The sequence below is a fragment of the Plodia interpunctella genome, chromosome 1, assembly GCF_027563975.2.
Source record: "Plodia interpunctella isolate USDA-ARS_2022_Savannah chromosome 1, ilPloInte3.2, whole genome shotgun sequence".
NCBI lineage: Eukaryota > Metazoa > Arthropoda > Insecta > Lepidoptera > Pyralidae > Plodia > Plodia interpunctella.
The window spans coordinates 1-128,003 of NC_071294.1; the positions used below are offsets into that span (position 1 = coordinate 1).

The window sequence follows — 128,003 nt, forward strand, 5'->3', positions numbered from 1 at the left end:
CCCCCCCCCCCCCCCCCCCCCCCCCCCCCCCCCCCCCCCCCCCCCCCACCCCCCCCCCCCCCCCCCCCCCCCCCCCCCCCCCCCCCCCCCCCCCCCCCCCCCCCCCCCCCCCCCCCCCCCCCCCCCCCCCCCCCCCCCCCCCCCCCCCCCCCCCCCCCCCCCCCCCCCCCCCCCCCCCCCCCCCCCCCCCCCCCCCCCAACCCCCCCCCACCCCCCACCCCACCCACCACCCCACCCCCCCCCCCACCCCCCCCCCCACCACCACCCCCCACCCCCCCCCCCCACCACCCCCACCCCACCCCCACCCACCCACCCCACCACCCCCCCCACCCCCCCCACCACCCCCCAACCAACCCAACCACCACCCCACCAACCACCACCACCCACCACCCAACCCACCAACCAACCACCAACCACCCAACCAACCACCAACCACCAACCACCCCAACCACCCACCAACCAACCAACCAACCAACCACCAACCAACCAACCAACCAACCAACCAACCAACCAACCAACCAACCAACCAACCAACCAACCAACCAACCAACCAACCAACCAACCAACCAACCAACCAACCAACCAACCAACCAACCAACCAACCAACCAACCAACCAACCAACCAACCAACCAACCAACCAACCAACCAACCAACCAACCAACCAACCAACCAACCAACCAACCAACCAACCAACCAACCAACCAACCAACCAACCAACCAACCAACCAACCAACCAACCAACCAACCAACCAACCAACCAACCAACCAACCAACCAACCAACCAACCAACCAACCAACCAACCAACCAACCAACCAACCAACCAACCAACCAACCAACCAACCAACCAACCAACCAACCAACCAACCAACCAACCAACCAACCAACCAACCAACCAACCAACCAACCAACCAACCAACCAACCAACCAACCAACCAACCAACCAACCAACCAACCAACCAACCAACCAACCAACCAACCAACCAACCAACCAACCAACCAACCAACCAACCAACCAACCAACCAACCAACCAACCAACCAACCAACCAACCAACCAACCAACCAACCAACCAACCAACCAACCAACCAACCAACCAACCAACCAACCAACCAACCAACCAACCAACCAACCAACCAACCAACCAACCAACCAACCAACCAACCAACCAACCAACCAACCAACCAACCAACCAACCAACCAACCAACCAACCAACCAACCAACCAACCAACCAACCAACATCGGTCGTTGAAAGTCATATATTGTTCGAAATTTTTTCCTGCGCGTTGTAATTTTGCACAGTGACATCTACTGTTCATAAAACATAACTATTTGCTTGCGTGGTATCGCTTTATAAAACAAATTAGTTTTTAATGGAGCCGTCATGGACATATCTAAAACCATTTTTCAAGGGGTAATATTTTCATTTGCTTTTTTTTTCCCGTGGTTTCACCTGCGTCATTTTGGTATTTATTTCATTATACTTTTAATTGTCACACACTACTGTATCACTAACGTTATTTGTTAAGGGGTAATATTCCAGTTCCTAACTAGCCTTTGCCACCCGCGTGAATTTCTCTCGTTGTATTGAATGTCATAAGTTTAACCGCTGTGTTTTGTCTGTCTGTGTACGTGGCACCACACTCATCAACCGATAGCTAATTTTTATGTGGTGGTTCTTAGATATGTTATAATATTGAAAGCCGGTGGTTTTTTTAATTTTTCTAGGAAATAAACTTGTGATTGTATTGAGGCGAATATTTTTGTAGATTAAATTTTTAGGACACGACCCTTTCGCCTTCCTCTCTTGATAGGCCCGTACGGACTGCGACAGTATAAAGCTGGTGTTATTGAACATGGAATACAGCTTTACATGTATTTGTAGAAATAGGTAAGTTGATGCAATAAAACAAATTCGTATGTTATGATTTCTGTTTATTAAAAAAAAAAATACTGCGACACACACCCTTTTTTTTCTCCTCGATACATTATGTGGTGGTTCTTAGATATGTTATAATATTGAAAGCCGGTGGTTTTTTTAATTTTTCTAGGAAATAAACTTGTGATTGTATTGAGGCGAATATTTTTGTAGATTAAAATTTTAGGACACGACCCTTTCGCCTTCCTTTCTTGATAGGCCCGTACGGACTGCGACAGTATAAAGCTGGTGTTATTGAACATGGAATACAGCTTTACATGTATTTGTAGAAATAGGTAAGTTGATGCAATAAAACAAATTCGTATGTTATGATTTCTGTTTATTAAAAAAAAAATACTGCGACACACACCCTTTTTTTTCTCCTCGATACATTTTGTGTTAATTTCATAGGTAGGTTTGGAAGTGAAATTCGAGGGATGATTTACTTGTATCCTTTGCGAAGCTACTTGTAGTCATGGCAGTCAACGTCTTGGAGTTCCGCATGGCTGACATGGAGGCGGCGAATTTGAAGGTGTAGATTGATTCGGTTTGTTTTGTCCACATGATGAGTTTTGATTTTTAGGTGAACTAGTATTTTGCGTATTTTTTGCAGACAGATTCGATTTAATTCTCGGTTTTTTTGAGCTAGGTGATTTTTTGGGCTTCTTTCGTGAATATGATGAATCTGGATCATCTTCGGCAATTGGCTTTCGCGGTTTTTTGTTTTTTGGCGGACGCGGTTTTAACGTTATATCGCATGGTGAGTTTGGATCTACAGTTGGTATCAACATTTTTTTTGCCTTTTGGGTGTTTGGCTTGTTTTGTCCACATGGGGAACTAGACTTTTGTTCTCCACATGGGGAGCTGGGCCTCTTTTCTCTACATGGAGGGTTTGGAGTTTCAAATGGCATTTGTGGTTTTTGTCCACATAAGTTTGGCTTTTTTTGTGGGCATGAATTTGTCGATGTCTTTTTAGACGAGCAAGTATTTCTGAGCGCTTCTTTATCTTTTTCTGATAGATTTGGTGCGCACGGATTTGGTGGCACGCGCTGTGCTTCTTGTTTCTTTGCACCAATAGGTGGGACGCAGGGAGGCGGCATCTTGCAAGTAGAAGACATGTTTAAAATTTTTTCATTTTTTTTGCTTTTTCCTAAATTTTGGCAAATCTTACGCAATTTTTCAAACGATGTCCACGATCCAGGCTTTGTGTTTCCCCCACAATTGTTGGCAGACATTTTTTTTACAAGTGGACTTGTAGCGCGATTAAATGTGATTATTTTAATATCGGGACTCGAAGATGAGATTAATTTATTTGTACTAAATTGATTTTTGCGAGTTTTCAGAATATTTTTGACATTTATTTGGGTATTTCGGGCCGAAGTGTGAAATGAGCGAGCTTGCGTCGGACACGACTGGTCGTTAGGTTTCGAGCCGCGCGCGCGCAGTGTCTCAGTCACGCTCGGCAGCCTGCACGGTGGAGGTTGAGGTGGTGTAGACCGTTTCATCTCACAGCTTTTCTCGTCACATTTCTTGTCACACGGTTGCTTCGAAACTGTTACACCGGGGCCATCGACGCTTTTTTGCATGGCAAAAGCTGTTAATTCGTCATTCGTCTGAGAGCGGTCAATTTGTAAGATGGTGCGGCGTCGGTGCGCGCACGGGTCCATGTGAGGGCCGCCCTGTATCTTGCAGTTGTCGTCGGCGAGGAGCTCGACGCACTGCGGCGGCGGGCGCTGGCGGCCGGGCCCGCACTTGGGGACGGCCTGCTTGCTGCACAGGACCGCGTACTGGCGGCCGTCGGTGGCGCGCGCGCACTCGCGCTCCAGCCCGAGGCAGTAGCTGGCGGCGGGCGCGTGCTCACAACCGCGCGCACTGCGCTCCGCCACCTCCTGCTCGTACTGCTCGCGCCGCACGCGCTCCTCCGCCGCTAGCCGCCGCTCCACGCGGTCGTTTTCGTTGCCACACGTCTGTCTGCATCTGTCCACTGGTTCGTTTGGAATACAAGACTTCGTTGAATCTCCTAAGGAATTGGGGGCCTGTGAACACAAAAATAATAATAGTAGGTACCTAGTTGAGAAAATTAACCAATTGAAAAGATCGTTATCAACCACAATCTTTAATTTAGTTTCACCTGTAGCTGTGAAGCTGTAGTCATATTTTCGAGAACCCTTGTGAGTTGAAGCGTGGTGGAGTATTCAGCTCGAAAGCCGAATTGCTCATTCCTAGGGATCAATAATTGATCCCTAGAAATGTGTTGATGCGTGAGATGTAGTAATAAAAAAAAATCTAACACCTTGGGGATGGTAGCAAGGGACAGGGCGACAGTCGGCGCGGTGTATGAACAAAACAAAAGCGTAACCGCTGCAGGTGCTAGCCACGAAGCAGGGCAGTGCGGGAGTCGCGGGGAATAGTCAGGAAAGAAAAGACTAGAATAATTTAGTTTACGGCGAAAAAATGGACACCGAAATTTAATTACAGAAAAATTAGCAAATATTTATATATATGCATAATTATTCATTTATAAATATTTTCAATCGCTGGTTCGAAATTCCAGAGTACTCTAATAAAAATCCATCCATTCTGTATCATCATCATCTATACTTTAATTATATTCAAATTATATAATATATACTTAAACCACAAAACTACTACTCCTCTCAACTGAGCAATATATAGATAATTTTGATAAAAATTTTGCCCTTGAACTTCCGTCTACTCTGTTCGCCGCGGCCGAAGTCTGTAAATCGCGCCGCCTGAGTATTAGTCGTTCCGCAATACGCGCTGTTGTTCGTGTAGCCCGTCCCTAAACATCATTAAGTCACTTTGCAAGAGAAGTACATACGCGAGAAGATAGTTTTCTACTGTTGCAGTTGAGCGGCTGATTGGAGAGGCACGGTGGACACGGGCCCTTCACCGGAGGGCAGCAGGTGACCTTGAGCGCCTCGACACGGCCCTTGGGGCGTGCGCGGCACGGGGGGCGCGGCTGCGGCTCGCAGGGGCAGAGGCGGGCGGGCGGGGGGCCCGTGCACGGCGGCTCGCCCACCGGCGCCGACCGCACGCCACGACAACCAACTCGCATACCTGGGCCGGGCTGTCGCCAAACAACGCAAATATTACACTTTTGCCATGATAAGATTACGATACTTTACCTAGGATTTTAGATTTTTTTTAATACTACCAAGCTGGCAATCAGACAACATATTGACAGGTATTTATTCTGATAATGTGCTATCAGGCAGTGATGGAATAGTAACAAAGAAAGATAAAAGAACTAAAGAGAGACGTAGAGATAACACGGTGAGAGAATGAGCTCAAGCTGACCGCAGATACAAATGGAGAAAGTAACAGTCGGGGGAACGTGGAGGTTGCTGGAGGAGTCCTATGTCAAGAAACACTCTTAAATAATAATTCATTATAAAACAAACCATTTTAATTTGTTTTTCAGGATAAAAGGGCTTATTACATATAACTAGTGACCGGTCGTTTTGTAATTTGACATTTTTGATTTTGAAACCTATTCGAGAAGAAGAAGAATATATATTTATCACCACATTTTTAACCATAACTGGGCAAGAAATACGACACATTTCACTAAGATGAACGAAGTAAAGAGAAGTAGCAAACCTGTACCAATCTGGCTATGCTTTCAAGCGTAGTGCGGAGTGCCATGCTACGCGGGCGGAGCGGGGAGCGGAGCGGAGAGCGGTGTGCGTCGCAGTAGACGCAAGACTGCGGACTAGCGGGTCACGGCCGAGGCCTACTAGACTTTCTAGCTATGCACATATTTAATGACAAAGTTTAAAAATCAACAAAAAAGTTAAACAACTGGTACTGCTTTATTTGTATATTTTATTTTTTTAAAATACCTAGGTACCTAATAATACCTAAATGCTAGTTACGTTGCGAGGTTGCTTGACTTTGCCAGATCTGTAAATAAATAGAAATTATGTAATTGCGACCCTTACTTCGTGAGTTCAAGCATAAGTAATAAAGCAGTCTTTTTTTTTTAAGGGGAGTGTTTTTTTCAAAAATATTTCCAATTTTCAAATGAAAATTATTCGTAATCACACAAAATGTCACAATTTTTGAAAGACATATAAATGTTCTTCAATTATAGCCAAATGATATGTATCTGTAATTAAAACAATTTTTAGCTCACATGCACATAGTGTCCAGCGAGCACTAGCAACTCTTGTTGCCGCGGAGACATGAGACAAACGAGGGCGGCGCCCGAAGCGCGCGAGAGCTGCGGCGGCCGCGGGCACAGCGCGCCGGTCGCGGCCGACCACAGCCGCACGCCGGCGCTGCGCCCGCGCGCCGGCGACGCCACGTAGCGCGGCGACACCGCCGGCTGGATGTAGTACTGGTCGCTGGGAAAAGCGCCGTCAGCGCCCGATAGCATGCACAGTCGTTGCAAGGTCGGGAGCGATAAGCACCACGCACTCCCATCCGCCGTGCTGGCCCACATACACCGCGCGCTGCGTTTTAAATAATGTCTTTAGAATTAATTTCTACTAAATTTTATAACAATAATTAGAACTTTTAAGATAGCCGTTAAACGGTATTATAGCGAAGTCTACAAATCTATTTGGGGCAAAAAACCATGTTTGTAACGCGATAACTTTCGAACCGTTGGTCTGATTTTAATGAAATTGAAAGGGTATGTAGGATCTGTCAATAAATTTTTAAGTTCGTGGCGCAACAAAATCGGCTAAGTCGTTTATTTGAAATATTTACAATTTATTGTGCTCGCGAGGTCAAAGTTCGCGGCGAACAACTAGTTATTTTACCTGGAATGAAGTACGAGTCCTAGAATAGCAGCATGTAGAAAACACTCTGCTTCAGGTGGGTTGCACATGGCGCGTACAGTAGCCTCGTCGGGGTCGTCCGGCTCGGGCGCGGCGACGGGCGCGGCGCGGCGCCGGCGCGCGCGCATCCGCAGGTCGCCGGCGTCGCGCGCGCGCAGCGGCGGCGGCCGGCGCGCGGACACGCTCCACGCTCGCAGCGCGCCGCCCGCTCCCTGACTGGCCGTCACTAACGTCTGCACGCTCTCTTCAGCTATAAGTCGATTCTAGCAATAAGACACACTATTCATTATTCACTAGCTAATGACCGCAACTTCGTTCACGAGGTTATGAGTCCTTATACGATAAGTATTATAAATTCGTACCAGTTCCATTTGTACTAAAGTGCAACTGGGTACATTTTTGGGTATTAGGAACTTTTTTAAACTACATGAATAGAATAGATATAAAAAGGTTCAAAGTACATCCAGTAGTTCCAGAGATTAGCGTGTACAAAGAGATACCTAACCGACTTTTTCTTCAATTCTTATTCTATTACTTCTACATAACTTACTTCTTCATCTTCTTTATGTGCCTATTCCTGAATGTTGGCCGACAGCTCCTTAAATTTCATCTTATCCAGACCTTACTTAACTTACATACATCTCTTTGTACATCGTCCTAAATAATATTTCTTCGAGATATTAAATGTGTTTTGGAAATATATGACACAACTTTGTATTATATCTAATGTATTGATATAAACCAGTGAAATCAACTCAACTGTATCTGTTGATGCAAGAAAATAACTGATTCCAGGAGAACAAGAACCTTCTTCACAAACATCAGTGCTGACGGTTTTCAATGCCTCCAAAGGTACGTCAGCTACCAGCACATGGCTATATAAAAGAGATATTAATAACAATCCCAACTAATATTATAAATGCGAAATAACGTTTGATTGTTTGTTTGTTACGTCTCCACGCTTCGACTCAATCATCTACTCGACCAATCTTTTTGAAATTATGCATAAATGTTGCTTGAAGTACGGAAAGGGACATACGTACTTATAGGAGGACGTATTATATTTATATATATATATATATATATATATATATATATATATATATATATATATATATATATATATATATATATATATATATATATATATATATATATATATATATATATATATTTCATCTCGGAGAAATAACTGCTTCTGTGGGAAATACACGCGGGCGAAGCCGTAGGCGAAAGCTAGTATAAAATAAGTAACTAGTATAATAAGGTAGTTGCCTATGTATACAATAAAATGTATAATGCAACATTATTATTTACGTCTTTTGTCTCCTACATTAATTATGTCCACGCCCCATATATTTTTTGTTTTTGACCCATGGAGAAAAGTATCTGATTTGACTTGATGGCAATCTTACCCTTTTAAAGCCTGTACAAAGATATTCTTTGGAATATCCGATTTCACCGTGAAAATGAAATCTTCGGAATAGTTCCTGTTGCTTACGTGAGGTGAGCGCTGTCTTCATTGAAAATACGCAGTAGCGGAGACGACACCCCCGCGTACTCTGACTGCGTCTCCTTAAATGAGGTTAATAAAAAATTTATTGAAGATTAGTTGCAGTAGCGTCATGATCAACATTACATCGTAAATATATTGGGTACGATACACTAGCTACTACTGGTATGGATTGGGCTTATCCCTGTCCCCCAAAAGCTATATACATACAAGCCTCTTCAGGCCTGAATGGGTAATAAAACTAGGTGTGCTCTGATTCACAGAGCTAGACTAAATCAATCCTTGCGTCTGAATGAGTAGCAGACGCCATGCTGTGTTGTTCAGTTTTCTGCTGCGAAAAGGTGTCAGAATAGGTATCAAACTTTCAAAAAGATGATATTTCTTTAACATTTGAACGAATTCTTATCATATTATTATTTCTATTTTATAAAATATAAACAGAAATTTAATATTTATTACAATTTAATCCAATACGGTGTCCGTCACATGTGATGTTGCTAAAGGGATGCGCCTTAAGAAGAATGCGCCTTAGCAAAAATGACAGAAAGATTTGATTAGATAAGAATTTCAAAGCCAAATGCCGCGAGTACTATTTTGTTGATCTATAGCTGCAGCCTTAATAACAAAGTACTCAAACGAAATTTGAACCGAAAATTCGTCATAAGTAAAAAAAGAATATAATAAATAATAAGTTGATTGGCTACCTGTGTAGCAGCGTTGAGCCAGACGACAGTGATGGCGAGCCTGGGGGCGAGGCGGCACAGCTCCAGCGAGAGAAATACCCCCGTCCCCGCCCAGCACCCCCCCGCACCTGCGCTGCAGCCCGCACGAGCTTGTGACCGGTAGGTCCCAAGTTCTATAAAATTAAAAAGTTTCATTCATGTGTTCTGTTATAAATGAATAGTTTACAAATGTCAATTTTATGAAACGAAACAGATCCAATAACTATTATGGTGTTATCATATCAACTGGCGGTCGCTGACTGAGCGAGCAGCTTCGTGAAGCAGCCACATGGCCACCATAGGCTTGTGTGGTTCGGGACCCGTAGAGTGTTTCGACACCTTCCAATTTTGCTAAAATCATTTAGTAATATCTGTAACTACATCTGATGTAATTTCAGATTAACTAAAAATAGGAGCCTAATAATCATGGGGCGTCCGTTTACCGTCTCGCTGCAAGACAAGAAGCTCCCATCGGTCAGCGAGTGCGAGAGCGCCCGTCACCAACAGCCATCGACCACCGACCCCCGTATGCCCCTCGCTCTCCTCCTGCCCCTCCGCCGCCCACTCCGAGCGCACGGCCCCCGTCCACCCGCGCATTCGGAGATCCGTGGACCATTCTTCTTGCCACACGTGGTTGACTTGTACCCAAATCTAGCACAACAACCGAACATACAAATCGAATAATGGAATTTGATGGTAGAATAAAGAAAACTATAGGTAACAGTCGAGGGCGACTCGAGATGTTAAATATAATCTAACAATGTTATATCCTGGTGGTGAGACCGTCATATTTAGCCCCAGACTATGACATCCATTCTCATATTATAGAAAGAAAATATTTGTATTTTTGTATCTTTTTTTGTTTGTAATGAATAAACTCATAAACTGATGGGCCGATTTCGATGAAATTTGGCACCATCAAAAGTAACACACTTTTTTGTTATGATTTTACCCGAACGAACTATCCGGGACTAGATGTCCTAATGTAAAATAAAGACACAAACCGCAAAAGTTCCATCGTCGGCAGCTACGGCCAGCCTGTCGCCCGCCGCGGCCAGCGACGCGTGCGTCAGCAGCGCGCCTCCGCCGCGGCGCTGCTCGAGACCTTCCCCGTGCTGTGCTCCTGGCACCTGCGCCGCTAGTTTCCAACCCGCGCATACATTCACATATTCTTGTCGCCAGGATATCATCGCTGCCAAAACCGTTTTCAAAGAGATGTAATTATATTAATACACGTAAGTATACATCGAAAGCCCACAACCCGGAACATTAGGGCATTGGACATGGCAAAGGAAGACAAATCTATTTATTTGTCGTATTTGCCGCAGCAAATATGCTAGGAAATAATAACTCACGATTGTGTTCACGAAGTGCCGTGAGCGTGTGGTTGGCGACGCCGGCGCGGCGCAGCAGTCGCCGCCACAGCCGACTGTCGCGCGCCGCGGCCCGCCACGCGCCGCACACGCGTGCGCTCACCGCCAGTTCCACGCCGCTCAGCCACGAGAACACCTCGCTCAGAGCCACGCACAGCGCGCCGCTCGCCTTCTGCCAGCACGAACGCTCCTCCACCACCTCCATATCTGACACACATAGTTATTGTCAAAATTTATTAGGCTTACTAGCTGTGTCCGTAACTTCGTTTGCGTGTGGTTCGAAATATTTAAATAGAATTTTCTTTTGTATGTCTACACAATATCTTAAATTATGATTATGTTTCTACAATTAAATATTCGCGTTTGTCCGATCCTCTGAAAGGCTTGCGTGGATCCAACAGTAGAGGCCCTTAGGAGAGTTTTTTTTTAAGTAATAGATCTCCCGCAAACACCCGCTACCGGATATACAATGAATTGATATCCTCGTGAGCGAGAAGGTCTCGGCGGGAGTGTGAGCTATTGCAGAATAATGGATGGAAGTACGGCATGAAATGAAAATGTAAGTATGGCATGATATTTGGATGGACTTAGTGTGGACTATTGCATAGAGTTCGGGCACCTGTCAAAGTCATGATTACTAAGTGGCAGGTGGCGACGCGCCGCTCACTGGGTGGGCTTGGCTCGTACGGAACTCGTACTATTCCGGAATAAAAAGTATATAAGATTCTTTGTCAGTACTTACAGTACATTCATAGAGAATTTCAGTAAATCGGTTGTATAGTTCACAATTTGAAGTTCCTACGGGACCTCCGCCCTTTTTTCGGTATAAAAAGTAGGTAGATGTAATGCCAGCTCCAGTCTCGAGACGTGAGCGATGAGTGGTAAGATAGCAAGTAAATATAGCTCACAGATTTTAGATTTTTAAATAAAATATTGATAGATAGTATATAAGATAGTACAAAGTAAAATAAAAATAAAGTCAAATCATCAAATGTATAAACCATCCAAATGAAGTTGCTCAGCTCACTGAGGTGACGGCAGGTAACATAATGTACAGCAATCTTCACATCGGACTGTTGCGTCACTGAATTCATTGTGAGTGACGTCCTCGCTCACGAATGGCTTCTTGATATTTCAAACCATTATAGATTTCAAACAAATGAACTCTTCAGTTTTTGATTCCAATAACATTGGGAATAATAATATTTCTCGAATAGGTCACTCACCGTATTAATTGATTTCTCCAACGTAATTTCAACTGAATATCAAGATACAATAGAGAGCGTAACGCAAAATGAGGTCAGCGCACGCGCACTATATAAATAGCGCAGAGACGCGAAAATCGACGGGAAACCATTACGACTTATACAAAAATATGTCTTTTATGTTTAAAACTCTTTATAGAAAAGTTTATGGGTAAAATTTAATATTAAGGTGATATTAAGGTGATTAAAAATGATAATGTTAAGGTGAAAAGATATTTTCAGCTCACAGACCCATAGATCACCAACAGTGCAGTGTGGTGGGGACAATAATGCTTATTAAAAAATACGCACGCCGAATTATTTTAAGTAGGTAGATAGTTTTGTTGTTGAGCACAGCACGCGGCGACGGCGGCTCGCGGTGTAACGCAGAGCGCGGCCATAGTCCGCAACGAAATCAGACAGTAAGATTTTTACTTGTTACTAATGTGCACAAGGTAATTTTATTTATTTTCGTTGTATTCATATAAAAAATTGTTATCAGTTGTCAGAACGACTTCTCTGTCTACTCTCTTTATTAAAACTAAATTTACAATACAAAATATTATTATTGCCATAAAAACAATATTAGTTCAAAATAATACAAATGTGCATACATATGGACAAATGGTGGGCTTATTGCTAAGCAATCTCTTCCAGCCAAGCTTTGGGAAGTGAGAGAGAATAACAGAAGAGGGTGGGCGCAGTATGTATCAATGACTGACAGACAACGTACACCCGAAACTAGACGGGAAGCTGAAATTTGGCATGTAGGTGAGCACTAAGAGAGGACTTTTGGAAATTCAACTCCGAAAGGGGTGTAAGGGGTGAAAAACTGTAAATATGAAAGTTCTACACCGTTGAAGTGAAGATTTGTCTTGAAAATTTGGATTTTGGTTGTTTACAACGAAGTAATGAATACGTGTTTCAGATTTTTCTGAAAATTAACCCTCAACCCCTTCAAAAGGGGGGTGAAAGATTGTATGGGACTTAATACAATTTTCAAGATAAAAAGCTGAAAATTGGTACACTTACTTTTTATAGTAAATAACAGTAAATACAAAAAATGTTTAATTTACGTTGTGGTTAATAAAAAACCAAGATGTAAAACGTCATAGAAAATGGCACGGCACGCGTTGCAGAAAGCGGGAGTGGGAGTCGGAGCGGGAAATGGGAAGGAGATACGTAGTGGGAAACGGGACGGAACATATTAAACGGTAACGGAAACGGTACGGGATATCTACTTTACCTTACATAGCAGGAAGCGGGATTGGACAAGTTTGCGGGACGAGACACGCAGCGGGAAACAGGAAATTGAACTAAAGATGAGAAAAAAACCAGTCTTACAGAGTAGGTACGCGATAAAAAATACTGAGATTTTGCTATGAAATTCACGCGGGCGAAGCCGCGGGCAAAAGCTAGTTTAGTATATATTTGAAGGCTCTCTTAAATGAATTAAATGTCTGTAGACACTAATTAGTACAAAAAATCAGTATATTTTTTAAATAACGCGGAAGTTAAAGGGCGGCCTCACTGCTACGTCGCGCTGCGCTCTGTCAGTAGACTAACTCCATCTTGATGTATGCTACAACTGCAGCGCAATGTCAAATGTGTAAACGAAATAGCGGTAACACTCTGCATCGACGCTTCGTACCTAGCAATAACCCATACAAATATAGCGTTCCTGCTATGTAGCGCTTCGGATACGGATGAGGGAATGGTCTACGGAGCAGTGAAGCCGCGCTCTTAAGGCCAGAGCCGACGCCCAGCAGAACATTTTGAACATTTTGATGTTGCAGGTAAATATTTTAAGCAAAAGCATTAGTTACTACATAAGGCTTCAACTACTGTATAACAATAAAGACTCTGTTCAAGTAAAATAATTTATTGAGCGGTAGATGAATCAATGAAGGCTACATAGCGGCGAGCTCCTTCTTGACGACACCGAGGTACTCGGCCGTGGCCTCGGCCAGGTCGCGGTCGCCGATGGCCGCGTCCATGTCCGTGGTGGACGGCACGGGCGAGCCCTCCTCCGCCTGCCGCTGCTTCAGCCGGATCTCGCGCAGTCGCGCCTCCAGAATGCGCTCGCGCTTGCTCTCGCGCTCAAATATCTATATACATACATTTATCATTGTACATCTTGTTTTGACCAACACTGTTTGAATGAGTTTCTTTCGGCATTTCTTCTCAGCAGTGGTCGTTCCGAAATGCTAGTAGTTTGTAGCTTTGGTAAACATAATTTAATTTAGATTATGACGTGAAAAAGTGCCTGTGAAGGTCTAATTTCTGAATAAATGATTTGATTTTGATTTTGATTTTGAAAGTAAAAAAAAAGGATATTCAAGATTTACTTAATTGATCGTGTAAATTCAAATCTAGTTTAAAAAAAGATCAAATCTAGTTTAAGAATCTGAAAAACATAAAAATTTTTCGATGAAGTTGTTATTGTTGTAACGCTTTCTCTCTCAGAGTATAATTTGTTCCCTAAAAAGACGAACATTGATTCGCAAGTTAAAAAATAAAAAAAAAAAGGATTTGTAGTCATGTTTCAAAACATTATTTAATTTAAAGAATACAAACCGAGGTAAGCAGTGGTTTGTCATTTTTGTCGGATTGCGTCAGCATCTGTGACAGTTCCACCATGTAGATGTTTCCTTTCTGACTGCCTATCGCCGCCAGGCTGCCCTGTCAACATTACACAAAGCAGTCAAACTCTACATCACATATTCACACCGGATTTCTTATTAACGAAATTCATGTAATATTGAGTGAGTATCGCTGTAAATCATTATTTCATTGTTGAGGACTACGTCTAAGAAACTAGGCGAGATAATCATGAGTTACCGCTTCCTGAAGGCGCACGCGCAGTAGCGGCTCCTCGCAGACCTGCATGGTGATCACCGGCTCGTGCTGACGCCGCAGCAGGTCCCACAGCGTCACCATGCCATTCCATTGTGTCATCACCTTACAACATACACGCATGAGTCTGGCAGATCATTTTTTTTGATTGAAGATTTTTGAAAAAGAACTACTGACGAATTGTCTCACCAATTCAACGGTTGTTCTACTTGTTCCAATAGTGGGAATGAGAGATTTCAACACTAGAAATTAGATCTACACTTGAGACATGTAATATAACCCATAAATATAATGTCATTGTTAAGTGGAGGCAAGTTTGTTCGAATGGGCAAATGGAACTACCACCGGTCCGATTTGAAATCAATATTTTTTGAGGCTAACTATTACGCTGATAAATTTCCATGGGGGCATTAAGTATAAGAGGTACCATAAGCGAGAGCCTCGTAGGGCTCCAGGTGCCGGCGGTGAGTCGGTGGCGCAGCGGTGGGGAGAAGATGATGGCGGACTCGCGGCAGTCCTCGCTCCACACGCGCGCCGTCCAGTCGCCGACCGTCAGGAAGTTTTTCAGGAACCCGGGATTGCGCTCCAGGGAGTGCACCGGCCCGTTGTGGGCCTCGATCTGATTGAAAAGGCTTCAATATTTACTTCATTTATTACGTTGTAAACGGCATTATAGCTCAAAATGAATAATCAATCAGATTTCCATAACCTAATTGTGCTATGCGCTGACTGTAACTGAGGAAACTAATTTTATCACCCTTTCCTGTTAAAATTTTATGTGAACCTATGTGAAATGGAGAAAGTTCCTCATTCACACAGAATTTTTATTTTTGTTTAGACACCAAGATACAATCAATATATATAAAACTTCCGTTACTGAGTGACTGACTCAGACTACGTACAGCCGAAACTACTGGGCGTAGAAAGCTGAAATTTGGTGTGCAGATTCCTAGGACAGTGTAGGGGAGCACTAATAAGGAATTTCCTGAAATTTCCACGGATAACGGATTTTTACTCGACGACGACAACGAATTGAAGTTGTGGGCAAAAATTAGTACTTACTAAAAATGAGAGTTGTATAAAGTGGCATATTACTACGTCTAGAATGCTTCTAATATTAGTTATATACTAAGTACTGGCTTAGATATCCGGCTAGCTAGATGAATCAATCACCTTGGCCGGTAGCTTCTCCATGGGCGTCTTCCCCTTCCTGTTGCCGCAGATGACGAGCCCGTTCTCGGTGCCGACCATGAAGCGCGTGGGGATGGTGGGCTCGTACTCCAGCGAGCTGACGCCGTTCGCGGTCGCCATGCTCTGCACGTCGAACGAAGACTTCACCACGTCCATTATCATCTCATCCGTGTAGTCCTCCAGGTTGCGCATGTCCCACCTACGTTGATACATTTATTCCAAGTTGATCCCAGTTTCGGTGGTTCCGCCCGTCTCTTGTCCTTATGGTATATGTAAGAATATTTTTAAGCATGTTATCATGACCTTTTATTGTTACAAGAACCTTTGCCTTTTACTAAATCTTGTGCAAAAACAATCCCTACTTATTGATGTCCCCATAGTCTTTGACGTTGGACAAAATAGTGTTACCATGGATGTATCAACCATTATTAAAGTTAACAAATTTCTACATTCAACTACAACTAAAAGAAAAAATTAAACCTAATTTAAAATAACAACTTGGATACCACTAATATTTAAAAAGGAGCCTACACTATGAAATAGTCACAAAAACATACATTTTACTTGTTGTGGCCCTAGAATAAGACCACTCATATCCGTTCAGTTATGGTTAGTTATGATTCATTTATTTTTGTCACATATACAAAACAATATATAAAATGAGTAAAATTGAAAACAAATATACAGGGTACACAATATAACAAAAAAAGAAAACATATTTTCACAAAGTTAATGTATGTGTGTGCTGCAGCAATAAAAGGGTACAGCTCAGCGGTAATATTGCTCGGAGACAAGCTCGGCGAGCAATCACAGATGTCCAGCCGAGCTCAGTGAGTAGTGGTGCTTAGTGCTCTATAGTGTAAGTAAATTGTGGTGTGGAAATATAATTAAACTTTGAATTATTTGATTATTGCTATTTTTAAATATATATGGATGTATTTCTAAAATAAATTATTATAATTATAATGTCAGTGGTAGCTAGCCGGTTGTAAAATCACAGCCAAACGGGGAACATGCGAAGATGACAAAAGGACGCGAAGAACTTTGAAATCAAGTAGCTTCGTAGATTATTCACTGTGAGAACACAGTATGTATGTGTGTATTCGTCTAGATGTAGTTAGTAGATTAGTACCACTTGCACGCTCCATCGGAGCCGCTAGAGAAGAACTCCATGCCGGATTTGGAGTTAATGAAGAGCACGTTCCGCACGAGGTCGCGGTGCGCGACGTGCGGCGGACACACGCCCACGTACTTGGGGCCGACGCGCCGGTCCCAGAACCCCACCTGCCCGTTCATCAGCCCCCCGGCCATCACGTTGATCTCGCGAGGACTGAACTGCAGGTCCAGCAGGGTGCACGGCGGGGTCAAATTCATCTGCAGTTTATTAGTCAAATCTAATATCTATTAAATACTGGTAACATTGTAAAGCAGGATGGCAGGTTGAAATAGATGCTTTGTTCCTTTCAATTCAAAAATATGTTTCATTCGTCGTGTATGTCAGTATAGTTTGGTGTTATATAACAGTGACGACGTATGCAGAAAACCTCAGGATGGTTGGCGTTCTCGATATCCCAGATGGCAGCCTTGATGCCCCTGCGCGGGTTGCGGTTGAAGTCGACGTCGACGTAGGTGACGGCGAACCGGTGGCCGCCCTCCGGCTGCCAGCACACGGAGCTGACCGGCTGCTTCGACGGCTCGCGGTACACGTTCACGGTGCGCACGCTGCAACCACATTCGTTTAGGCTACAACTTTAATTCTTGGAGACAGATGACCACTGCAACTAACGTTATCACATACTATTCTTTCACAATAATATTGCATAGTCTCCGTCAGCCCCCATGAGAAATAATGATAATATGTATTACGAGCTGCGCCCCGGGGCTCACTCCCGTGGGAATTTCGGGGTAAAAAGTACTCTATGTATTATTCCGGGTTATTCTACCCGTGTACCAAATTTCATAACAGTTGGTCCAGTAGATTTTGTGTGAAAGAGTAACAAACAAACAAATACATACACACAAACTTTCGCATTTATAACATTAGTAGGATCTTATCTACTGAATAATTAGCATAAAATATCCTAAACGTGTCTGTATGTCTGTCCGTGGCATGGTAGCAGCCAAACGGCGCAGCTAGTAAAAAAATGAGAATAGTACAGATTTTACCATAATCGGTCGGTAACAGCAAATTCAACAAAGTCGCATGAAACCACGTGCATTAGTAATACATATATGTAATGAAGATAATAATGAGATGAAAATTTTACTTCTAATGAGATGAAATTATACTACTACTACATACAGACTAGTATATCATCGCAGGCACACCTGTTGCGCTCGCGCGGCGCTACACTCGCCATCTCCGCGTAATATGTCCGGTACATGTCGATCGCATTATTTTGGTGCACATAGTGGTCCATGCCCTGCAACGACGCCGTAAGTACGTTTGACTATACAAACTCGAACTTGCGTTGAGCGTAGCATTGGCTATCTATGCTATAGTCTTATCATTACAAACTAATAATTGTTAAGATTGGATCTAAAGAGATTTTGTCGTGTTGTGTTTACCGGGGACAGAGCCATGATGCAGTGGATGTAGTTGTCATCTTTCTCTATCTTGCGACGGTACCTCTGCGTGGCCTCGGGGTCTAGAATGTTCACATCTTTTGGCCAACCTCCTTCTGCGTGGTTAGCGCCCGTCGTCGAGTACTCGGCTCTGGATGAATCTTTCTTTATTATTAAAAGATAAACATTTTTGGCACAAATATGAAAAGAATTACTTTTGACCGAAAAGTTTGTAACAAAGTAGACAAATACCAAGTTTGTAAATTCTAATTTTTAATTGTAGTCATTTACACACATTTACATTTCAAATATTGTTGTCGTGCACAGGGTTCCACAAGAAACAGCTTGTGCTGCGTTGCGCAGTGATCAAGCTCACCGGATAGTGTTGATGTCGTGCTGGGAGAAGCAGGGCGTGTTCTGCGTGGCCTGGTGCACGGGGTTCCGCAGGATGTACAGCTTGTGCTCCGTCGCCGTAAGCGGGATGCTGTCGCACATCTCCGGACCCTGAGTACCATATCCTTTATATCTTCTCAGACTTTAACGTTCAATTACTATAGTTTTTACGTAAGTACCTACTATACCTGTGTATTTATAAAATAAAGATTAGGAAAAAACATTCTGAAGTCGAAAGTTAATGTGTAAAATATAACCCTAGCTTGCCTAACAGACCTTTTTAAAAATATACGGCATTTTCAGTACCTACCTGCTCGCAGAACAGCGGTTGTCGCCCAAAGTCGCATCGTCTCTTTGTATATTGATATACAAGATCCATGATTGTTACTATTTAACGATAAAATAACGAAATACTACCTAAAATAATTGTTTAATATAATAATAATCAAGATCTTTAACATAAAAATATTGCGCACTGATTTCCGATTTCAAAATTGACAAAAACAGAGACAAATATCTTGACAGAAGAAAATTAACAAAAGATTTAGTAAGTACTTCGTTTTTCGAACGTAGTACCTACTAATTCCATGCTTCATCTTCATCAGGGTCCACAGACCAGAGATAAGGTAGCCGCGCGCGGGGCCCTTCGTTAGGCCCTTCTAAATCTATGCCACAGACAATAAATAAAAGTAAAAGAGAGATGTACTAATTCCATGGGGTGATGTCAACGTTGAAACGTTTAAAGCTCTGAACGCCATCTGTTATAGTAAATATTAACTAAGATGAATATAGACACACTTACTCCAACCGCGCAATTTAGTAGTTTTCAGAGCAATTCTAAGCGCGCGGGTCCCTCTCTAAATTTATGATTCTCACAATATCATGTAGAGGGCTGTGTCAAATAATATGATAGAAAAAATAATAATTTTATTCTATACCTACTAGATGTTGCCCGGGGCTTCGCTCCCATGGGAATTTTGAGATAAAATATAGCCTATAATCTTGTATAATGTACCTTTCTAATGGGGAAAGAATTTTTGAAATCGGTTCTGTAGTTTCGGAGATTACCCCCTCAAACGTACAAACTACTTTTTAATAATAATAATAATTTATAATGATAGTATAGATTACCACAGAATTATGATAATAAAAAATAAAGTAAACTTAAAAATAAATTATTTGCGTAAGGAGGTTAGTGTAAGTAAGTACCTATAAGTATTTTACTCAATTAAATAAGTACTAGTTTAATTACACAAGTAAACGCGACTAGCTTTTATGGTCATATAAATTGTGTATAATGAGGTTATAAGTTGATAGTTTTAAAGGAAAATTTTATTTTCTTCGTTTTGGAGCATTTAAATAAAAGCTTTATTTTTAGTTTTTTTCTTTATTTCGAGTTACTCTCAACAAGCCCTTTCATTTGATACCCATATTGTAGAAGTGCATAAAAAATAACTATTCCGCCATCTTGGATGGTCCGCCATATTGGATTTAGTATGACGTCACACAGCTTATCGTGCATTGTCATCCAAACTAAACGTGTATACAAAATTTCAGCTCAATCGGTTGAAGATATCTGCTTCAAAATTGAGTAGCAAGATTCCACCCGAACATACATACATACATTGCAAGTTAAAATGTATGTATGAAAGGACGAGAGTAGATCTTTAGGAGTAACATTAATTACCCTTTGATCAGGATAATTATAACGAGATGCTTCTAAAAATAAACATAAAGATCACGTAGCACTACATGATCTTTATGTTTACTTTATTTTCATGTTACTCCTAAAGATCTACTCTCGTCCTTTCATACATACGTTTTAAAATAAATAATATAATATAATATTAATATAAATATATTAGGACAAATCACACAGATGGAGCTAGCCCAAAGTAAGTTCGAGACTTGTATTATGGGATACTAACTCAACGATACTATATTTTATAATATATACATATATAGATAAACATCCAATCAAAAAATCATTTTCCATCATGACCCGACCGGGGATCGAACCCGGGACCTCTCGGTTCAGAGGCAAGCACTTTACCACTGCGCCACCGAGGTCGTCGAAAAAATAAATAACATTTAATCCAAATTTAAGTCTGTAGTTTTGAATTTAACAAAGTAGACAAATACCACAGATATAAAAACATTATATTGAAGTGTTCTTGTATCTGTGATCTCTCCGCTTTATAATATTAGTGTGATTACTACGATACATAATTGATATCCTAGTTTGGATTTTCACTAAAAACTTTTAAAAAAATATAAGGACATGACATGGACATGACATTGAAATTTTGTTGTGACAGATACATCATTTTACAAATTTACCAATTAACCTGCATTAATACCAAAATTATATATATGTTAACAATAGCTGAAAGCGCGTGAGGGCGCGGGCGAGCGTCAGCTCAAGAGCCCGCGCCCGCAGCAACTCCTGCGGCGGAGCGTTTAGCGGGGCGTGTGGCGGAGCGAGTGGCGAGCTGCCATGGCGCACCTGGACCAATTCCCGATGTTCCGGTTCGCCACGCTGCTGGCTCGTCAGATGAGCTCCCCCATCGCAAATAGACTCAAGGTCTTAAGATTCATGTCATGACATCACTTCGGTTGTCTAGTCTATAAATCTATATAAACCTTGATCCTAATCAATCAGTATGTAAATCGAAAAACTCAACTAAAATTGGAACTACACTTCTCAGCACTATAAAATTTGAATTTGAATTAGTGTAATGACAGCGATCTTAAAACTAGTGAAAAAGTTGTCCAATAATATAAAATCGAAAACGAATTAATAAAACTTTTTATAAGTTATTAAAAGATCATCTAATACATCATCCGCGCTACTCCGTCCTAGAATACCTCGCGTGAATATTTGTCTATCTCCCTTTCGATTGCAATTGCCCTTGCAATGTCTGACAAGGTGCATCTATGTAAGTTGGTATCAATGTAATTAAGTCACATATACCACAGTCACATCTAATTCAATGAAAATTAATAAATGAAATAATTCTCTTTTTGGAACTGATGGTAGAGACAACTTGTGTCGAACTCGTACAAGACACAACCTTATCAGATAGTGTGATGTGATATTGTGTGCTGTGTCCAGACGTACGCTCGCGATCACCCGCGGTTCGGGCAGGCGGTGTGCGCGCGCGTCGGGCGCTGGTACCGCGCGGGCGAGCTGCGCTTCAAGATGTGGACGCTGCAGCTGACGGGGCCGCGCGCGCCCGTCGTCGTCTCCGACCGGGAGGCCATCGACATCGGCACCGATCTACTTGGTCAACTAATTTTAATTTTTAAAACTTTAAACTTCTATAACGTTCTTGATAATTTCCAACCAGGATAATTGTTATTTAGACAGTTACCAGGAGGATTGGAGGCCCTGGGTACAATCCCCGATCAGGTCAAGGACAAGGTCAAACTGACCTGGGTCTTAGATATATATCTATGTATATTATAATATAGTTGAGTTAGTATACCATAACACAATAAATGTATTTGATTAGTTAGGTTAGGTTACATAAAATGTATGTAAAGATCGATTAAATTTCTTTGAAAAAATATTTTATTCAAATTAAATTCCATTGTGTTGATTATTTTTCAGGGGAGATCATCATATTTACTCTCGGCGCCTTGATCGTCATATTCGAAGTGAACCGCCAGGCGATGAAGCAAGAAGCCAAGGTATTTGTTCAGAAGAACTTGTTTGATATGATGTAGGTATTTCGCACAAATATATGTTTTAATGTACCACAGTAAATGAAAATTAGATTTTAGGGTCATAAGAATTTAATTGTTATATACTTATCCAATATGGACGTCAAAATGTTTATTGTTTTACCCACAGACATCAAAATATTACTTTGAAGGTTTTACCATAAATATTACCTTCATAACGCCGCGGTCTTACAGTGTCAGAGTGATTCATGCTCCCTACTGCCAATTGTAAGAAAAGCCGTAGCACTGAGTTAGTTATGATACGTTGCCGTATACGAACTGGTGCTAAAGCATGTAGACTGTTACTATATTTATCCATTATGTCAATGAGTAATAATTTACTGATTAGTGCGGTGGAAGAAAATGTATACATCTGTCTGTGACATACAGTTACGGAAGAGGAACACGCGACACGGCACCTTATCGCGAATGTAAAGCTTCTGTTATGTGTGGGCATTGTGAGAATCACTGCGAATCGTAAAAATTGTAAGGTTTATTTTTTACGCTGACCAGCTTTGCGGTGTCATAGCTCCGGATGCAAACGGGAATGCGCGAAGATGAGAGAGAAAGACTGTGGGATCATCGTGAACACAATGTATAATTCTACAGTATTGTACTAAGTACATGCATATTGTAGTTAATGTTGTATGTTTGCGATCAGTTGTGAACGTTAATTTATTTACTTATCATATGTCATGGGTTTGAAAAAAATACTTACTTGTTTAACAGAAATTGGATAAAAAATCCCGCTGGGTGGCAATAAATATGTCTCTGGAGGAGCTGAAAATAGAGCTGGAGATCCAGCAGAAAGAAATCGACCTCCTCCTGGCCGCCATCCGCAGCCTAGACCCGGACGTGCCGCTGCCGCAGCCGTCCTCGCTCGCCAAGCCGCTGCCGCATGAGCCCGCAGCGGAGCCGATGCCGCATGAGCCCGCAGCGGAGCCGATGCCACCCTCGTCTTCTCTAATGAAACCTTTGCCTCAACCTGTTCCTGGAACAGACCCTGCAATACCTTCGAAACATCTAAATGCGTTACCAGTGCCAGATTCATCTACACCAACGTCAGCACCCGAATTCCCTCGTCCCGCGCCCCAAGTGGTTCATCCACCAGGCTGTACATGCGTGCCACCCACGCCTCCCCCTCCTCCCAAAGTCCTCTGTCCTCCAGAGCCACCGCCTCCCTGTAAGCCCCACTGGCATCCGAAACCACCTCCACCCACTGCTTGTGGCTGACAATGAAACACTGTAAGCAGATAGATTCCCAAGCCATCGTTTTCGTCGATGGTCCTGACGCGGAAGTCTCAAATAGTTAAGTTCGAAACAAAGTTGAGGCTTTTATCTCATGGCCAACTGTATCACTTAAAATAATGCTTCATTCATTTATTACAAAACTAAAATTGTCAGGAGATAACAATAATGTTGATATGCAAGTTATTGAATTTTTTTTTCTCAGATTTTCGTCAACAGTTACCTAAATAAAATCCTTTTTCCCATGGTAAGCTTATTTCGAGCACTTTTATGTAACTTGAATGTAATTATTTCTATACATATATTGTTGCATGTTCCCGGGGCTTTACTTCCGTGGGAATTTTGGGACCGTAGGTATTTGGGATAACGTAGGTGCGACTCCAAGTTATTGTTATCCGACTGCCAAGTTTCTTCGAAATCCGTCCAGTAGAGTATTCGTAATTGAGTAATAAAATATCCTTACAAACACTTCGCAACCAAGATTTCGTATTATACATATATACTTATTACAAGTATGTAGAATTTCTAAGATTTCAACTCGACAAAAAATCTAAGATTCTTGTAAGAATGGAAAGTATGATATTAATAGATCAATTAGCCCACATTTTTTCCCATCGTAAATATTGATATGACAGCCGCGAGAGGAACCACGTTATCTGCCTAATGAGGGTCACGCTGTTTTGCCAGTCCATCCCCAAAACCCGATTCGGAGCTATGGCCTAATTTAATTCATGGCAGAGATAACGGGTGTCATGAATCCTAACATATGATAAATTGAAGGTTGCAACGTGGGCTTGCAGCTTGTAAACCTATATTGAGGGATCGGAGCAAACCTATCGCACCCTGAATTCCAGTCCCATTGAAGTATTTCACCGTTTACCATTTGACATTTGAATTTTTTGAGAACAAAAGATAATTAATATAAGACCTGTAGAAATAATAGTTTAAGGCAGAGAAGCACTTGTAATAAAGCAGCGTTATTTCAATTTAGTTCGTTCCTGTCTCTCATTAAAACCATGCAAGTCTTTAGACGAGGTTCATTATAAGAATGCAGTTTTGTGCGTCTGCCCCGAGCCTGCGTCGCGGTTTAATGAGCGCCGCAGGCCTCGCTAGCGATGCTTCAGTTCACACAGAACGAATATAGGCATAAAACTTAAATTGTTGCTCCCAAAACAATAAACAGCAACGCATCGCTTTTTCATTTGCTGAAATACTACGCTTACACCGCTATATTTTCTTTCCATTGCACTGTCAGGTAAAATAAATATATAAACGATTTGTAGCAAGGCAGCAATGAATGCAAAATATGAAGATTTTCAGAAGAACGTTGCGGGTAGAGTCGAGGCGGCTGATTGCGTCCGGCCGTCACAATGCGCCATTGTAGCGCGCATTTTGAAAAGAGAAATAAATAAGAGTACAAAAGAAGACGTTCTCTTGGTATAATGAGGACGGCGCGGATGCGAATAATTTTGTCGCGCGACGAGTTGACACATCGCTCGATTAGTCAACACACTAAGATAACAGGCAAATTATGGAAAATTCACGGAAAATTGCAAGAAAAGTTGCAATTTCTCTACATTGAGTTATATATTGTTTACATTCTCATGTACAGCTGACACCAGTGTTAGCAATAAAATGCCATATTTCTTATCGAGAGAAGATGCTTAGCAGGACAGTTTAAAATCAGAATCTCTGGCTTTTCTGCTACCTATCGCCACGCACCGACAATATTTATCCAGCAGGTGTGTGCGTGCCGCCAGCTCCGGCGCCGGACTGCCACACGAACAAGCTGTTATTTGAAGCAATTGCAAATTCAAATTCAAAATTCTTTATTCAATTTAGGATGATATACATCACTTATTGACGTCAAAAATTACTTAAACTAAGTCTACTGCCGGCTTCCAAAGCGCAGGTGAAGAAGAAGCGGCGCAAAATATATATACATATATATACATATATACGAATTTACATCATAATTAAAAATGTCAAAATTTGAATGAATAAATAAAATAAAAGTTGAATTTCCTATTATATATATAAAGCTAAATGTACAACACGTACGTAATAAAATCATAAACCAATTACATATGTTATGAGGATACTGCACCACGCTTGGGCCAAACATTGTCATCCACATAATCGTCAGACTTGTAATATGCCTTTTTACAAAGTACTTCTTTTATATAATTTCTACATTTTTTGTCCGGCAAATCAAGAATCCATTTAGGCAATTTGTTATAAAAACGGATACAGTTCCCAACAAAAGACGTTCTAACTTTGGCCAACCGATGCCTGGGGACAGACAATTTATCTTTATTACGTAAGGCTCTATCAGTGTAATCACCAACTTTTTTAAATAAGTTTAAATATTTCCGGACATGCATAATGTTGTCAAATATGTATTGAGAGGGTAAAGTTAAAATATTAATATCTTTTAAAAAATCTCTAAGGGAATCCCTTCTCCTCAAACCATATATAGCACGTATTGCTCTTTTTTGTAAAATGAAAATAGTGTTAATGGTGCTAGCACTCCCCCAAAGTAGTATCCCATAGGACATTAAGCTATGAAAATAACTAAAGTAAACTAATCTAGCAGTCGCAGTGCACTGACCTTTTTCCAAAATCTACAAATTTTCTACAATGATTGTTTGCGTATAGGAGTACAATAAGTAGTCATATTAGGCACCAAGCATATAAGATAAAAAGTTCACAAGATATTTTTAGCAGGGCAGTCATTTGGTAACAAGTTATGAAAATGAAATTCATAAGACAAAAAGTGTGTTTATCTGAGAACACGAGCTTACCCTAACGAGCAACGGGCGCTGACGCGATGACGGACGAGCGGCCGCGTGACTCCGCAAGATCGCGGACGTAATTTCCGCCCGTCATATAGCGGCCTTCTTTTATTTCCGCCGCGACAATGTGACGGATGCTCTTTATCATTATTATATTGTATTTACTGTGATTGTACTGTCGGGGAGTGAGAAGATTTTTCCTCTTAAATAACTATACATATAATTAGAAGGATTTTTTAAAATGATGAAATGAGAATAAGATGTATAAATCAGTTATTTTTATTGTGACAGGTAAATTAAATATATAAAAAAAAGTAAAATATGAAAAATAGGTACTTGAATACCGCAAAAGTACTAAAATAGATAATCATTTTAGGGTTTCGTAGCCAAATGGAAAAAACGTAACTTTGTCATGTCCGTCTGTCCATATGTCACAGTCATTTTATTATTGAATACTCATAAAGGTAGTCATTACATATGCAGGTGTACTCAATGAACCGCTACAAAATCGTGGAGTATGATTTTGAAAAATAAAATTGTTAATGGTACTCCATACATGTAACTATGGGATGAAAATTATTTTAGCTCTTTGAAAATTATATTATGGAGGTTTGTAAAAAAGTTTTTGTGATTATTCCAATATTTTGGAAAATATTTTCTGCTAAAGTAGTAAGAAGTCCCGCTACAATGTGTATATTTAATATTTTTTTTAATTTTTTAATAATTCAAATTTTAATATTTTTTCTGTTTTTGGTGATCGTCAAATATGCGTTAATAACACAGATATAAGAACATGTTCTTATATCTCTATGGTTGATAATTATGAGTTGGATATTTTCCTTGTGCCATATAAATGAAGCTACTAAATCATAGACTTGTTCTAATAGTCGATACGAAGTAAATTGTCCACTGGAGGAGCCCGGGGCGGGGCGCAGCGCGGCGCGGCGCTTGCTGCGACACGACTGCCCGCCTTAATCCACTCACCACTTTATTACAACTCCAAGCGGGGAAATACGGGTTAGTTTAAACTTCGTCGCGGACAAAAGGTACCCCGTGAATTAGTAAACTTAAGTTTTCTTAACTTGATAACAGTTTTGTTTTCACAGTGAAGTGCGCATTCGTTGAAACAGTGTAAATACTGTTCGATAGAAATAACAAGCAGAACTTGTATGACTATTCTTCCAGGGATAAGTATACCGAACTGTTAATTAGCAACCACTGCTCTTCACTAGAATAATAGTCATCGAATTCTTGCAGCTCTGTCAAGCCGAAAAATTGAGTCCCAATACCTTTGTCCACCTGAGTTACAGAACCTATACTATGCAGATATCATATTTACTTTGATTTATAAACAAATCTGTCAGTTTTCTAGGCGGTCACAAGACCAGTTTATGGCATCGAATGTAAATTTCAGCATTAATATTAAAAATTTACAAAAAATATCCAAGTCGACTGTCAGACGGTGGTTAATAAGAAGGGTTAGTTTAATCTCTAGATTATAATAAGGTTGGCTAGATTTGTTGTGGGCCATGCATCAGAGCTTTCAAGTTGATTTGCCAACATACTCTAAACTTTGGAGCTCATCAATTGTGGAACTTTCTTCTTGAAATCATTTGCTTTATAAAAGGCAATAAAAGTTTTGAAATCACAAGCCATCTCGGTCATTTGTTAGCCGCAAATTGACTGATCGTAATGGATGTCAACCCGCCTTTAATTAAAGCACCAACTTCTAACACGCGAATGAGGTTTGTGAACACGTCGCGCGCGCGTGTTATCTAAATTATTTTATGCGGCTCTCTCGATCGCTTTAGGCGTAAATTAACGACACAACAAACATAAACTTGTAATTTATCTGTAACTAAGTAGTAAGTTCTTACATACATAATTATAATTAAAAACTGTTCAATTATACCTAATTTGCTCGTTCTCTCTATACACCCTCTCATAAAAACAAAAGTTTGGATATGAGTGTGTGAAGATGTTTGTTTTAATCACGCTAAATCCACTGATAGGATTTTTATTACCTCCATTACTAAACTCATTCAATTCAACATTCTCTCACACGTCTACCATTTATCTACAATTTCTCAATGTACAATACCAACCCGCGCAGAGGCTTCGGAAAGGACAAGAGGTGATTTTCTCAGTCATTATAGAAATGCAGACGGAGATTCTTCGTCCAGTTAATGTTATTGTATTCATTAAAAATAAATATTAGAATCAAATAGAATATGTGACGCCAAAGCGATATAATATCTAAGCACCATCTACAAAACCATAAAAAACTTGTAAAGCAGTCCACACATCCCCTCCCACTTCACCGCCCCTCGGCAGCCCGGTGCCGGAGGTACTTCAACAACAACTGCTATCACAAGTTGTAATCCAGATTGTCCTGAGTCCCGGCACTACAACATCTGAACTTGTAGTCGTATGAAACTTATTACGAGAAAAATAAAATATATAACTGTTAAATTGTGTAGGCATCGTGCACTTTACGACACGGAAATCGCGCCCAATACTTTTATATTATTACAGTACACTATATTATTACAGTACACTATATTATTACAGTACACTATATTATTACAGTACACTGACCGGCCAATGTTGACTTTTCTCTACTTTCCTCTTTTGACATTCAATCCGAGATTTTTCTTATCATTGATGTATTCAGTAAATGATTTTATTTCTTTTCTTTTGAAATGTATTTCGAAAAACAAATAGCAGGTAATATAAATATTTAAGGGGGTTTTCAAGATTGCGCAAGTCCAACTCACCCTTGGTTTCATAATTAATGTCTATAAGCTATCCTAACCGGTATCACTCCCCCCGATCCGTTAAAAAGGCTGTTATTTTCTAAAAATGTCAGACGCAATTTGCCGCCAGAAGCCGATAAGAAAACCTCATATGTTGCAGGTTGTTTGCGCGTCGCAGCAATTTGTCTATTTGGTTAGGACGCCGCGGAGGACGGCCCTTTGTTGTAAACAAATAATTCATTACAATAATTACATGTCCTTTTATGTGATGGATATTCTGGAAAACTTCAAGATACCGTATCTACATTGCTCACTCGGGCTAAAATATCGAGCAGTATATTATGGATCCATTATATTTATACGAAACTGCTCAAAAAGGACATAATATTGTCATGTTACTTATATGTATTTACGAATGACTTCAATCTGCTTTAGTGAACCGGTAATGGCTCTGTTCTGAACACATCCGCGGAGGAAAACAATGCCCAACCTTAACCGAGACCGAATAATACACCCGAGTTATAGCGTCTAACTTCCAGGCTGAGTAATGAATTTACGCTAACTTTCTCATTTCTATTCTAACTTTTTACTGAAAATGGAAAGCGAATTATTTGTTAACGACTCTTAACATCATAACTTTACCCCCATGAATATACTACCTACATAGATTTTATATTTGCAAGTTATGAGCTCATCTGACGAGTTGGCAATTCGATCAATATATTTTTTTAAGAAGCCTAAACCAATATTGCTGTATGAGGACAAGGTTTATGAAAGTAAGGAAAATGGGAATTCGAGCAGTTTGAACAAGTTTAATTCAAACCACTGAAACGCTGCAGCTTCCCGTCACAACATGTCATAATAACATTAGTTTTGTCACAAGTTTTCTCATTTGGCTGTAGTTGTGCAGCGGCGCGGCGCTTGTGGAACAAACACTGCCCCGGGCGACGCGAGCGAGGGGCGAGCTAAATGAATGCGGGGATAACACGCCACGCGCCGCGGGCCGCGACTCTGACAACGTGCAAGTGCTGGACAGGGAGCGGCGGCAACTGTTGAATTGTTTATGTTTATTGCTTTTAGTTCTAAATCAGCAGGTAAATGGATGGATAAAGTACAACAAATACAACGAATGAAGTTACTAGTTAGCTGAACACAATCCTGAACGCTGTCTCCACTCTCAAGACTATGTGGATGACATTCTGATATTCTATAACAAAGAAACACTCATATTCCGAATATGAAATTTTACAATACTTTCAATTATATTATACTGAAAAAATATAAGATAATTTGCAGTTATTAACAGTTCCCGTCAAGTTGGTAACAACTATAAATGTGTTCCGAGTCGATCCCTGACGCCTGACGACGAATTCCGGAGACAGTAATTACCGAGCATGTCTGTGCACTTGACTAGGCACTACGTACTAACTCAGGTTTAGTTTCTGCGAGGAATATGAACAGCGAATCGAAGTTACATGACAGTAATAGGTGGAGATAAAATGAAATGACAATATTTTTACGTCAATCAACTCAAGATACTTAAAAGCTGGAACTCAATTATCAACTCTACTCGTATCAGTGCCATACGTTACATGGGCTATCAGATACATTATAGGCGGGCTTAAAAGGGCCTTAGTACTTACCTCATTAGGTAATAATATCTCTCTATTTTGACCGACTTTTTGTGCCCAAACCAAACTAGTCTGAAACAAAAGTGGCGGTGGTACTGAATGCAATTCACATTAAAAAGTAAATAAAGTTGAAAATGCACCATATGCTATAAATAGTTTGTAGCCACGATTTAAACTGTTATTAGTATTGATAAGTTTTATTATATTGAACTCTGAGAACTGACATCGCAAAAACACCTTTAAACAAATTAAACATTTATTGCCTACACTAAAATATCTCTCTCATCCCGTAAAATTTTATTAAAATGATATTATTCTGGAATCCCCACGAGCGCAGCTGGTGTGTTAAAAAGATAAGATATACGCACTCTCAATCCGTTCAGGAGATATCACCACAGAATCCGCGTAAATTTATGGCAATGAGCGGCGCAGATATATAGAACAGATTAGATCCGCGGACAAGACGGATGGCGTCACATCTGCACCTGGATTTACAAATTTATTTTTAAATCTTATGAAATTTAGGCCGAATCGTACTATGATTAGGGCTACGCCTTAGCTAACACATGAAGATCAAAACTTGACCAGGTAATGCAAATAAGCGAGTTTGTCTCTCTGTTTTCAAACTTTGTATGTGAAATTCTTGTTATGCCTGATTAAATTCATGCATATTACATAAATGTACTCTAATCAAAGGAATCAGTGAATTCTGCATATATCCTAATCAAATAAAGGGTGAATTGATTGTTCATAAATACCACAGAATATTTCTCGTAGCAAGACGACAATAAAATATTGCGCCAATAATAAAATTTTAATAAAAAAATATATATGTATATTCTATTTTTACTTGGTAGCTAGTGGACAGCAAACTTTAAGCTCATGTGACCATCCACGTGACGCCCTCTAAGGAAAATGAAATATTACCCTGTCATTCCTATTGTATGAAAATAAAGTGTTTATATGTAACTGCCGTTACATGAGACTGAATCGGTGTCGAGATGTGGAGACACGTGCGCTGAAAGACTATGTTGAGAAAAAAATAAACCTTGATTGTTGTTTGATCGTTTTAAGCATATGCTGAAGAATTGGAGTGGAGTAATATATTTATATCAAAGAGATCGCGTATTGAATAATGATGCAGCAGCCCCGGCCCGACCCAGTCTGACGGCGTGGGATTAGAGTTACATAAAAAGTTACTGTCTGTTGTTTTTAAACTCTCATTTTTCCGCGGATCTCAAACAAGCTTGCATTTATTATCATCTGCACCTCTACCAGGGGTTTATAGTGACAGGGCTCGCTACGCTACGACTTAAAAATATGTATGAAGGTGGCGCCTCTAGCGGTCGCTTGAAGAACTAACATTGCTACCATAAGTCATCACGTAAACCTAACGAAATCGCTAACAAGGGACGTTAATACATAACCATTAATATTAATATTTCTTTATCTATTATCTATGCAAAGAATATTTCCATAGAATTGATATCTACTAATTTTTAATTTAATAAGTAATTACTTCGCGGAGTACTTATTAAATCTGTGAATATTTCCAATCTCATTTGTATTCCGACATTTCAAAAAGTTTTTACTACGTATTTTTGGCTCTATGAAAATAACAAGATAAAACTCACGTTTCATGTCATGCATATAGCATGGAATATGTTAACTGAAGATGAAAGTAGTGAAAAAATAAATTTTAGAAAGTTAATTGGAAATCCCCTTAGGCATTATCTTCTTAATGACCTGTTGTATACTGATGGAAGTGAAAAATACTGGTATGTGATTCATAGCAAGCAAGAAGTGGGCTCTCAGACCACACGCACATAGCCAAGTCGGACGATCTCGTATTTTTATTTCGTATAGATTTTGTTAAAAAAAATTGAAAGATTTTATTGTACCTATCTTAAATCTCGTTCTGAACTGTGCACAAATTGTGTGCTTTGTAATTTAATGTAGAGCAACACCAGCCCCGCGCGCGGCAGCCTTTGTTTGATCTCGGGTCATTTACTAGTTTATTCCTCATCAAAATTTGTTGTAAAAGCGTGACAGACACCAATTCATAATATTAGTATCCATATCATGCTGTATTGCTATTCTAATTCGCAATAGCCTCCCAAAACGACAAAAAGCAAGTACTAATATAAATTCCACGAATCTGTTCAATCTTCTTTGTGTTCTTTTAATTAAACCTCTGGTCGTTACGATCGCTCGGCGGCGTGACCGGGGTCGCGATCGACCGATCGGGAGCTCGCGGGGGCTCGGTTAAATATAAGAGCCACCTTTAATTATTGCTGCCAGCTCGATGGGCCAATTCTGCGGTATTTAGATACTATCACAGTGTTAAATTTACACTCTCCCTACTTGTATTAAGTTTTTATCTCTTATCCATAGTATCGGTTGCAGACAGGTAGATGGTTAATTGTATATAGATCCATAGTGTACTTTTTAGGGTACTTAATCAAAAATTTAAAAAGAGAAAAATAATCGAATCTAAATAATCTAAAATAGTTTATGGTAGGCGAAAGGTCAAAAATGTGAAATGTATGATTAATGTTTTAAATCAAAGATGGTGTAGATACATCAAATTCTGTAATTACAAATAATCTATCAAATAAGGGTAATATGTACCTACGCGTCATGCGGGCTCGGGCAGCACACAACTTCTGTCAAGTTTCTGGCAGCCCTCGTAATCGCGTTACAGGGATGCTATAGCATAATTACTCTAAGAGATGGTAAACAAACAGACTAATTGAGATGGGCTGATATCGCTGGCTTGATTAGGGCCGCAAACATAACATCAAGAGGATTACGACTAACTGGATTAAGAAGGGTCTCCTGGTTAACCTTCTGAGATTGAGAAAATTTTACAAACACATGAAATCAATGTTGACGAAAGACAGTTTCGATGGTACCTCATAGAAACAAACACAGAAACGAACTCAATCCAAACAGATGCGTTGCGCTTCATCACAAAAGATATTGTACACACAAATGTATAAGAAATATTTTAATCACTTTATACATGAACAAGGCAGCAAAGTTGTTTTGACTACATTTTCTTTCTTGGAAACCGTTTCGCTTTGTTTATCAGATTCAATCGAGCAACATCAATAATTCAGACTTGACTTTTATTCGGCTTCGGGCTAATGGATGGAAACAATGATTCGGGAGAAACTTACAAAAACTTGTTAATTTCCGAGGCGTTTAATATTCATGGTCGGCATCGCTGGTAGCCGCCGAAATGTTGGGAAATAATTAAGAGTTTTATCAATATCTTTAGTCAGAGAAAACAGGTTTGCATTACGCACTGCGCTAGAGCGAAGTGCAAGGTTTTAAGGATATCTTTCATCCCGGAAAAGTAACTGTTCCCGTGGGAAAATTACGCGGGCGAAGCCGCGGGCAAAAGATCGTTATTTATAATTTGCCCGCTTTCTTATATTGCCTTATTTGCCCTCGTGTCACGCAGCTGTGGTTGTCACGAGCTCAGATTTGTCGAGAGCCTGTGATTGACGTAAGCAAAGATGCAAGATGTATGTGCACTCCTGGACCAAAAAAGTGTCTTGGGAAGTTATCAAATTGTACAAATAGCAAATTTTTTGTCTTGAAATTTCAATGATAATTACAACATTTACAATATTTTATGTTTATTAAGTTCATTTTAGTCAATCATGTTTGACTAGATACTTGACTAAAATGAACTTAATAAACATATATAAAATATGCCAAATGCGTAATAGCAAGTTATGTTGGTTAGTGCAGTGCGTGACTTTACAATAACAGAGAAATATAGGGAAATGAGGTCAAATAAATGACAATCGAAGTCGGTGCGAAGGGCTCGAATTATTAAAAGCTGTGTCTCCTGATGCTGTCGCAGCGAGAATCGCTGCTGCTAAAACATTGACACGTTAGGGCAAGCTCTTCGACCCCATCGAATATTAAACATGGCTAATGATTAGCCAATTTCACGATATTTTGTGTTCTGAACTTTGCGAGGTTGTATCCACATAAGCATTTAATACATAAAAACTGTGATAGATAATATATTTACTGTAATTTAAATTTTATTTTTTATTTACTGTAAATTTGTACAATTTTATTTAGAAACTGAAGGATTAAATTAATTGATCTGAGTAATTTAAAGTTCATACTAATATTATGAATGAAAGTCTGTCTGTCATGCTAACACCGCTAAGTCGATTTTTAACAAATTTGAAATATACATAGTTAATGACCAGAGGTCGCTACTAAGGGTGGAACTGCGGTAATAATATAACTCTTTATTTTATCAAAGCTCAAGAGACCAGGATCCAGGCCGGTGCGTCATTCAAGCCCCGCTCATAATGAATGAGCGCTAGAGACGAAATTAAAATCAGACTCGCCGCACTTAAATCCGCTTAGAGCTCTTAATGCGATATACCTCCCCCCCCCCATCCGCCCCCCGCCCCGGCACTAACCCCTCCACAACCTCGTATTTACTATTTTCATCTCGGCCGCGAATTACTTTCATTTCCCGTCGCGAGCCTACTTTGTGAAGACTTGCTCTGCTCTAACTGCTCCACTAGGATACTGAGCTTTTATTAAATGAGCTCCTTGTTAATGCCACTTTATGCTTTCATGTTAACTTCGTAACTGCATAATATAATAATGCAATTATTATAAAAAGCTTGGAAAATTCTAGAATAGTATCAGAGAAGTAAGTATCAATAGCCATCATATTATCACAGAAAATCCGAAAACGAACTTTGGCCACTAATTCACGCAAATAATTTAAATAAAAATAAAACTAATGTTAAAATCCACTAGTAAAATTGGTGGCTGTCATCGCGTCCACGCAGCGCAACGAGCGGGCGAGCCTTCAAGCGGGCGTCTGATGTCACTGGAACAGAACGTCAACAGCGCGCGCCCCCCGCCCCGGGTGAGTTCAAATATTTTCAATTTGAATACAATATGACATAAAGTTCATATTATGCAACTTTATTTGCTCTCGACTTAATAAAAACAAAACCGGCCTAGTACCAGCCAGGCTTGCGCACGAGGGGTTCCTAACACTATTTATAAAAACGGCAAAAGACAAAACGTTTATTATATAGGATCCCTAGGGTTTTTTTTGTTTGTGATATAGCGGTAACAGAAATACATCCTCTGTGAAAATTTTAATGGTCTCAGTATGACGGTTCATAAGGTTTAGTGGTGACATAAGGACAGACAGACAGACGATGGACAACGGAGATAGCAATAGGGACTCGTTTTACCCTATGGGTATAGAACCCTAAAAATTTTCAAATGGCAATGATTTTTCATTGCAGTAAGAAGCCTTTGTATGTAGATGTAGAGGCACCTTCCCAAAAGTATTCAAATGTATTTTTTGTTGGAATTTACATTTGTCATCTCAATGGATCGCTAATATACGTTTTTGTAAAACTATTCATTTACTAGCTTTTACTTGCGGCTTCGCTCGCGTCGACTTCCCGCGGGAGTGGTTTTTTTTTTAAATATAAAAGCTACGTGAAAATTATTACAATCTGAATCTAATCAATTAGTTTTATAAGTAAATGAAATGACTTGTTACAAATTCACTTTTCAACGCTTTCCTTACAGTTCAGTTCGTATAGTTTCCTTATTCTATACGGGAGTTCCATCAAGTGGCCCGCTAAATGGAACTCCCACATGAATAATTAGGTTTTTGTTGTTTCTCTATCCTTTCTTTGGTCAGGATATTGACACAGAATCCACCATCAAAAGGAAGCAAAATAGTGAAAAACAGATTGCTGTTCAAATAAAACAGTAATCGGCAACCTGTGGACCGATCGGGTGGATCGATCGGGCGACCGGTCGCGCGACGTGTTGCTCGTACGGACGTCGACCGGGGTAACTGAATTATGCACTCAGGTAACCAGTTGCACAATCCCATTTTATTAGCATTCGGTGCCGAACGTTTTAGAGGCGGTATTCCGGATGCAGCACCGAATGATAATAGGAATTGTGTCTATCCTCAGGTAACCAATTTGAATTTCGATACAATATTTATAGGAGTAAGTAGAACATATTTATATGGATCTACTTTTATTATTTTTTACAATAGAATAATATACCTCCACAGTCGCTGATGTTCGTGAGTCGCGGCTGCTCCGAGCCACGGACCGCATCAGCTATGGACCACACCTAAGAGTATATACTCTCTCTCAGAAGTTGTTAAATGTTAGGAGAAAGAACTGAACAGAAAGTTTTTGAATTTTAATTAAAGTTTGTGGAAATTAATGTAACTTCACAGCATGAATTGAAAAAAAAAACACGATGCTTTGGTTTAAGTTCTGTAGTTTTGTAAATTTACTCATGTTAAACTAATATAAGCATAACATATAATATAAGCTTAGTATAACAACGTAAACAATAAACTATTAAATTGCAGTTTTAAGATTAGGTTATTACCTACATTTAATTGTTAATTTATCAAAACATGGCTTTCTAAATCTACTCAAACCATTAGCATAAAGGTATATGCTCGCGGCACCAAACATAATTCGGAGTTAGAAGTTGTTGTTAATTAAAACCGAGCCGCATCCATTACGGCCCGTCAATTTGCGGCTGACAAATGACTGGGAGACGCGCGACTCGTAATGTGTGACACGCTTCATACGAGTACAATAGATCACAAGAACATTGTAAAAAATATGTATGCTCTAGATAAAATAGATAAACCTATATTTAAGATCCAGCCGGTTGGCCAGGGGCGGGGAGGGGACCGCTAAACGTAAATAATAATTGAAAAAATTTAAAAAGCACTATTCTCCACCACTCGGTATTGATTCACATTGAAACTCGAACGATTCAAGCAACATGGAAGATGAAGACATTACGTATCCCATACGATTGCCTTCGTATTTCTGGAATTTTCAAACAATCGAATTTGTAGTGCCTCGTAGCTCAAGACGCTACGAAATGCTACGGCGCAGCGTGCGTCTACGAGCCCTCGCGCGCTCCGTCTCAGCGAAATTTGTTCCCGTAATTGTATACCATTGTGTTGTATTGAACTTAATTCTCTAAACGTTTGTTTATTTTATGTTACATGACAGTTTGAAATTTTTATAATTACAATTTGAAGATACAGTCTTAAATCATAACTTAAAGAACTTATAAAACGTGTGGATGAAACACAACTGTAAGTGTCGTGACGGCGCCGATAAGAATATTCACCAGTTCATCTAGAATTCACTTAAAGAGGCCAGTACTTGCATTTTTTTTCTGTAAAAGATGAAGAGTTTGATTGATGGCACTAATTCTGGAACTTCAATCATATTAACTAAACTCATCAATATTTTTGTACTCACAGCCACATTCGTGAATACGAAGGACATAAATAAGGAATACCGGATTTTTTACGGCAACGTGCACTGAAACGCGGTTGGTTACTCGTGCAGATTGCATGATCGTAGACGTGACTAGTTCTCTGGTTATTTTCCTCCACGGAGACAAAGCAGTCAGTGCGTGCGGCGCCGTATGATAACAACAGTTCATGATTACACAAGCTGCAGCCATCGCTGAGGTAAAACGCTACGTGCTAGTTTTGAAATGAATCGTTGAAGTTTTTACCGTTTTATTATGAGGCTATCTATGAAAACTTCTTATAAAGTGCACAATATTATTAGAAGAAATCAAAGCCTAGCATATTCGTGGAGGCTCCATAACCTGTGATGACGAGCGACTGTGATGACGACCCGAGGACACCATCGGCGGTGCTCCGCTTCCATCAGTGATGATATAATCTGGGTGGAATCGAGAACGGTTTATTTTACTATCTCATATGATACTATAATTATAGCAAATAAACGAAAGCTAATTATATGTATGCTTACTCATCATTAAAACAATGATAATATTTCGTTTAACAGTCCCACAATGATAATCAATAAGCTAATGTATTTGTACGGCACGCCGCGTTAATCGCGGTCATCGGTGTCAAACGACGGGAAGCACTACCAGTAAATAGCCAAGCGAAGCCACAAGCTTGCTACAGACTCTAAACTTATTCTACGTTCATTTGTATATTCATGCAGGTCCCAAGTAGGTCCATCAATTGAAAAAAATCATAACTTTTCACATTATCACCAATCACATACAACTTTGTCCGCATAAAAAGTTCATTTTTTTGACGTCAATAAGTGATGTATATCATCCTAAATTGAATAAAGAATTTTGAATTTGAACATGTAAGTTCACTGTTCTGAACGGTTTCCGTAGTTATCGTATATGTATGTACACATATAATATCTTCAGGTAAGACCCAATAAACTCAATCACGCGTAGCGCGTTGGTACAGTTCGTATAGCAATGTGAGACCACCTTTACATCTGCCTGATTCAACCACTGATTTAACTAAATATAATTTTGGAAATGACCACACTATAGGGTAAAATTATAGGCTATAAATAAAGAGGTCGAATTGCGCTACGCGGTGAGTATAGCCAATTAGTGCCGCAGGAAGGGTTGTGTTTTTTGTTTTAAGTAATTTATGACATCAAGAAGTTTTTTTGTATAGTATATGATTTTGATAAAAAAAAATAAGCGTCGAACTTTTTCACAAAAAGCTACGTCGTCTTTTGTAAATTATTTCAGTGGTACGCCTATAGTGCTCGTCGGCTGTCGAGCGTTTTTTGTATTATCTCACTTAAAGCTTGAGATATGAATTATTAAAGTCCGCTCGCTGCGGCTGTAAACGCCAGTCCGTTTTCATTTGTTTTGCGAAAAACCGAGCGCACATTGAAAGCTTCGCTCGTAATTTATGTAAGTAGGATAGCAGTTTTAGTGCTGCCAGACTGAGGACGAGGATACAAGAAAAAGTTTGCATTTACCTACATACATAATTTTCGGTTACAAATATTGATAGTTTTGTTAAAAAATTATGGAAGTTGTTATATGATATTAGGTAATATCTAATGGAATTAAGATTACCGACTACGTTAAGAGTAGAATGAACAATATTTTACGCGAAGTTACCAAAAAGTATTTCGCAGGCAGCGATTTAACGTCAGGTTATCCAAGCTTCCACGAAGCTTTAAAAGCTCGAGTTCAGCCTAACGGAAAACAAGTGTTCGCAATTGATCACTCTGCTGCACGCGCGCTTTAACTTTTCGGATTTATAACATTTTGTAGGTACGATTCTGAAGAAAATACTAGTAGTATTTAATAATGTTGGTCTCGGAGCGATAGAAGCAGTAATAACGTAGAATGTCCGGAATGTACTGGCTGATTCTCTTTCCGCATCAGTTGTAAGAGTCAATCAATGGAAGTGACAATAGACTAAAGATTGCTCTCATATCAAGCTAGCAACTTATCTATATGTAGGAATGTGGACAGAAAAATTCTGATACAACTTGTTTTGCGTGATCTATTACGAACTGCTTCCCTGCACACTTCCATGAACCAACATTTTCTATCTTACGATAAAAAACGTTCTCGAAGAGTAATACATCACGCCGAGCAAGCTTCGCACACATATACCATCCATATCGGCAACACAATAAAGGCGATGTTTTACTTGAACAGTACAGGTTATGATAAATTAGCCGCAATAACAAGTTATCAGACGGCAGATAATGCTAGTGTACCCCAGTAATGGCCCCCATCCATCCGCCGCCGCCCACCCGCTCGCGCCGACTCGCCTTCGCCACACTGGAGTCTCGTCTGAAAACAAGAACGTGTCGTCGAGGTAGTGTGCCTACAATCGTACCATGCCTACTTGTACTGCGACGTAATCCGAGCTCATCTCGTGAACATAAACAAAATATTGAGTAATAAAAAGAAATAAATATCTTGCCGTATTCCGGAACCTGATAATCATATTAAAAGCCATTATCCATAAATTAATCCAACTCTTATTACTTATGTATCCAACTCTTATACTTATATTAACTTATGATTTAATTTCAGAAATACAGTATTTGTCACGTTATAAATAAATATATGTAGAAATGATATCAAACTAGCACTGTGTCCCGGACACACCTCTGCCTGTCATCATTACGAAGGCCAGAAATAAGAAACAAGAAGTTTTCCGGCTTAATCTTTCTGTACTGACAACCTGAAGTCAAATCACCGCTTGTTTGGAAGTTAAGTTTAGAAGTTAACATAAATAACATAAACTTACTCCTAAAGTTTGGAAGTTAACTTTAGGAGTAAGTTTATGTTATTTTGTTTTACTTTTAACAAGAGAACATGAAAATATTGTTATTTTTAAGAGCTTTAAAGTATTCAATTAGACTAATTTAAGTAGATTAATATCAATTTTCTTCAATACAAGATTATAGACTGAGCTGCGATGATGAGGGGCCGTTCAAGTATTACGTAAGCACTATAGGGTTGTAAGGGTATAAATTATTTTGCTCACTGGCATAGGGATGCGGTCTAGAGGGTGATTACTTTACCAGTAGTTATTTACACACACATACAGATTGTCTTATATATGTATGTAAGAGGAAGTATGAAAGTAGCACCAGTTAATGAGAAATTACATAGTTATAGGTTAGGCTGGTTCGGGCATATTTTAAGAAGAGATGAAAATCACTCAAAGGGCATTAAACATGGAAGTAAAGGGTTCCAGGAATAGATGAAGACCTAAGAAGAAATGGCTGGAGTGTGTCAAGGATAGTATGAACAGGAAAGGAGTATCAATGGATATAGCAAATGACAGAACGAAATGGAAGGATATTGTGATACTGTGCCGACCCCACATGAGTGGGATAAGGTCAAGAAGAAGAAGACATACAGATTGTCTAAGAATTGAAAACGAAACACATCTTCGGTAATTCCCCGAAATGATGAAAGTGGTTAGAATGTTGTTACTGTATTTCTGCTTTTATATTCTTATAATAACATAGGCCTGTGTGGAATGTTATCTGTTCACGGAGTACAGCCAGATATGCGAGTACGTACGAGAGTGAGACGAGGTGCCCGCGGGACTTCCTCACTTCCACCTCAGCGACGACAGCGGGAGAGATAACGAAACGACACTAACTCTAGTTGGCTGTAAGGGCGCATATTGCTGGTGTATGTGTGTATACGTATGTATGTATATGGCTTGGTTTTTGCTGGACAATTGATAATTTTCATGGTCCATCATTATTAACACACCGGTAATAAGTATACCTGTTAGTTTATTTACTTATTAATACAATAACAAGTTCAATATTCAGATCGAAAAGTATTAAAAATAAATGAGAACCACGAAAATGTTCATAATGGTACATGTGTTTCCCTTTGTAAGAAAATAGGTTATGAAGAATAATAAACATAAAGGCGAATAAAGTAAATGCGATGTCTAGGACGGCATTGCTCTGTGGCCGATATATTACGTTCTCTGATTTCTAATAAGTTTGTATCGCTATGTTTCGTATAATACGTATATAAAAGTGACTTTTGCAGATTTAGTTAAAACTTTACAGAATTTAATCAAAAGGCACTTAACATTATGAGGTAAGTAAGTAAATTTTGAACGGATATCCAAAGTTTCCAATTTCTAATCTTGTAGTACGAAATCAAATTAAACTTTTAACTTCTCAACCTACTTCTTAAATTAAAATTTTGCATTGTTTATAAGTTATGAAATTAATATTATTAATTATTTATTAATTAGGTAGTAGCGATCAAGTGTCTGACTGCCACTTTTACACGGCGCCAGCAGGAGGGGCAAACAAACAGTGCTTAGCTTGATTTCGTCAAGGACTCGACAACGAGCCGCAAGGTACCGAAGATGATAGTGTAGAAAAAAATAGGACAGCATTGCCCTGACGCTGTGAAGTCGAGCAAGACACCAATACGCTTAGATGAGAGAGACTATTGCGAGTAATTACTTGAAAGGCTGTAATATTGCATCGAGCCGCTCCGCTGAGATGAGCCGCTAATGGGACTGCAGTAATTGCATCTCGAGTGACATCTAGCTTAATTAACTGATACACCATCCTTAGAGGTCCTAGCTCTACACAGGGCCAGCGAAGGGTGCGAGTGATTTGTAATCTACAAAATTGTCAGTAAGCGAAGTACCTATATTATGATAGTATAAAACAAAGCTAATAAAATGTATGACTAGTCATTATTTCATTCATTCATATCGAGTGTGTTATTGCGGGCACTGGTGTTAGATTTGATTCAAGTCGCCTAGAGGCATCTAACATCTGCCATATATTGGCAAGTAGTCGAATACACACTAGTGAACAAAAGTGTCCACCAATGTGCAGGTTTCCTCATGATGTTTTCCTTCACGGGAATAAGTGGTGGTCACTAAAACTACTATACATGAGTCAGATTCATGTGAAAACTAATGTGGCACGAGGATACGAACCTGGAACCTTTCAGGCACCACTACTAGTAATTGTAGTTTTGGTGAATTAAGTGCAATTATTATACTAAGTTGGACTGGACCCGTGTGAAGCCTGTGAAGTGATACAGATGCGCTATTGACGGAGCACTTCAGGGGCTGTCTGTTTATCAGTCAATAAAGTAATCGTATCATTTAAACTAATATTGATTTATGAAACATCGGCTAATTAATTAATAGTAAGTACCTTTGATCTGAGCAGATAGAATATTGATATTGTACTTAAGTTTATAGGCAAGCGGATCAACAACAATATAATAATTTTATGATGCGAGATTTTTATTATGCTCTTTTTAAAAACTCTCGAATGATAGGAATATTCATTCCATAAAAATTGACGTAGGCACCTATTTTATTTGAATCAATCCGTATGTCTTCAATCTTCGTGTGTATTCATATATTATCGCCTAAAACATGTGACTGAGAGTATACGACGACCTCCGTGGCCTAATGGTGATCATGACTGCTACACTGGAGGTTCCGGGTTCGATCCCCAGTATTTGAGTCAGATTATTTTTTCTCCACATGAGATTCGATCCTTCGTATCAGTGAAATACTGTAACAATAAAATTACTTTTTAATCAATTCCAAACATATCTTGTAGCGACAACGGGCCAATTATCGCGGGCCGGAGTTGGGAACTAATTAACAAGCTGGCCGGAATCAATTTAAAGTTAACGGTTCCCAGTTTATAAAGTTGCATCGTGCCGATTTCATTTCCGTGTGGTCACACTGCCGCGGGAAAGTTAATGCTGTAGGGCCCGGGATCGGGCCAATTTCCTAAACGGTTTAGATATGAATAACCAAAAGTATACGATATAAACTTAGCGAATGTATACAGCGCAATAAAGCGGATACCTAAATCAATTTAGTTGTTTGGTAGGCCGTACTTAAATACAGACCTAGCAAACTTGAATAATAAACAGTTACTGAGTTGTATTGTATCAAGATATAGACTCATCTACCAATATGTTTAATAGATAAACACTGTTCAGGTTGGAAGAATAATGACTAGAGCACATATGGAGCACCAAATAAAAGGAAACCCGATCCGACCAATTTCGCAATAACAATAGTTTCCTAATCAATTTATCATTCACTGGCTTGTACACACGCGAACTGCAAGGGTTGTATTGTATCCCTTGGCAGTTACAGCCTAACAAGATAACTTGATCAGCAAACCCGATTATGGCTGAGTATCGCTGGAACCTCGCAACTTGGCAGGGTTAACGTGAAACATAAAGTAGTTGCTGAATGCCTGAAGAAACTGTCCACAGGGATTACTGCTTTTCGTAGTATATCTTTTACACACGCTATATACTAAAAGAAGAAAAAAAAAAGAAAAAGAAAGACACTGACCAATTAGGTATCCCATAAAAAATCAAAAATACTATAAACGCGCGAGGGTATCAAATAGAAATTTTGTATTTCATAATTTATTGTATTATAGGTGTATGATCTCCATCAGCTGTGAAAAAATCAAACTTGTAAGAAAAGTTTGTTTGATTGATCATACCGATTTTTAAAATATGTGACGAATTACGTCGCTTATACAATTCACTAAGGAAATTTGGAAGCTAAGCTTTATGCTCGGCCGTGCCCTAAAGAAGGATTCACACATTAGAAATCTCTTACTAATACAGTCCACCCTAATCCACATTAGTTTTGCACACAACCCGACCTCCAAAGTCCCTTATCCTTGATTGATTTGATTCGAAATTCTGTTTGTATAACCTACTTACTTTACATTTGCAAGTAATATGTTTACAATAATTGAAACATCAGACGTAACTTCCCGGAAAATGCTGCAGACGCGCCTTCGTGCGGTATGGGTGGCAGGCGAGGGGCGAGGTAATTCAATTGTTTATGTTAAGAAGTTAGTCCGGGAGGTAGGTGTACGTTGTATAATTTCACAGATACACATAGAACAAAGTATGAAGTGAAAGAGATAGACGTAGGTGCCGAAGTCAGCCCAGCGAAAGTGGGAGTGGGTCTGGTCGTGTCTGTCAAAGCCGCCGGAGAGATTTCCAAAAGACGTAGGAAAAGAGACAGACCGGCCTTGCAAAGGATGGCGGGGGTTTCGCTGAATGGTTTTCTACGGGGATGGCAGAATATTGACCTCAATAGAGATTTGTGATAAAATAATGGGTCTTTGAACTCTGCAGAACAGTGGGGCACAAGTATTGGAAAAATATGTAGAGAAGAGACAGGAGTTCTTTAGAAGTTTAACAAACTTAGTTGAAAATCAACGCATTAATATTTACAAAATTGTTGAAAATAACTGTCAACAAGCCTTCGTACTAAGAGGAAATAAAATAAAAATCACATTAGTCGTTAAAACAAGGAAAATGATTGTAAACGGCTTTCATGGCTGTTTCTCGTAAACATTAAGGTTGTGTAAACAAATTTCAAAAAGTATTGAGCAAACAATAAATAAAATAATTATTGTATTATTATTTGTTATGGTTAGTTGGGTTTTATATATTATTCGCAAGTAGTTTATGTTGTATTTATATATATTTATACAATTATATTAATATGTAAGTATACTGTAAGGTTATAATAGTTACATTTGTAACTTATAGCAACCCGTCCCGCTGCGCTCGGGGAAAAACATGATGAATCTTACACCTAAACCTTCCTCAGGAATCACTATCTATTTGTGAAAACCGCATGAAAATCCGTCTAGTAAGTTTTTTGAGTTTATCGCGAACAGACAGACAGACGCGGCAGAGGTCTTTGTTTTATAATATGTAAGGATATCGTTTTTGCATTTTATACTTCCCGCAACATTCTCTGCATAACTCTGGGTAGATAAAGGACAGCCGTTTACAATTTTTTGAAATAAAGTTAAATAAATAATTTAAAATTAAATGAAATTATAAACTGCACATTTCTTTGGTACGGTGGTGTAATACTGTGGCTAACTAGGTTTTGTGAGTGTAGTGTAGGTTAACTCATACATATCAGAGTGTTTAATCTGTATAAATATTCAGTATCATCTCAACATTGGTTTCACTTACAACTCATCGCCCAACAATACATGAGAGTTTTGTTCTAATTTTCAGTTCCGATATTTATTTCTACTCGATAAAAACAAAATTAGTAACTGTTTGAAATTTTAGTTTTATTTTTATTCTAGTCCTATTATATTCTAATATATTTAAAAAAAATTAAATATAAGAAGTAAGCTTCTTAATAAAAATATATCGAGCCATTAAATTCAGTTATATACACACTTTGTGTTCTTCGCTGCGATAACAATCAAGACCATGATTAACAAATGTCTAAAATTTTACAAAAGTTTAAATTTACATACGCGCTTATCTTCACTGTGTTAAACTAGTGCCGTCCTGGCAGACGTAAAGTACAACTTGAAGATAAGAGTTAAGTAAACTGTCGTTAAGCGCGGGTTTAGGCATTGAGATGTGGGACATATTATTGTAAACAAAGGCTGAACATAAACAACTTCTGCGAAGTCGGTCAGACAGTCCCCGATCCCGACTCACTCCAAGTCCGACAACAGTTTGATGCTGTAATGCTGCGGACTGATAACATTAGTGTAGTCTGAAATTTATTACAATTTGTATGTATCGAGGTCAATCTCAATGCAATTTCTAAATCGGATCTTATATAATGTTTTCCGAATTAAATTAGTAACTGTGACAAAAATATATGATTGTCTCTCACGTCAGAGAGAGTTCTGAAAACTCTTAAATATTATAATTTACTTTCAGAGGCCAGCTTTTTACTAAAAATTTAGAGGCCGTCCTTATAAGTCATCTCTAATCAGAAGCTTCCATATTGGTTAAAGATTTTGTAAAGTGGTATTGCAATGTCACGTCGTGAGCTTTTTCTATGAGTCATAACATTTGATTTCGCAATGTGGGTATTTTATGTTTAATGTTTATATGCATTAAATATATTATTATGTTTATTTATATGATTATGTTTTTTTATTATGTAAAGTGCCGCACTACATTATACTTGGCGGACGAGCTACGCGCTCTGTATGAATATTGTCGCGGCCGTGTGTCGTAGCCGTGTGGTAGCCGCTACGAAACATTTTGCTTCGCTTTGTGTTTTCCGTCCAAGCAATATTCTGATATATGTTTTAAAAGGATCTCACGAACTACAGAAATTCAAAGTACTGTTTGAAAGCAGTGCTTGTTATTTCTTTGAAAGGAGCGAGAAACGTCGAAACTACTGGATGTATTGTACTATAATTTGAGTTTTATTATATTTGGATATTTGTATTGTGCATGTTACTCATCTTTCATGCTTTATGTTTTGCTTTAGTGCGAGTATTTGATACTGTTGTGATTGTGTATGTAAATGAAACATTTGCTACAAAGACAACTATTATACGAGAACTATTTACAAAATTAACGAGAAATTGTAATATATCATATTATCATCATCACTCACACACAGACACCTCACACACTAACACAAATAAATAATAATGATGTATCGCAGCCTGCTATAGCTCTCAAAATTCACAAGTGACTCCGGGGATTCCCGCACCAGATCAAACTTTTCCTTGACAGCCCGGGTCCTCCGCCCCGACGTTACAACTTCGCTCACTTACTGAATTATAAACACTTGAAGTTTGATGTACGTTCTGCCTTATGTGAGACTCGGGTTAAAGATTTATGCCTAAGTAATCTGACGTCCTTGTTGCATAAGAGATAGGCAAAGCACGATAAAAACAAATGTTAAAAAAAGAAGTAGAATTTTCCGTAACCATAGCCTAACTATTAGCCACAAAAATAATGAAAATGAACACTTTGACTTATTTACAACTTCATAAGCTAAACTCTACGCTTTTGAGATTGAGAACCAAGGACTTTAGTAGCGTAGTGATATCAAATGAGTACAAATCAACCGCATTCCTTCAATAGCTGTAACGACCGGTAAATACCTCCTAAATAAAAAGCATTTTAAGCGGCGCACGCACTCAGACGCTTTATAAGTCCATCATCATTAAGCGTTTTTATAAAAAGCTACAAGACGGCGGGTGTTTTGCGTAATAGCTCATTCCGAACTGAACCGCGACGTAATAAATGCGTGTAATCAGAGCTAGATTGCAAGTATATGACGAAGCTTTTGACATTACGCAGGGCGATTTCTACAAAAAAAGGTTTAGTGATCAAACGATGAAAAAGTAACGCACCGTATACGAATTTCCTGAAATTATCAGATTGCCCACCAAAAACCATCGATCAGAAAATACATTTTGAAATAAATATTTCTGCAAGCGACATTTAAATAAATTTATTATCAGCAACTGGTAGGTATATAAGAAAACAGTTTTTCTCAGGCATTATTTCCGACGGAGAGCGCTGACTGCGCGGCGCGGCGGGGCGGCGTCGGCGAGTCCCCGGGGCGCACTTAGCCAAATTCACAAAAATACGCCACAGCTGCGCTGGTGATAAATGCGCGGCCCAGCTCTCGAGGGGTCACTGCGAACTGCTAACGTTGGGAGCGTTTAAAATAATCGATAGTCGTATTTGTCATTCATAAAATGAACGAGATGAAAAATAAATAATACTACAATAAGTATAACCAACGCCATTTGGTTAGTTTGCTATTTTTTTTTGGGAATACATTGCCATGGTGAAGCGATTTTGTAGCGATAACTCTTTTCTGTCCTGAATAAGTTAAACGAGCACACTGTGTGCTAATATTTCAATAAAAATATCCTTCGTTCCCATATCGACGGCAGCGGCATCTGGAAAGCTCTTCCGCTCGACTGCCGAAGCGAGCTGTATTTAGCAGCAATTTCGCTGAGAGCTGGTGATCGTAGATTGCTGACAATTTGCGATGTGCACACAGGCGATGTAAGAGCAAATTGTTATTGGAAACTAGGAGATAGACATTGTCACACTAGCTACGCTGCGGGACTTCCTTACTACTTATTGAGAATTACCCAATAATATGAAATCGGAACTAAATAATAAGTTTATTAGGATGTCCGCACTACTCCGTCACATCTCAAATAAATATTTGTTTACCTCCTGACAAGGTGCTATAAAGAGAATTAAGTCACATACTTAGTAATGCAATGAAAGTAAATCAAATGAATGAACCCTCAAATCGTTACGGAATGTGTGACTGACAGACAACCCAGAGACGAGTCTGTCGGGCGTAGGGAGCTCAAATATCATCTTTTGAGGACAGTGAGAGAGCACCAAAGGATTTCCATGAATTACCACGGAAACGGTAAAAGTACAAATACGATCGTAGTTTTTAGGTCACCTTTTGATTTATACTCCAGACAAATTACGTGCCTGCGCGGGCTATAGATAGATAATGACCAAACCAAATACATTTCGTTGTAATATGTCATACATATATGATGAGCACCGAGTGATTGCCCCATGTTTTGGCCCTATTAGGTTGTAGACAATCGCTTACTGTCTGGGCTAGCTCTAGATGCTTGATTTGATATAACATGTCAAATTATCTAGATAGTGCCCGTTGATAGCGTTCGTTGAAAAATAAAGTTTATCTTTTGTGAAATACTTCTTATTTTAGGAAGATTTCCTACGTATTCGTTATTTTTATTATTATAACAGCAAAACCGATTTTTTAAATAACTTAACTGGGTTACGCAGGTATCTAATGTAGTCATAGCAGATTGACGTTTTTTGTTACGGGGATCACAGCGGTCTGTAAATAATTTGTGGAAAACAGCTTTATTAATAACTAAATAATAATAACAACTAAAATATGTACAGAATTGTAGGATTATAATCTGAGCGAAGTGTAACTTTATCCGAGCAATTTACAACTTGAACCTGACGGGTCTGAACTGTATGCCACTCATCAAACCTCATTAAAAATACATAAATCATTAGACAGTCAACAATCGGCCGTACCTAAATTGCGTTGTTCTGACGTCCGAGATTCAGCGCGCGGATGACCGACTCCACCCGGCCGGGCGGCCTGGACCAGACAATCGCACTATTTACAATGAGTTGACCAGACAAAGCTATTTTGGAGCCATCAGTATTGGGATACGGCTACACTGCAAGTGGATTGAATCGCTTTTGTTTACAGGCTTTTGGATTAACTTCCAATCGCTTTAAACAGTTGAAACCAGTTCCATTATGTAGTTTTTATACATTTTATTAAATTTTGCAAGCATCTTGCATTCGTCAACACTTCGTCCTCAACTCTTGCCAACGCTCCTTAATAGAAAATGTGAGCGACAGAGATGCAGAACTTTCATTATTTAAAGCTTAGTAGGTGAGGTAGCGTCACATCCCGTAGTGGAGCCCCGGTCTAACGGACCGAAGCGATGTTTTACGTTCATTGGGTCCTACCGGGCCGTGAGAGGGTATAAAGGCGGCTCCAGAGGGTTCGGTTATATATTCAATAGTTTGTCGATAGCACATGTTATGGAATGTGGGAGCGATCCATGAATTGCTGTTTTGTAAACAGTCAATGTTTAGGTATTTACATTTAAGGTATTTGGGGAAATCGGTTCGATTTATGTAAAATGTCACCGAGAAAGTTTAATGTGAATTTGTATTATGATTTGAATTTGGACCTTAGTAGTTCGTACACAGACAGAGGAGCTTTATTAATGGTTCCGTTTTACTCTTTGGGTGTGATATCAACCTCAAAAGTTTGGAAGGATAATAAACACAAGTCTATCCGGCGGCGGAGCGTGTCTGAACCAAACCAAGTGCACTGTTCAAGCCAAAAAGTTCGATTTATAAGCACTGGTAGAACTTTACCCCACCACCTCCAGAATGGAGAAGTTGAAGTATGAGGTTACATCACACTGAAACTTTGCGAAATGTGAGATGAGAAAGTAATTGCGAAAATGTTGATGAAAAGCTGTTACCATGTTCGAGGTTGTAGTATGTATATATATGTAGGTACAACATACCTGTCCCAAATTATTATTACCAGACAAAACTAATTAGATACGTGAAAATTATTAGAAATGTTATTGTATCTAGGCATTTTCAAAATTCAAAGTGATTTCCGATTATTCTAGAGAAAACTAGTCAGATGTTTACGTAGGTCTGGTAAAATAACATATAATAAATAAAATGGTAGCTACGGGAAACGGAGGTGATTAAAAATAACTGAATATCTTTTCCTGAAATTAAACAACGCAATGGACCTCAATGTCGGCTTGGTGCGGCGCTGTTTTTGTAGCTATCAGTCCCACTGCATTTTAGATAATCTACTAAAAATAATTGTATTATAGTTTCACCACCGCTCGGAGCCCGCCCCGTGGAGCGCTGCTCGAGCGTGATTTTCTGCCGGACGCAGCGGCTGCAGATTTTAACGACTTAGATTTACGACTGCTTTCCGCTTAAATCTTCTAACAAGCATAAGGATATTGTCTGAGACTGGATACAGACATGATTCGCACATTTCATAGCTCATAAAACCGGTCGGCAAAGTGTTTTCGACTGAAAGTTTGAGTTTTACGGCGCTGTTAGATGCAGCGGCAAAGATTTGCGGTGTTTTATTAAGATTAGGTAAGTATAGGATTTCGCTGTTAAACAGGGAAATTCAAATATGTAGACATTTCTATCCTTCTTTCAAACAAGTGTAAGTTTCTTTACTTTATTCTTTTAGTGCTATTTTCTGTAGTGCAGGTAAATATTAAACTCGATTATTTTCCCAGAAACAAGAAGGCACCTCATGAGGAAATAAAAGGATGAGAAAGATACATAGGTAAGTAAGTGCTACTTAAATACTTAGGTAAGTAATGAAGTAGTGCTTACATGCCATACCGGGATTGCTTGCAGGCTGTGGGGATTTTAATAGGAAATGTTAAAGAGAAAATACCATAAATTATGCCAGTTTAGGAAGGAGCGCGGAGCACCAGAATTTATTTCACCGGATAGGTACCTATATTATCTTAGACGATAAATCTTCTACTACTAGATCGCTAATTGAATGCTAAGTTAATGGAGTACTTACTACCCATAACAAATTATAGTTGGTAAATTATATTTTTATACAAAACTACTATATTATAATAAATCTTACTATAGATTTCTCAATCTACAAAACTCGTCGAAATTCTAAATTCAAATCCAAACATCGATTCATTAGGTAGCTAATAGTACCTACTAAGTATATTAACAATTTCTGAAGAAATTGTTAGTATAGTACAAAAGACATATAGGTACCTCTAAGAGTTACATGTGTAACTCTTAGAGGTACCTATATATGTAACGTCTGTATCTTACATGTGTATATAAATTATAACACATATAACTAGGTACCTCTATGTAACTCTTAGAGGTACCTAGTTATATGTAGCAAGCTAAAAAGCGAAGCAAGGGCAGTATGTCATGGATGGCCTCCGGTATCAACGGTAACAAACTACCCTAAGCCGGAGTAAGCCGACAAATAACTCTGCCTTCGCAAATTTATGACGCGGCCCCTGCGATAGACGAATATACTCGTCGTTGTGGGAAGCCTACTTCTGTGGTGTGAATAATATCGTTCTGGTACAGGTAATGCCGCATTTAGCATTACAAACAACAACAGTTACAGACACAGTCACAGTCACAGACAGTTTTCAGAGATGATGTTAACATCGGAACCGGGACTCCGTATTTTTATCTGAGAAGTCGCAGCCGGAATCGAGCATTTCCTAAACTGGGGCCGAACAAGTTTCAAATAAAGCTAAGTGGGCACGGTTTTTATTGAGCTCATTTGCGCACATAAATCCAAACGGTAGTAACAAATTGTTGTAGTAACGAGGCCATTACTTACCGCAGACCCCTGTCGCTGCCTCATAAGGCTGGAGCTACACTCACAGGTGATTCGAGACGTCAGCCCGATGATACCCGCCCGTCGATTTGGAGGCTAATCGCTCCCAGGGGCAGCCGGGTCTGGCCGAATCACCTTTTCCACTTTGAACGATCTATGCAAACGAGATAGAAATATTTTATAGAGAAAGATGATAGGTACGTAGTGAATTATATACTCTTTGGAGATAGATGTCATTCATAAAAAAATGGTTGCCTGTAAAGTCGGTTTTACGGGCGAAGATTTTACGTGACAACGTCTTTTTACGCGCGCGGCAGACCGATCATAGTTGAGTGGGAGAGAGACGCAAGGCATTCGGCGGGCCTCTCTCTCGTTCGGTGACTCATCGTAACGTTACCGGGCGTTACACTTTTTCATAAGTGACTCCCAGCCGCAACCTAATTTAAGACGTTGTCACGTCAAAAGAAAGCAATGGAAAACGTTTCATTTTTCACAGAGATTCGAGCTATGACATGGACGGGAGCGGGGCAGTACATCAAAGTTTTGTATATAAAAAAAACTACTTACTTTTACTAGTGGGACTAACTGTTGACCGTGGCTTCGCCCACATGGATTACTTCGCCCCATTATATTACAAGGCAACGACAGCTCACTATAGACCGGCATCTGACCCGTAACTGGTACATATAAAAGATTGACGCATTAAAGGTTAATGGTATGAGAATGAACGTGTGAGAGGCAAGAAAGCGAGAACTTGTGTGCAAAAGGCTCAAAGTTAGCACAGGCGCCAATCATGTTGGAGGTTTAAGACAAAAAGCCTTTATATTAATAGTATATAGATATATTAATTATATGAAAATGAGAATGACGAACATGATATCTTGATTTCAAAAAATACTTACCTACCAATAAACTTTCAAATTAAAACTTATGTCTCTCATAACCAACTCGTAAGTTGAGAAAGTACCTACTGACGACGACACAAAGCAGGCGAGATGAGCACAAACAAAATACATTTAAATTCGAATTTCGAATAGGATAGGAACGTCGAGTACGTATAATAATCACGTTCCTTATTCGAATTGATGCAGGCGCTCTTCGTTCACTCACCGCTCGATAGAATCCTTTTATACACTCGTTCATTCGCTCAATCACTCAACTTGCGAGTGGCTTTATCAGAATTATTGAATTTCGAACTCAAATAGCGCCTGCTTTTCGAATGGCTCTGATAAAAATCCATTTGTGCAAATATTTATACAAGCCTCGCGCGTTGTCAGTAATATACGTATCCAGGTTTTATATTGAAGAGCCGGTGTCGAAAAAGAAATACCTATTCAATAATTCAGTTCATTTTTTCACTGAGAACAGTAAGGAAAACAGTATTAAAATCCATTAATATTATAAAGTCCTAAAATCTAACTATATATCAGTCTGTTAAACATTAAAGCATAAAAAACTTAGAACTTAGAACATCTTTTAAGCTGAAATATATTTTGTCCCTTTCTGTCAATTTCAAATTTATAAAGTGCGATAATTCAATGTTTAAGTAGGTTGTAGGTAAGTATGTAGGTACTCTTTCACGCAAAATTTAAATTTAAACTAAAACGTGACATTTTTTTTTAGTAAGTTTTAGTAATATTTAACTTTTTTATGAATAACAGGGATAAAGTTTTTGAAAGTGGATCTACGAACCCAAAGTTAGTGGGACTATGAGACTGGTGGGACTTTATTGGTGGGCCCACAAGTCAAAAATCTTTAAATCATGTCGTATCATGTAAAAATAAATCATAATCTGGGTTATATTAAGGTCTAACTTCCCTAATATTTTTATGCGATACGACATGTATGATAACCTTACCTATACCTTGTAATCTGACAAGGTCAGAAAAATGTAAAAAATATGTATGCTCTCAATAATGGATAGATAGATCACTGTGTTAATTCATAGACTGTAACAATGCCGCTGGATAAATATACAATTTAAAGTTGGAAAGTCGATTTAAAAACAGGTAATAAAATTATAAAAAATAAACTCTACCATCATAAAAAACTAAAATTTTGAAACACCTTTTATTAAGAAGTCATCACCATAAACGTTATAATTAAGGTAGCTGTCGAACAAACAGCTTTTTTCGCTAAGATATTACTACTCAATCGTGAATTCACATTGGAGTAAATATCATTTAGTATGGAGCGTTAGGACGAGTCCAAAAATGTCTGATTTTATTTTTGTCATATCTCTGAAAGCATTGTCATTGTCACAATATTTTTTAAATCTATGGTGTTTCTATTATTAAGGGGCCTTCGAATAGTCAGTTCGACAATCAATTAAAACAAAAACTCAAAACTAGCCTATTTATCCTAATTATATGTAGGTACAATAACGGTTTAGGCATTTTATGCCATTGAGGTTATGCCTAAGTAAAAAAAAATAAATATATATTTTTTATATTATTTAAATACCTATTATAATAATACATTATTTATATGGTGGTAAACGTGCGTAAATGTGCTACCTTACAAGATTAAGAATTAATTTCTAAATTTTATCAAGCTAGAACTGGCAACACTAGCCATACTTCACAATCTTGACTTTATGTCAGTAAATAAAATGTCAATGTCAAAATTGAACGCTATGCTTGCTTACACCGCGATGCTAGCTAGCGTCTCATGTTTACTTTATAAAATTTATTAATTGTCTGATAATACGCTGTAATTGTAACTAAAATCTTTTTCAGTGACTTAATACTAGTGATTGAAAATGTTGGTGTTGTTTGAAACCCCGGCGGGGTACGCAATTTTCAAGGTAAGCTCTACACGTGTTGAATATAACCTCAAACATTCAATTCTAGTCTACATTTTTCACAATATTCTGGTCAAAAATCCTCATTTCACTATAGTATTTAACATACTACTACAACTATTTTATGTTTCGTGGTACGTTAAATTTATCAAAGAATCTAGATTTTTCTAAAATATCATTCAAACTTTGTATTCAATTTCAATAGCCTTTATTTAAGAAGAAATAACTAATTTAGTATTTATAAAATAAACTTATTCCATGTACATCAGTTCACGTGGGGTTTCTCTTCTAAGCGTGACCTTATGACACTGGCCTCCTCCAAATGTTTCTATATTTTCCTATGTTTTGCCAGTCTGACCCACAATGTGCCAGCAGACTTTTTGAGATCATCTCCATCTGAGACCATCTTTTTCTAGGTCGCACTCTTTTCCTCTTCACCTTGAAATTTTGAATATTAAAACTATTAATTGTCAATTTTTTGTTTAGTCAATATCATTGAATTTAACCTGTTTTATTATTAACATTATTTTGTTATTAATTTGTACTCTCAGTGTAGTTTCCTTCCATATAATAAAAATAAGTCCCCCTGTCGCATCTGTCTGTATTAATGCTATAAACTCATAATCTATGGGACGGAGTTTCATCAACAGTGTGTGATTCCCGAGGAAGGTTTCGATGTACAATGTATTATGGTTCTACCCGGGCCCTATTCAATAAATATTACAAGCCCACAATTTTGTAAAATAGTGACATATTTGTGCAAAATGCTGTTCAATATACCCTACAAATATGTAGGAATTTTACAAATAAAAACTTTACAAATTCATGCATTATGCTGTATGTTTACATATGAAAATAATCGTCTGTTGATTTTTTACAAAATTGTATATTTGCTAATTTGTAAGATTGTAAGTTACAACTTTACATAAAATGTAAGTTATATCAAAGACCTTCCCTAGATTGGAAGAATCTAATATATAATTATGATAATGATATTTAAAATATTTTGAATTTAGCATTTGTTCTAATTTAGGTAACTATTCATATTATATTGTTGCAGTTGTTGGACGAGTCAAAGCTGTCTCAGATTGATGATTTGTACCAAGAATTCAACTCTCCAGAAGGTGCATCATCTGTGTAAGAATGTTAATTGATTTTAATTGGTGCTGGATTTATGGTTGAAAGACATGAGATGACCGTCAGGACCTTTGAGGCCTTGTCCATGTTCTCTTTATGTCATACTCTACAGTAACAACACAGTTCTAGGAGAAGATTGTTTATATTACTAAATTTTGCATGTGCTTACTAAAAAAAGAAACAAATAGTTATATTGAAAAACATTAACATTAATTTGTGAGCACTGAATCCATTTTGATGTGGATGAAGGACGATCAAGGAAGGACTCACTTTCGTATTTACAATATTAGTGTGGACATGGATACTAGTATGGATTTCTTCCCATTTCAGTTTGTGTTAGTTTATTTTTTTATCAGAATTTTTTGTCCACAGTGTCAAACTAAAGAACTTTGTCAAGTTTGAAGACACCACTGAAGCATTGGCAGCGACTACTGCTGCCATTGAAGGCAAAATCTCCAAGCCCTTGAAGAAAGCACTTAAGAAATATGTTAGTAAAGAAATCCAGGACCAGTTGTTAGTTGGAGATGCTAAACTGGGAAGCGCTATTAGAGAGAAGTTTGACCTACAGTGTGTGTCCAATAGTAATGTGCAGGAGTTGCTCAGATGCATTCGTTCTCAAATGGACAGCCTCCTATCAGGCCTTCCAAAGAAAGAGATGACTGCCATGGCTCTCGGTCTCGCTCATTCCCTTTCTCGATACAAGCTGAAGTTTTCACCTGATAAAATTGACACAATGATTGTCCAAGCGCAGTGTCTATTGGATGATTTAGACAAAGAATTGAATAACTACATCATGAGGTGTAGAGAGTGGTACGGCTGGCATTTCCCAGAATTGGGAAAAATTATAACAGATAACACTCTATTTGTTAAAATTGTAAAACTAATTGGAACTAGGGACAATGCATCAAAGACAGATTTATCTGATATATTGCCTGAGGACTTGGAAGAGAAAGTAAAAGAGGCTGCAGAAATATCAATGGGCACGGAGATATCTGATGATGATATTATGAACATACAGAATTTATGTGATGAAATAATTTCAATCACAGATTATAGGGCTCACTTGACAGATTACTTGAAAGCGAGGATGATGGCCATGGCACCGAATCTTACTGTTTTGATTGGAGAACACATTGGCGCGAGATTGATAGCGCATGCGGGTTCACTAATGAATTTAGCCAAACATCCTGCATCAACTGTCCAAATATTCGGTGCTGAGAAGGCTTTGTTCCGTGCTCTGAAGACGAAGAAAGATACGCCGAAGTATGGTTTGATCTATCATGCTCAGTTAGTAGGTCAATGTAGTACGAAGAATAAGGGAAAAATGTCCCGAATGTTGGCGGCTAAGGCAGCTTTAGCTACGAGAGTGGATGCGTTTGGAGAGGATGTGTCGTTCGAGTTGGGGGCAGAGCACAAAGTGAAGCTTGAGCAGCGGCTGCGGCTGCTGGAGGAGGGCAACCTGCGGAGGATCAGCGGCACCGGGAAGGCCAAGGCCAAATTTGAGAAATATCACAGTAAAAGGTGAGAAATTTTTTCATTCTTTAATTATTATTATTTTCATCTTTTACTTCTTTTTTCAATTTTTAATTATTATTTTTTCTTTAATTATTATTATTTTTTCTTTAATTATTATTATTTTCTCTTTAATTATTATTATTTTTTCTTTAATTATTATTATTTTTTCTTTAATTATTATTATTTTTTCTTTAATTATTATTATTTTCATGTTTTCTTTAATTATGAGTCTTCATGTGACCTTATTTTGACTCCTAATCCTAATTGAAAAACAAATTTTGACAGATTTGTAAAACTGATACATTTGTGAAAAAGTAATTGGGCATATTTTTGGTCCTTGCCTTATAAAGATCCTAACTAATATTATAAATTCGAAATAGTTGGTTTGTTTTTTACCTCTTCACACTCTATCTACTCAACCAATCTTCTTGAAATTTTGTATAGTTTGAAGTGCATATTTATTTCTCAAGCACTTTTTATTTTTCGCTAAGAAATGAAATAACAATGTGATGGTGACGCTAGTTTGCGCGAGTATATAGCGCCTTAATTACAAGTGTTGTCTGTTTGTCTCAGCGAGGTGTTCCAGTACCCGGCGGCGGGCGACAGCACGCTGGGGCTCAAGCGCGCGCACTCGCCGGCCGAGGACGCGCCCGCCAAGAAGATCAAGCTGGAGGATGCTGACGATCATGTGAGTCATACTTTCTCTCTGCCTGTTCCGGGCTCCGTTCAAAGCTGCTTCGCCGCGAGGCTTGGGGTCAAGTAAACCTAATCTTAAAATTCTGAAGATTTGGCTGTGTTGATCTTAAAATCATAATCAAATATTAAGAAATTAAGCTTTCACAGGCACTTTTCACAGACTTATTTTTTCCCGTCATATTCTAAATTTCTTTATATTACCAAAGCTTCAAATTTTGTGCAGCATTTCGGTTCTCACAACTGGTTGTTTGCCTGACGTCAGCCCTCCTTAGGAATGTGATGTGAATGGCAGCTGATGGCAATAATACCATCAGCTACCCAGGCTGGGCAAACGCCCATATCCTTGCGACATCTACGAGAGGATATGGAGTGGTCCTATTACAGGGCGAAACCACACGCAACAATTTTTAACATTTTAAGCATATATTTACGTACCTCTATTGCCTCAGGTCTCACCCAAAAAGAAGATAAAGTTGGAGAATAACGTGAAACAAGAATCGGAAGAGGACAACAATATAGAAGAGCCCGTTTCTGAGAAGAAGAAGAAAAAGAAGAAGAAACATTCAGAAGCTGACCAGTCCGCCAACGACACGGTACCACTTGCAGAAACGCCCAATAGTGAGAAGAAGAAAAAGAAACAGCAAGAAGAAGCTGTGGAGCAACCAGAAGCAGAGGAACCTAAAAGTGAAAAGAAGAAGAAGAAGAAAAGACAGTCCCAAGTTGAGGAAGAGTAATTTTTATTCTAGGATTTCACTTGTAAAAATGTCATCATAATGTTGATTGTTGTGATCATTTTTATCAAATACCGTAATACGGGCTAATAGCTATGAGTGTACCCATCGTTTTCTTTGCATAATTCATTAGTTATCAGGAAAATCAAAATCTAAATTGTCAGATTCTCCAGTCGAGTGTGTGAGAGCTCAAACAATCCTGAATAGTTGTCCTATTATCCTTGGAGATAGTTTTTACCTATAGATACAAATATTATTTTCAATATTAAATAACGTTTTCCCAGAATTGGTTAAAATGTGTTTTCTTCACACAAATAGTTACAATCAATCGGCTGGTTTTGCCATTGCCGTTTCATAAAAAATTTGAATCTTTGACCGAGAAAATAGAACTTATTGTGTTATTATAAAGTGACGTTTAGTCTTGTGACAGGCAGGGGTCTGTGCGAGTAAGGTACGGTTGAATGAGTGCTATGTACATACGTACACTAGTTTAAGAAGTTCAAATGTATTGATATTATAAGAATTATTTTTTCTCAAATATCAGTTTTATTTAATTCCCTCTTCTGTATTATGTACAGGCATGGTAGGTATCATGGAATGGGTTTAAAAACAGAAAAGTAAGTAAGTAGGTATAGATACCTACTAATGTATAAGATTTTGGTGTGGTTTGTGTAATCTTAAACTGCATTACAATAAAACTAATGTCAATGAATCTTACTATATCCCTTTCTAATATTATCTAATCCCTATCTGCCTTCGACACTGCGATAATTCACATCTATGTTCATATCCAACTCGCTAACTCCGTAACTGGTTGGATGCGGGAATTATGCATCGCTTCGGTATCGATTGACCTTCCACAGGATTCCAGCAAATTAGACTGACCCATCCATATTCTATATATATCCTACCTAGGTATTTTCGGGACCCGCTTAAAGTAAATGAATGTTAATCATAACGAATTAATTTTTATAATAAAATGCCGACTCTTTTCTATGCCACATGAGTTTACACTTAATAATAAAATAAATGTAATTGTCATGACTGTACCTATCCGAACGCTTCAGGTTCACAGAAATTGATCGAGGTCACAATCTCAAATCAGATACTATTTTTCAACCAAAGAGCTGAAAGAGCACTCCTAATTTACTATCAAGAGGGAAAAAACTAGTATATAAGTCACGCAATTAATTAATAATTATAACCACATTTAATTATGGTATTTTTTTATTTGAAAAAATAAAACTCATTTTTAAATGATGATCAAGATCTTCGCTTTTTGAATGGCGTCATTTCCGCATCCAGGCGCCAGCCAGCCCTAGCAGCCAAGCCAATCTGTCTGTCTGCGTCCAATGCCGACCGAGGAGTTGATGTCGCGCGCGCATCGATTGCTTTCTTTCGTAACGACAATTTCTTGGATTGAGCACGCGCATCAGTCCGTCGATTAATTTGTGTTCTTCGTTTCGTATATCCCTTATGGCGTGTCCCCGTATGACCATGCCGCAAGTGTGTAGTGGTTTTACCATTGATTGAACCTAAGTACTGGTTTCTTCTGGTTTTTGCTGCTAAGGGAACTGATCAGCGCAGGCCGAGACTGCGCGCAACGCGACTGAACAGGTTAGTGACAGATTTGAATAGCCTTCTAGATCGTTTGTGTGCTGCTTTTAATAGAGCTCTAAATAGGCCTGTTGCCTCCGTGTCTATCAAGTAGGTAGTAAGGTATTGGCACATGTATACCTGCTACCTGTACCTACCTAGATCCTATCTAGTAACAAAACTGACTGATATTACTTATGTGAGTATAATTAGTATCTAATAAAGAAATATTGGAACTATAATAATTTTAAAATCGTTTAGGCGTCCGCTGGTACAAGTTTATAAAGTTTGGTAGGTACCTATGTAAGTAGTACAAGTTGTTTAACTAGCGCGCAACGAGGGTTGTCAAAAGGCTTCTAGAAGGCCACTTTTCTTTTCGAGTGTTATTGCTAACCATTGCCAACAATGGTATTATGAAGTCGCCTAAAGGCACCTGACATGACTTTTTCGACACCGACCTCTAATGGCAAGAAGTCGCATACATGGCTAGTGAACTTACTGTTAACCAGTGTGCAGGTTTCCTAATGATGTTTTTCTCCACCAGAAGCAATTGGTGTGGTCAATTAAAACTACTATAGGTAGGTACAATGAAAACACATGCATGAGTCAGCTGATGTTATACAAAACTCATGTGGCACAAGATTTGAACCTAGGTAATTTTGATCACAGGCGAACGGTTTTATCCACTGGCTGGACCTCACCGCTGCCATTGATAAATTTCAGCATTTCTTGTGAGTGCGGGTTACACTGGTGTCACATATATTTTCAAGTCGCCTACTAACTACCGTACCTACCACATTGTAGGTATCTACCTAGGTATAGCATTTTGTATATTTCCTCAAGATCGATGTTTTCTTTCAACGTATACCTCTTGACGTTGAAAGAAATCTTTCAACGTAGGTATGTAGGTTACCTATGTGAACATGGGATGCGTGTATTGTGATCAAATTCGTAGGTATTGTTCTACCTATATTTACCCACGTGTCTCTTCTTAGGTTTTCATAGGTACCTTATGATCACGCCACACTTCCATTTCTTAGTGTCTTATCAGACGTATCTGGTATCTGGCAACCCTACGGGCAACTTTAGCTTTGTAAAGAGACCGAGGCGCTCGCGGAAAAATGGCTGGGCATTTAATAATTGCTTAACATCGTTATTTGTTGCAAGCACAATCCTTTAGCTTTCTTCTGCGAGGAGCTTCAGCAGTCGAAGTTTTAAGCATCAGCTGCCTGCGACAGTAATACGGTAACTGACCCTCATGCAAGATGGCGAAGTCCGGAAAGAAGCTGAAGACTTCTTAACACTGAACCAAGTTTCTTTCTGCGTAAATCCATATCCATACCTACTAGTCTTATAAAGATAAATTAGTATTTTTGTTTGTAATGAATAAACTCAAAACTACTGGACAGAGATAGAGAAAGACACAGAGGCTAAACTTCATAGGTACAGCAGCGCGAGTAGTGTGCGTGTCTAGGTACTAGTCGCTTGTCGCGTACGCGCCGCAACTGGATACCTACTCGTAAAACCGGTTTGCATGCGCTCGGCCAGTAGACACGCTGAGGATCGCCGAACGACTATCATAATGTTTCGCGCTCCTGCTCAGTACACCTATATGTGGTAATAGTGTACCTATATAGTAACAATATAGCTATATGTATAAGTTCCCACTTACCTACCTATTATTATGCCGGGTATTCCTATAGCTACACATTTCCTTTATTCACACATCACATCTCAAATGCTTGTGGTTTCTTTTGGAAGTCATCTTTTAGGATACCTGAGGCATATTTTGATCTACGCGTTTATAGAAAGTTGTCTGGCAGCTAAAAACCTAAATACCAAGATACCTCTGATCTTCTTTTTATCCAGCCTGTGAATGTCTTGTCCCACTGTTGGACAAAGGCCTCCCTTTTTTCTTCCACTCGCCAGATGGCCAGATTTCACAATAAGATTATTGTGGCCATTTCATATTTTATTTTCCACTAGGTAATCTACCGGCTACTTTTTTGTGAATAGTAGAGTTGGTCAGTTGCCTCGTTGTGGCACTCGCAGAGGTAACCTGCAGCTCGCCGGTAACGAGCGAACTTGTCAGGTCCGCCCGGGGCACAAAGAATAGTATTTCTAACTCCAATACCGACTCTCGCAACTTCAGCGAACTTCCAGGCGACTTCCCGATTCTGTTACAGACTCTGTTGTTTCCTGTTAGCGCATGCAGCGCAATGTCTTGTGCACAGGACTCTGCTTCGAAACACTTGTTAGGTATATCGTGGATGGGTATTTTTTACTGTAGCTGTACGCATGGTTTAGGTACCTATGTAGAATAAAAAAAACATTGATTCCTTCTACTCAACTGATGGTTTGGTCTTTCATTTATTTTTTACTTATTTGTGAGTGACTCGGTGGAGGCTAAGTCTAATCATATATTTAGAATTATGATTGAAGAGACGCTGTGTTTAGTCTTGGAACATTCGAATTGATTAGTTTACAGTCTTTTTTACTACCTTGATTACTTACCTAAAATATATTATTAAGATTTTTGTGGTATTTGGCAGAACAGTTTGCTGAATCAAAACGAAAAGTAATTGAATTTGAAAAGCCATTTTCTGGATGACGCATTGCGTTTCCACCGAGCGCTGACCTGGATCTATTGGCATTGTGACCAGATATTTGCATATTTCCCGCTCACGAAGTAACCATATCAAAAATTTTAAATTCCGATGAAAATATAGTTTTTTTTTTAAATATGGTCGAAGGGCCCGGAGTAACGAAGCCTTTAATAATTTTTAAGTAATGATTTTTTTTCAATGTCTACAACGGTAGGCTGACAACCTCAATGTTAGGCCCTTTCAATAGCATTCCTCTGTCGACACTAGCACCTGCCAGAGGATGAGAATCGAATCTCTGTGGAAGAGAATCTTGCGTCATTAGTATATCCCATAGATATCAGAATATATCTCTGTGGTATATCCTGACCTATATCCGTGGCTTTATTATGTACAATAGTCAACGAGGCATTATGTGGAAATATAATAATTGTGGTCGGACGTACGCTGCCTGTAGGGGTGTTTCAGAACCATTAAAACATTCTGTTTCAAATTAATTTATATTCGTATTAATGTCAAACCCAACAAACTTCTTCTGAGTACATAGTTTTACATTAACTAATTCTACATTCAAATTAATATTTTTTTATATAATAAAGTTTATTAGCGTTCGGATCGGCTCCCAAGGAGTAAGCGCCGCAACGGTTTACTGCGCGGGCATGATGTTTTGTCTCGCGTTGAATGCCGATGCTGTGTGCTGAACGATAGCCGCAAAGTTGTATTTTCCGCTGGTATTTTCACGAGAGTGATGTGTGTAAATAGTCGGTGGAAACCGGTTTGGGATGAAAACGAAAAATTACCTCCCCCAAACTAAATAAAATATTTTCGATGGCGGCCGAAGGGAATCCAACAAGTCTATAATAGATTATAAATAAATTTGTTTGATTTTGTACTCCTCTTTCTCCGGGATTAAAAGCCATAAATTACGGATTAGGCTTTAAAATGAATCTGTAGGCGAGCACACTCTGTAGCATGCATAACCTGGAGCCCTCGACTGGCGGCGCACTATCCCAGCCACGTCTGAGACAGGCGTTCCCTGAAGTAATCTAAACTCCGAGGCCGCAAGTAGCTTGGAAACACAAGGAAATGCATTGCAAACTATCTGCATCATGTACGGGAGTTACCTTCGTGGACGGTGTAGATTGTATGACAATATATTCGCCACATCTAGAGTCCAGCGTGCGCAGTCGCGCTCTGTCATTTTGACTTCCGTGGACAGACAACGTAGGAATTGTATGGACATTGGGCTGAGCAATGGAGCGTGGCCCTTTTTCAATATAGTTCTTTTTGCAGTAGCCAGAGACTTAATTTTAGACATTATTCAATTGATTTTATGTGAAATTCAATCTAACATTGCTACAAAAAAAATCTCACTTTGTAAAAAAATAGGCCTAAAAAAGTTATAGGTAGCCATTTATCGCAGTGCAATTAGTGGTTAAACTAGCAAACAATACAAGCGTGAAACGTTAGCTCCATCGCGCCCGATTGGAGTGCTGCCCGCTGCGGTCGGCGGCCGCGGTCGCAATTCGCGCCCGTGTGTTGTTTATGCATTATGCATTAGCGATGTTCGAACCATTTTCTCAAATTTTGTACCTATGCGGTTTTGTACAATTACGGATTTATATTGCCTCTGTGTTGCAGTCGGATAGCACTCTTGTAGTATACCACCTGCACCACCTGTTTGAAATTGTGCCTAACATCTATCTAATAGAAAAAACGAAGTGTCTGTTTACAGCCTGCAGTGATTATACTGTCAGTGTTGTCCGTCCACACCCCGTCCCTGTTGTTAGCCAACATATTTCCTGTCAAATTAATCACCTGTCCAACAGCCAGCCCCCGTAGCAAACCATGCCAATTTTCGGGGATGACATAAACGCTGTTTCGAAAACTTAACTTTAAGGATGGAAGCAATGGCAATACATAGGTATTAGGTATCCTTAAAATTAAAATGTTCGCGCCACGAGAGTATGGTTTGCTTTGCCTGTGCTATAGCAAAATGGCTTATGTGCAGGCAAACCACATACGCGGCAAATCGTATTCGTGCAAGGTATTCGTGTTAGTTTAATTTTGAAAAAAAAAACAGTTTAATGAACGACCGAGGCGGGCTCGCCTAGGACCGCTTGCGGGTTGCTTACCGTGGCGCGTGAATATTCAGATTAGTGCTTCAGCAAGAATTTCTAAAGAAGGCTCATCACGTATAAATTATGATACCTAAACTACCCTATATGTATATATTACAAGATAAAGAGCGGTCATTTGAAAAATATTAAGAGCGTTTGAAGCTACGTCGCGATGATAGTACAGTTCGCTAGGGGGGCAGGAAGCCAATGCCTCTGTGTCGACCGCGCTATATCCCATGACAAGCCTCGAATTACAACCGTGATTGCTCCATTGATGGATATCGCTTGATTGGTGGAGATGGTTATAATGACGAGGTGGACCCCGAGACTTCAATCCAATTCAAAAGTTTTAAGTCTGCGATAGGTTTGCGTGTAATTGAGATGATGATAAAGATAACCAAATTACTACTAGACTAACGACAAGTCATATACTTCGACAAGTAAATATATACTCATTGCATACGAAAAAACATATTCTCCATTTGACACAGTCGATTAATTATAATGAAACTTATTCAAACTGCTTGTAGCGTTATGTGTCGTTAATGTGGTAAAACTGTTCGAGATAATCCGAATCGCTGAAGCTCTCGTCACGGCGACGCGAATATAGGTAAGATTAGTATACAGACTTGATAGAATCTTAGACAAGGCAAAGGTTTTTATACCTACATTGGCAATATTTTGTCTACATGCTCAGTCCATGATTCTGAACCACTTTTAGAATGGGAGTAATCTGAAAAGACAACCTGTTCTACACAAATTTTAATACCTAAGTTTTTGAAAATATATTGATCAGATGATTTATTTTTCGCGATTTCAAGGTTCCTTCCATACGAAAATTTGTTCAGTACCAACGACTGAGCATGTAGATAAAATAATGCCAATGTATACAAAATTACCCTATATATTTAGATAAAAGATAGGTGGCGTCACATTGATCTTCACAAATGTGATTCGCCGAGTCGACACGCTAAGAAGAAGAAGTAGAAAAGATTAGATAAGTAGGAAGCTCATAAAAGTTAGTTTTAAGCAAATATGGGCTAGGCCGTCAATCCAAACGTGATGTGACAGCTGGACCGCATGCGCTGTTTACTTGTCATATTTATTTGTCCTATACATATTTTGCATTTTCAGAAAAAAGACCTATCTAGCCAATAAAACAATTCCTTATTGCTAACTTTCAGTTGTACGTGTTTCTATTTATATGTTAGCTTTTATTTAAAACAATAAAATAATTAATAAGTTTTGAAAAAGCTGACCGCTCTGTGACACAAGGATGTCTGTGACCGCGTGCGAAAACGTTCTCTATCAGTGTAGAAGTGATTATCTTCACAATTTCCTTGTTGATCGTCGTCCAGTCGCCGCGTCCTGCCCGGGATTGTTACAGATTGCCAATTAATAATGTAGCTCCGTCAGTTTGTGTGCTGAGGCCGGATTACACGAGAATAGGACTGACACCTTTATGACTGATTGAGAGACAAACTATTAATACTGTATCGCGTCTTCATCCAGGGGAACACTGGGCCTGGGTCCAGATCCAGTCTACCAAGGTTCAAAAGCTATTCACTCGTTACATTTATTTGTAAGGAGTGAATCACTTTTTAACCTAATACGAGTATTTTCTAGCCTCGTAAGTTCACCGAGCGAATGCGCTCGAAACCATGAGCAATCTTTTTATATCGTTGTTATCTCAGAGTCTGCTCCCAGATATTTCCTCAGGGAGGTCTCTGGTTTGGGATTGCGGCCGAGAAGTGTCCGTGTCAAAGGATCTGAACCACAAAGTATCGCCGTGTATCGGGATTTTTACTTTCTCAATATTCCTCGGCGTCAAGATATTACAGAGTAATACATGTGTTTCCTTGGATGTTTATTCTGCATTTGTCAATAATATTTTAAAAATTCACTCTACTATAGGCAATATTGTAGTAGATTTACTATTGATCTACATATATTTGCGCAAGATCACTAGTGTACATATGGCTCTCTTTCGAGTTTCGCAACAGTTGACTTTGTCTACCCCGCAAAGGTCATATCTGTAAAATTGATCGTCCGCATAAGCCCGATAAGATTATCGAATGATTTTTTATTGAACCTATGTATGTAAAGACTATGTGCTTTTCAGGTGAGTGTGGAAGAGAGAGGAGTACCACCCTGTCAAACCTGTGGCGATAAGATGGAGTTTGTTCCAGGTGAGGTTTTCTTTGTTTCCTTTTGTACAGTCCTTATTCACTGCGCTGAGGTCCTGTTCGCACACAAACTATATAAAACGACTCAAAGACACTATTATTATTTTTTTAACATTTAAATATTTTTTCTTTGTTGCAGGTAAGAATATAATAATTTGGCATCACAGCAAAAAGATTCAAAGGGAACAGTCTGACTTCGAGGATCATAACGACGATATTATTTTCAAACCGCCCTCTACCTGGGTCTTGAAGTTCAAGTTAGGTCGGCCTGCGATCAGCGCTTTCAATCCGGATGAAAAAGGAACTTATTTTCCTCTCGACTTGGGTTTGGCGTGTTTCAGTGCGACAGGGAAACAATTTATTATTTATTTGTTCTTGATTATCAATCATCATACATACAGGCACAAAATGATGTATAATTTTCTACAAGTACTCACCGAGATATAAGTGGCTCCTCAGACCAGATGTTTAGATTGAGGAGCCACCTTTACAGTAACATTCATTTTATTTCGACAGTAACTTCGGATGTGATGATGTACAAATTTCAAGATAAGTGGTACAAAATTTATTTCGTCATAGGCTAATGACATTTGTATATTTCCTTTTAAAATCTGAAGTGGCTCTTCAATTCATGCGAAAATATTTTCATTATTATTATTAGAATGAAAGTGTAGACAAGAGTATACATATAAATGTAAGAGCTGATTTAATTCAATTTTAGTGAGTAGGTATCTTAAAATAAAATGCGCAATAAACATTTTAGTTGAAAATAAGTTACAATTTTAACTTATTTACGTCTTATAAGCCATAACGAATCACACTTTAACTTACACCAGGAATCACATAATCCATTGGTGAAAACCGTACAAAAACAATCAGTCCGGTAGTTTTTGAGTCCATACAGACGAACAGACGCGACATGGGGACTTCTTTATAAGATTATGTAAGGATATTTAACATATTAATTACCTATATCCTCTTTAGTCATTCGATATTTTAGAAACACTGAACGAGCACTTCTTTGTCGTAATATTTTGTCGCGATCGATTATTTTGTCCAAATTAAAATAATGTCAACAGACGTCAGAGTCGGAGCTGTTTGTCCGAACTTGAAAATATAAACTCGAAGCGTTCGGACTCGAGCCGGCCACAATCTTTTGGCATTTCAGCGGGAAAATATGCACGTTCGACTCAAACGATACAAAGATAAAATGAAGTTATACAAATTGTGACTCTTTGTTCTTCAGATACCAGTTTTAAGGATTAAAATATTTAAAATATTCGATTTGGAGTTTAATATCGCAGATTATCTCGTAACATATAATAATTTAATTTTTGTCATTTATATCATTCTCAATATAAGTTTAATTTCAGTTTAATCAGTTTTATCAATGAGTACATAACATCAACTGAGTACTCGTGTACGAAATACTCGTCGAATATATCATTATCGAAATAGCCAAGCTTCCAGAGGAGGTGGGTAACAGAGTAACAGCAGCTCAGTAGTCGTCTGTGCCATTTATATTTTGCTGCCCTGTTTTTTTCATTTGGAAATGCTTTGGAGTTTGCGAGAAAACTAGGCTCGGATGTACTCGTGCTCGTGGTATGTCAAACATGGGGCGTATCCGTCAGCCGAGCAAACATCTTGTGTAGCCCTAATGATGTCTCGGGGGTAATCATCCACCGCAAACGATTACTTGTACATATTAATATTGGGTATATTTCCGCGTCTAGAGATTGATCTTGAGTCTACGATTCCTCTAAATTCTAGCAGTGTAAGTGATGTGATACATATACCTATAGAAATGTTAAGAGTTACTTGGAGTATTAAAGTACCTATCGTAGAAGTATATTTTTTTAATAACAAATGCTGAATCCTCATGAAATATATTATTAAGTGCGTGTTTATAAGTGAGTAAATCTGAACAAAATTTATTTGGTGTATTGTATAAAGACTGAAAAATATTATTGTAAATGTTAAGTTTTTCCTTATTTTTCACTTGAGTCACATTTAATTGTCAGAAGGCGAAATAATTCCCTCTTTAATTTCGGGATCTCACTCAGGCCGGGTTCAGGGTTACTTAGCGTTGTACTCGCTTCTCGAGTCATTGTCTGACTCTAAAATATTCTACATTACAGAAGAACACTATGCCCTACACTTGCACTAGTCATTAGCAAGTGTGGGGCATAGATTTTTGGCCACCACCAGCGCCTTCATCACATTTATGATCTAAGCATTTTTATCAATTTCATTTAATTTATACCGAAACTAAAAAATAGTGCAGGAGATATGCTCGTCGTCGTTGTATTCACGGTTGTTACGCTCCGAAGCCATGGTAAAGGATCAGTCAGTATCTATATAATTCAAATAATTATATAGATGCTTATACTATCCTGTACCAGTATCACTTATAAGTCCCAGAGGACAGGATTGTAGATTGTAGACAATCTTGTCGTCGAGGTCATTTCGATATTAGTGTAGTATCGGAAGTACGTAGTTTGTGTCTACTGAATGAAGTGTCGCTTCTTTTACCATCATTAATTTACTCTCTGCCAATTATTTTTTATTTCCCACTCAGCGTAGAACTAACGTCTTTCAGGAATCCACTTTGAGCATAATACCGTATTTTTTCTGAAGTCGAGTAAGTAACAGGCGTTTGTTGGAAATCTTCTTTTTGGAGTTTCGGTATTTTTGCGTTGTTAACTTAAATCTGATGCAAATTTTTATTGCGTTAGGCATTTTTTGCAAACAGTTTTTTTGTAAGTGATAGTGTTATTTAGAATTGTAATATAATTCAACAGAATTAAATGAAGTAGTATTAGAATGTTTTGAAAAAAGATTTAAAACTGAGCATTGATTATCATTGCAAACGGTTTAAATATGAAAATAAGATATAGAGAAAAAGTTATCAAGCCGGCTCAAAATGAAAAGAAAATGTTTAAAAGATATAAACGTCAAGGTTTTACACAAAACTACTCCTGCCGACCGAGCCGAGCCTGGTTCTATTTATATTTTTTATTTTTAATCAAAGTTGGCATGTGTTTCCCCATGGGAACGTCACCGGAAGCTCAAGCATATTTCCGTCGCAGTCATTTACAAATCTTTTGCTGTCAAGTTGACGACCATTAACCTTGAGGTAAGCTTTTTATCCGTCAATTGTTTTTACCATTTTCAATTCGTATTCTTTTTTATTTTTTATTACAAGCACAAGCAAGCGTTGTGTATAACACGTATTGTTCCAGATGATGGGATGTCGTGCCCATGGACCTCATTACATACACGCCGTATGTTCGGTATAAAAAGTGCTTACTAAAGATTTTATTTTAAAGCTTTTCTAAAGACACATAGAGGCTAAAAATAGTATACCCTTTTCCCTTCACTTTGGAAATCCCTTTAAACTCGATTAAGCGTTTCTTAGAACTCGATTTATAAATGAAGTCAGATTTTACGCAAGTTTCCAAATGGAATGAACATTTCGTCCCGGTAAAAACTTGATTACGTCACTTGAATGGAATCCTTTAGCAGCCCTCGCACAGGGAGCCTTTGAGCGTCCCAATATTGTTCAGACAATTAACAGGAATTCGTTGGGACGCTTATGAGACTAATACAATGTACCTTTTACAGTAAACTGCGTTGTCGGGTAAATTAGTGCGATTGTTATAATGGGTAGCTGGCAGCCAGTGGGCTTACATGGAAATTTGACACGCTGAAAGTTAAGTTTTGTTATTTTTTTAACATTGATGTAATTTAAAAATTTTCATAAACTAATCAATCTAAGTACTTATAAATAATTCGGTATGCTAACAGACTGTGATAACTGAAAAAATACTTTCCGATTTTTGCGATTCCTAATATTTAGAAATGTGATGGTCAAAAAGTGTTTTGTTATACGACTGTGAGTATCAGAAAATAAATCTTGCACATTTAATTATCATCAGTGAAACTTAATCCTGACTTCTCCATGTGAACCTCGCCTAGCGCAGTGTCTCCGAAACAAAGTGTCGCTCGTGGTCCACAAACGACCGCTCTCAATTAATTCGGGCGGTCTCCGGCGCCGGCGCAACTTGCGACATTAAATTGTTATTAGTTGTTTATTGGCGAAGTTCCACAACTGCTTGAATCGTCGATTCAACTTCAAATCTACTTGGGACTCCGAACTTATAGATTTGGCAAGTTACGGGTTCAATATTATCGTAGGGAAATGTTAATTTCTAATTCTAAGGCGAGGATCTGTTTTGAGTCATGTTTGTCTCCCTAGTCTCCCGTAAGTAATATCCTCGTAAAATTCTCGTAGATTTTACTCATTGATAGTGAGGTTATTGAAGTTTCCTGATAATATTTCAAGTGATTGATCGGGTCAATTTGTAAGATTTGATTTTAGTTGTGATAGAAACTATTGGATATATGATTAAAACAAATATTTAAAAAGCTCTCAATTATTTTGACACTCTTGTTCAAAGGGAGAACACGAGAGCGGAATGCCGGCCACCAGTGACAGCTCGAGCGGGAAATCCCAGGTTTTATTTCGTGAAACGTTCCGTTCGATCTTACGGGCTTTTGTAAATGCAATGATGCAATGTTTTGTAACGCATCAGCAATCAGCAGTAGTCGGTAGTCGTCGCGTTTCACTGAAACTACTGTGAATTCATATTATCTAAAAATAAAATTACGTCACGAAAAGAAATACCTCTTTAGAATTGATAAAATGCATTTAAACAGATTCGTGAATCTACTTCACCTTTGGCCAGTTATTAATATTAACTACAGTAATGCAAATGAATTCATCCCATTTTGGTGAAATTTCATTTCCGTTTTACATCCACCGTCACGACTCCACCTTGGTCATGCAAATCTCAGGAGACACAGCACAATAAGCTCAGAAAGATGGTTTTATACTACCCCAGATGGTATAGTAATATTATAATGCTGTCGTTTTCGATGAGGTGTTCGTTATTAATTAGGTGTACTGAGCAATTAAAATGAAGAACACGTTTGACTAAGGTTTTGAGGTTTTGAGTCAGGATTAATTATTTAAACCTGACTCAAACCTTAGTCAAACGTGTTCTTCGTTTTAATTGCTCAGTACCTTAGTTGTCGGTGACCATTGTCTTACCTTCTAATGATTAGGTAATCTGAGACAAATTCTTGTGATATTTTCTACAAGAAAAGTCTTTATTTATCACTTCAGGAGTCGATAACTAGAGCAATATAAATCTGCCGAGTGGACGTTCTGTGCCGCCTCGTGTGCTATGTGAAAGCTGTAAGGATCCCTCGATTTCAATTCTAATACTGGAGTGAAACCCACCGGCGGGATATAATCGCAATGGAATATTTATCGAAACAAATTAAAGCAAATAGCGTTATTACGGCGCGGCCTAATGGATGCTGCCTCCATGAATATTTATCTGGTAAAGATATCTTATTTAATGTGAGGAAGCTGATGGGGTTCGGGGCTCTATGTTGCGTGAGTACGATTTTAAAAGTCGTTCGGTAGGCAGGATTTAGAAAGAAAGAAAACATTTATTTGCTAAAAACATGAGTACAAATAGACAAATTGATGTCAAAATGAATTAGACCTACACGTTTTACCGAATATAGGTATGCAAATATAAACAAATAAAGAGGAGCATGCTATCCACTACAAATCCAAAACAAAAAAAGAATTATAATGTATACTAGCCCTAAATTCTATCCGAGTCTATCATAATTAATATTTCTTTTTGTACATAGTCGATATATGTTTTTCTGTTTGTTAAAAATGCAGCAATCAAATAAAGAGCTTGTTTTTTTATTTCAACATTATCAAGTCTGAAATAAAAAAAAAAACTGCGTTTTAGTTCAATTAACATTTGGTTTAAAAAATGTTGATTTTGTAAATCATTCATACTTATCGGTTTTTATTTAAAATTGTATTAAGTACTCGTGAAAAGAATTTGGAACTACCTCAACCTCGGTAATACGAGACTATCTAAGGAACCGAACTAGTGCAAAACATTTGGCCTCTCAGCTTAATCCGAAGTTCACTCGAGTCGCGGAGAGGGCGCTGTCATTGCCAGAACCCCTCCACAACCGTTCACACGTCGAGGATCATCCTCTGCTCCTCACACGCGATGGAATTTGAGAATTTGATGTCTCGCACGTACTCGTTTGTAAATTAACCCCTAGATAGATCACTTGAGACAGTCAGGAAAATGTACACTACATCTTAGTGATACAGACTTAGAACTTCGATTACTGGTATGAACTGCAGAAGAGATAATGTGGTATTAGTGATACCAAATTACAACCAATTGATATCAGATTTTCTGAATGAAGATAATTGGTATTAAAAGTCGTCGATAATTGACATAACTATTTCAATAATCATTTATTAAATAAATATGATAGTAATTTGTAAATGAAGAGCTATAGGTGGTAATACGCTTGATCTCGCTTTTTCTAATCTTCCATTATTAATTGCACGTAGTTCTGACCCACTAGTAAGAGAGGATTCGGCACATCCTTCGTACACCATGGATATTTTGGACCTTAAGTTGCGCCCCTTGAAGGAAGCTTCAGTGCCACGTCGTAATTTTAGGAAAGCCGACTACGAATCAATAAATAAATTCCTGCTTGAAAAAGATTGGAGTTCCGTTTTGCACGATAAACCTCTAGATGAAGCTGTTGACGAATTTTACAGTGTTTTAAATAATTGTATTATAAACTTTGTACCCTTAATAAAACGATCTAAACGATCATATCCTATTTGGTATTCATCAGCGTTGATTAAAATCATTAAAGAAAAAACTAGAGCTCATTCTAGATGGAAAAAGTATGGAAACAGGTTAGATTACGACGAATTTTCTTTATTGCGTGATCGTGAGCGCAAGGTACAGAAGCAGTGTTTTGAGATATACACGTCTAGATGTGAAAATAATATTAAAACCAATCCTAAATTATTTTGGTCTTATACCAAGGCAATTCGCGGCTGTTCTGCATATCCAAAAACCCTTAGCTTGAGAGGTACTGAATATTCGGTGGGTAAAGATATTTGTAACGCTTTTAATGACTTCTTTAAAAGTGTTTTTGGTGTGCCATCTACCAGTGCTAGTCCAGTTGCGGAGAACCATGACTGTAATGGTGTAATATCCAAAGTATATGTGACAACTGATACCGTCAGAAAACTTTTACAACAGCTAGACATAAATAAAGGATCTGGAAGCGACGGAATACCTCCTTTTTTCTGGCGCCACTGCGTTGAATCACTTGCTTTTCCAATCTCTATTATTTTTAACCGTTCACTAAGCGAGGGAATTTTTCCCGCCATGTGGAAGTCGGCACACATCGTACCTATTCACAAGAAGGGCTCTAGATCCGATATCGAAAACTACAGGGCTGTATCTATTCTCAACCCGTTGGCTAAAATGCTTGAGAAGATCGTATACAATGCCATATACCAATTAATATCACAGGCATTACCTAATGCACAACACGGATTTGTGAAAAGAAGATCGACAACTACGAACCTAGGGTGCTTTACAAATTTTGTTCTTAAAAATATGGATGGCGGAGGTCAGGTTGACGTGATTTATACTGACATGGAGAAGGCTTTCGATCGCGTAGATCACTCCATCTTGTTGGATAAATTAAATAGGTTGGGAATTCATGGTAGCTTACTTCGGTGGGTGAAATCATATCTGGAAAATCGTTCGCAGGCTGTCGTCCTCGGTGGTTATCGATCGGATTTCGTTTCTGTTCCTACAGGAGTTCCTCAGGGATCACATTTGGGCCCGCTTTTTTACAACGCGTACTTGTACGATATAGGCAGTTGTTTTAAATATTCAAACTATCTCATGTACGCTGATGACAAAAAAATTTTTTGCAAAGTTTCCTCGGAATCCAATTGTCAACAAATGCAAAGGGATCTGGACTGTCTTCTTACATATTACACTAATAACAAATTAACCATTAATGTAAAAAAATGCCAATGTATTACTTTTTCTCGAAAACCACATCCAATAATTTATAATTATACTTTTGACGGTACCGCTATAGAGAGGACTAAGCTTGTGCGGGACTTGGGAGTACATTTTGATGATAAGATGCTATTAACAGAACACATACAGTATTGCAAGAATAAAGCTTATAAGAATCTTGGCTTTATACTGCGGATATGCAAGTCCTTCTCTAATTTAACATCTATTAAAATAATTTATTACGCGTACGTGAGAAGTACATTGGAATATGCTAGCCCTATATGGTCACCAAATTACATCACTCACATTTATAATTTAGAACGTATCCAAAAAATATTCATTAAATTTCTTAACTATCGGGCCCGCAGACCATCAGAATCGTATGAGGACAGCTGCCTCGCTCATGACCTGCTAACCTTGGCACAACGTCGTACAGTTGCAGATATGTGTCTTTTGTATGACATAGTAAATGGCGGGCTCGACTGTCCCGACTTAGTCTCCGAAATTCGCTATCGAACCCCGACGACCCGCACGCGTCATACAGCTTTATTCCACGTTCCATTTTGTCGCACTAAATATGCTAAAAATATGATTACAGCACGTTTATCTCATACATTTAACTCGAAATTTGATGATGTAGACCCTTTTGCTAATTCCAAAGTTTCTTTTAAACGTAAAATAATAGATTCTCTTAAATTGTAAGTTATAACATAATAATGAATTCAATGCATATAAGTTTTCGCATATACTTCAAAAATATATGTTAGTGCCCAGGTATGCTATGCAGCAACTTTAATTTGTACCAACTTAGTAAAGATTTTATTTGATATTGATTGCATGACGACGTTTTGAACCACACAATTTTAAAACTCGGTGATTGCTTACCTTGCTCTGATTTTTCTATAATTTATTTAACTGTTTTTATTTTGATTTCACCAATGTCGACTTTTTTATAAAATTATTGTCATAGAAAGGGAAACCTGTTATTGGCTTTATATATTGTTAAGATCATTGTAAAATTAATCTGTAACGCTGTTGGTTTTCTTAATAAAATAAAATAAATAAAATAAAATAGAGGACGCACAGATATACAAAAAAAGAGATTGTAAAATATAATACATATCTCAAAATATCAAAATTATTCACATTTAAAGTCATTTAAATAAAGTAATTAACAAATATGTGCAATTAAAACGTAAACTTCTCTTACTCTCGCAAGTCGGATTCTGATTCGAACCTGAACAGTATTGGAAACTTCTGCGCATAAAAAGGCCACTTAAGCAACTAGACGCTCATTTTTCACCGTGATAAATTGAAGTCATTTGCACGACTGCACTCAAAACTACTTTTGTTTGGAGTCGGCAAAGTTCGCGCTGGATGAACGGTAAACGGTTATCAATAACAATTTATCAGCGGTTTCCTGCATTAGTGACTGGTGGTAGGTAAACAGCGATGTGAAGATCGATGCGTGTTTGCGATTGGGGTATGGTATGGACGCGTCTGTGGGACAAGTTATATGCGATATAATCACATGCTTTTATTGTACTCCATCAATTTACTGGAAGACCAACAATATTATGTTCCTTCATATAATTAACAAGCGGCCCGTGACACACAATACACTTAAACCTTCCTCTTCAATCTATCTTTTAAAAAAATCCGTAGCGTAATTTTAAAGATTTATGCGTACACAGACAGACAGCGGGAAGCAACTCGTTTTATAGTTATAGTGTTAGTTAATATAGTTACAGCTGTAACAAATAGATAAGTTTCTCCACCTTTTGCTCGAGCGCGAGCGGATGCTTACCATTTTCCAACAAATATTTATTCCATGTATTTATATGAAATTTGGTACACGGTCAGCATATACTATAATTTTAAACACAGGTAACCCCCGACGATAGAAGGACGAGTTATAAGTTGATTCGATAGTGTTCTTAGCTATGTTTGGAAAATGTAATGGAAAATGTGTTCAGTAGTATGGCAACCGTCAGATCTTTTCTAGCGAATGAGAGAGAAATAGCAACTTCGAAGTTTGGTGTTTCTAAAACTTTCAACTTACTTTTAATCTGTAGGTGATTCTTCAGAATCTAAATTTAGTCTAGAATTCTTGCACCGAACCTACCGGCCGCCGCCGCACAGAATAATTTCCACAATTCCATTTAGCGGAGTATTCGCAACGTGAAGAACAGGCCGTAAACTGATTGTGATGCGAACACTGCCGTAACCCGGGAATAACGGGAAATTAGGAATAGGTTTGTTGCCGACTCGCAATTTGCTCGCAATAGGCATCTATCTACTCAGCAAATTATTATACTTACGTTCGCTTTGATTTCAGTTACATACAGCGCTGTACACAATGTATTACAGGGAAAGAGATCATCTTCAATCATATTATTATAATATTTGTGAAGTAAGCGCATTAAATTTAACATTAACTAAAATGAAATACAAACTTGCACTTCATTCCACGATATACGCTCTCTTGCTGACCCGATTACATTTGTGCAGTTTTATGAAATGCTCACTACACTACATCAAATGTATTTTTTATCCTGATGAACTAAGCATTGTATACACAAGTTGTAAAGGACTTACAAAATATGTTTAATTAATTAAGGAAAAAAGAACTCCGGAAATGTTCCCATACTGCAAAATTTACCTGTTTTTACCTGAGTCGGGGTATTTTAATAACGTAAAGTTTACGATCGGAACAATATGCGAGGAATGCCTTCCTGCCTGAGAATGAGGGAGTGTTCGTAAAAGAATATGACATAATAAAGGCCTTTCATATTTAACGCTGGGTACTTTATCACATCAGCCTAATAGTAGGTAAGTAATCCTTTTTGAAAGTGACACTTATATGCAAAGTTTTGTTACGTAACATACACCGATTATTACTGGAGGCTGGATTGCGCCGTCAAATTTGACATTAACTTTAACGTGCGCAGAAAAACGCAAAGAACGCCGTTTTATCTAAACGTCAGCGGCGCGCACGTTAAAATCAAAGGTTAGCGTCTTTGATTTTCATCCTTAGTTAATTAGCCTTCCCGGGTGCTGGTGTTTCAATAGAGACTGCAATGAAGTGTTATATCTTTCTGTACTCACAATACCATATACCACATTTTGAATTGTATTAAGTTGGTTAATTGTTGAAAATTTATTTAATAATATTATAAAATCGAAGTAATGTGATAATCAGATTACTTCGATTCCAAAAATTATAGCTGTGGCCACGTGGTCCGACTTCCTATGTCGAACAGATTGAGCTACATTAACTCTTCCTGTTGGTTCGATCAACTAAACGGACTATTGAGTCTCATTCACAACCTGTACAATTATTTGTTGTGGATTACTTTACAGGTGTAACTACTTACTTATTATAAACGTAATGGAGAGACGCTTGTACAAATCAGCAGTCAGGACCTGTCAGCCTGACCCCCCGACTCTGAGCACTACAGCGCTATTCCAATTATTATTGGATATGCTCTCAGCCTCTCGCAGTAAGCACACCAGTATTGTAATTTCCAATAAAATATTTTACGACAAAAATAGGACGCGCTTCAAAATTGATGTAGTTAACTTATGACATGACAATAAGAATGAGTTGCACCCTTAACTTTGACGTTATCTAAATGTGAGCAGAAATCATTTCATCATAGTGTTATTATTTTAATTATCAAAGTTTTAAATCTTCATTTTTCAAGTTGAGAAATCTAACTGATAACCAACAAATAACTGAATTTTCTATAATGGCTCATCGAAATACATTAGGCATCGATATTGTTATATGTATAGTATCTGCTTGTTTAGACACAGTACCAATGGTAATAAGGAGCCCCGATTAGTTTAGATAGACGCGGCGGGCACGGAACGATCTGCTACTGGAGGTCGCGGCTAGTTACCTTGTATGCGACCGCGACCTGCAGACAAGCAATGGATTGTTACAGATTAACTGTTATCAGAATCATATCGGATTAATAAATTGACACTTGACACAAAAATCTAGCGCAAAAAAAAATGGTTTTCTTACCTTTGTTTCATCGGAACAAATTTTGGAGTGTTTTATTGAGAGACGTGTCAATCGTACTCGTATCTTGATTATACTACAATAATAGGGAACAGGGAACTGAAGTAATTCAACATTTGGGACCAAAGAAGACACTTCAAAGTGAGCATGGAAGTCTAAACAGCAAGCGATATCTACTTTGAAACATAAGCAATCACCCATAAAATCGAGTGTATTTTTTTTTTTTTTTTTTTTTTTTTTTTTTTTTTTTTTTTTTTTTTTTTTTTTTTTTTTTTTTTTTTTTTTTTTTTTTTTTTTTTTTTTTAAACACACAGATTGAGCTAGCCCCAAAGTAAGTTCGAGACTTGTGTTATGGGATACTAACTCAACGATACTATATTTTATAACAAATACATATATAGATAAACATCCAAGACCCGGGCCAATCAGAAAAAGATCATTTTCCATCATGACCCGACCGGGGATCGAACCCGGGACCTCTCGGTTCAGTGGCTAGAACCTTACCACTGCGCCACCGAGGTCGTCAAATTTGTAAATGACTAATCTATTGGACAGTCGCCCGGTGACAACACTGACTAACTTGGGGCTCCGGGGCGTGTCGTCGCTGATTGATGACACCCTGAGACTGAGAGCGGTCGCCAACTTCACAACTTTCAGATTCAAAGCGGTTCTGAGTGGCCTTACTCTGGTTTAAGCTTTTCATCGAGTTTTATCTCCTGCCAATTTACATTTCGAAAAACTTTTTTTGTGATAAAAATTCCATCATAATTTTTAATTGGAACAGGTCCTGCGTTTTGACGAGTCACGCCAAAACGCATTCCCAACGCTCTTAAGTGTAAATCGGGTTATTCTTAAAGCTCTTAAGCTTTAAGAATAACATAACATTTCTACATAAAGAACACTAGTGGTAAAGCAGTCAAACAAATAGCACAAAAATATGTTTCAGCTATGAAACTTCGATAGAGACTTCACACCTGTCAGTGAGACGGTAATACATAAATGATATTTCAAACGTAGCAACATTTAATTTCTCCAACTGGATTTGAATAAAGCCATTGAAACTTAGTTCCGCCCTCTCGATGCAATATTCATAGCGCAGCTCGGAATGGACATCTGACACGCAATAAGTGCATATCCTCACTTGGTGCTGGCCGCCCGCCAAACTTAGGATAGTTTTTAGCACAGGGGTTTTAGGGCGCAATGGAGGGACCTTTGTAGTTGGTAGCTCGCATGAAAATCGCAGTAAATTGTTGGTTGACTGTATTGAGCTTAATATACTAGCGGCCCGTCCCGGCCTCACTCGGTAAAACCTGAACCTTCTTCAGCTATAAAACTGTCTGTTACTAAAAACGTTGCAAAAATTCGTGACGTAGTTTTTGTGTTTATTGCGTTTATACAGACAGACATACACGAAAGTGTGACTTATGGTACTAGAATTTTCAACTATTTTCTGTTCTGTGTCCCTTCGGCTTAGTAGGTACACCAAGGTCCGCTTTATAAGCATTAGTAACACTTCAAGACTTCACGCTTTAGCTATAAAATCTCGTCACTTAAAATTCAACAGGAACATTATAGTACATTACAACGGGTACATGCACTGTTTACACCATCAGTGGTGCAGCATTATTAATGGTGTAATATAGGTATATGTATAATATTATGTATACAGCATGGCGAGACTTGTTGCTCCTTATATTATTAGCTACACCTTTTACCATGTTGCACGTAAGTAGATCATTTCATTTCAGCACGATTAAGCAATGTTGAATTCTTTTTCAAGTTTTGCTAGAACTTCGAAGAACAACTTGTGGATAAAGGTTGCCAAAAACTGACTATAATAAAGAAAGAAAGAAAGAAGACAATGACAGTCACGATGGCTGGTCTTGTCCGCAGAACGGTATTGGAACGGGTCTTTTCCCGAGCTGCGTCCAGCCTGAAACGGAAATTCAGCCACGAGAAGTTTAGAGTGCATCCACATTTGTTTTAAGTCCGGAGTGCAGGTGGGCTAACACCCGGTTTTGGGTAAATCCCGGTTTATTTTGGAACGGCTTAGCGCTGCCGAAACTATTTTGATTGGAAGTGTGGCGTGGAAACTGTTTGCGTTACCGCCTGGGTGTTACAAGCTTTTATTTACTTTTACTGGTATCTGTATCTATTTAAGTCTTTAAAGATAGGTTTATTGTAAAATCATATTTAATTTTACTTTTCGATGTGTTGCTCTAGGGAGTTTGTGTTACTCTAGGGAGTTTGTGTTACTCTAGGGAGTGTTTTGAGTTACTCTATGTTAAATTATAATCCTGGCATTGAAGGGAAAATTTCACGAGCGTTTGAACGCGGCGTGTATCGTTTCATTAGTGTCCGATTATTTTTCCGATTAGTATTAAAATCCTGACATTAACATTGTACCTACCAGTACTTATTTATAAAATAGGATAATTAAATTGATTACTGTGTATACAATTTAATAAACACGAATGAGAGCCCGCGGCGGAGCTCGTGACATTCACGAGCGTTTGAACTGTAACTCCGTTATATGCACAATGTTATAGTCTCAAATGTGAACATGTTAATCTACCAAGACAGATTGAATTGGTCTGTGATACGTAATATCTTAGCCAATATCACACATTATAACGTCTAGACTGAAATACAGCGCTATAATTTTACACATTACAGACCAAATAGAGCTTGTCTGGGTTGGATTGCACCGTCAACTTGATGTTAACTTTAACGTGCGCCATTGTGTCTAAACGACAGCGCGCTGGTTAAAATCAACGTCAATTTGACGGTGCAACTCACCCTAACTTTCCCCTTTTTCTGTTTTACATTAGCTAGGTACATTTATTTATGTGAGAGGTGTTATGGGTAATACATCACATAAGCAGAAAATATGTGACCGAGTTAAACTACTTAATTTTTACGTTTTGAAGTAGTGAAAATTATTTAACAGTTAGTATTATTGTTTACTTTATGTATTTATCAAGCAGTGATGAAATTTGTTAGACTGGACTAAAATATTGGTAGTTTATCTCAAAATGTATTAGTGTGCTCCACCGGACAAATAGCAGTACATAGACAATATCGTACCATATGTGAAGGATATTATGTCTATCTTATTACAGGGCGCTTCTACTATAAGGCTTCGAGAATTATAGCTTCGACAAAGACGCTTTATGACGTCATTCGAACGTTAGAGTTCGTAATCGCATCGTGACGTCACGCGAGATGCGCTGTTACAGCGCGCCATCAACAGCTGTATGATGGCAATCTACGCTGTAAATATAATAATAGATTTATGGATAAGAAGGAAAATCAAATCAGAAAAGTGGACAAGGGTATGTCTCCCTGTAGAGGCTATTAACTTGCCAATGCCAAAATTTAAATCATATATTAAAAATGACTAATGCTTATTACACAATTAGCTACTATTTAAATGATAAAAAAACTTGGACCCTTCCTAAAACTTCTGCCTCTCACACTTGATCTTACCTTTTTATTATTATTTATATTTTTTGGACATGTTTACTGCATATATTTTGACATTTACTTGTAAAACATATACGTGATTTGTGATCTTCAAGTGTCTGAAAGTAACATAGGTATCTAGTATGTTAGATTATGGAGATCGAGTATGTCATGCACACTCAGGTTCCCTCTATTGTGGTTGTGCTTCGCGATGGCTGACTCACGCGTCAACTCGTGAACGGGTACTGCCGGGGGGAACTGGTCAGCTCGATCTTTTATTAAAAGTATTTTTTTGTTTGGTTAATTATACATTATAATTATACATGTATATATATATATATATATATATATATTACTCCTCCAGCAGTGGTCGTTCAGAAATGCTAGTAGTTTTAAGTAAGTAAGTTTAATTTAGAATATGACGTGAAAAAGTGCCTGTGAAGACCTAATAAATGATTTGATTTTGATTTGGAATCCTTAAAAACACGATAACTCCGCTTCACACAGCTGATAGTAACTAGAATAACAATTCTAGGATCAGGAATCTTAGATGAGGCATATTTGTATCATTGGCACACCTATCCCAAACACAAAAAGCTGGCTAAAAAGTCTCTAATTTTATGACATCTGTATAAATCATAGTCCATTTTATTACAAATACATTTTCGCCTCTTCGCTTAGTAGAGCCTGGGCATAATACCAGTAACCCAGATTTTGATATAAAATACAAAGTAATACGAGCTCATGTTCCGAATCGTTAAGTTTTACGCCGTGTGGAGAATTGTTAGCGAATATTATTCTCTGTAACCAACAATGTTACTGATATGACATACAAATATAAATTTAACGCTAACATAAACCTTTATTTGCTTCTGTAAGTTTAATATTTGCGCTGTCGTGAGATTTGTAATGCAAGCTAACTACTCTTTTGATCATGGTAGCATACTACCAAACTACATAATACAATTTTACCCACACTTAATTTTTGGGTAGTGAAACAGTCGAACAGGTAAACCTGAGAAAACAATTTTGCATTCACCATGTGACCGTGACATAGCACAGTCGCGAAACCTAACGTTTCTATGAATGTATACATTGAAAAATGTTTTATAAAACATTAATTTAGTAGTGAATTATCTCAATTATAATTCAGATCTGAGTAGTGTATCATCACATCCGAAGAATTCGAACAGTATATATTACATCCTATGTAAAATATATTTGGTTAAAAAAGTATCTAACGAGATAATAATATTTAATCAACCCCAAAACCTAAAGTTAGTTATATATTATCAATTTAAGTCACATACGTTATTTTTGCGTGAATTCGCCAACGCCCTCTGTAACAAGTAACCCGTTTATCAGCGCCATTCCGCCTTTGTCTCCAATGAGAAGTCATCTCGGCTTTCAAAGAGCCGTCACGGACAGTCGCCGGATGAATTGGCCCATCGATTGGCCGATGTTTTTGGACACCGATTATTTTGGGAATTACGGCTCTGAAGTTTTATGATGCGGGCATCAACAACAGCATTTAGCTAAAGTATAGATCTAAATGGAGCCTCATATTTGAATGTCAACGTTAGCACACTCTCGTGTCACCAAAATGTGACTGAAGTGAGACAAATTTGTTGAATTATGTTCACGACCGACTTACCTAACTAGACTATAAATGACGCGAGAGATCATTAAATTATTAAGGGAATCTGAAACCGCGTGATTAACCCAGTTCCCTACAACATTAGTGTATTTTCTGCGTGTAACGTGAGACAGCAGATGGTATATGAATTCATTATAATGAAGGGTGGCAGGGGGGGGGGGGGGGTTCGGAGGGTAATCGATGTATTGTTTATGCTGATTTTTATGATCGAACCGCCGGGGGTCGTATCACGCGGTAAACAACACGAATTAGGGATACAATACCAGCATCACATTGTGATGGCTACAATAATATTTACTCGGTATATTTTATTGTCGAACTAATTTTTGTATTTTGCTAACATTTTATGAGTATATTGGAGAACAGTCTTGTATTTGAACATTTATAACAAGGCTAAATTAATACTTAAATATAATAACCTACTAGTTTTACGCTGCTTTGCCCGCGAGAATTTCCCTGCGAAAACTGAACAAAAAAAAAAAACAATAAAATTTAAACAATAAAAAGGGGAACAGACAGACAGATTAATCGTTGTTTTGTACAGTTCGTTATTAGTATAATCGTTATTTTGGTAGTGCCATCTATAGATGATTTATGCTACTTACCTTCACATATAATTGCTGAATGGCATGCATGCCTTAATTTTCATAAGATACAATACTATTATAACTGTTTACTAAACTTATGAGAAATTAATAATACCTTAAAAAGCCCACACTATTCAGTACTTCCTTGTCAGTAGAGAACAGTAGAAGGTTCAGAATGAGCCCTAAAGGTTGTCAAATGTAGTCAATACAAACAGTTACGAGCTACGGTCATTAAGCTTGCACGTGGCAAGTCGGCGCTGAGCGGCGGACGGCTAATAAAATTTGTAGCTCGTTTGTATTACCACTACAACACATAGGGCGAATAGATGCGGTTATATCGGGAAAATAACGAAGCTGCTTTATTACATTACAAATATTACAAAATACTTGTATAATACTTAGTACTAAGATCTATAATGTAAACTACATTTAATCAAATAAAATCAAGCTACAGACTAGTTGCTTACCAGGCTTAGTCCGCTGTTATCACAACACACCATAGCGACGTAGTTTCCCTTTAACATTTTTGTCTGTGTGTCTACTTGTGTGTTGCTCTGTGTACTACTGTGTTGCTCGACTTGGCGGAAGCATTACCGTGTCACCAGTTTTAAAGCATCACAGATCTAGAGAATTAGAAAGTAAATGAAAAAACAATTGCAGTATTTTCAAATTTTATACGATTTCGCATTCCATCCATACATTATACATCCGTTTGAAACGTGTTATGTTACACAGTTCAGGCGGTCATAAAAGGGCGGGAGTCGTAAACACATCGAGAGCTAGTTTTGGCGGTAGTCACAACCAACCTAACATTTGTCCCTTTGTCCTTGTTTATTGTCTATTATGAAGTAATATAACTTATGCAAGTCTGCATTATTTGGAAAATGTATGATTAACCCGGGCAATTTTTGCATTTTTCCATTTTTGCAACCCAAAATTACGTACTTCTTTTGACGTCAAAAACACGAAGCGTCGATATTTTTTGGTATCCATTAAATCAACTTGGCATTTTTACGGCTTCGCTTTAAGAAGGAAAATAGGGAACTTTTCGCTAATTCGAGGTTAAGTGCCGACCAAATATTTAGAAAGCGAATTAATTGGACATCTTAAATGGATTAAAAGATTAATTTGACTGAATTTAGACGAGAAAGCAATTTGTGTTAAATTTTTTTATGTTTTTTTATTAGTCTTATTGAATTGAAGATAATTTTGTAACATTATGAAGCCTTTTTATTGTTGAGACAATATCTTTCAGAACAGTAGGAATCTTTTATTCTACCCTGCATATGTTGGAGTCCCACTGCTGGGCAGAGGTTACTCCCTAATAAATAATATACAAGTTAAATTATTTTATTAAAATGTGGTGTCCCACTGCTGGGCAAAGGCCTACCCTCTACTTCGCTATCCCTTTCTGTCCGTTACGTCTTGCAATTGTTATCTGTCGCATTTATTAAAATTAACTTGTTGATCTAACAAGTTCATTTAAATAATATATCATAATGAAATCACATTCCGCCGTTTTAATGTCCCCACGAGTGAAGGCACCTTATTTATAGATAGATAAGTTTTAAAAAATCAGTTTGGACTTAATGTAATGTCGTGCTCATGTGTTTTCCAAATAACAATGTAAAGAAATATTTTGAATGTAATGACATTGAAGGAACTTGTTTTAAATTAATTATGATACATTAAACTTTATTCCAAAAGGTGAAGTAAAAATCCGCTATTTCGTTACGAGCTGGCTCTGAACCCGCCCCGCTATCTGCGGCGCTCGTAACGATCGCGTTATACCTTAATCTTATGGCCCTCAGAATCTAAGTATACTGATAACACAGTTATGTTACGTTTAACACTTCAAGTTGATGTGATGAGCTTCAACACAGAAATGTGATGATGACAAAGGTTTTTAATAAAATATAATGTGAATATTGAGATACTTTTTATTTGAGTGAACTATAAGTTACCAAGACCTGAAACTGACATCGGATTGAAGGCAGGTGGAGTAAAGTGCTGGCGAAGGAAGTGTCAAACACGACCAGCAGCAAGATAGCCACACGATAGACCCAAAATCGCAGGTCGAATATAGATTACATTTGCACAGAATAGAGAACGCTCCTATAGAGGCCCCTATGCTAACTTATGAGTAATATGATGTGGCCACTTAAACAATTGACTATTCCGTAATATAGTTCGTAATCTACCACCAGCACCAACATTCGACGTAAAAGTGGCCCTCATTTGTGACATGACGTAAGAGAGACATATTTCTTTAATTGTTAAAATGTATTTGATGTGTCACGGAAGTAAGGTGCTTCAAGAAGATGAGCATCATTATATCTTCTATAGCAAGAAAGAAGATGATCATTATACTACTAAAGGTTCATTGTGGATCTATTGCGAAAAGCAGGGAGCATTTTGCTAACGTTTAATAATGGATAAAAGGTAATTTGGTCATCATGTTGGCAGGGTAGCAGCAGATCTCCTCCGCGGAGTAGCAGTCGCCGTCCACCTCCAGCCCCGGCGGGCAGTACAGCGCGCACACGCCCGCGCCGCTCTCGCACGCTCTGTCTTTTCTGAACATGTTGTCTGCACCTGTAATCGTGAAAAAATATCTTTAAATAACAGTAATAGTATTTACAAAAACTTTTTAAATTTTATGGACGATAGATATAAGAAAGAAGAAGCCCAAGAATGAGTTGAATTGAAATTGAGTTGTTGAATGAGAATGAGGCCAACAGTGAGAAAAAAGAACATCGTCTTGTATCATAAACATAATAGTTGGTAATAGAAACAGGAGGACCTCCACCGATAGGAACTAAGTTTTTGTGAAGAAATTTTATTTTTGTCACATGGAATGGAGTGCACCACCAATATGAATTATTAAAATCGATTGGTGTGGTCCATTCTTGTTCGTTAAATGAACAAACAACGATCCACCAACACAACACCTGATTAACAATTCTCGACTTTTGATTAACATCACGCTTCCAGGAAATACCACACAACTCTGTGGGTCGTCGTAAGGATTCGCTATGTCTGTGTTGTAAAGTAAGACTTTGTAAGATTCGACCCGGACATCCACGCTGGTCACATTCATTATTTTTGAACTTCCCTTCACATATCATTGGCACGTTCTATAGATGTCCACACAAGTATATGGAAATAGGTCTACTGACACAGTACACAGTAGCCTCGAGTGCAAATAAAATAGACCGGTCATTTGAAAGTATTCTTTCTTTATTTAACACTAAATTAACGTAAAAATCTTACCATTGACAGTCACGATAACAGCATATACAATAGAAACAAGAAATATCCTAAACCACATGCTGACTTAAACAATTTATTTGCAATAAATTATAAGCTATTTGTTCGACCACACGAGCACGAGCCTTTTGCTTATCAGACAATCACATATTTATTTATTTTTATATTGCATCGGAACTAATCAGCAAATAATAACCTTTTATGTATTTGATTCGTTTTGAATTAAATATTCGTTGTAAATCGTAAACTCATAAGTATTTTCGTCACAATATGTATTGAAGGCAAGCCCAATACATTATCAATCCCAATACTACTTAAATAAGTTCTCATATTCAAATTTAAAATCAAAGAAAACATCATTAATTTGTATGATCTCGAAAAACATTTTTATTTCTAAAACATTAGCGGTGTATTTCCGTGTTCTACTCATTCTGCCAGTTTCTGTGATGTCGGGTTTCGGTTTGATTTCTCAACCTATTTAACTTTTTGCCAAAGTCTGGGCAAAGTTCTCACCAATCGCCTTCCATACCCTATCCAGAGCAACCGACCAACTATGGCCGGTGTGATTTACAATAAAAATATTTTTATGACGAGTTCTGAATCGGAGCGTCATTCGAATGAATATTTATGTTTCATCAGCTGCAACCGGGAGCAGAGAGTTAGCATGGAATGCAAAGTTCTTTCGTTACAACTTCGTGGAAATGCAGCTTTATAATTTGATTTTAATCTAACAACGTCGGCGTGCGACCCGCTTTAATATTACACTTTGACTCGCTTTGAAATTTAAATGTTGTTTTGATTTAAAGGAAGTTTTGATAGTCGAGCTGCAGTTCAAACCGACAGCTTGTTCTATATTACAATTTTTTTCGTTGTTCTTAGGATCAAACATCAATTAAAGGAAACAAAGTGAGTTCTCCGTTCAAACAATCACATTGTGTCAGATAGTGACGTGATGTACCTAATTAAAGATTGAAGTCGTCACTAATTACACAGTGATGTCGTTCACTTAAGCATCACATAGGCATTGAATTCGATTTTGAGTTGATTTGAAATTATGAGGCACGACAGGGCCATTTTCACTTCAGTTCTCAACGTCAGACAAGCTCAATCATCTAATGCTAGCACAGGACACGTGGAACACTCACGTGGTGGGCACAGCGCACTTTCTTTGCTTCTCAAAAAATTTTCAAGAACTTGTTTCTTGTCAGTTGTGGATTTTCCATTACCATCTCTTTGTATATTCTCTCGAGAGATCCATCAATATCCCCTTTGCTTAAAGTCGGCCTACAACTCTATAGATACAAGGCTGAATGAAGCAAGTGGTCGGCGATCGCATGCTGTACGCAGGAATGCATCGCAGTGCACATTATTGTTGCTCGGAATGTTGATGCGATAATCACGTCGGCTGCGAACGGAATGTGGCCCGTCAGCTGCGAAATACCAGCTATCAATGGACAGGGAGGTAACATTTTGATGTACTACATACATAATGACCAGGCTCTATCTATCCCGTAAGGGTTCATGACGTGTGAATCAGGATGAAAGTGGGAATACATTAATATTCCCACTTTCATCCCGAAATAACTTTCGTGCCCATATAACGTTATTCCCACGCGATATAATTCATCCATCATAATCATCAACCTATCCATACCAATATTATAAGCCTTTTTTATGCTTTCACGGTTAAACCGCTGGACTGGTTTTGATGAAATTTTGGTATGCATATAGTTAAAGAATCTCGTTCAAACATAGACTATTTTTTTATTAAATCAACCCCCAAATGACAAAACCCGACAACAAAGCCCGAGCGACGCCGCGGGCGAAAGCTAGTTTCAAAACAAAGTTTTAATTATTTCATATCATTATCAAGTTAACAAAACCTGTTTAAATCTTCAGCCTTCTAGTTCATACTTCCTGGCGCAGTCAGCACATTACGCCAGCGGCACTCGCGTAATGCTGGCATTCTAAACCCGTCTGTACATTACGTACGCCTTCATCACCCGCGTCTAGCATATTATTATACTCTGAAAATATTGCTCAGGCTTATGTTGTGGTTGCATTTGCACCTAGTGACGTGTTTGTACCTTCCTATAAATATATGCCAATGTTGGGAATCTCTGACGCAGTATCATTTTAAAATTTCGACTTTATTTAGGATTTTTATACTATGGAGTTGTACTTTATACATAACGATATTATTTGAATTAGGTAATACATAATTTAGAGTGTATTTTTTTCTACTCAATTTACTATTGTACAGAGATACTGCCGCGGTGGGTTTCCAGAACTCGACCTTACTTCTAAGACAGATAATTGGCTAGTATTGAGTTACGTCAGACGTCGTTGAACAAAGGATATTGTCTATTATATTAACTATCTAGTTCTGCTAGTACTTGTTCGTGTTTTACAGTCCCTCTCTATCAATATCAAATATACCAAAACTTTATTTCCAAATATACGACAAGACCTCTTTCATAAAATTCGTTGAAGCGAGCAGGGTTGCGCGACGCTATGTTGACCGCTCTATGACGACTGCCAACTAAACATCGAGGAAAATAGATCACCTTCCGTATTCGCTCGACTTGTGTCTTCGTTATAAAGAGAGACTCGCATTTTTACCATATTTACCTTCCGTGAAAGTCACATTTATAACACCTTCTCTGTGACTTCGGATTCGTCACTATTTACGTTTTTGTGAAATGTGTGTTCTGGTCTGAGACAACTCAAATAGTTACTAAAATTAAACATAGAGACTATAATAATTACTATTGTTATTTAATGTGTTAGACTTATACAACATGAAAAAAAAAATCTGTTGTGGATCGGTCCTATCAACAGTCACGGTCGTCTTGTCGGCGAAATTAAAATTACAATTAGGTATTCATAAATTGTGACAGAAATTTCGACATAATATTTAGCAAATCAGTGCAGCGCATCAGTATTCGTTATCTGTTAAAGGCAACAGTTGTCGTAAAGTTGCGCCGGCTGCAGAATAGTTGAGACTTGTTGCGACTTGTTGTAGTTGCTTGTTTTGAATTCCGTGGCTGCGATACACCATGTAAACTAGTTAAAGGAAATTTATGGGACGGAATATCTTTAGGTGTCATGAATGTTGTTACACTTTTGAATATCTACTTTGTTATACATTAGATAGCTTTCACGTTTTGCAAAAAGTACCTGAAAAATATGCGTATCGTTGCGGAATCAGATTGCGCAGTTGATACCACTACGTGTTACATGGAAAAAAGTTACAACAGACAGACGGAAAGCAAAGGTACCCTAAAAGACGAATATACATTTTAAAATACATACCATTGTAATCGGTGCTGTCCAGCTAGATAAAATCCATATTTCCTATCCCTATACATGAACCCTAAAAACCTTACCCTGTTCTAATGAACCACGTGTAATAACGAACATTTAATAGCTGCATTAGTTCAACTGAAGGCAATAAAGAAATCCCGCACAATTAGCTGGTTGAATCCGATTGTTTGGAGCGAAGTTCCCATTGTCCCCCGCGGACTGCTACCCCGGCCGGCTTTGTCCGCAATTGGCGGACGTACAACGTTATCATTAGCGAATTAATTGGTGTTGAGTGGATCTAAACTGTTGTTGGTACTAATAGCTGGGAAAGATAATTGGGACTAATTGGGACACATTTTTTTAAATAATTTCTTTCGTAGTTTAGTAACTAAAGTTAAACAGTGAATTTTGTAGAATTTTTGGGAGAAAAATCTTAATAGTTACTTCTGAAAAATGTTCACCATGCCGTTACTCACCAACTGATGTCGGCACAGATTGTCTTCCACTGCCACGCTCACGTCCACTCTCAATACGTTCATAACGTGTTTATTTAAAAAAAACATTAATGTTACGATTCAAATTTTGTAAATTAAATCATCATCAAAAAAATATTTATATGTGTTTATTAAATGTACAAAACACTAAATTTTCACGTCAACAACAGCTGACAGACTAGGTCTAGACGCTCTTTGATTTCGATGAAATAGATTTTCTGACAACTGTCGTAAATGAATTCAAGATTTATAATTGAGTACTTTCAAGTAATTTAGTTAGTTAATTGAATTGTAACAATGACGTTATTAATAAGAAAAATCAATGTCTGTATTTTTAATTTTTTATAATAATTACAAAATAAAAACATTTTGATTTTAGCAGTTACGGTAACAAAGACATGCCACCAAATGTTTGAAATGAAAAGTTTTGCCACGCCTGTGAAATTAATATTTATTTTAATCTCATGAAATGATAGTCATATACAAAAATGTACTGTATTTACGAGTATTGCATGGAGCCATGCCAGTCGCAGACGCAGCACGTTGTCGGTCCGTCATGCTTCGTTGTTTTGGGCCTTTTATTTTCAAATACTTCCGTTTGGATTATAATTTGGATCTCAAAGTATCATGTTTCTCAGGCGAGTTAAAATGAAAGCTGAATAATTCAATGGCTGTCAGGATGGCGGGAACGACTTCTGAAAGTGAATTATATTTGTTTGAGTAATCCCTCAGGTGCGGGCGCATTGTTTACTGACGGGTAAGGCTTGCTCAAGATGTGGCGGCTTAACAACTTTACAAATTAAAGAAAACTCGCAAGAAGATGAGGCAAGAAGGTAAGGTTAAGATGTTCCCAAGTTTGAATCCCACTCGTGACCCTTGGGTTTGTATACCAACATTTTCATAGTGGACTATGGGAACTATTATATATGAGTAAGTACTAAGCCGGTGAAGGTAACATCAGAGAAATGGAAAAAACTACTTCATAAAAATTGCAAAGATGTGTGTGTTACATGTCGCATAACGGCCACGACACACAGCCAAGAATGAAACGATTATAAAAGGCTTTTATATCTCCATTATGAAATGGCTACCCCACTAAGTAATAAATGAGCAAAAATCTAGCGCACGTACTGCGAAGTTAAAAGCTCTCAACTTAACAGGTTTATAGCTCAGTGTTTCGTGTTGGGTCGCGCTGACCTCCACAGTGAAACAGTCCTAAGTGGACCAACACAGAGACCTCTGAGTTTTGTACTGTCAAGTCCTGATTTCATTTCTTCCACAATTGAAATAACTCCTTGTTCATTATGCGTTATTGGTAAATTATTATTTTTCATTGACGACCTCAATGTTGTTGATGAGGTTCCGGGTTCGATCCCCGGTTGGGTCAATGTGATGGAAAATGAACTTTTTTTTGTTTGATGATATGTATATGTTATAAAATATAGTTTCGTTGAGTTAGTATCCCATAACACAAGTCTAGAACTTACTTTGGGGCTAGCTCAATCTGTGTGATTTGTCCTAATATATATATTTATATTCGTGTTGATTTATAAGCATCTCTATATATGTCTCTCTCTTATGTGCGTTTTCCTGGTTCCTTCCTTCACCATAAAGTGTCACAGCGTAGGCTCCGCTTTCCTACTTACTCCACTTCGGTATCCTTAATTGTCAGACCATTGGTACGCACGTGCTCCTTGACGATATAAAAACTACACAGTTGGATTGCTTTTTCTGGCAGAGTCAGGTGACAGCGGTTGATGCCTGTTCCCTAACAAATGATCATGCGAGGAGTGCTGTTTAGTAAATTTAAAAAATTCAGAGCCAAATTGTTAATATAATAGCCCCGTGTGCACTTGCAACTCTGATTGTAAGCTTGTAGAATCGAACTAAATTAGCCATAGTAAAATACCATTGTTAGTCCCACATATATGTCATGTTAATACCAAATCTGGAAAAAGCTAAATGAAGTCAGATAACACACAGCATGTAGGTCATAACAGTCCAGTAATCGCTGACGCCAGCGAAGCGTACACTCTCGAGGTCGAGCGCTCGGTCGCTCCGAGCTTGCTTCGAGCGCTCACCTGCGATCTGTTATCGTCCATTGATTGCGGGGTGCCTGTGAGCTGTGCCTGTGACTGTAGGAACTGAACTGGACCGTGAAATAGTATGGATTGTTGCCGGTAGATTCGACATTACTTTCTTTATCAGGGCGAAATTTGGACAAAATTTTAAATCCAAAGGTTGTCAAACGTAACCTAGAATAATACGTATATCATTTTACACCTACGAGCCTGGCCCGGCTTTACACGACACGTACAATACAATACAAACATTCTTTATTGCACAAATTAACTATATAGTATATACATAAGTACAAAATGTTATGTTTGCATAACCTTCGAAAGTAAACTGTCCAAATCAGAGTTAAAACTGCATCAAAATCCTTTGCGTAGTTTATAATAAAAAAACTTAGAAACAGACTCGGAGGGCGATTTTCATTTATATGAATAGTCTTTATTAGTATAATATTAGTATAATATTTTTTTTTACTTTGTTAGAGTTTAAGGCGAATATTTCACAATGTACAAAGGCTATAATGAGTAAACTTAATTTGCTTTCGCATAATTGGTTTGTGTGATGGTTTCTCTGAAACATGATCGAAATCTCATTATTCTCAAAGCACCATTAAGTTCGAACTCGCGACACTGAAATAATTTTAATCTGGCATTGGCACTGTTTTGAAAATTAAGAAAGCAATTTACGATACAATGTATCAAAAGTGGTAAAATTTTTAAATCTCCAAATCAAAAAAGGAGGTTCTATCTTTTCAGTGTTAAATTAGAGTCAATTTTAAAATTAAACGAAATCGAGTATTTGACAAAGATTCAAAGATTCAAAGATTCAAACATTTATTTGCCAACTATGAGTCATAATTACAATACAGGTGTTATGTACAATTTTGTTCTTATCATAGCAACTCAGCGAGTATTGCAAATGTAGTCATTACAGTAGTATATTTTATATAAAACAATGTTAAAATAATTGATTAATAGATAAAAATTTATAAAAAAAAAATGATTTAATTAATTCATATTCAAATACATATATTAGACACTTAGATTATTTATGAATACATATTAAATACTTTAAATAACAATTACAATTCCATTACATGTCAAGGTATTCCTTTACTGAGTAATAATTTTTTGATAGCAGAAAGGATTTTAAGGCATTTGAGAACTTTTTTAAATTATTTTCGTTTTTATTAAATGCCGGTAATTTATTATATATTCTGATTGCCATATAGTGCGGACTAGTTTTTAGCATCCTTATTCTAGCTATAGGCAAATAAAGTCTGTCTTTATGTCTGGTGTTAATTTTATGTGTGTCCTTTACTTTCATAAAAGAGCTTAGATTTTGATGAGTAAACATGCAGATGTCGTATATGTATATAGATGGCAAAGTTAGTATCTTAAATTTTTTGAAATAAGGTCTACACGATTTAGTATTATCTATTTGAGCTATAATTCTGACACATTTCTTTTGTAACAAAAATAGGTCTCCTACGTCCGTACTATTTCCCCAAAGCATTATCCCATATTTAAGTTGAGAATATGCATATGCGTAATACGCGGATAACGCTGCCTCTGTGCTAGTGCTCTGGACCAGCTCATACAGAGCGTAAGTAAAACTAGATAGTTTTGACTTCACTAACTCTATATGGGCTTTCCAATTTAGGTGAGTATCAATGATTATGCCAAGTAATTTGAATGTGTCAACGCATTCTATTTCCTGGTTATTTATGTTCAAATTAATTTTTAAAGGTTTTTTTGTATAGGGTCTAAATTGTATAATTTTTGTTTTAGTGTAGTTTATATTGAGATTATGATTTTGGAGCCAAGTAGTCACAGTTTGTATTGTGTCATGTAATAATTCATTTGCTTCCTTAGAGTTGTCACATTTTATAAGTATTGAAATATCGTCTGCGAAAAGTACTGGTAGAACCATGTCATTCTTTTTAATCAATTTTGGGAGGTCATTAATATATATAAGGAACAAGACACATCCCAAAACACTAGACATATAGGTTAATATTCTGATGGTATGTAAGAGCATTTCCTAAATGTAATTTTTAACCAAAATACAAATAATATTATCTTGTAGCTTGTATGTTTGTTTACACCACAATCTTTACAGCGAACATTGCCATCCCGGGACTATTATGCCATAGCCGTAACCCTTCTCATGTGGAAATTGCAAATTAAGTTCAGTTTTTACAGTAATCCCCGGTTTTCATTTAAACGCGCAATCATCACGTGAGATAAGCCAACGACTAATTTCTCATAACTTAAGCTTTAAAAGTATTAGCAAAAGAGTTTAAAATAGAATAATCAGCGGTGTTTTTATTTTTGTGTTTCCAGGAAATTTGCAAATGAGATGGCCAGTACCTCGTTAGGAGATCAAATTAAAATTCGTCCGTATAGTCCTATCCTTTTTCACGCCTGAAATGTATGGAGATATATTTTTGAGATAGGACAGTCACCGCACATAATTGGGTGTATAATTATGTATCCCGTTTCCCGTGAAATTGATTCTACATTGTCATTGTTCTTTTTTTCTTGTTATGTTCTATTGTTCTCCAAAACGATAATAAATAAGCTATTTCATGATAAAGTAAATTTGAAGGAATTAGCTTATTTGTTATCCAGTATTCAGAGGAATGCGATAGTGAAATCAAAGCGTGCGTAGACTTTCCAATGAGTAGTTCAAGTCCAGTAATATGCATTGCTCATCTAATTGTGCATCTGGAAACCAGACCGATCGGGCATGACATCGCTGGGACAGTGTATAGAGTCAACGCTTAGCTAATACGCATCTAGAATGCGAATCTAAGAGATACAGAGTATCGGTATGTAAGCGCTTTTTAACGGACATTAATTAAAAGTTTATATATACTACCGATGTATTTATTTGTACAAAACTGCGTATAGGCATAGGATTTTGGAATAAAAATTAGGCAGGTACTATATTTGCTATTACAGGTAACTTTCTACTCATGATATACCAAAAGTTTTTGTTTTAAAATGTATATTGTTATTAATACAGGTACCTAAATAATAGATTGCATATAAAACACGCCTGCGAACCGCTCGCATACAATTCACGTGCAACAGCTCGAACATGCATTGTAGATAGTATCGATCAGAAATAGCGTTGGCATTGTATACTCGTAGCAACAATATTATTATTACCCAACTTGATATTGCGTGTTCGGATGATAATAGATTCCTCATGACGGGACTATGACTGACGATCCTACACGCTGTTTTACTTACATATTTTTATAATGGCTCTGCTCAGCAATCAAGAGTATGAATTGCAGAAATAGAAAATTTTTGTTTTGGCACAGGCATATGTTTACTTACAAGGTTTCATTTGTTTCGTAAAATATTTAAGAAACTTTACAAATGATTTTGTAACCAAATGGAAAAAAGAACTTTTTATTACTGAGTCACATGTTTCATTGTTCGTATATCTTGAAAATTTGGAACTGATCATTTTTGGAGAGCGGTGAAATATTACTGTGTAGCGAGTAATTTCAAGGTAAGCTCGGAGATGCTTAATCATTCAACATTATGGACTATGTTTAGTGAGTTATTACTTAATATTTGATCTTTCAGCTGACCCTATTCCAGTTCCGTTCTCAGCCATAGAGCGTCAACGACGCACACATATACTGACATCAACAATCGTCGAGTATAGTGTTAGTATAGTTGCGGGATTTTATTTTTTGTTGATCTATAAGATAGTTGTTAATAATAGGGTAGTTGACAAGGTCAGAGATTTGTAATAAATATGTATAATCTGGGTAAAATAGTTATATTTAGTATCATTATGATTATTCATAGACTGTAACAATGCAACGGGATCATACGAAGATTTAAAGTTGGCTGTAATGTCTATTTTCAAAAGTATGAAATTATGAAAACGAACTCAACCATCATAAAAAACTAAAATGTTGTAACAACTTTTCATTTTGTAATCATGTTGTCATATCTTTGGAAGCATTGTCATTATCACAGTAGTTTAATCACTGACGTTTCTAAAATGGTTTTGAATGGAATATTCATCAAGACGTGAAAAACATGTGAACTAGCATATTGAACATAAAAGTTGCGGAACGCGAAAACAAAACAGAAAACCACAAATACTTATTCAGAACGGGTTGCATTTGCATCCACTTAGATTCTTTCTACAGTAGCCAGCTTGCAAGTGAAGCTTGTAAACGGTGCTCATGTTTGCTGAACACTAGTGTGGTTGTTCATTTCGTTATACTTTTCATGATAACATGAGATTGTTCCTTCATCTATGTATAATTGATTTCTTCGTTAAAGATTAAATTATGCGTCATATTATTATGACTACGATAAAGTGTCAATACACTTTGCACAGATTATAAACATAGGAGACATAGACCTTAAACGGGAAAGAGGGAAGTCAAGCGGCCTTACAGGTACAGACCAAATGTAGGTTCTCCTTAGTTTTGTTAAAATCTCAATCCGAACTAGTTTATAAGCTTGTGCGTGCGTGTCAAGATGTACTAGTTAAGCTCAAGACAAACTTGTTTATCCGAAATACTTCTTTCAAAATATCAGCGAATTCCGATAACTAATAACCAATTCTGTCATCGCACGAAGTATCTTAATTTTCCACACTGAAATAAGGTAGCGGCTCCGCCCACCTTCCACATAATGGATGGTTAGCGATCCTGCGTGTACCTCGCAACTATACGTCAAGGACACCGGTCCTTCGTCACGTTTGACGCGAAATTTCCGCGCGGTGACGTCACAATTTATCAAAAGCCCCGTTGTGAGCGGCCATCATGGTAGTATTTATTGGAGGTGCCTACAGTACTGCCAAGTCTAATGGTTTGAAGATTAATTACCCTGGTGAGAACAGACATTTAGAAGTACAATATCTCTTTTTTTCTGAGTGTTTTTCTAACTTCTTCCTCACCCGTAAATATGTGACCATGAGTCAGCTTTGTGCCTTTTCTTCTTTACTTCTCGCACTTATCTTCTTGTCAGACCATTAGCACGCATATTCTCATCATGCCTGCATTTTTTGAGTTTGCCCCTTCTGCCAGGGCCAGGCTGAAACATATGGCTAGACAAATTTCGTTTCCCGAGTAATTTTTAGTTATTCGTTTGTACAAGACGCGGCTGTACCAGCGCAAACGGTGCTTCTAAACTTTATCTGCGAGACGCTGCTGACACGAATATGAAGGCTATGAACATGAACACAACCAGCGCAATTTGATTATCACGATGTCGTAAGTGACGATCAAGTGACGCGCAACTTTCTCTTAGACATACATGTATTATGGCGCCTTCAACCATAAGTAATGTTAGCTACTGTGTCGCTCGAGCACTGGCTACTTCCACACCGCAAATTGATATATACAGATCAGCTCTAAACCCTGTACACGGTAAACTAAGCCAAGAGTCGCCAAAGTCGAGTAACACTTTAGACTACAAGAACTGGACAAGGAAACAGATCCGGTAATATAATCTGTACACTTTGTATTATTTACTGTAAGCGCGGCTCGTGCGAGTAACACAATCGGTCGCGAGTAACGAGTGCGAGGTGTTTGATCTGTCTGTTTGTCAGCAAACACGCCAATAAGCGAGAATAGAATTTCCCGGTCGAGAGCTCCGCTTGCACAAACAGCGGCTGGAGCGATGAGGGCTTCGCTCGATGCGGAGCCACTAAATATATAATGTTGCGTATAGGTTTTTCAAATTTTTGCCGCTAATTTCCCTTATAAATTAACATTTCCCTACCTGGCGATATGCGTATCCTAATAAAAAATTAATAACACAATGGGCTTCTTGGGCTTTGGCCATATTGGATGCAATTCCAATAAATCTACTAACTTATCAATTAAGTGATGTTTTGTACTTATACAACCTAAATATAGATGATTGATGTGTATTTTTTAGCGTTTGTTATTACCGCTATTTTCGTGGGCTAACGGCTTTGACTGCATCGTTTCTATATGCAAATGCAGGCGGCGCCGGGCGACAGCTGGTATCTCTGCGGCGCGGATGGAGATCGTCTCCAGATTGCCAACGATAATATCTATTCTAGGATAAAACTTCTTCATGTTCAAGGGAAGCCTTCTTCGAAGGCATCACGCGTGGAATTTAGGAGGGGGGTTCGCTTGACAACGAATTAAGTAGTTAGGTTATACTTGTATAGGTCACATCACGAAACTAATACGTGCGTTTGTCGCGTACACTACAATTAGATTTTACTACTCACAAAACAAAGTATGGAAATTTTGAACACATTCATGAAAGTCAAATTTGATACCTTTTGGCGATTTGTACAAAATTAGACGCCAGTGTTGGCAATAACACTAGAGAAGTAGAATATAATGATTAATGATGGCTGTTTCCAAACGCTTCTGATCATTTTCTTTTCACAACAAAACCAAGAAAAGTTTCGATACTTAAAGTAGCATTGTCAGTCTGTTGACTCCTTGTGTTGAAGTTGTGGAGTAAAGTCGTTTGCTGGTTATTGCTTGTTCTACAATCTGAGGTCGAAACTTTCCAATTTATTTATTTTGACGCGCCTGCTCTGCTTGTTGGGCACTTGTGTTGGGATAATAAATGTAAAGGTCGGCGCAATTGCTCCAAACCAATTTTGATATAATTTTTATTTGAAAGATAATTTAATCGAGAGTGTTCTCAGCTATACTTGGAAAATGTGTGTTCATCCGTTAGGAAAACATCAGTTCTTTTCTAGCAGATCAGAGGATGTCAACAACTTCCGAGTCGGGGTTATGTAGTTTTTTTATAGACTATAGGCTACCTGCCTGTTAGTGTTTAAGTATATATCTAATATCCAGCGTGTGACCGTCAAGTCCTTAAACCAGTGAGTACCATGTGTATCCTTTATGGGGTGGTTTGTTCATATTTGTGGTTGAAATAATATACTTATCTGCTTGTAATAATAATTGTTTACAATACAATTACTGGAATGTTAAGCTAAACACTTTATCGCTTAAATGAATTTCCCCAAGACATTATACAGAAATAAAATCTGTGTTACTGTGAGTAAAATTCTCAAAAAAATATAAAGACATTTTTGTAGAACTTCATTAAAAGAGTAGTTACGTATACAACAGTTTGTATAGGTCTACAACAGAATGATCATTTTGTTTTCTCTAATTAACAAATATACTTGTATTTCACTGTATAAACCTGGCTTTGAGTGACGGTGTGGGCGCCCCGAGCGTGTTGCGCTCGTCTCGAAAATAGTATCAACTAAGACGTACGAAGATGTCGACTACCTATAGTGTCAACGATCGAAACTATTATACTTTCTGGGGCAAAATTTATAATGAAAGGAGGTAAACCATACATTTTTTATTTTAAAGCGACAAAAATATAACTCTAACATATTGTGCCCTTTATTTCAACCGCATGATATTCGTTTTAAAAGTTCCGTACTAAAAATCAACAAACGGATCACTTGTGTGTCCCAATTTGCTCCCAATCAACTGGACCAAATCAGCTGAAATTTGGTAAGATAGTGTAATCCTATGACCCAAACAAATGCGTACAGAGTAATTTCACGCGAGTTCAACTCGCACTTGACCGGGTTTTTCATCTTTCTCCTTTGTAACATTTACTATTTACAAAGGATGCGATTAGCGCAGTCAGGGCTTAAGCTTATGCTTTAAATAGCTCGGCCGTTGAATCAAATTCAAGACCTTTGACATCAATTCGTTTCAGCTTCGCATTTATACCCAATATTCAGCTCGTAATATAAAGAGCGTGGACGGCGCCCATCACAGTTGTTACAACATTCATTATGTGGCTGAGACTACTGTTTGCTCCTGCGCAGCTGTGATAGTTACGTCGATCACGGCTTATCGTAATTATAATGGAAATTTCAGTGAGTAAAGTAAAGGTATTACTTCAGTCATGGGGCACTAATGTAATTTTGTGAAATTATATTTTTTTAATTTAAATATGTTTTTTAGACTTCTTTAACAATTGCGATGCCATTGGAGGGGAATGTATTCTCGGATATCAATGCCTCCCAGAGTTCCAAATTTTTGATGCCCGCTGTGTGGGTGTCAATTGGATATGTTGCAATACCACTGCTATGCACTGGAAATAACAGATAAAATAACAATTTTAGTTTTATGTGATCACGTTGAATTAAATTATAAAATGAATTATTATTTCATTTTATATTTTAATTCCACGTGTCATGTTGAAGCTGCAGTTTAGCCATCGAAATAATTTAAATGTAGGATATAAAGTGAATTCTTTATTTTCATTTTAAATTGTTTTATTTGTTTGGCTATTGATGAATAATAATTATTCAATAGTTTCTATTATTTGTTAACATGTTATTGTAATAAACTTGAAAATTAAATTAAATATTGACCACGTCTTCCATAAGTTTCATTAAATCTTAAAACTGCATCATAGTTCATCTAGATATTTTGCGATAATGTTTTTTACAAAAACGATTTATTGAATTTTATGTCATAAGATGAATTTTAAAAATTGCTTTGTAAAAGGCAAGAGGCAACTCCCTCAATAGTAAAATAGGGCAAAAGTGAAATCCAACTGCTCACCTCGTTTTAATGTTTTATGTCATAATTTTTTGCTTTCGAACATTTGTACTTTTGAATTCGTGGTACATTCATAGCATTGTTTTTAAACTTCGTTTTTATTTTCAAGAATGTTAGTACTTTGTGAAATTCTCTTCATATGCGCTATCCCTTGCTTGAAATTTAAATGTTTTTTTCTTTAGTGTTTTGGAAAACTGCATGTTGTCAAAATATTCGAAAATTTGCATTGATTTTACTTTAACTGAAATAGGATAATTATCATATTTATTTCATCATTGTATTGTATTCCCAATGCAGCTTTATGTATGTAAATTAATAATATGGTGCAAAATTTTAACGGAAATGTCGCAACCAGAAATGTAGTTTTAGTTTGTACTCGGTCGCATTGTGACCAGAATTATGATTGGCCATTAAAACTCTAACGTGTGCACATTTTTACCGGGGGCCAACAGGACCGCTATGTGTTAAACTGTCGCCACGCCGCCGCCGCCGTCGCTTTTATAGTGTTAAACTTTGATATACGTTGAAACAAAGTAATCCACACCTAGTGTATTATTTAAAAAATCAATATTTTTTGTGTGTCTTCGAATAAGTTTGATATAACAGCGGACGTGTTAAGTAAAATTTTCAACTTTCTGCTACACACCAATATCTTTTCATGTGAAGGAGTGATTTTAGGTCAAATCAGAGGCAGACAGCAGCCGAGAAGTACATTAGCCGGAATAAATGTTAGGATACATAGGTATTTGTTACTGTTGAATGGGCAAGTACTACTTAACGGTTTGTATGAAATCCAGAATACGTTTTATTTTGAACTTCCGGGGTGGGCATTACTATAATTATACTATATCTGCATAACACTATAAATGCGTTACCTATTTGTTTGTTCATCGGTGGTCAGAATTATAACAAAACGTCGCCGCGCGCTGGCGTGAAATGGTCGTGTTAAATGCAAATTAAAATGCTTTCGAAACTGCAGCGACGTGGACAGTGCCATTGGTGTTTCCGCATTTAATAAAAACTTGTGATTTTTTTCATTGTGAATAAATAATATTTACAAAAAGTACTAGCATTTTTAGAAGCTTGATGATTTATCCATGCTTTAACTTCGTGACTATGGATACTTGTAATTTTTCATACAAATCTACGCCCAGAACAGAGTACAGACATAAGAAGGGTAGAGCAGATTTAGCATCAGATCACATTGCCATAGTATACAGCTGATGATGTGACGCCCGGCTTTCTAAAGGTCGTAGCCCTTACCGTTCCTCTAGCAGGTAATTATTGGAATGACGGCTTGGTGAGCAATGCCTACGGAATTGACTTCGTAATAAGGCCGCATAACATTGTTACCAGAGTTGCATACATTATCACCTCTACGTCTTTGATAGAGTGGGAGTAGGAGCCAGGATCTGGAGAAATAAGGAGTTCCAGAAAAAAAAGGAAATACCTATCTAGTATAGCAGAATGGGACCATAAGATCCATATTTGTCAATTGACGTCATTGGAGAAAAGGCCGCGGTGAAGTTGGTTGCGCCTCTTCTTCTCCACCAGTGCTTTGAAAGTGTAAATTTTGTATGTGTGTGTTATGTAAAAAGTTAATTTAAGGTGAGATATTATTGTTGGATAAAAAGTAATTTTATTTCACAAAGTAATAAGGACAAGGTAGGGTACAATTATATGTGTATCATCCTAAGTTGAATCAATAATTTTGAATTTTGAGAGGAGCTGTGTACCAACGTTCTGGACCAGAAGATATTTACGTTGCTTGTACATCCTAGCTTTACGTTGTCTTGCACAAATCATGACACATTTTTGACTGACAAGAAAGCTAAGATGTAAAAACTACTTTACTTTGTACTTTGGTAAATTTTGTATGTCTGTCCGTGGTATCGTAGCAGCCACGGCTGAACCGATGTTGATCTATTGTTTATGAGTTTATCGCGAACAGACAGACGCGACAGAGGCCTTTGTTTTCTAATATGTAAGGATACTAGGGCCTTTTTTGTAAAATCAAAAGAAAACAAATCTTTCGTCTAACAAAAATTAACAATGAATCACAGAATGTTTAATTATATTTCATTAAATATTATTTAATATAATTCCGAAAACGCTTAAATGTAAAAAGCAATTATTGCTTTTCGCTCGCAACATTTAATCGACATCACTTAGCTCCAAATTTAATACAACACGTTTTTTCCACACGAAATTCGCGGAAAATTAATTATGTCTAAAATTTCTAGTTTAAGTGTAGACCACGGGGTTTTGCAAATAACATTAAGAAAAAAGGGAATCTCGTTTGATAAAACAGGCCGATCTATCATAACGGTATATTAATTACTGTGAACCCATAGACTTCTTCTAGTTTAAATTACTTAGACTAGTTCTACTAATAAAATATTATATAGTAGTTAATACTACTAATCTATAAGAGAATATCAATATTAATTATCCTTATCTATTTGAAAGTATGGCTAAAAAGACTGATGAATTTTAAATTTCAGCGACCGGAGCCGTCCATCAGTGTTTGATGACGTACATTTAGTTCTGGATGTTTGTGTCTCACCACTGACAAAACCTTTTTCATGAGAATTAAGAGGTAAAGAATCTTTTAAAGCTCATACGTTTAGAACTGCGCTTAAAATTACTAATTAATATTCCGTATGTTTAAGTCCATGCACGCCCGCGCCCTCTTACATTCCGGGAATGGTACAAATTTCACAATTTCCTCTGTAACATTTATTTTCCGTGTATATTTCGGTCGAACCCGGCAAAAACGAAATTCATTACTGTTCTGCGAACCGTACCACTGCCATCGATGTAATCAGAAGCAAAAACTCCTTGTTATGGTTCAATTTAACTTTGATATATATGTACACAAACAAAATTGAAAATTATATTTAAATTACAATGTCAGTTTACTATCAGTTTAAAATATTAGACCTTATTGGTCTCATATTTTGGCTTTAAAAACAAACAATATAGGTATATAAATAAGGGCATGATATATTTTCGATGTTATTGTGTAATAATAAATTACTTTCATGGTACATATTTACATTTTTCAAGAGTACAATAGACATTGTACAATAGACATTGTATAATAGACCTTGTACAATAGACATTGTACAGTGACATACTCGCAACTTCAGTGTCAAGATCATTTTCCAGGCACAGCGAAATCAATGATTAAGCATTAATTCAGAAATTAGGCCTTCACAGACACTTTTTCATAAGTACTGTGAGTGTTTTTACCGTTTGAGGTATGATACCCTAAAAAAGGTAATATTGCACATAGTGAATCACGTTTGCATTAAGTTAATATTTACATTTCTAACAAGAAACGTTTCATATAAACTTCAATAGAAATCCTGTCAAAACAAAGAAATTTATTGAACCGAATAGCTGCAGCATTCGAACGCGAGTTCAAATTGAGTTAGTGACTGCACGATTGAAACACGTATTTTCTGATTAATAAATACACTAATAAAATTTCCAAAGTCAATAATTCCTAAAATTGACAAATTAAATATGTTAACGTAAGATAGTAAAACTGATTCATGTCTTTGTTAAGTCAAAAAATGAAAAGTAGAAAAGCTCTAAGATCCACCTCCTGCCTGCTAATGTGCGCCAGTTCAATTTATATTGTTTTTGTTCTCAGACAAGAGCAAGGTTATCCTGCCGACCACGTCTTTTATTGAGCGAGCAATAGTGTACCTACACTAGTAGCTATAACTGGACCAGTATGATCCCGAGCGGCTGCAGTCACGTCCGTTCTAGATCCAGGTCTGCTTCTGTTGAAAAATTCGCGGATCCCATTTCGTTTGCTTCGTGTACTCGAGAAATGAACCCTCCGTGATTTATTTTACAATGACGTTTTGTTCCTTATAAGTCATTTATCTTGCACTTGCTGAGCACGGTGGCTACAACATGTTTCATATTGACATTTTTGCTACATACCTCGACCTCGGTGGCGCAGTGGTAAAGTTCTTGTCACTGAACCGAGAGGTCCCGGGTTCGATCCCCAGTCGGGTTATAATAGAAAATGATCTTTTTCCGATTAGCCCGGGCCTTGGATGTTTATCTATATATGTATTTGTTATAAAATATAGTATCGTTGAGTTAGTATCCCATAACACAAGTCTCGAACTTACTTTGGGGCTAGCTCAATCTGGGTGATTTGTCCCAATATATTTATTTATTTATACACTTTATTCAATTCGAATACTGCCTTCCACTAAATGTCACAAGACTCCAGAGGGAGTATATTTTGCTATTTTAATTGAAGATGAGAAATTGTAACATTGCAGAAATAAAATAGCATTTATTCAAAGGGTATATACAAGGTTAGAATTTTTTTAAAAATATGTACGCTTTAGATAAATTAAATATATTTAAAGACCATTGTGATAATTCATAGACTATAATAACAATGCTGCTGGATCATTTTGCACACAAGTTTTCACTGTCATTTATACAATTTATTTCCAAAGGTTTATAGACGTCGTGCAAAGCCATAGAAACTGTCTTTGTTGGTTTTGTGTGTAACCTCTTATTACTGTTGTGTATTAATCATTTTCTTCTTTTGTCATTTAACCTTACAACCAAATATATATTATCTTGCTCTTCAGAAAAAAATTTTTTCTCTAGCAGAATCCAAATCTGAAAACAACTTATTTCAAGAGTAAATTATAAACGAAAATGTCGAGTAGCTTTCATTCCAGGAATCACTGCCACAATTTATACAGCTGTATTTTTGAAATGAGTTACGGAATTCAGTGTTTCCACCTTTGATCTCGGTCTTGGCTCTGGTAACCAAATTTTTGGTTAATTTTCGCGACACAACCACAATTTAATTGGGTTTTCGCGCGAAACAGATTTACATTCCTTCCACGTCCCGCCGTTAACTTCCATAGAGCACCGCAAACGTGAATAAATTCTAAATACGGAGACGAAAATACGTAAATATTCCCGGGTAAATAGCTCCTTGGAAGTGCTCGTTCTGCGAGAGAACGTGATGCAAGGGAAGGGTTCTTTCACCCAATATTGTCCGCCGCGGCGAATGTATACGCTACGAACCGTTTTATATATATTTTTACTAAAATGTCATTTTTGACACAAGCTTTTATTGTCATCAGAGAGATGGAATACGGCGTTAATACTGCAAACAATTCCTAAATGTATTACAAACGATAACAATCTATTGGCTCCAAACACTAGCCAATCACGATAAAACTGCGCAGCCGACCGAAACGATACGCACTCGTGTATCGAGCGAACTCATCGCGATTCAATCGAATCTGATATCGATATTCGGCTGTTTCGGAATTTCATTATACGTAAACTGCTCATATTTAAGTCAGTCGATTGTTTAATATTGTTTGTTGTTGTGATTGTGAACTAATTTACAGTTTTCCTATCTAGATGTGGTAAATGTTGTTATTATACAATTATTATTATTAGGTAAATTATTCAGCTTTTACTATGCGAAGTCTCCACTTCGTCTCCACGAAAGTGTAGGAAAGTGGACTCTGGGCTCCGACGCGAGAGAGAGTGCGGGAGACGTTAGCTCAGACTAGGCGCTGCGTTTTTAATAAAACTATTACAATTTTCAAAAGAACGTTGGAAGAGAACTTTGCTTCTGATGCTAATTTAAAACCAGGGGTTACGCAACTAAAGTATAAAAAGAAAAAATACAATTGAAATATAAATTCGAAGTAAGGTTCCAGGTTCTCCAGCTGCTATTACAACTTCGTTACAAGCCGTTCCAAGCCACAGAGGTCGCTCCTCGGCGTAAATTCCCAAAAGTTGAGTCATAACACTTCTTCCAGCTGAATTGTGGCTCCGCAGTTTTACCTGCGTTCTGGTGGTTTGTTCTCATTAGAACTATTTTTTGTCAGTGCTAAAGAAGGAAATTCTTTTCCATCGTCCGAGTTTCGCTCTACAAATCCTTTTTATATATAAGTAATTTATACAGCAACATGGATCCTAGGGTTGTATTAAAAAGAAAGATTTTTCGATGTGAGCATCGAAACTATTGGTAACAAAACGCACTGCCAAAATACACAAAAACAACATACAGTGTCCTGCGTTGGCAATATCCAACAAAAATTATGCGACAGTTGGTGCAAGCGGCGCGCGGTTATTTTGTCGTAAAACACGCCGTGAGCGGGACCTTGGTGTACAGTAGATTTACTTCGGAGGCAAATATGCTTTACCCACAGGTTTCAACGTAAGGTTAATAATGAAAGAAGCAAATAAGCCTAAGGGACTATTCGAACTTGAAATTTACAATCATTATTTAGCAGGCTTCTCAGCGTTTGTTTGTAATAAATTAATTGCACGAAAATATGTATTTAAAACAAAAAAAAGACACATACAGCGAATTCAGCAAAAACTATATACAATTACATACTTACAACTAAATACTTTGGTTATTCTGAGCCTACGTTAGATATTTGGATTTTTAAAGCAAGTGAATAAAAAAAAAACTCATTTAAAAAATGTTGTCGATGCAATTCAAGTTCATTGAAGCCCATGTACCAAATCACACTAATCACAAGACCATGCCAAAAAATCTCCCTTGTCTTTGTATATATTTCCCCTTTGTGTGGCGAGGCGACACGTGCTGCCAATTGCTGTTGTTTTATTTATGTATTTATTTACACACCGAAATAGTGGCACTTCTGTTCCGATGCGAAATGTTATGATTTTTTATTGGCCTCGTAAAACACAGCTATTTCCTGCTTTTATGAGTTATTAAGCGTTCGTTTGTCCGGATGACATTTAAATTGATTGCTTTTTAGTTAGTTTCCGCGAGCGTAAAATGAAGTGTGTCTCTAGCTGGTTTCAACTTGTATTAGTCTTGCACACAGCTACAATAAATAATTATAATCTTTATTTCTCTAAACAAAATTAATATAGGTAACAGTTATAGTGTGTTATAATATATATTTTTCCAATTATGAGAGCTAGAATACTCGTATATTTAAACAAATGCGTTATGAGATGCTAAATTTAACTTATATTTAAACAAAAACTACTATTAAAAAAATATATTTACTGAAATAACAGTCCCTGGTGGTTCGTTGCCTTGAGGTAACGTGCCCAAAATCCTTACAGGATTGCCACGATGAATGACAACGTTTATTCTCTGGATATATATCAGCTTTCTGGTCACCTATACCTGATGCTTAAATGATATGAATCTTGAACTTTTTTTCATATCTAAAGTTGAATGTTTTAAATATTTTCAACATACCTTGAAGTAGGTGAATCCCTTTAATCCTAAACTAGTTCAATAAGATACAACGCAGCCCGGAATACAGTCGAGTATTTCTCAGCCATTCCTTTTGACAATCGCTGGAACAATCCGTAGGTATTCGCGGATTTCTTGAAAGATGTGAAATCCTGAAAATCCAATGCGCTCAAACTGCGGGATCCAGCTGGAGGCTCGTTCAAAAACGTTCATTCAGTGAATGAAAGAGCGGGTGAATGGGCACGCTTGGGGAATTACAGCCCCCTGGTGGGATTAAATGGAAATGTTGTAATTAAACGCCGGGCAGAATTTATATACGAGAGCGGTGAATGCAATAAACAATTTTCTGTGAAAATGCAGCCGTAGGTTTAATTCGTGGTTATTTTTGGGCTTATTTGAGCTCGGCTAAGGAATATGTTTGTGCCTGCCTACTAGTGGCTACGTAACATTTATATCATTCAGACGGGTTCTAACTATCCACCATCGAACTAGAATTAATGTATTGCGATTCGTGGAAGGCATCATGAAACATGAGAAAACATCAAGCTTTTGGAAAGAAAAGGTACAGATAGAAATCGAAATAAATGTATTCATAACATACTAATATACCTACATCGCAGAAAATGAACAAAATGTTAATATTAAAAAGGAACATTAAATATGCTACAAAAGGGTACCACTCAGCTTGTGCCGTGACGAAGAGCCATGGCGCTGATTTTCAGTGATACCAAACAAGATGGCGCTACCAGCAAAGAGTTTGCGAGATAAATCCGCGAAACATACACATACAATTATATTATCAACATATCAATGTCAAGATTGATGAACATTGTTCATGACTGCGAGGAAAATACAACAGAAATTACTATAACGTTTCTCCTTGTGATATACTAACACATCTTAGTTATTTATAAAGAGTGGATGGTACCTATTTGTTACACAAACGAAGAAAAATTGGATAACTTTCTTTTAATCAATTTCTAATGTACAAAACAAGCCAAGTTTATACTCTCAAGACTTTTTAATTTACTTTAAAATTGAACAGACGATTGAATCGGGAGACAGTTGGATGTAAACAGTAAACGAAGAATGAACAAACAAACAGCTAATCCGAGAGACAGTTGCCCGCATAAGTTAGAAGTTATCTCGAGTCTACACACGCCGCGAACAACTTGAGACGATTCTGTTTTAAACTCCGCTGTTTATCTGATGACGACGGCAGAATAATGACGGCTCACATTCATAATTATAATATTTTCACCAATAATACAGAACAACAACTTCGCTCCAAGACTGGAATTGCTGACGAGGTCGCAAGACTGAATTGGAACGATTGAAAGTCAAATATATTTTTCAACTTATAATACATAAAAAAATCACTGAAATCTACTGGAGACTTCCACTGTGCAAGAGAAGAAAAAGCGGCGCAACAAACTTCAGCGTAGCCTTTTCTTCAAAGATCAATTAACAAATTGCCAATTCTCCACGTTGGAAAGTCTGCGGCATCCTTAGTTCTGATTCTGACAACTATTAACGACCTCGGTGGCGCAGTGGTAAAGTGCTTGCCTCTGAACCGACATTGTCCCGGGTTCGATCCCTGGTCGGGTAATGATGGAAAATAATCTTTTTCTGATTGGTCCGAGTCTTGGATGTCTATCTATATATGTAATTGTTATAAAATATAGTATCCCATAACACAAGTCTCGAACTTTTGGGCTAGCTCGAATTTGTCGTAATATATTTATTTATTATTTAACTAGTGGTCGCACAAGCTACGCATCCTTGTCGACGTTAAGCCAGCATTTGACTCTGTCCCTGTCTGACCAGGCGAAAACGTCATGGCCGGATATTCATTTGTGTATAATAATAGTAACATAAGCGCTTTGGGTCCTGCGGTCATTAAAAGTAAATTCATGTTCATTCATATAATTTGCATCGGTTAAAAGAAAAAAACAAAATAGTGAATAGGTTTTACTTCAGTGAAAAAACACGTTTACCAAAATCAAAGGAATTCATTCATTTTCAACGGTGAATATAATTAAATAGGTTATACAAAGTGGACACTAATAAAAGACGAATTAAACCCGTTTTCAGACATGAAAATGAAAGCTCTTAATGTTCTTAATAACGAGTTTGAACAAAAAAGGTATTAGCCATTTGAAGTCGCAATAAAGGGCATCGATGGAAGGGTGGTGCCACACTGACTGTTGTTTATTAGAAAATCTTCCAAATTCAACTTGTAAGGTTTGTCCCACGATAATTAAAAAATATATGATCGACTTCCCGACGACTTCTTGGCGCTGTCGTGACGCGTGCTTATGAGACGTAATCTGTTCTGTAACTCACTTGGAGTAACCAGTGTGACGGCGCCCGTAGGAGGCCCAGACAAACCAGTGCCGAAGGGGTATCTGCAAATAAATGTAAAAACCGAGATTTACACAGCCCATTCATTATGGACTTGATGATAAGTTTTAGACGTTTGTTTAATTAGGCTGGAGTGTCTATATATGCTGTTTGTCAAAAATATCATCTACTAGATGTTGCCCGGGGCAATCTTGGATAATGTACCTTTCTAATGGTGAAATAATTTTTGAAATCCGTTTGGTAGTTTCGGAGATTACCTACGTTAATTATACAAACCAATAAACGCTTACCTCTTTATAATAATAGTATAGATAGAATTACATCGCATTCTCGACGGCTCCAGTGCTGTAGTTGTTAATTTCCTGGAAATGTCACATGAAAATACCACTGTAATAATTGCATTAAACATTTAAATATTTTACTATTTATTTTGACCATTCGATGGAAGGTTAACATGAATGACTTTGGATAGATGGATGCATTGATGTGCTGATGAAAATATCTATGAAGGCGCAAGAAATCGGGATGTATAGGACATAAGGTAGGAAGGAATACATTCAAATACTTATAGTAAAAATATGGAAGAGGATTCTTATATGACAATGCTACAAGACAGACTATGGTGCTCTATATATAAAATGTATACTAGAAATTTTGTGAACAAATCATATTATGTGGTCAGTAGTCATCCTTATAATCCAGCGACGTTGTTAACTGCTAATGAATTTTGATAACGAACCGTATTCATTATATTTTTTATTTAATTAGTTCCTCCGCGCCGCAATACTGCGCATTTGTATTTCATCAATTTGCGGGAAAAGGTACGATTGTTGACTCGTTAACTTTGATTTGGTGAATCTGTGGGCGTTTGTTATTGTTATTACAAAAAACAGCGCCATTTCCTACAATGTTTACGTGATGTTTAGATGTGTAAATTAATTAAAAAATATATATTTTAATGTAGCAATTGACTTCATAAAGAACAGTCTTTTCAACTTTTTTTCGTTTGTCGTTTGTTAATTTATAATATTTCTTTTTAATGAAATTTTATTTTTTGTTACAAATGTTGTAGGACATGTAATAAAATTTAGGGGAAACAGGTAACATTTTGTATTTACTCTGATCGTAGAAATAATATATCTCTATAAGTGCTTGGGTTCATTTCTATTTTAGTAAATCGGAAGTTATATGCAAAAGAGATAAGAGAAAAATAAGAAGAAACTGTGCCACTATGTTAAAAAAAACCCTAAACACCATATGAAAGTTATGTCCGACTACAAAAATACAATAAAAACACAACTTATTGTCCAACGGATTGTACATTTAAATGCGTTTTAGCCTGCTCCGTGAAATATTGCACGTGAAACAAATATTGTACTGCATGCCGGTGCATACTATTGTTGATAAAGCGATATGGTCACTTTGGTCACTGCACCTTGGCTGCAAATAGAATTTATTGCCCTGTATTTCCGCGCGACTGTGCCTCAGTTGCACCAGTCAACTTGAACGTTAACTTCAACCTGAGCTCCGCCGCCGTTTAGGTAAAATGGCGTATTTTGAGTTGTGTGTGCAAGTTTTAGTTAACGTCAAAGCCGACTAGTGCAACTGAAGCATAGTGTACAGTCTACTGCCTGTTAAGTTGCTTGCAAGCAACTCTATGTGTTGGTAATAACGGTGAATTCATTGTGAATTAGCGCAGGTGTACAGCTGAATGTACAATCGATCTGATCGTTTGATAAAACGTTTAATTTATGAGAAATGTATTTATGCGATTGCTAGTTTCAAAGGTAATGGAAATGTAATGTCGTTCATTCAACTGTGATTTTAAAAAATAACATTCATACATTAGTTTGACAAATAATTAAGCTTATTTGTTTGTAATAACTTTATTGCATGAAAAGAATTATATAAATTAATATTAATACAAGATGGTCGGCGGACTTGCCCCGTGTAAGGATCTCATACCGACAATGTTACACGTCATCATCTTAACTTTAACTTCCACAGAAAAACGCAAGGTACGCAATTTTGTCTAAATGTGAAACTGAAATCTTAGTTCATTTGGTTTATACTTTACGATCCATCTATCAATAAATATACTGGTAACGAACTTAAGCCACAAAATATATGTGTTGTACGAGTATCGTCTATATTTGGTTTTTATAAAACAGTTTGTATAAAACTTGAACAACGAAATCCTATTTCTGTGGACCTCAAAGAAATCTGATAAGAGCTTTTTTGATGAGGTGAAGAAATCTGATAAGAGCAATTTGACAAAATGAACCTGTATATACGTGTTTCCATCATCATAATTTCAGCCTTCAGGCCTCTTATTCCTCGTATGCCGCCCTCCTCTGTCCTACGTTTATCTCATCCATGTACGTGAATCTTTCATATTGTGTTTGTTCTATCTACTATTGTTTCTAAAACCTCTGAATCCAAAGAGAAGCGAAAGCACCGTTGCGATAGAGTTTCATTTCCGAAGTAGTTCTAGAGGAACGCGTCCGTCCTGCGGCTGCTCTAATGAAAAATAAACACTGCTGAGTCTCCGTCTATTTTTACTGTGTTGCGACCAGTCCTCATTCCGAATGTCTGCTCTTTGACGTGATCCTGCTAAGGGTTATTGCGAGGCTGGACCGCTACGTTATTATGGTTTTAAAATTGTTTATCCCTATTTCCTAGAATCTAATTGCGAATTTTCTCATATTAATTTAAGTCTACTATCTCTACAGTGCTATTAATTGCTGTGTCGCGTTTATTATGATGAAAAGAAAAATATGCATGAATTCTCGTGAAATATCAAATGTGGTAAATAGTTTACCGGTACAACGCATTAATATTGAATACAAAACTCTAACATAATGGAAATTAATGAAGTTAACTATATTATTTCCTGAAAATATACACAGAGTTTAAAATATTCACAAAGCTGATATTACATTTTTTTAACCTATTCCACACTGCTGGGTAAAGGTCTTCCCAACTTCTTTACCAAAGTACCCACTTTAGGTTTTTATTTGGAAGGAGTTTGGGAGACCTTTGTAACATACTATACGAACACAAACATACAATAAAAAGCAGTAGTTAAACAAATAGTATGTAAAACCAGGAACTGGTGGTAAATAGTGGCTGAATGCAGGTCCTGCACCTGGCGCCGTGCTCTCTAATCCCGCAATTTAGGGAGCGTGCGATAAGCGCTGGGGACTACTGTTATAATCGTTGCTGTTTAGTTTCCAGTGCATGTTTCAGTTATTTCTAGTTAACGCCCGGGTTTTCTCACTACGTCCACGTTGTATTTGTTATTTTCTTCATTGATTTTATGCCAAAGTTTTTGCACTATCAATTCCTTCCGACTCTTTCTCCCTCTGTCCCTCTACTTGTCACTGGGTATGCTTAGATCTTGATGCGGATTTTTTAAATACGGGTAGGTATATAGTGTAATTTCTGTCGAATGTTTAGGAGTGTAATTTATTAATGTTTTGTCCAAGTGTATAAAGATAAATTGTCAGTAAATACGCGCAACTCTGTCAACATGTGTATAAAATTTGTAGTTTAATCATTGGTATTACATGCAACACAACCTACAATTTTGTCCGAAAATAATTTCATCATGCACAATTTGCTGCGCCTGCCGGTGCATTAATTAAAACTTAATTATTTAAAAATGTTACTTTAAAATTACAGTGCGAAAATTGTGCGCAAACAAAATGGAATATGTTAATAATGAATTCGATATTTGACTTGTGCGGTTAGTCTGGCCATCAGCACGGCACTACGTGCGTTGAGCGGGTTTCTAAATATTTGGTCCTTCTTCCGCTTGGATCCACCGTCTCGATCCACATCTACTTGTGGATCCTAACATACATTTTTTCTTTCCAATTGGTAGTTCAACTGTTAGTTACAATTAGTAGTGTTTTTCTGAGATATTTTAGTTTTTTTATGACTTTCGTTCGAACGGCCCTTGGATATTATATCCGCAGGTTCCGTAAAATTCATTTTTTTTAAAATAAATATTCATACATATCAATTTCTTAAATACTAGACCATAATCTAAAGGGACAAAATAGCTCCTCGTTCCCATGGAACGTGGCTGGTTGTGAAATCACGTCAGAATAATATAAAATTTTTGGTTATTTTTTTACGCGAATCTCTGGTTTCGCGGCGACAAAGCCCTCCAGCACCACGGCAGGATGACAGAGAAAAGCGAAGCTGGGGTAAGTCTGAATAATAAATGGCAACGACGTCACGTAACTTATTAGGGTGCATGCATTTTTGAACTCGTGAATGTCGTAGATGGCGCTGATTTCGCAAACAGATGTGACAGCCACACATTATGTAAGCGCAGCAAAATATGGGTGAAGTTGACTCTATTAGGTCCGTAAATAGGATAAATCCTCCGTTGTACATGTTTCTCTCCTGTGTTAGTATTTATGTACTTATTTTTCGTAAAGTAAAGCCTCATTTTAATTGTATTTTGATTTCAAAGTTGTTAAGATTTGCGGTCAATCTGTTAATACTTTTTATGGCGGAGAGAAAGACCTAACAAATCCTGAAAAACTTTACCTTTTGATCCCATTTTGAAAACAACCTCGACGGATTCATAGATTTCAATCACTGACACCAATAAAAAATTATAACTGTTGTACCAAAACCTATGCTGCATGAAATAATTACATTTTCACTCGTCGACTATTTACTTTTATTTGTTAACACCATTTTAATTGCTATTGTTATCTGACATTATAAATCGTAGCAGTGAGACATAGCGGACTTCATACAAATACATAAACATTCCCGACGTATAATACATATACGTATACAGGACGTATAATAAATATTTTTATATGTTCACGTATGTATATATATATACCTATGTTTTACAATAAATAAATTAATTCTCAATCACCAATTTATCAATAAATTTAAATATTAATCAATTAATTGAAAAAACAACTTTTTTTTATTAAATTTCCGCGTCAAAAAAATCGACAGACCTAATTCGAGTTTAAATTGTATGTGATGAATTTTTTTAAATGCCCTCGTAAAACGAGCCAAGTTTTCCGAATCCCCCACATCAGGTGAGACATTAAAAAGCAGCGCAACTTGTGCGGCCGAGGGCCATTCTTTATGGTAATCAAGTTGTGCCCTGCGCTAAGCAGTGCCACATTATTCCAAGACATGACTTCGTGTTTACCGCAAAAATAAATGCCATTTTTACTTGCTTTAACATAAAAAACACAAGCTAAGTAGTATTTACAATGTCTAAAACAAACGACAAGCTAAAGCTAAAATACTTTTAGATTAGTTAGTGGTATGTGGTTTACAAGAAATATTTATGAATTCTACTTTGTATACGGGTAATAATAAAATTGTTTATTCCTCTTCACATAAACCAAACAAACTATTGGTTGTATAACTGAAAACGAAAAGTAACATTGTACTTTATAAAACGGCAAAAAAAAATATTTTTATTCAATTTCCCTTTAAGGCAAAACTTTTTCAAGATCAAATTGAATCTAATGATTTTTTTAAAAGAACCTACTTCGTTTCTCATAAAGCATCGTACGACTCAGTGAAAGTCTATACATTTTATGAATTGTTGTTGAACTACAATATAAAACGCGTCTCTGAACCCGAAATAGATAAAGTTTAATGGCAGCTATTGAAGGCTGCAAATACAATGCCCTGGGCGCGTCGGCGGTTGTCGACTCAATACTACACTTTACTGTCTTTTGTTATTTCTTGTCTTTCTTAACCACAGTTTTCCGATTTCATGTTCTCATCTGACTCTTATACTACTCTACCATCGGGCTTAGGAGGAGTTGCGCCGTCATATTTGACGTTGAGTTTAACCGCCGCGCCGCTGATATTTGGACAAAATGGCGTACTTTGAGTTTTAAGTATGTTAAAGAATTATATTTTAAAATACTTTTTGAAAATGCTTCACGCAACTAGCTGCGACCGAGCTGTTTATAATTTAATTTCACTCGAACGCTGTTATTAAATTATTGCTCATTATTCTTCGTTCGAAATTGGCCGATATTGTTTACATAGAATAATAAAGCTATATAGAACCACAGAAAGCCGTTAAGATATTTTGGGAATAAAAAATGCATAGGTACGTAAACGCAGAATAGACAAAGACATCGAAGGGCGCTTCTATAGCGACGCCGTCAAGCGCTGGACGATTGTCTTCAGTCTGTTACGGTTGCGGAGAACAATGAAATCTATGGAGCTGTAACTTAATATTCTCAATCTTTTATCCAACGAATATTCTATGAATGCTTTTAAAAGTGTATTAACCATTTGTGAGGTTATGATTAGAATTATAAGCGTTTTTGACTATCAACCACATCCTAACTAATATTATAAATGCGAAAGTAAGTTTGTTTGTTACATCTACACGCTTATCTACTCAACCAATCTTCTTGCATACATGTAGTTTAAAGTACGGAAAATCATATAGGGTACCTTTATTCCCGAAATAATACCTAAATGTTCCGGTGGCAAATTCACGAAGGCGAAGTCGCGAAAATGATTTTGTATAATATAAAAATAATAAGGTTCTCACAATATATTGACTCATTCAATTTGCATTACATAAGTATACCAGCAATGCACATAAAAGTCGAAACCAATATAGGTTTGACTGGTTATTCGATTATTCAAATATTATATTCTCATCTGTTTTACTGTATAAGATTTTATATCTTGCAGTTGTAATAAATAAAAACATGGTAGCTCTATTGCTCTCACTATTCAGAGGCGTTAAGACGATCGCCTCAATAGCCATTGTAGTCCGATGTCTTAGAGCCGAGCAGAGAGCGCTGTGTTGAGATTTCGGGGGACGCGGGCCATGCGGGCTATACATTATCGCGAAACATTAGTATAGTACTTTGCGACTTTGGTTGGATTTTCAGTGCGGTAAATAAAAGCTCTCATATGACATACGCAATGTTCATGCATTCGCGTCGGTGTAGTGTGCAGCCGGCATCAAACATTAGAACTAACTACGAACATGTGCACAATACGTAATCTATATTAAAACTCTTGCGTTACTGAGTGACTGACTGATAGATAACGCATAAGCTGAAACTACTGGGCGTAGAAACCTGAAATTTGGTGTGAAGATAGGTTCCTAGGACTGTGTAGGGGAGCACTAAGAAGGGATTTCCTGAAATTCCCAAGAGAAACGGATTTTTAATCGCATACGAAGTTGTGGGCAAAAGCTAGTAACTTATAATTATAGTTAATACATCTCAACTGGTTTCGTGGTCCAGTGATTTAGTTAGTTGCCGAGTTCCCGATATAGACGTGTCATCTGTTGTTCAAACTGTCTCCCGAGAGTTTGACTATACTTGATACATCGCACACTACAGAAACTGTAATAATTGTGTGAAACTATGAAGTGTTTCTAATTCGCAACTCTCTCTGTTTATTGAGTTCGTTCATCGTAACTATTTAGGGTGGGTTGCACCGTGAACTTTGACGTTAACCTGCGCAGAAAAACGTAAATATGGCGTTTCATCAAAACGTCAGCGGCGCGCCGGTTAAAGTCAACGTGAAATTTGACGGTGCAACTCAGCCTTAATTTTTTTTTTACACACATGGTTTATGTTCAGATACCTTTTCTCCGGAAGAAGACAATAACACAATGGAGAAAAAAGTGGACGTTGGGCTCCGACGCTGAAGATGCAACTAGGAAATCTTTCAGCTGAAAGACGGACATAAACTATTCCTTCCCCGAGCCTTATTTTAATTAGCTTATATTTAAAAATTTAATCAACTATGTCTGTCTATATGTTTCGAAAGACAATTTAGATTTAAAAATTGTTCTTAATTGTTGATTCCTATATCAAAATATCTATTCGAGAATAAAACTGCTCTGATAAACTTTCAATAACACGAATATAACTATATCCAAAATGTCACTAACGTGCATTATCAAACGTTCTCTTAATGTTCAGTGGATTGCGAGGTGTTAACTAAACGCGCGCACAAAGAGGCTGCAATTATGCACATTGTGGATGCAATTCGGGATGCACTGACAGACAGACGGAGTTGGAGCCGAAACGTTTGCGGAAACGTGATGAATGAATAATAAGCTTGAGATCTTTTTGCAAACTAACAGTCGAATTTTGTTAACAACTGTTATAATGAGACTTAATGTGATTATTTTATTTCTATTTGGGAGTTCGTCAACAATAAAGTGCTCGTATTGAAAACTTTATCAAAGATCTTATCGACATCTTTAAAATTACTTCCATGGGCTTTGTTTTATAATATATTGTCTGTGTACTAAATTCACAGAATTAAAGAAATTCAAAACAGTTACGTTTGTCTATTTTTTATTTTAAAAAGCCATCAAATGACATTTGTTGGCTTTTTGATATAGTATACTTTTTCATACATTTTGCACGATAAACACATCCTTAAATAGCGTACCAAGTAAGTAATTATGATTATTTGTATCTAAACAACCGATGGCAAGTCAAAGGTAAAGAATTTGTCATCATCTAACAAACTGTCACAAGAAGCGCATCAGTCTTCAGTTTTTGTTCCCAAGTCGCCACCGGTTTTTCCCGTCCCTCCACATTTTACGAGTGACGTTCCACTATGGCCACTCGGTGAAACACTTTGTGGCTGGACGCCACTGGAGATATCAATGTTAAATGAGCAACTCCAAGCTCGAGAATGTAACGTGCAGTGAGCAGAAAATTGATTTTACACTTCACATGTTTCTTACCCTATATTCCTAAATTGTTTCGCCGTAGGTATGTTCGAGTGTAGTGATCTGCATGGCAAGTTGCTGTGGTGGCAGAAATAAAGGATAATTTCTAATATATTTTGGTGTTTTTGCTTGCATTGAATATATATTAATTTCTTTTTTGTTTTACAATCCTAACATTGCCAATTTTTTGCGAGAGTTTTTATATTTTCTATACAATTCATATTTTCTATACAATTATAGTTGAAAGTATAATCATCATACAAAGGTGCGTATTTGGTTTGGTTGCTTGAAAACCGCTAGACTTGTGATTGATTTCTGAGCTGGTATGTTACATTATTTTGAATCGAAAATGGTATGAAATGAAATATTATTAAATCCAATGAAACTATAAAGAAACGTAGATATAACTCTTGCCTTCCCGCGTCTTTACTGCCGGCACGTCACAGGCGAGTCTCTGCAATATATCACGTCAGTAAATCAACGGAGCGATCTGATCCGATTCAAGAATTAATTCAATTATTATTACTTGGAACCTAGATTATATAAATCGTAACACTAATATTATGAAAAGAAAGTGTTTGCACATTTATGTGTAGAAATCTTCGGAACTACTCAACCGATTACCAAAATTCTAAATGCTAATAAAAAAAACTTTACATTAAAAACACTAGATGGTGTATGTGAACGCTGGAAGGTGTTGTGGACGCTGTGTGTATTTTGAATGCGCTGTGGATTTTTTATTTCAACTATCGCAATCCCATTTTAATACGAAGAAAAACCTGTTCCCGAGGGCACAGCCAGTGAAAAAATATCATAAATTATACAAAAGAAATCCAAGTTTCGTGTGCAGACCTGTTTCGAACTTTTAAAGTGGAATACTATGTGAAATTAAATAACATGCAGCTTTTATATAAATAATTAATTTAAAGTTCTAATTTGTGATCGTAATATAAAAACTCAAATGAAGAGAGATAAATTAATAATCTCAGCTAATAAATAAAGCGTTGTCCCCGGGCGGTAAATCACGGCACTAAATCACATCTAACACCTAATTACTTGCGATCGGCTTCGTTTTCCATGCGAGGTAGATTGGTTTCAATTATTATATTGTATGCAAATATACATAGTGCTCGAGTCCCTACTTGTGAGTACATACTAGCTCTCCTTCTTCTTTGCGTGTCGACGCTCTCCGAAGATATACGAATTAGAAACTAATTAATTACATAACAACGCTCAAGTACTAGTACTTGAGCATTGTTATGTATAGTACTTCATAAATGATCAATTAGTGATTGTGCTTGAGATATGATAAAATTAATTCTATTCTCTTTGTGATTCACATGAAGATATTAAAAGTTTAGCTTGTAACTATGGACTATATCCGTCAGTGCAAATTAAACACTTTTTAATAATTTTCATATAACAAAGGCTTTAATTACTTCATTATCCATATATTTATGAGTTAACATTTTTCTCTGATTTAGAAACAAGTACCTCTAACAAGTCATGAAAATTTAATTCAACAGTCTAATGTTTTTGTATCTTAACATAACAATTTACAGAGATATGGTTTTCTGTTTATAAATGGTAATCTTCACCTAGATTCGAAAGAATTCATCCATTATCGAAAGCAAAACATTTCACAAACGCTAATTTTAATTAACATAGTAAATTACTATCAAATATTCACCTACTCGACGCGCCAACACTTTGGAACGTCTCTTACAGCAGGTTATTTTCAAAAATGCAAGTGCAGCTTATGCAAACGCGAGCACAATTATGCACATTCGCATTTGCATTCGCCGGACTGCACCATGACGCATCTCCTGCACGAGTGTAGTGTCGATTTTAGTTTCTTATTTTACCATTCTCCTGCATAACGCGACGCTGTTTTCCCAAAAATACATATTATATTGTATGACTTACTCAGAACTCTCTGACATGACATTAATTTATTTTTTACAGTATAAAGGTAATAATTGCTTAATACGGGTATTTAACGCGCACGTACCTTTTATGCAACGGACGGGTTTTGTTACAATTACAACTCGTGGTCACCGAGCAGCTGACTCTGCGGACTACTGCTCGAAACATTAACATAGTGAAACATTAACATAGTGAAACATTAGCATAGTGAAACATTAACATAGTGAAACATTAACATAGTGAAACATTAACATAGTGAAACATTAACATAGTGAAACATTAACATAGTGAAACATTAACATAGTGAAACATTAACATAGTGAAACATTAACATAGTGAAACATTAACATAGTGAAACATTAACATAGTGAAACATTAACATAGTGAAACATTAACATAGTGAAACATTAACATAGTGAAACATTAACATAGTGAAACATTAGCATAGTGAAATATTAGCATAGTGAAACATTAACATAGTGAAACATTAACATAGTGAAACATTAACATAGTGAAACATTAACATAGTGAAACATTAACATAGTGAAACATTAGCATAGTGAAACATTAACATAGTGAAACATTAACATAGTGAAACATTAACATAGTGAAACATTAACATAGTGAAACATTAACATAGTGAAACATTAACATAGTGAAACATTAACATAGTGAAACATTAGCATAGTGAAACATTAACATAGTGAAACGCGAATGTTTTAAATTAGTCATAAATAGTAAAGTCACTCGGAGAGTTATTTTGCAATAATATAACTTGCCTGACCCTGTGTATACACACGAAAATGTACAGCAAATATTAACATAGTAAATTGAAAACGGGTACAAATAAAGCAGAACTAAGTTTAACTTACCCAATGTAATGCAAAATTGCTAGTTTTAAAGGCAACTGTAAAGAAGACCCAATAACTTGATAAGTGGCTGAAACTTCCCCGAAATACCCTATTTCTGGTGTCGGACCAGAGCCGCGAGTATGAAAATAAAGTTAAGAACTTCCTCCACGTTTATATTGTGCTATCTTACGAGAATAAAGCGCGGGAATTTGTCGTAGATTCCTAAACTACACTTTAACTAGACTAACTTCGGCTCTTTAGCATAAATGAAAATAAGTTTTGCAATGGCCGCTCCTTTGTTTGAGTTTCTCCGGAGTTTACGAAAAACTGCACACCTACGTCGCATTAATCTTAAGGGATTGTGAATTCGCATAGTGATAAATCAACGCTTGACTGTACAATAGTTGAATGTGCAAACTGGTTGCAATTTGGCTGTAATGTGACGCCCCAAAGTAGGCGGGATTAAATTAAAAACGAAAACCTAAAATGCTAACCATATCGTATAAAATCCGTCTAATTGAGGAACCACTTGCTGTAAAATTATTTACGTCTTTAATTGAAACTGCTTAGGGTGGGTTGCACCGTCAACTTTGATGTTAACTTTAACAATGCAAAGTATGGCATTTTGTCTAAACGTCAGCGGCGCGCTGGTTAAAATCAAAGTCAATTTTGACCGTACAACTCATCCTTACTTTTTGTTAATTAACGCTTTGTTAAAAGTCGGTTATTGTTTTTGGAAATAAGTTTTATAATGTCTCTATCTACACGTAGCATCAATGGTTCGATTACGTTTTTCTTCAAACAAAAATGTTGTGTCCAAGCGTAAGATTGTTATGTTAGTATTCAAACAGTGTATTAGAGTACTCTGTGGGTAATGTCTGCGGAGCACTCCACGCCTCTCAGCACTTTACGAGCTAATAAAATCATAATCCGCTACTTTACATAACTGCAGTGGGGCTCTGCAGTGATTGCTCTGTGAACTGATTTCATTTGGAGAAACTACTTTGTGACTGTTAGCTTTGTGGCTGTAGCGTTAGTTGTTATTAAGGTGATCAATTAATTTGTGTGATTTACTTGCATCCCGAGCGTAAACTATTGGTAGATTATTAAAAAGCATATCAAGTAAACTTGCGTGGTGCTATATGAATTTTCCAACGAATTTCCGTACCTAGGCTTTTACTTCTCTTGTCTTTACTCTGACTGTTTTTCGAAAGCTCTCGACGATATTTTTAGTAAAACAGAAGCAGTTGAATTTTAATTTAAAATATTTCTTCGGACTCAACATTTCAAATACAAAAATTCAATAGAAAACTTGCCTTTGGCGATCTATAACTTTAATATCATCTGTGAATCTAGCTGTCGAAGTAGTCCGGCAGTTTTGACGGCCATCTTTGAGGCTCAGCGAGGTGATCAATCAACTCGAATAAAGCTTTGTTTTCATTGGCACGTGAATGCTTTTGAAGGATTCCAAAGGAATTTCTCAATTAGTATTATGTTTGCTTTCTATCTAAAGCGGCGGCGGGTATAATGTTACATTTCTTTGAAGTTCACTAATGAGGGTGAGTTGCACCGTCAAATTTGACGTTGACTTTAACCGTCTCACCGCTGACGTTTAGCCAAAATGGCGTTCTTTGCGTTTTTTGCGCATGACGTCAACGTCAAAGTTGGTGCTACATTAGTGGGTGATAAAGGACGATAATAACAAATAATATTAAAATTTAAAGTATTGTTTCAGTTCTTATTCATCTTCTCTCTATAAGTCCAATGCTGGACATAGATCTCTCCCATAAACTTCCACATGTACCTAAGAGAAATAAGATTTGTTAGTTTAGTGTTAAACTCGTAATGGGTGTGCAAACTATAGTACAACATACCCATCAACAAAATAATTGTTTTTCACATCTCTCATGTTCGATAAGTAGGTCCTTATTACCCCCAAAAGTGGCTTGTAAGTGACCAATTAGCGCTCTAGGGTAATAATGTAGCTAGAAAAGCCCTAGGGCGGTAAATAATTTAAAAAAACACTTCACTCTTTCAAAAAGTTCGCGTACATCTAACCATCGTACTGGCAATAGACGCATTCAGCCCAATGACCAAAGAGGTCGCTTCGCTATTCAGCCTTGTCTTCGTATAAATATAACAGTTATCAATTTTAAATAGGTATCGAACGGCGAAGCTCAATTTCGTTCTTAAAAAAAAGTTCTTTACTTGGTTCTTTTTAAGGAAAAAAGGCGGGAATAGAAAACTTTTACTTTAAATATTGTTTATTTTGGGTGTTTTTTTATAATTACGTTTTTTTCTACTTACCTCACAATCGAGATGTAAAGCAGAATAGTTAGCTCGGGTGTAAGCAGCAATCGCACCCTCGAACTATAGGCCCTCCCTGCGCTCGTGCGCCTCAATGTCTCGGGCTGCAATTGATGCCTTCCAGCCCTTGGCTACTAGTCTACTATATCCTCGCATCTATATATTACTAGTCCTACTATAATCATGACAATTCCATATTCTTTATTATACGAACACAAATGCAACAGCATAAAAATAGTACTTGGTACAACAATTTTTCACCGTTGTAAATACATCAAAATACTTGAAGAAGTTGCAGCAAACTGTCACTTTTAACCTGGAAATACCCGAGGTGGCTCTAACACATACACTGCAGCCAATGTGGCATGTAAGCCGACATCTGACGCGGCGGAACTTGTGCACTTTTCTCCCGAACACCCTTCACGTTGCGAGCTGCAGCTGTGCTACATGTTTTCTTAAATATATGTTTTGAATAAAATAATTATTTCGAATTGAGAGCTATCCTCACTCTCACCCCTCTTTCTCTTTCATTTCATCTCTCAGTTGAGGTTTATCTCTCAGGAGCCCATGGTCCGGGTTCGACTTGATGTTAAATTAAGCTTATTGATAACAAACATATTAAATGTACTCACAATTTCTTGATTAACAGCAGAACATAATTGAGTAAATGATTTTCCGATACGTTCGATGGAATTCCGATCTTCGCTTTACGTTCTATATAATCATTAATTAATGAAAACATTTGCGATTCTGGGTGTAATATGCGGAAGATGCACAAGAATTTCTAATGTGTCTATTATCTGAGGCTCCACGGAGTACCCACTAATTTCATGGCCAAGAATGAAGTTTTGCGTGATAAATTAACGTCTTCACACAAATCCAAACTGTCGAAGG

General features: G+C 37.5%; 5 protein-coding genes and 3 long non-coding RNA genes across 17 annotated transcripts; 5 read left to right on the top strand and 3 right to left on the bottom strand.

Moving 5' to 3' along the window:
• Positions 1–2,240: 2,240 nt before the first annotated feature.
• Positions 2,241–5,683, bottom strand: LOC128672747 (serine/arginine repetitive matrix protein 1-like). Of its 2 annotated transcripts, none has more exons than XM_053750107.2 (3): positions 5,542–5,683; positions 4,760–5,008; positions 2,241–3,953 (listed from the first exon to the last, which is right to left on the bottom strand). In XM_053750107.2, the coding sequence occupies exons 1-3, from the start codon at positions 5,584–5,586 to the stop codon at positions 2,400–2,402; spliced, it is 1,848 nt and encodes a 615-aa protein (XP_053606082.1). In that variant the 5' UTR covers positions 5,587–5,683; the 3' UTR covers positions 2,241–2,399. The 2 variants fall into 2 exon arrangements, with proteins under 2 accessions (XP_053606082.1, XP_053606092.1); XM_053750117.2 differs by having other exon boundaries at positions 5,548–5,671.
• Positions 5,684–5,714: 31 nt separating this feature from the next.
• LOC128672755 (uncharacterized) lies at positions 5,715–11,892 on the bottom strand. Of its 3 annotated transcripts, none has more exons than XM_053750134.1 (10): positions 11,830–11,892; positions 10,316–10,540; positions 9,965–10,152; positions 9,404–9,611; positions 8,943–9,094; positions 8,227–8,300; positions 7,486–7,600; positions 6,708–6,988; positions 6,077–6,395; positions 5,715–5,844 (listed from the first exon to the last, which is right to left on the bottom strand). In XM_053750134.1, the coding sequence occupies exons 1-10, from the start codon at positions 11,831–11,833 to the stop codon at positions 5,809–5,811; spliced, it is 1,602 nt and encodes a 533-aa protein (XP_053606109.1). In that variant the 5' UTR covers positions 11,834–11,892; the 3' UTR covers positions 5,715–5,808. The 3 variants fall into 3 exon arrangements, with proteins under 3 accessions (XP_053606109.1, XP_053606119.1, XP_053606100.1); XM_053750144.2 differs by lacking the exon at positions 11,830–11,892 and adding an exon at positions 11,560–11,711; XM_053750125.2 differs by lacking the exon at positions 11,830–11,892 and adding an exon at positions 11,076–11,471.
• Positions 11,893–13,443: 1,551 nt separating this feature from the next.
• Positions 13,444–53,935, bottom strand: LOC128670571 (dynein intermediate chain 3, ciliary-like). Of its 4 annotated transcripts, none has more exons than XM_053746352.1 (12): positions 53,435–53,542; positions 52,871–53,021; positions 18,566–18,693; positions 18,193–18,340; positions 17,953–18,047; positions 17,169–17,346; positions 16,757–16,998; positions 15,607–15,823; positions 14,861–15,052; positions 14,419–14,538; positions 14,155–14,259; positions 13,444–13,685 (listed from the first exon to the last, which is right to left on the bottom strand). In XM_053746352.1, exons 2-12 carry the CDS (start codon positions 52,892–52,894, stop codon positions 13,488–13,490), a joined length of 1,647 nt encoding a protein of 548 aa, XP_053602327.1. In that variant the 5' UTR covers positions 52,895–53,021; positions 53,435–53,542; the 3' UTR covers positions 13,444–13,487. The 4 variants fall into 4 exon arrangements, with proteins under 4 accessions (XP_053602327.1, XP_053602319.1, XP_053602346.1 ...); XM_053746344.1 differs by lacking the exons at positions 52,871–53,021; positions 53,435–53,542 and adding exons at positions 18,893–18,999; positions 23,027–23,139; XM_053746371.1 differs by lacking the exons at positions 52,871–53,021; positions 53,435–53,542 and adding an exon at positions 53,774–53,935.
• LOC128670593 (putative OPA3-like protein CG13603) lies at positions 20,881–25,500 on the top strand. The gene is made up of 4 exons (XM_053746383.1): positions 20,881–21,166; positions 21,698–21,869; positions 22,196–22,275; positions 23,038–25,500. The coding sequence occupies exons 1-4, from the start codon at positions 21,080–21,082 to the stop codon at positions 23,539–23,541; spliced, it is 843 nt and encodes a 280-aa protein (XP_053602358.1). The 5' UTR covers positions 20,881–21,079; the 3' UTR covers positions 23,542–25,500.
• Positions 31,838–37,004, top strand: LOC128670602 (uncharacterized). Of its 2 annotated transcripts, XR_008404777.1 has the most exons (4): positions 31,838–32,516; positions 35,545–35,656; positions 36,455–36,609; positions 36,842–37,004. It is a non-coding gene; the product is annotated as an uncharacterized LOC128670602 (long non-coding RNA). The 2 variants fall into 2 exon arrangements; XR_008404776.1 differs by having other exon boundaries at positions 35,545–36,609.
• A 1,552-nt stretch (positions 53,936–55,487) lies between the features above and the next one.
• nop5 lies at positions 55,488–60,037 on the top strand. Its single transcript, XM_053748802.2, has 5 exons — positions 55,488–55,673; positions 56,731–56,807; positions 57,180–58,328; positions 58,896–59,010; positions 59,468–60,037. Exons 1-5 carry the CDS (start codon positions 55,629–55,631, stop codon positions 59,750–59,752), a joined length of 1,671 nt encoding a protein of 556 aa, XP_053604777.1. The 5' UTR covers positions 55,488–55,628; the 3' UTR covers positions 59,753–60,037.
• A 7,133-nt stretch (positions 60,038–67,170) lies between these two features.
• LOC128672281 (uncharacterized) lies at positions 67,171–69,165 on the top strand. 2 transcript variants are annotated; one of them, XR_008404947.1, is made up of 3 exons: positions 67,171–67,254; positions 68,191–68,257; positions 68,394–69,165. It is a non-coding gene; the product is annotated as an uncharacterized LOC128672281 (long non-coding RNA). The 2 variants fall into 2 exon arrangements; XR_008404943.1 differs by having other exon boundaries at positions 67,196–67,387.
• Positions 69,166–102,827: 33,662 nt separating this feature from the next.
• Positions 102,828–109,101, top strand: LOC128672216 (uncharacterized). Of its 2 annotated transcripts, none has more exons than XR_008404936.1 (3): positions 102,828–102,996; positions 103,070–106,271; positions 107,334–109,101. It is a non-coding gene; the product is annotated as an uncharacterized LOC128672216 (long non-coding RNA). The 2 variants fall into 2 exon arrangements; XR_008404940.1 differs by having other exon boundaries at positions 102,828–102,981.
• The last annotated feature ends 18,902 nt before the right edge of the window (positions 109,102–128,003 follow it).

Bases quoted from the DNA above. Each gene is read 5' to 3' on its own strand.
- LOC128672747 (XM_053750107.2), bottom strand. From the start codon at position 5,586: ATGGCACTCCGCACTACGCTTGAAAGCATAGCCAGATTGGTACAG. The intron at 5,009-5,541 runs GTTTGCTACTTC...GTTTGGCGACAG, and splicing joins GCATAGCCAGATTGGTACAG to CCCGGCCCAGGTATGCGAGT. The intron at 3,954-4,759 runs GTATGTACTTCT...TTGTGTTCACAG, and splicing joins GTAGAAAACTATCTTCTCGC to GCCCCCAATTCCTTAGGAGA.
- LOC128672755 (XM_053750125.2), bottom strand. The intron at 8,301-8,942 runs GTAGCCAATCAA...ACCTCATTTAAG, and splicing joins GGCTCAACGCTGCTACACAG to GAGACGCAGTCAGAGTACGC. The intron at 5,845-6,076 runs GTGAGCTAAAAA...ATTTATTTACAG, and splicing joins TCGCTGGACACTATGTGCAT to ATCTGGCAAAGTCAAGCAAC.
- LOC128670571 (XM_053746344.1), bottom strand. From the start codon at position 18,961: ATGGATCTTGTATATCAATATACAAAGAGACGATGCGACTTTGGGCGA. The intron at 18,048-18,192 runs GTAAACACAACA...GCGTCGTTGCAG, and splicing joins GCATCATGGCTCTGTCCCCG to GGCATGGACCACTATGTGCA. The intron at 13,686-14,154 runs GTTTGTATTCTT...GTATGTATATAG, and splicing joins ACAAACCACTGCTTACCTCG to ATATTTGAGCGCGAGAGCAA.
- LOC128670593 (XM_053746383.1), top strand. From the start codon at position 21,080: ATGGCGCACCTGGACCAATTCCCGATGTTCCGGTTCGCCACGCTGCTG. The intron at 21,167-21,697 runs GTCTTAAGATTC...TGCTGTGTCCAG, and splicing joins CCATCGCAAATAGACTCAAG to ACGTACGCTCGCGATCACCC. The intron at 21,870-22,195 runs GTCAACTAATTT...ATTATTTTTCAG, and splicing joins CATCGGCACCGATCTACTTG to GGGAGATCATCATATTTACT.
- nop5 (XM_053748802.2), top strand. From the start codon at position 55,629: ATGTTGGTGTTGTTTGAAACCCCGGCGGGGTACGCAATTTTCAAG. The intron at 55,674-56,730 runs GTAAGCTCTACA...ATATTGTTGCAG, and splicing joins CGGGGTACGCAATTTTCAAG to TTGTTGGACGAGTCAAAGCT. The intron at 59,011-59,467 runs GTGAGTCATACT...CTATTGCCTCAG, and splicing joins TGGAGGATGCTGACGATCAT to GTCTCACCCAAAAAGAAGAT.